The sequence below is a fragment of the Columba livia genome, chromosome 16 (assembly GCF_036013475.1).
Source record: "Columba livia isolate bColLiv1 breed racing homer chromosome 16, bColLiv1.pat.W.v2, whole genome shotgun sequence".
NCBI classification, from domain to species: domain Eukaryota; kingdom Metazoa; phylum Chordata; class Aves; order Columbiformes; family Columbidae; genus Columba; species Columba livia.
Genome location: NC_088617.1, coordinates 13,432,863 through 13,574,427, shown reverse-complemented (window position 1 = coordinate 13,574,427; position 141,565 = coordinate 13,432,863). Strand labels below are relative to the sequence as shown.

The following is a 141,565-nucleotide window of genomic DNA, read 5'->3' as shown; positions in this document are numbered from 1 at the left end:
TGCGCTGCTGGGGAGGTCAGCCCAGGTCACAGATCCCTCACCCGCTGTTTGACGGGGCCGGCTCTGCAGGCCCCTTCTGTAGCGTTCACCTGGGCTGCTCCTTGTTCAGTGCAGCAGAAACGTGTCAGCCCAAACAAACAGCAGCCTGCAAAGGGGCTTTTAACCCTTTCTATTGCCACCCATTGAAGAAACACCAGGTATGACAATGGAAACTGTACCCTGAACTGCAGGGACACCTCTGTCCTGTGTGTCCCGTGCACAGGAGGCTGGTGACAGCATGGGGCTAGAGTTTTACAGTAAAGGTTTGCTTAGCGCTTTTATTGTAAATCTGTTCTGTTTGTTCTGCCCTCGAAGCAGGAGGGCAGCCCTTGCAGGACACAACCCTTCATAGCACCATGAATCTCTGGTGCCTAATAAAAACAATAAATGCTCTGGAGAGGTGTTAGTGAGGCTGCTGGGATGGGGTTTGCAGCAGGGACTGAGAAGGCTGAGTGGAAAGGGAGTTCAGTGCACAAGCAGAGGCTCAGAGAACCAACAGCCACCCATGCAGAACCATGATGAAACTAAACATGTGCAAACCTGGCTCACGGATCCCCTGCCGCGCAAACTGTCTGCTTGCTGAGCCCGTCATCCTCTCAGCCCTTTGCCTGCTCTATCAGAGGTGCAAACGCTCCTTCCAGTCTTTATGTCAACCGTGACAGCGGCAAAGGAAAGGTACTCAAGAGTTCATCTGCAGCAGCCCATGGTGAGCCACCTGTGTTTTTCCTCTCCTCTCACTAGTGTGGTTATCCAAACCACCCAGGATGGCCTCAGGGCTGCCCGCTCCTGCCTGTGAGCTGCCCCCCAGCTCTGTGCAGTTTGCCCTGCTTGGATTCTCAGCATTTTATCACAGGGTTCGTGCATCTTACCGTTGTCACATTACCTTTATTTATGCATAAAAAAGTTAAGATCGCCGTCGCATTTTTCCCTGTCCATGCAGGGTTCCCTCTCCCAAGTCACAGCGCGACTGCTCCTGAAGCACGCTGAACATCTCCATCCCCGGCGCCGGCACTGGTCCTGACTGGAGACTGGTGGGCATGGAGGGGCTGGCGACCCACGCAAGCGCTGCCCCACAGGGCACAGGGCCACGTCGGGCTGCACACAGCCCTGCCCCACAACAGGCTTCGCCAGCAAATGGCACTGGAGAAGCCTGTGGGCAGCTCCCACCTGGCACCTGGCAATGATGACAACAGCCTGTCCTTTATCTTGAAGTGAAGCAGCGTGTTTTCATTAGAGGCCCTTTTGCATAAGTGCAGAAACGATAGTTGCTTACTTTGAGGAACACGCTATAAAAGCCCTTAAGACCACGATTCCAGTGAACGTGTCCCCTGTGCCCTGTGCTGTGCCCTGGCTGCAGGTCCATGCAACTGCACAACTCAGGGTTCCCACTTGCAAAGCAGGAGAAGAGCAGCTGCTGGTGCACATTCAAGGGGTGTCTTTGGAAGCAGAGGAACGTCACACCTGGGCTGTGCACTTTGCAATCCGAGGGAACTGCCAGAGGAAACGGCACGGCTGTTGGCAGTGCTTCAGCTCAGCTCCTGACAGGTGCAGCACCGTGCACAACCCTCTGGTCCCCACAGGAAACTGTACACCCCAAACTCGGCCTTACACTCGTTACGCTCCATGGTTGGGCTGCCATTTGGCAGGACCTACACCAGCTGGGGAACGGGCTGTCAGTGACCTCACCAAATCCAGCCAAAAAGCACTGGGAAACCAGAGCAGAAGCCAGGGCAGGGGAGACTGGGAAGGGGCAGAGAGGTGTCTGGGCTGAAGGGGACCCTGAGGAAAGGGGAGAAGAGGGGTGTCCCTCAGCCCCGGTTTGCCTTCGGTGTTTCATGAGATGCGAATCCGGAATTAGATGTTGACAGCGATGGGCCAAAAATCCAATTCAGTGCAATTCCCTGAGCTGAGGCTGCTTTGCCCATGGCAGGGAAGAGCTCTGAACAGGAGTAGTGGGCAAACCCCAGCCAGGACCCAGTGTCTTTGGTGTGGCAGTTCCTTGTCTTTCTTCCCGGTTGCGGAGGATGCTGCTTTGCTTCACAGCATCACAGGAGAGTTGAGGTGAGAAGGGGCCTGTGGAGATGACCCCTCCAAGCCGGGCCAGGAAGGGCGGGGGCCACAGGCCTGTCCAAACGGGCCTCCAGACGGGCCTCACACGGGGCGGTGGGCAGCAGCAGGGCAGCGCCACGGCAACCAGTGATGTGACAATGCGGCAGCGCCGCGATGCCACAATGGCGAGTGCTCTATAAAGCCGCTCGCCGGGAGAGCGGCCGTGGCATCTGCTGCCGGGTGCCTCTGGAGCGACAGGAGCCAGCGCAGGACGCAGCTCTAGGAGAGCTCTTGGAAGGAGCCGTGGAGCACAGACTGACTGCTGGAGTCCTAAAGGCAGACGCGGTGCTGAGTGCAGGAGCTGTGCAGTCTCACCGCTGCTGTCCCAAAGGCAGAGGCGGTGCTCAGGGCACTGTCAAACAGGCAGAGGTGAGCAGCGGGGCGATGGAGAGGGCTCAGCCGGGGAGCCTGGGACATGGCGGGGCTGCTCGGGGGCATTGGGACGGGCCCTTTCTTGCAGCCGCTGGGCAGGAGGCTCATTGAGCTGTGCCTGAGGGTCTCTGTCTTCCTAGCTCGGACACAGAAGACAACACCTGGGAGAAGCAGCTACTGGCCCAATGGACCCTAAGCTGCTGGACCTCACCCTCGGTGTCAAGATCCCCGTGACACCCGGCTCCAAGCCTGTGTTCAGCAGGGGAAAGCTGGGGGAAAAGGTAAAGGCAGAAGAAAGGGGTAGGAGGGCTCTCCTCTTTTATGGGGTCCCCGTCATCCCGAGAAGTCCTCGTGGCCCCCTGCTCTACAGCGGGAGCTGCAGCCCTTCAGTCGGCCGGGGCTGGGGACTCGAGGGAAGCTCCTGGCTCCCCGGTGCCCAGAGAAAGGAGAACGTGCCCAGAGCAGCGGCATTCCGTAGCATTTCGGCTCAGCTCCTTGCAGGTGCAGCACTGGGTGCAGCCCTCTGGCCCCGCAGTAAACAGCCCCCTGTGCTCCTCCAGCACCAGCAGATCGGCACCAGGCAGAGCGCCTGGGCTCAGGCTTTCTTCTCCGCTGGAGAGTCTCTCAAGTAGAGAGATCTTTCCTGTGGTGGGAAGTAAGCCAGGAATTAGTCTGGGCCTCGCAGGTTTGGAAATGCCGGCCTGTGTGCGTGAGGAGCTGGGAGGTGCGTTCGTCCCTGCGGCTCCTTCCTGCCCCGCTCACACTCTGGAACGTCTCTCACAGCTTCACCGGCCCTCGGGCTCGTTTGACCTTGGGGATCCCCTGGGCCGCCGCATGAGCAACGAGTACAACAGCCTGCATGACCCACATCTGCAGGCCTACCACCAACGCAAGGACAACGTGCAGTGGCTGAAGAGACAGGGTTTAGTCACCAGCGATGGCAACGTAGGTTTGGATGCGATGGGGCTGATCAAAACGGTTCCCTCCCAGCGGGGTTCCCGAGCGCAGAGGAGGGTGTGCAGAGGAGCAGCTCCCCTCCCGCCGGGCCCGGCTGTTTCGGGAAGGCGGTCTGCGCAGCCGGCTTCACAGCGCTTGGGGGATTTCTGCCCCCGGCTCTCCACAGGTGGTTTGCTCGCTGAAGGAGTTCAACCAGTACAGGCAGTACCGGACCATGCTCAAGCTGGAGGCCGAGAAAGCGTCCATCCGAGAGCAGGTCAGCAAAGCGGGGTGTTCACAGACACGCAGCGTCCCGAGGGAAGCCCTTCCCTTCCGCCCTCGTCGCGGGGCTGGAGCAGAGCCCTGTCCTGGGCCCGCGGGACGCCTCAGCACGCAGGGCCGGGAGCGCTTGTCCAGCCCACAGCCAGACACAACCTGCTGTCACCTTGCAGGAGAAGCCTCCGCGACACCTGCCCAAGTTAGAGCATGCTCCCAAACTGACGGGAGAGATGGACACTTCTCGCCTGGGACAGCGGCTGCTGCTGCCTCAGAAACCATCTTGTCTGGGACAGCGGCTGCTGCTGCCTCAGAAACCATCGTGCCCACCTCCACCCAAAGGAGAAAACAACTCCATGAAATGGGGGCGACGCTTAAGAGTCAATGCAGCTTTGGGCAAGGGCCAAAGCCCCTCCCAACCTGAGCTGGGGCACGAAGATGCAGCCGGTGCGCTCAGAGCTGCAGAGCCTGCGGAGATCTGTTCTCTGCACCATCGGCAGCAAATTGGACTGGCGGCCAAGCAGCTCACAGCGACCGTGTCGGAGAGCTTGGGGAAGCACTTTGCATCCGGCACATCTGAGCCAGGGCCTGTTGCTGGAGGAACCACCGAAGCGGGCAAATCTGAGGAAGAGAAATCGGGGCAAGCTGAAACAGCAGCTTCCGACAGAGCAACTTCAAAGGATTTGCTTCACCATCTGACCAGAGAAGCTGTCAACATTGTTTGCAGCACCTTGGAAGCCATTGGAGCCTCTCAGTCTGAAGGAGGCTGTAGCTGCACATGTTCTGCAATGCTGGAGCTTCTCAGGGGAGGTGTCTCCAACAGACGGCCGCAGCCACCCCAGGCGCCTTTCTCAAGTCCAGGCCTGGAGGAAGGACAAGTATTCCCCGGCACACCTGAAGAGCGGAGCCTGGAAGCCGCCAAGGGAGCAAAGTGGCCCGGACCTGGATCCGGAGAGGAGAGCCGTCCCGCTGAGGACACCCGCCCCTCCACGGGCCCACAGCTCTGCAGACAGCCCGTCCCTCCGGCAGCTCCGAAGGGCCCTGCCCAGAGAGCAGCACGACGCAGAGCAGCGCGCGGCCAGCCGGTGGGAGGCGAGCCCCAGCAGCCGCGTCAGCAGCGAGGCCGTTAGCTGGGAGGCTGGCGGGCCATGTCCTGGGCAGGGCTGCGGCAAGAGACGCGTAGAGCCCTGGGCAGCTCCGCCAAGTACAGCCCTGTGCTTCCAATAAAGAGTTTGTTGCCGAGTGCTGGCTTGTGGCTGCCTTCTTGGCTGAGGGAGCTGCTCCTGCACCCGATGGGCGGCGGAGCGGCACACCTTGCCACGCTGAGGGGTTTCCTGAGGCGGGAAATGCCGAGAGAGGACACCCAGCGCCGGGAGTTCTGGCCAGAGGCGCCGAGGAGACCTGTTCCTGGCCGGAGCCACGCTGACCGCCGCTCTCCCCCCACCTGTCAGCAGCAGCGCCAGCCCGCAGCGTGTGGCACGGCCCGTGCGTGCGGGGAGGGCGCCGTCACCTCGCCGGCTCAAGAGCCGAGCTCAGCTGGTGGTTGTCACCCTCCTAGGAGGAGCTTGGCCATGGTATCCACCCAGCAGAAAGTCGTGTCCTCTGCACTTGCCAGGAAGGTCCTGCAGCAACCGAGGCAGAGCTGCCAGGGAAACATGCAGCCCTGCAGGTCTGGGGCTGCTGGCAGTGCCAGAGCCTTTCCTGGGGTGGGATGGCAGTAGAGATCAGAGCTGTGTGAGGGGTGACCAGGTGTCCATCTGCTCAGCCTGGTGGCAGAGCTAAGAGAGGAAGCAGAAAGGTTAAGAAGCATCAGGGAGTCTAAGGAGACTGGTGGGACTATGCTCTGGCTTCCCTGGGACAGGAAGAGCCACCAAAAAAAACCCAACAAAACCCACCAAGATTAAGGGGCTCCTTTACCCTCACCCTGCCAGGCTGGAGGCAGTAGCTCAAGGGAAAGGAGTGAATGGAAGCAAGTCCACACTTGGGGCAGCAGGTGAAACCCCTCCTTGCCCACCTCGCCCTCCCAGGTGCGTCTGTACAACAGGTATGAGGCTCTGGATGTGGAAGACCAGTCAATGGATCATGAGGATGAAGGCCCATCCACACCAGAGGTGTTGACAGGGTCAGGAAGCATACCTGCTCTATCAAGAGCAGCTACACGAGGAAGACAAAAATGGGTTTCAGTTGTAGGTGACTCGCTTCTGTCAGGAACAGAAGGTCCAAAATTCCAGACAGACCTTCCCCATAGAGAACTCTGCTGCCTCCCTGGGGCCGGGGTTGAGGACATTGCCGTGAAACTACTGAGCTTGGTACGGCCCTCAGACTGCTGCTCTACCCTTACTGGTCTTCCATACATAACAAACATGCACACACAAACAACTCCTGTTCCCTCAGCTGTTCCTCGTAAGACTTGTGCTCTAAAATGCTGAAGGTGTCCCTGCTCATTTCAGGGGCTTGGAGTAGATGATCTTCAAAGGTTCCAGCCCAAACTATTCCGTGAAGATTCGCCAACACAGGCAGCCCTGGTTTGCCTCTCCCATAGCTCTGCCTTTTGAAAGCATCCTTTTGCTGGCTGAGGTCACACGGAGCAGAGAGCTACAGTGGTGAAGGCAATCAGCACATCTCCAGTGATGGTGTTCATGGTGCAGACAACAGGACACCTCAGCTCCACCACCACAGCCCATCAGAGGCCCCAGCTCGCTGTGTTTAAGCACATCTGCTGCTCCTTTGCCAGCTCCCACAGGGAGAAGCCCCAGCAGGGCCAGCAGTGCTCCATTTTGCCAGCTGAGATCAGTACAACCCTCACAATACATCCACTATTCATGGTGCACCACTGCCTGGCTCTGCCAGGGCTATAGACTGAAATTCAGGGAGTGCAGTGACCATCTCTCCCATAAGAGAGTTCTGAAAAAGCTCCAAGTAGGACAATACCACTAAGGTTACAATGAGGGATAGAGGAAAATCTTCCCAAGACACCTGGGATATTGTCTCAATGCAGAAGAGCAGGCCGAGGAAGTAGCCAAAATATCCATAATTAAAACTATATATATAAAAATACATATAATAGATAAATCATATATATAATGTAATGTAATGTAATGAAATGTAATACATATTATATATAAATATATATAATAAAGCTAGATATATATATATGTAAATGCACAGAAATCAATGGTTGTGATTATAACAATGTCATATATTATATATAAATGATCTATTACTTATGATATATAGTGAACTGATGTAATATAGATAGTTAATTAACTGAATGTGTGGTCCTGGAGCCTGAGTAGTTTGGGCTGGAGTTCTGGACTGGAAATACGCTCAATGTGTTGAGGGAGCTGGGAAATGCCAGGGCTGCTGCTTGTGGGCAGCAGTTGCTGAGCGACCTCTCTGCTGTTTCTCCCTTGCCCAGGGGGCAGATTCGCTTCCCCCCGCCCCCAAAGCACCAGAAGCTTCTGGCCCAGGAGACCACTATGGTAATGTTCCCACCCTTGGTGGACAGACAGGGCCCGTGACCAATGAAACGCCTCGGCTGAGAGAAGTTTCTGGAGCGCTCCCATAAAAGAGCCCAGCTCGGCTCCTCCTGGGCCCTGCGTGTGTCCTGGGGTGCAGCCCTGAGCCTGCGTGTGCCTGTGGGTGCCCAGCAGAGCCCTTTGCCTGGGGCAGGAGCAGCTGTCCCGGGTCTTTACAAACATGGGCTGCGACAGCCCGATGCTGCAATGAGGGCAGTGAGGTTGAACCGGGCAGCTCCCGGGGTGGGTGGGGACGTGGGGAGCAGGCGGATCGGAAAGGTTGTACCCTCCGAGTACCTCAGCCCATGGGGAAAGGAGGAGGGATCATTGCGGCCGGGAGCTAGGGCTGGGGAACTGGGGTCAACGGGGGCTGTGTCCCCTGTGTTTTGGAAGAGACCCCACAGGGATATGCCTGGCAGGCTCCTCGTTATTCAAATGAAGTTTTGGTTTGACTCCTGTGTGTCTTTTTCCGAACACGGAGCTGTAGCGAAGTGAATTTCTGTAGAGCTGCCTCTGGGTACCCAGCGCGGCGCTCCGTGTGCCCTGGGTGCCGGGCTCTGCGTTTCTCTGCCCCGGGAGCTCCTTTTCTCCTCTTCTCCCCTCAAGACCGACCGGCGTGGCCTCCCGGCCTGTCCTGTGCAGGTGAAAGCTGGGGGAGGCACGGGGGGCACCACTGTTGCTTTGGGTCTGGGGGCCAAGTCAGGGCAATTCCCTGAGCGGCGGCTGCTTTGCTCATGAGAGGGAAACGGTCTAAAAAGGGTCTAGAAATGGTCTCCCAAGGCCCGTGGAGCAGCAGCTCCAGCCCAAAGACATTTGCTTGGGCTGGCAGACAAAAGGAAAAGGATCATTTCCTTTCCCCAGAACCTGTGGTGTGGGGGGGTGGGCTTTGTGTGCAATGGGGACCCTCAAGTCCCTCCTAAGACCCATAAGGGCTTCACGGATCTGAAAAAGCTAATTTTCAGCCCCACCTCACCAGCAGCTTAGGGGGCTGTGGGGCACACATGGGCCGGACACCTGGGTCCCCTGCAGCACTGGGGGGCAGGGAGCTGAGAAGTGGTGGGGCAGATACCTGGGTGCTCAGCACTGCTGTGGGGCAGGATGTGGGGCGCTAGATGCCTGGGTCCCTGCCCCTCAAGGGGGGGCTCTCATGGAGGCACCCCAAAACAACTCCAAATAAATAGTAAGTTTAAATCAGCCTTAATTTGCAACCAAAACCAAGTGACAGAAACCAATGCAAGAAGGGTGGCAGGTGGGCAACCCCAAATCAGAGAGAAAGAATAGCTTCTCCACCGTTACTGCATGTTCCAATTTTGTCTTTCTTGGTCTGATACCTCTTTTTGTCAGGTCGCTCAAGGCTGATCCCCAGGGTATAAAAGCTGGGGACCTTGGTAAACTTCCTTGCATCTATTAATGACAATGAGAGTATGTTAATAAGCTAGAGCAGCAGCAACAGTCAGTCAGAGTCAGTGGAGGTCCTTGAGGCCTTCTGGCTGTCCCACACATTTCTTCTCATCTCTGAGGAGAAAACAGACTCATCGCTCAACTGTCCTGCTGTGTCCTGGTCCCAAAGTGCCAGATGAGCGGCTCGTCCCAGCCAAGATGTCACCTTTCCTGCCAGCTGGGACCGGTGCACAATGATGCGCTTCAGAAGCGAGTGAGCTGATAGAGATGGTGCTGCGAACACGGTCTCTTTCTTGATTCTTCTTCAGAGATTTGTCTGAGCTGAAGGCAGAGCACATGAGGCTTTCTGGAGCTGTGCTCGTGAGCTGCTCCCGTCCAACCTCTGGCGACCTGGAGAAGAAGGAGCTTCAGGACAGGTGAAGCTGTTTTAAACTTTGCTGTTACCAACATGATCTTTTGTGGCTGCTGCTGTGATTCGTAGATGAGCTGTGTTCACGTTTTAAACACACGGATTCTGCACAGCCCTGTTTCTGTGCCTGGTCAAACTGTTGCTTTATACAGAAGGGACAGAAAAACAGTCAGACTGACAGAAGCTCTTCTGAATAAGACCAGACTGGCAAAAAGATTGCATGGCACAGTGTTTTTGCTGTTAGCTGATTCTTGGTGAGAAATGGAGAGCAGCATAAAGAGAGCTCTGTCTCTGTACAGCCTTTTTGCTGTCTTTTTTGGCCTTTTTTCTGGCCAAGCAGTCAGTAGCAGAGTTGACAGGGTCTCAGGAGAGCCTGAGTGTTGAAATAGCTGATCTCCGTGCTGCAGCAGCCAACACGAGCAGTATCAATGAAGCTCTTGCAGTGGAGAAAGTGCAGCTGAACAACCTTGTGCTGCAGGTGAGCAGAGCTGCCAAAGCTCTTGCCAGCTGTTTGTCTCCAGCTGCTGCTGCTTCTCAGCCTTCTTGCCTTCCAGCAGTAGGACTGGCTGGCTGTGCAAATGTTGTTCCTTGTCCTGTCCAAGCCAAAGCTCCCTCGTAGGAAATGTTCCTGTCTTTGATGTGCTCTCTGCTTCTGTGGTTGTAGCTGGAGCAATAGAATGAGGTTGTGTCAGAGAAAGTGGCCGAGCTGGAGAGAGCAAGAGTCTGTGAGCAGGAGCAGCTGAGCTGGTGTGAAAGAACCAAGGCAGAGCTCTGTGCAGAGAAAGCCCAGCTGGAGCAGCTGCTGCAGGAAGCAGAGGAGCAGCAGGAGGGGCTGCGGGTGCAGCTGAGGAGACTGGCAGAGGAGAAGGAAGAAACCCAAGAGCAGCTCAGTGAGGTGAGACCAAGAAGCTGGTGCTTGTGGGTGGGCGTTTGGCTGCTTGGCTGAGTGAAGCTGTGTCTGCTGGCTGCTGCAGGGTTTGTGTCAAGGAGACACTCGGGAGCCCTGGAGGGCAGGGGGTTTGTTCCCTTCTTTTAGGCACCGTGTTGATGGCTTGCGGAGCAGTTCTGCAGTTCTCTGCGCTGTCCTCTGCTTCTGTGGATTCTCTTAATCCTCTGGTCCGTGTTGGCCTCTTCTGTGGCTTTTGCTAAGCTGCAAAGAGGTGATGGTGTTGTCTGTGGATCAGAGCGGGGCGACTCCTGTCACCTGTGGCAAAAGAAACAAACTGTGTAGCTCTGAATCCTTTTTCTGAGGCAGAATCCAGTCGGCAGCGGCTGAACATGAGGCGGCCTGTGCCCAGGTGGCCAAGAAGGCCAAGAGCAGCCTGGCTTGTCCCAGCACTGGTGTGGCCAGCAGGAGCAGGGCAGTGACCGTCCCCTGCACTGGGCACTGGGGGGGCCACAGCTGGTCCCAGGCAGCCCAGTCTGGCCTTGCACATCACTTGCCAGTGAGCGGGGCCAGCGCCTTTTGGCAGCCCAGGCTCTCGGTGCGGGACCAGCAGCTGCTCTCACACTTGGAGCCCCCGGGACAGGAGCTCTTTCTCCTCCCGCCCGCTGGCCAGCGGCGCTGGCTGCTCTGCACACGGCTGCACAGAAAGGGCTCCAGCTGCGGTTTGTCCCGTTCCAGGTGTCCCGGCAGCAAGAGTCGGCCAGCACTGGTCTGGAGCAGTTGCGCCAGGAGTCCTCTCGCCAAGGGCTCGCACTGGCCAAGGTGTGTGAAGAGAAGGAGGTGCTGGTGCAGGAGAAGGCTGCCCTGGAGCTGCGCCTGGCAGCCGTGGAGCGGGACAGACAAGGCCTTTCCGAGCAGCTGGCAGAGGCCAGGTAAAGGGGGAGGAACCCTGGGCAGGACATGGCTCGCTGTCGGGAATTACAGAGCTGGTCAGCATTGCACGGGGCTTTCTTCTGTCCTCTGTGCTTTGCGGATGTTCTCACCTTCCAGGGACAGAACAGGGATGAACCTTGAGGGGAAAAAAACCTGCTTATTGTGTCCCCCTGCAGAGCAATTGGAAGTGCTGGTGGGATGCACCTGTGAGCAGAGGTTGGGCCTTTGCTGGCTGGCACCGACGTTGTCAGGAAAACTGCTACTTGTGTGCCATCCATCAGGCAGCAGCCATTTCAGATTTGGCTGTCAGGATGAAATTCGGCTGGGCTTGCTGTGTTACGCTGGGTCCTAAGGAAAGCCTGGGCGTTCCCTCGGAGGGGCCCGCATTGCTATTTAAATGGTAGAAATATGCTTTCTGTGCACGGGTGTCCATGCAACCCCTTTTCCGTTCTCAGGGGCAGGGATCTGGAACCACTTGTCACTGGGGTCCCTCCCTGTGGGTGTCAGGAGCAAGAAGCTCATTTCTCTCCGTGTCCACAACCTGCAGGCCGGTGAAGGAGACCCTGGAGCGCAGCCTGTTTGAGGCTCAGCAGCGCGTATCTCAGCTGGAGATCGCCCGGAGTCAGCTGGAGATGCGACTTCACATCGGCACGCAGGCCAAGGAGGTGATACAAGGTGATGCCCCATGTGCTTTGTTTCTGGTGATCCCCTGCCTAGACAAGATGGTATAAAACCAGCTCTCTGTCCGCAGTGCTTGTGAGGAGTGAAGGAGCTGGAACAGTTCCCTCCAGCACTGAAACTCCAAGGGCTGAAGGTCAGTAAGGCCAGAACCAGGGTCTGGGTAGACTCTGACTCTTGCCATTTGTGGGGTCTGCAGGGGAAGTGAAGTGTCTTCAACGTGAGCTGGAAGCAGAGAGATCTCTCCTGAGGCAGGAACGGGAGAACGCGGCACAACAGCTCTTGCGGAGAGAACAGCAGCATGACGATACCCTCAGACTTCGGCAGAGCGATCATGAAGCAGAAATACAGAGGCTTCTGCAAGACCTGGTAGGAAAGAAGAGGTGTTTTAATTCCTCAAGCGAGCTTGGTGGGCTGGCTTTAGCACATCAGCCCGAGGTGTGAAATGGCAGCAACCGCGTGTCGCAGGCCACACGTTGCCGGGCCCACAGCAGAGCCGATGGCTCGTACTCGAAGGCACGTGGAGCCCACAGGACTGTGCTGGGACAGGAGATGCAGCCACAGATTGAGCGTGGGCGTGAGACGAGTTCAAGGGCAGGTTGGGCGTCCCACCCAGAGCGTGGCAGCACAGGGGGGCTCTTACCAGCCTCCCGTCTCCTATGACGCAGAGTCCTGACCCTCCTGCCAGCTGCAGTCACGGGAACTTTGTTCCTTTCTTGCTGCCCTTTCTCGGTGGACAGAGGGGTTTTCTTTGGGCCTGAACCCCAAAGGAGGGTGAAGCTTCCCATGTTTTGAGGAGCTTGGCTGGGGCTCCATCCTGAAGTGTTGTCCTCCCGTCCTCAGGCACGCGCGCGGGAAGGGCACCAGTCAGAGCTGCAGGAGCTGCTGGAGCGATGGCAACAGGAGAAGGCAGAGACAGAGAGGGAGCACGAGAAGCAGCTGTTGGACATGGAGCAGAAAGTTGCTGCCGTGCAAGCTCAACAACAAGAGGAACAAACCAGACGTGAAAATGCTGAGCGAGAGGTAAGGGCTGAGAAGGGAGAATTGTGTGTTTTTGCGAGGCTGGAGCTGTGGGAGATGGCTGGGGCTGGGGCTGTGTGGAGCATCCCTACATGTTTCCTGCACTGAATTTGGGAGGTGAAAGGTGTGCAGGGCCAGCGCTGGGACTGGGGACGAGACCTCTCGTGGGAAGCCAGAGAGAAATGTGACCTTTGGTTTTAGATTGTTGTGCTGCTCGTGGGTTCTGGTTTTGTAAGAGTTACCTCGGAATAACTTCTCTGCTCTGTAACGGTCCTCTTTTGATGTTTACTGGTAGGTGTTCATAGCCTCATGTCCATTACAGACCAAAGTGAGTTTGTAGGACTGATTCCCCACGAGGGTGGGGTTTGTGTTTGGAGGGACGGGGAGGGGCGCAGCAGGATTGCTGACAAATGAAAAACCTTTTTAAAGAGTCCTGTGAAAGATTTTGGAGCGGTAGGACAGAGGTGTCTTCTGGGCTGTGTTTTCAGTCCCTGGCTGGTGAGCTGTTTTGTGCCCAGCTCTGCTGTGCCAGAGCAACCCCGTCCTCTACTGGCAGCGCTTGTGTCCTGCCCAAGGTCCTGTGTGCAGAGTGCCCAGGGACAGCAGAACCCCCAGCTGTGTCTGCAGGTACTGACAGGACAGGGCAGCATTCGGAGATGACCGTGTGTCCCTGCAATGGCAGTTCTGATCCAATGTTCTCTCCTCAAGTTCTCTGTGGGCACCTTCAGTGGATGTCCTTGCAGGGATGTCGCCACAGTTGGAACGTCACAGGCAATCCCAGCTGCTACGTTGACATCGGATCCTTGCTGTGATTGCTGATACCCCGACACAAGGCAGCTATCAAATAGTCTTTATTTTTGAAATGATTGAACTGCAGAGCTCTGACAAAACGTCCAGGGGAGCGTGTCCTCTGTGTTTCATGAGATGTGAACTCAGAATTAGATGTTGACAGTGATGGGGCAAAAATCCAATTCGGTGCAATTCCCCAAGTTGAGGCTGCTTTGCCCATGGCAGGGAAGAGCTCTGAACAGGAAAAGGGGGCAAACTCGAGCCGAGACTCAGTGTCTGTGGTGTGGCAGTTCCTTGTCTTTCTTCCCGGTTGCGGAGGATGCTGCTTTGCTTCACAGCATCACAGGAGAGTTGAGGTGAGAAGGGGCCTGTGGAGATGACCCCTCCAAGCCGGGCCAGGAAGGGCGGGGGCCACAGGCCTGTCCAAACGGGCCTCCAGACGGGCCTCACACGGGGCGGTGGGCAGCAGCAGGGCAGCGTCACGGCAACCAGTGATGTGACAATGCGGCAGCGCCGCGATGCCACAATGGCGAGTGCTCTATAAAGCCGCTCGCCGGGAGAGCGGCCGTGGCATCTGCTGCCGGGTGCCTCTGGAGCGACAGGAGCCAGCGCAGGACGCAGCTCTAGGAGAGCTCTTGGAAGGAGCCGTGGAGCACAGTCTGACTGCTGGAGTCCTAAAGGCAGACGCGGTGCTGAGTGCAGGAGCTGTGCAGCGCAGTCGCACCGCTGCTGTCCCAAAGGCAGACGCGGTGCTGAGTGCAGGAGCTGTGCAGTCTCACCGCTGCTGTCCCAAAGGCAGACGCGGTGCTGAGTGCAGGAGCTGTGCAGCGCAGTCTCACCGCTGCTGTCCCAAAGGCAGACGCGGTGCTCAGGGCACTGTCAAACAGGCAGAGGTGAGCAGCGGGGCGATGGAGAGGGCTCAGCCGGGGAGCCTGGGACATGGCGGGGCTACTCGGGGGCATTGGGACGGGCCCTTTCTTGCAGCTGCTGGGCAGGAGGCTCATTGAGCTGTGCCTGAGGGTCTCTGTCTTCCTAGCTCGGACACAGAAGACAACACCTGGGAGAAGCAGCTACTGGCCCAATGGATCCTAAGCTGCTGGACCTCACCCTTGGTGTCAAGATCCCCGTGACACCCAGCTCCAAGCCTGTGTTCAGCAGGGGAAAGCTGGGGGAAAAGGTAAAGGCAGAAGAAAGGGGTAGGAGGGCTCTCCTCTTTTATGGGGTCCCCGTCATCCCGAGAAGTCCTCGTGGCCACCAGCTCTACAGCGGGAGCTGCAGCCCTTCAGTCGGCCGGGGCTGGGGACTCGAGGGAAGCTCCTGGCTCCCCGGTGCCCAGAGAAAGGAGAACGTGCCCAGAGCAGCGGCATTCCGTAGCATTTCGGCTCAGCTCCTTGCAGGTGCAGCACTGGGTGCAGCCCTCTGGCCCCGCAGTAAACAGCCCCCTGTGCTCCTCCAGCACCAGCAGATCGGCACCAGGCAGAGCGCCTGGGCTCAGGCTTTCTTCTCCGCTGGAGAGGCTCTCAAGTAGAGAGATCTTTCCTGTGGTGGGAAGTAAGCCAGGAATTAGTCTGGGCCTCGCAGGTTTGGAAATGCCGGCCTGTGTGCGTGAGGAGCTGGGAGGTGCGTTCGTCCCTGCGGCTCCTTCCTGCCCCGCTCACACTCTGGAACGTCTCTCACAGCTTCACCGGCCCTCGGGCTCGTTTGACCTTGGGGATCCCCTGGGCCGCCGCATGAGCAACGAGTACAACAGCCTGCATGACCCACATCTGCAGGCCTACCACCAACGCAAGGACAACGTGCAGTGGCTGAAGAGACAGGGTTTAGTCACCAGCGATGGCAACGTAGGTTTGGATGCGATGGGGCTGATCAAAACGGTTCCCTCCCAGCGGGGTTCCCGAGCGCAGAGGAGGGTGTGCAGAGGAGCAGCTCCCCTCCCGCCGGGCCCGGCTGTTTCGGGAAGGCGGTCTGCGCAGCCGGCTTCACAGCGCTTGGGGGATTTCTGCCCCCCGCTCTCCACAGGTGGTTTGCTCGCTGAAGGAGTTCAACCAGTACAGGCAGTACCGGACCACGCTCAAGCTGGAGGCCGAGAAAGCGTCCATCCGAGAGCAGGTCAGCAAAGCGGGGTGTTCACAGACACGCAGCGTCCCGAGGGAAGCCCTTCCCTTCCGCCCTCGTCGCGGGGCTGGAGCAGAGCCCTGTCCTGGGCCCGCGGGACGCCTCAGCACGCAGGGCCAGGAGCGCTTGTCCAGCCCACAGCCAGACACAACCTGCTGTCACCTTGCAGGAGAAGCCTCCGCGACACCTGCCCAAGTTAGAGCATGCTCCCAAACTGACGGGAGAGATGGACACTTCTCGCCTGGGACAGCGGCTGCTGCTGCCTCAGAAACCATCTTGTCTGGGACAGCGGCTGCTGCTGCCTCAGAAACCATCGTGCCCACCTCCACCCAAAGGAGAAAACAACTCCATGAAATGGGGGCGACGCTTAAGCGTCCATGCAGCTTTGGGCAAGGGCCAAAGCCCCCCCCAACCTGAGCTGGGACACAAAGGTGCAGCCGGTGCGCTCACAGCTGCAGAGCCTGCGGAGAACTCGCTTCTACGCCGTCGTCAGCAAATCGAACAAGTGGCCGAAGAGCTCATAGCACCCGTGCTGGAGAGCTGGGAGAAGCGTTTTCCATCTGGGCAAGCTGAAACAGCAGCTTCTGACAAAGCACCTTCACGGGCTTTGCTTGACCGTCTGGCCAGAGAAGTCATCGACTGCATTTGCTGCACCTTGGAAGCCTTTGTGACTTGTCAGTGTGAGCAAGGCGACCTCTGCCAATATTCTGGAATCCTGGAGCTTCTCAGGGAAGAGCTCTACAAGAACAGCCGCGGCCATCGCAGGAGTCCTGCCGAAGGACAGGCATGGATGAAGGCCAAGGATTCCCCGGGGCAGCTGAAGAGCAAAGCCTGGAGCCCAGGAAATGAGCAAGACCACCCACCCAAGGAGATGGAGAGGAGAGCTGTCCCGCTGAGGATGCGCTCCCCTGCCCGGGCCCGCAGTTCTCCAGACTGCGGCCAGCCGGTGGGAGGCGAGCCCCAGCAGCCGCGTCAGCAGCGAGGCCGTTAGCTGGGAGGCTGGCGGGCCATGTCCTGGGCAGGGCTGCGGCAAGAGACGCGGAGAGCCCTGGACAGCTCCGCCAAGTACAGCCCTGAGCTTCCAATAAAGAGTTTGTTGTCAAGTGCTGGCTTGTGGCTGCCTTCTTGGCTGAGGGAGATGCTCCTGCACACGATGGGCGGCGGAGCGGCACACCTTGCCACGCTGAGGGGTTTCCTGAGGCGGAAAATGCTGAGAGAGGCCACCCGGAGCCGGCAGCTCTGGCCAGAGGCGCCGAGGAGACCTGTTCCTGGCCGGAGCCACGCTGACCGCCGCTCTCCCCCCACCTGTCAGCAGCAGCGCCAGCCCGCAGCGTGTGGCACGGCCCGTGCGTGCGGGGAGGGCGCCGTCACCTCGCCGGCTCAAGAGCCGAGCTCAGCTGGTGGTTGTCACCCTCCTAGGAGGAGCTTGGCCATGGTATCCACCCAGCAGAAAGTCGTGTCCTCTGCACTTGCCAGGAAGGTCCTGCAGCAACCGAGGCAGAGCTGCCAGGGAAACATGCAGCCCTGCAGGTCTGGGGCTGCTGGCAGTGCCAGAGCCTTTCCTGGGGTGGGATGGCAGTAGAGATCAGAGCTGTGTGAGGGGTGACCAGGTGTCCATCTGCTCAGCCTGGTGGCAGAGCTAAGAGAGGAAGCAGAAAGGTTAAGAAGCATCAGGGAGTTTAAGGGGACTGGTGGGACTATGCTCTGGCTTCCCTGGGACAGGAAGAGCCACCAAAAATACCCAACAAAACCCACCAAGATCAAGGGGCTCCTTTACCCTCACCCTGCCAGGCTGGAGGCAGTAGCTCAAGGGAAAGGAGTGAATGGAAGCAAGTCCACACTTGGGGCAGCAGGTGAAACCCCTCCTTGCCCACCTCGCCCTCCCAGGTGCGTCTGTACAACAGGTCTGAGGCTCTGGATGTGGAAGACCAGTCAATGGATCATGAGGATGAAGGCCCATCCACACCAGAGGTGTTGACAGGGTCAGGAAGCATACCTGCTCTATCAAGAGCAGCTACACGAGGAAGACAAAAATGGGTTTCAGTTGTAGGTGACTCGCTTCTGTCAGGAACAGAAGGTCCAAAATTCCAGACAGACCTTCCCCACAGAGAACTCTGCTGCCTCCCTGGGGCTGGGGTTGAGGACATTGCCGTGAAACTACTGAGCTTGGTACAGCCCTCAGACTGCTGGTCTACCCTTACTGGTCTTCCATACATAACAAACATGCACACACAAACAACTCCTGTTCCCTCAGCTGTTCCTCGTAAGACTTGTGCTCTAAAATGCTGAAGGTGTCCCTGCTCATTTCAGGGGCTTGGAGTAGATGATCTTCAAAGGTTCCAGCCCAAACTGTTCCATGAAGATTTGCCAACACAGGCAGCCCTGGTTTGCCTCTCCCATAGCTCTGCCTTTTGAAAGCATCCTTTTGCTGGCTGAGGTCACACGGAGCAGAGAGCTACAGTGGTGAAGGCAATCAGCACATCTCCAGTGATTGTGTTCATGGTGCAGACAACAGGACACCTCAGCTCCACCACCACAGCCCATCAGAGGCCCCAGCTCGCTGTGTTTAAGCACATCTGCTGCTCCTTTGCCAGCTCCCACAGGGAGAAGCCCCAGCAGGGCCGGCAGTGCTCCATTTTGCCAGCTGAGATCAGTACAACCCTCACAATACATCCACTATTCATGGTGCACCACTGCCTGGCTCTGCCCGGGGCAGAGAAACGCAGAGCCCGGCACCCAGGGCACACGGAGCGCCGCGCTGGGTGCCCAGAGGCAGCTCTACAGAAATTCACTTCGCTACAGCTCCGTGTTTGGAAAAAGACACAGAGGAGTCAAACCAAAAGAAAAACTTTATTCAACTAAAGGGAAGAGTCCACCGGGCATATCCCTGTGGGGTCTCTTCCAAAAGGTGGGGGACGCAGCCCCCATTGACCCCAGTTCCCCAGCCCTAGCTCCCGGCCGCAATGATCCCTCCTCCTTTCCCCATGGGCTGAGGTACTCGGAGGGTACAACCTTTCCGATCCGCCTGCTCCCCATGTCCCCACCCACCCCCCCCACGTCCCCCCAGCAGCTGGTGGTTAAAATTCACTTCCTTCATCTCCAAGGGTGTGACTGCCCCCTGGAGTCCTGCTTCTATTTTGGTGCTTGCACCAGCTGTGTCTCCAGGAGGGCCACCTGAAAGAGGCAAAAGGCCACTGGGATTTGCCATCGTTCCTCCCTATGGCCAGACCCTCCTGCCACCCAGTGCGATTCTGTTCTCACCTGTCTAGAAGCCGGCACCTCCCGCTGGTCAGAGAGAGACAACCCGCACGCATCTGGCAGCGACCGACCACGGCAACATCTCTTCAGCCTCCTCCGTTCACGTTCCACCTGCACGTTGGGGAGGAGAAAGGGTCACAGACTCGGGCCACCAAACGAGGAGCAGAAGGACCCCTGCACATCAGGGCAAGGAGATTTCTGCTCACAGACTGTCACTTGCACCTGAGAACGTTGGGGCAAAACGCACTCGAAGCAGAATATGGAGGAGAAAGGGCAAGAGAGAGTCCAGTGTGTGTGGATGGGGACACTGGGGCAAGAAGGCGGGAACCCCAGTGAATGTGCAGTTGTGAAGGCAACGGGTGCCAGAAGGGAGAGAAAACAGACAGCGAGTGTCCACAGCGGGAGGGGGAGAGGGCAGGAAACCAGCAGAGGACTCCAGAGTGCCGTCTGGGAAACGTGTGGTGTTCCAGAGCACCGGGAGGCTTTGCAGAGGCAGGGAAAGCCTGTTTTACCAGCTCCAGGGTCCTCCTGAGCTCAGCGTTGTATTGCTTCAGCTCCGTCTTCTCCAGTTCCAGCCTTGCAACTGCTCCCTGCAGACATTCCAGCCGCTGCGACAGGCGTCTCTTCTCTGAGAGCCAGGAGAGCCGCTCCCCTTCTGCAGCAGCCTGCTGGGGATTCAGAGAGGAGATGGTGGAGCTGGTGCCACACGCAGGTTACAAGGGCCAGAATGAACAAGCCGGGGAGAGTGAGCGGGATCAGGACCGGACAGGGCCAAGTCCCTTCTTCTCCCCCTTGGGCCACAGCCCAAAACAGCCCCAAATTCTCTTCCCAGGGGCCCCCTCCAGATCACCTGGGAGAAATTCACACTCATTTCCCTTCCTGCTTTTGGGGCTGTGGCACAAGTACATCCGGAATGGCAATGAAGCCTTTGACCAGATCACGCAACAGTACCAATTCCATTATTTTAATACAGCAGAAAAGCTTTGCCCAGAGATCTCCATCTCTGAAAGCATCCTCTAAGCACCATCGGTGTCACTGCTGTTCAGCCATCGGTATAAAACTGTACTGAGTTCCGTACATTAGTGTGGCCAACCGTGCCCTTTCCTTGCTGTGGCAAATCCTCCCCCGGACACGCTGGCCAAGCTTGGCCAGACAGGAGAGAACCAATGAAGGGAGGAAGGGAAGAAAGAAAAGAAAATAAAAGAAAGAAAAAACCCAACAGTTCATTTCCCATTTTGGGGAGGTTTGTTTGGCCCTCTACTGTGTGGAGTTTTCGTGGCACCTTCCTCTAGAACCCCACTGTTCCCCCTTGAAGGAGTAATGGCCAGATCACACTCTGTCATTCTGTGTTTGAAATCAGGACTAGTTTTCCCCTGGCGGGCATGCACTCCGCCACTGCCCTGGGCAGCCTGTTCCAATGCCTCTCAGCCCCTCTCAGCTCATGCCCCGTTGCCAACAGCCTGTTCCTTCAACACCCCAACCAGGCAGACTCACCTGCCCCTTCTCTCGCTGCTCTTTCATCTGCTGCCTGAGCTGCTCTACCCGCTGGCAGGCGTCTGTGAGCTCTCCCTGAGTCTGGAGGAGCGTCTCCAGTAAAGAATTCTTCTCACGCTCCTTTTCCAGCACGGCCTGCACAGAAATAAAGAGCAGACGGGTTTAAACTTCCCTCACAAAAGGTCTGTGCCAAGACTCCAAGGCCGACGGGCTCACACGTTCTCCAGGCGCTGTGCTGCTGCTCTCCTGGGTCATTCTCTGCCCACGGGGAGACGCGGCTTCCTAAGGGACATTGGCAGGATAAACAGGGTCCCTCCGGAACTGAATCCACAACAAACTCTTAGTCAGCTCACAGGAAAACATGTGGCTCGCTCTGCACACAGGACCTTGGTCAGGACACAAGCGCTGCCAGTAGAGGACGGGGTTGCTCTGGCACAGCAGAGCTGGGCACAAAACAGCTCACCAGCCAGGGACTGAAAACACAGCCCAGAAGACACCTCTGTCCTACCGCTCCAAAATCTTTCACAGGACTCTTTAAAAAGGTTTTTCATTTGTCAACAATCCTGCTGTGCCCCTCCCCCCAAACACAAACCCCACCCTCGTGGGGATTCAGTGCTACAAACTCACTTTGGTCTGTAATGGACATGAGGCTATGAACACCTACCAGTAAACATCAAAAGAGGACCGTTACAGAGCAGAGAAGTTATTCCGAGGTAACTCTTACAAAACCAGAACCCACGAGCAGCACAACAATCTAAAACCAAAGGTCACATTTCTCTCTGGCTTCCCATGAGAGGTCTCGTCCCCAGTCCCAGCGCTGGCCCTGCACACCTTTCACCTCCCAAATTCAGTGCAGGAAACACGTAGGGATGCTCCACACAGCCCCAGCCCCAGCCATCTCCCACAGCTCCAGCCTCGCAAAAACACACAATTCTCCCTTCTCAGCCTTTACCTCTCGCTCAGCATTTTCACGTCTGGTTTGTTCCTCTTGTTGCTGAGCTTGCACGGCAGCAACTTTCTGCTCCATGTCCAACAGCTGCTTCTCGTGCTCCCTCTCTGTCTCTGCCTTCTCCTGTTGCCATCGCTCCAGCAGCTCCTGCAGCTCTGACTGGTGCCCTTCCCGCGCGCGTGCCTGAGGACGGGAGGACAACACTTCAGGATGGAGCCCCAGCCAAGCTCCTCAAAACATGGGAAGCTTCACCCTCCTTTGGGGTTCAGGCCCAAAGAAAACCCCTCTGTCCACCGAGAAAGGGCAGCAAGAAAGGAACAAAGTTCCCGTGACTGCAGCTGGCAGGAGGGTCAGGACTCTGCCCCATGGGAGACGGGAGGCTGGTAAGAGCCCCCCTGTGCTGCCACGCTCTGGGTGGGACGCCCAACCTGCCCTTGAACTCGTCTCACGCCCATGCTCAATCTGTGGCTGCATTTCCTGTCCCAGCACAGTCCTGTGGGCTCCACGTGCCTTCGAGTACGAGCCATCGGCTCTGCTGTGGGCCCGGCAACGTGTGGCCTGCGACACGCGGTTGCTGCCATTTCACACCTCGGGCTGTTGTGCTAAAGCCAGCCCACCAAGCTCGCTTGAGGAATTAAAACACCTCTTGTTTCCTACCAGGTCTTGCAGAAGCCTCTGTATTTCTGCTTCATGACCGCTCTGCCGAAGTCTGAGGGTATCGTCATGCTGCTGTTCTCTCCGCAAGAGCTGTTGTGCCGCGTTCTCCCGTTCCTGCCTCAGGAGAGATCTCTCTGCTTCCAGCTCACGTTGAAGACACTTCACTTCCCCTGCAGACCCCACAAATGGCAAGAGTCAGAGTCTACCCAGACCCTGGTTCTGGCCTTACTGACCTTCAGCCCTTGGAGTTTCAGTGCTGGAGGGAACTGTTCCAGCTCCTTCACTCCTCACAAGCACTGCGGACAGAGAGCTGGTTTTATACCATCTTGTCTAGGCAGGGGATCACCAGAAACAAAGCACATGGGCCATCACCTTGTATCACCTCCTTGGCCTGCGTGACGGTGCGAAGTCGCATCTCCAGCTGACTCCGGGCGATCTCCAGCTGAGATACGCGCTGCTGAGCCTCAAACAGGCTGCGCTCCAGGGTCTCCTTCACCGGCCTGCAGGTTGTGGACACGGAGAGAAATGAGCTTCTTGCTCCTGACACCCACAGGGAGGGATCCCAGTGACAAGTGGTTCCAGATCCCTGCCCCTGAGAACGGAAAAGGGGTTGCATGGACACCCGTGCACAGAAAGCATATTTCTACCATTTAAATAGCAATGTGGGCCCCTCCGAGGGAATGCCCAGGCTTTCCTTAGGACCCAGCGTAACACAGCAAGCCCAGCCGAATTTCATCCTGACAGCCAAATCTGAAATGGCTGCTGATTGATGGGTCGCACAAGTAGCAGTTTTCCTGACAACGTCTGTGCCAGCCAGCAAAGGCCCAACCTCTGCTCACAGGTGCATCCCACCAGCACTTCCAATTGCTCTGCAGGGGGACACCATAAGCGGGTTATTTTCCCCTCAAGTTTCTTCCCTGTTCCGTCCCTGGAAGGTGAGAACATCCGCGAAGCACAGAGGACGCAAGAAAGCCCCGTGCAATGCTGACCAGCTCTGTAATTCCCGACAGCGAGTCATGTCCTGCCCAGGGTTCCTCCCCCTTTACCTGGCCTCTGCCAGCTGCTCGGAAAGGCCTTGTCTGTCCCGCTCCACGGCTGCCAGGCGCAGCTCCAGGGCAGCCTTCTCCTGCACCAGCACCTCCTTCTCTTCACACACCTTGGCCAGTGCGAGCCCTTGGCGAGAGGACTCCTGGCGCAACTGCTCCAGACCAGTGCTGGCCGACTCTTGCTGCCGGGACACCTGGAACGGGACAAACCGCAGCTGGAGCCCTTTCTGTGCAGCCGTGTGCAGAGCAGCCAGCGCCGCTGGCCAGCGGGCGGGAGGAGAAAGAGCTCCTGTCCCGGGGGGCTCCAAGTGTGAGAGCAGCTGCTGGTCCCGCACCGAGAGCCTGGGCTGCCAAAAGGCGCTGGCCCCGCTCACTGGCAAGTGATGTGCAAGGCCAGACTGGGCTGCCTGGGACCAGCTGTGGCCCCCCCAGTGCCCAGTGCAGGGGACGGTCACTGCCCTGCTCCTGCTGGCCACACCAGTGCTGGGACAAGCCAGGCTGCTCTTGGCCTTCTTGGCCACCTGGGCACAGGCCGCCTCATGTTCAGCCGCTGCCGACTGGATTCTGCCTCAGAAAAAGGATTCAGAGCTACACAGTTTGTTTCTTTTGCCACAGGTGACAGGAGTCGCCCCGCTCTGATCCACAGACAACACGATCACCTCTTTGCAGCTCAGCAAAAGCCACAGAAGAGGCCAACACGGACCAGAGGATTAAAAGAATCCACAGAAGCAGAGGACAGCGCAGAGAACTGCAGAACTGCTCCGCAAGCCATCAACACGGTGCCAAAAAGAAGGGAACAAACCCCCTGCCCTCCAGGGCTCCCGAGTGTCTCCTTGACACAAACCCTGCAGCAGCCAGCAGACACAGCTTCACTCAGCCAAGCAGCCAAACGCCCACCCACAAGCACCAGCTTCTTGGTCTCACCTCACTGAGCTGCTCTTGGGTTTCTTCCTTCTCCTCTGCCAGTCTCCTCAGCTGCACCCGCAGCCCCTCCTGCTGCTCCTCTGCTTCCTGCAGCAGCTGCTCCAGCTGGGCTTTCTCTGCACAGAGCTCTGCCTTGGTTCTTTCACACCAGCTCAGCTGCTCCTGCTCACAGACTCTTGCTCTCTCCAGCTCGGCCACTTTCTCTGACACAACCTCATTCTCTTGCTCCAGCTACAACCACAGAAGCAGAGAGCACATCAAAGACAGGAACATTTCCTACGAGGGAGCTTTGGCTTGGACAGGACAAGGAACAACATTTGCACAGCCAGCCAGTCCTACTGCTGGAAGGCAAGAAGGCTGAGAAGCAGCAGCAGCTGGAGACAAACAGCTGGCAAGAGCTTTGGCAACTCTGCTCACCTGCAGCACAAGGTTGTTCAGCTGCACTTTCTCCACTGCAAGAGCTTCATTGATACTGCTCGTGTTGACTGCTGCAGCACGGAGATCAGCTATTTCAACACTCAGGCTCTTCTGAGTCCTGGTCAATTCTGCCACCGACTGCTTGGCCTGCAGAGACAAAAGAACAACGTGACAACAAGGGCAGGAACATCCCTGACTCCCAGCAGCAACTCCCCATCCCCCGGTTGTCTCTGACACGCTCCCAGTTCACGCTCCCAATGAGCACATGGGGACTGAACACCCCAAACAGCCTGTGTGCTCTGATCCCCATTTCCCAAGAGGACAACAACGGTTTCCCTGTCTTCTCCTGCCAGGAACAGCACCTGTGCTGGTCCTGCTGTCACAGCTCCCTCTCCCACAGGTGCTCCCTAGGAATAAGGTGACCGCACCTTCTCCAGGGCCGTGGTCAGCTCGTGCTTCTCTTGCTCCAGCAGATCCCTCTGAAGCTGCGACTCCTCCAGCGTCTCTCTCGCCACTACCAGCTCACTCTGCAATAACGAATGTTTTCCTTCGAGTGCAGCAAAGTCCTTCAGCCTGGGAGACGGGGAAAGACAATCAAGTTCTTAATCCAAAAGCACTGTCATGTCCAACCCAAGAGTACCTACTATGTCCAGATATGGCAGTTGGAGGGATTTCCAACAGCTTTCTATTTACACCTAAGGAACGCTGGAATTTCCTGCCTAGAGCCACATCACTCTTTGCCATTGATGTGGGTGAAACATTTGTCAATGAGAAAGTAAAACAAGCTTCCAGAAATCACAGAACCTTTTCAAGCAGCTCAGGTACTCTCAAGGGCTTCCTGCCTGTTAGTTCTCTCCCCTCTCTTGGATCCATTGGATCCAAGACTTGCCAAGTTCTCCTTTGGGTACGACAGACTCTGCTCAGGCTGGGAATGATTTCTGTGAAGCTCAGGCACAAAGCACACGGAGGCGGCTCTGCTGGATGGCAGCAGGCAGCCAGCCCTGCCCGCGGGCTCCCTTCACCCTTCTGTGCTGCAAATGACGAGCAGGCACAACTCAGCCTTGTGCGCTGGGCTCCTCATGTCCAGCCATGCCCACCCCTGCCCAGAGAAAGCTCGAATGCTCACAGCAGCTCCTGCTCACGACGCGCTCTCTCCATCGCCTGCTGCTGCTCCACCTTGTCCCCCTGGGCTGAGTCTTCCTTCAGCTGCAGCTCCGTGTTCCTTTGACGCAGACGCGAGGCTTCTTGCTCCGTTACTTCCAGCTGCTGCTGTAGCTCGTCCCTGGTTGTCTCCAGGTTGGCACAGTCACTGCAGAGACAAGGCTCCGTTACAAGAATGAAGAGGCCGGAAGAGTCACAGATCCCGTTTTCCTCATCCCAGGATGGAGCTGTGGGGAGCACGGGGAGGAAGAACTTGCTCTTCCCCTCCCAAGGTAACTGAAGAGGGAAGCAGAACGGCAGGCGGGCTGCTGCCTTCATCCAGCGAGAAGCGGTGCCTGGGAAAGGGCACCCGAAGAGCAGAATGCAGACGCAGCGTGTCGAGGCAGAGGCGCCTCGTATGCCAGCATCGCTCTGAATCGCACAGCCAGCCTTGGGAGGCACAGCCGAGCAGGAAAAGCAGTGACAGGAGGATGCTGTGGTGCCAAACAGAGGCACGCACGAGGCAGGGCAGGCAAGTTCTCTGCCCAGAACAGCTCTGAGCTCCCGAACTGGAAGCAGATTGCCTCTAGACCGCAGGAGAAGGAGGAAACACTCACCTTCTGAGCGCTTCCACCAGAGACTGGAGGTGCTGCCGCTGGCTGCTGGACGTGGCGCATTCCTCCTGCAGCTGCTCAAGCCTCTGCTGCAGCTTCCTGCACTTCTCTTCCTGCTGCCTGTGCTGCTGCAGCAGGGAATCGATAGAGTCCTGCCTGGCAGAAAGCTCTTTGTGTAGGGCCTGCAAGCAACAGGCAGGGAAAGAGCACAAACAAGCAGTGAGGAGCAGCCAAGGCGGCTGCAGACAGCCGGGAGAAGCAGCGAGCAGAGAGACGGCTCCGCTGAAGGCAAAAGCTGGGAGCGGGGGTGGAGATCAAGGTCCCAGCTCTGCACTCACCTCAGTTATATCTTTTATGAGCTTTTGCAGGGACAGGTTCTCCTCTTTGGCATTTTCACTGCACAGAACTTCATGTTCTTTCTCTAACCGACCGGCTTCCTGAGAACAGAAGAAGGAAAGGGTGGGCAGGGCAGAGCTGTTCCCATCCTCAGCAGCACTGCCATGCCCAGAAGCCTCAGCCCTCGGGATTCCAGTACCTTCCTTCCCACATCTATTCCACTTCTTCCTCACTGAAACTAAGAAGAGAAAGACCAACAGCTCTTTTTCATAGACTGCCAGGAAGCTGTCAGTTCAAGGAACTTTGATCCCAGGCACAACAGCCTTGGTGCAACCTCTGAGGAAGACACCGGAGCTGTCTGCAGCTCCCCTGCCGCTGCCGCGCCTGGACTGACTCCAGCTGTGCCAAACACACAAGGAACATTCTGGCAATGTCCCTGATGTTCCCCTACAGGTGGCATCTCTACCACTCCTTCTGCTGAGGAAACCACACCTCTGTGTGCTACGGCTGGGGAGCAGACACTGGGCTGTCTCCCAGATCAAGGGAAAACACACCAGAATCTCCACAGTGTCCTGAAGCGTTTTCATGATCTTCTCTTTCCCCTCGTTCTGCTTCTGGGACTGTACAAGCAAGGCCGAGAGCTCCATCACCCTGAGAAGAGAAGGTCCCCGTGCCACTCCAAAAGCACAGCACACCATCGCCTGGGAAAGAGCTGAGCAGCTCCCAGAGGCACAGCAGACAAAGTTCAACCCAGAAAACACAGCAAAGGCAGCGTCCAGCTCTACGGGGTAATGAGCTTGAGGGTGCCAAATGGCACCTCTTGCCACCAAGGTCTTCTGCACTCAGTCTTGCAAGGAACCGTCAGCACAGAGGAGCTACGCTGCTTATGATGCTCCTGTGCACATTCCTCCCAACTGCTTTAGCGCAGCCCCGGGGAGCAACGGGGCTGTACAGAGACAGAGCTCTCTTTATGCTGCTCTCCATTTCTCACCAAGAATCAGCTAACAGCAAAAACACTGTGCTATGCAATCTCTTTGCCAGTCTGGTCTTATTCAGAAGAGCTTCTGTCAGTCTGATGATTTTTCTGTCCCTTCTGTTTAAAGCAACAGTTTGACCAGGCACAGAAACAGGGCTGTGCAGAATCCGTGTGTTTAAAACGTGAACACAGCTCATCTACGAATCACAGCAGCAGCCACAAAAGATCATGTTGGTAACAGCAAAGTTTAAAACAGCTTCACCTGTCCTGAAGCTCCTTCTTCTCCAGGTCGCCAGAGGTTGGACGGGAGCAGCTCACGAGCACAGCTCCAGAAAGCCTCATGTGCTCTGCCTTCAGCTCGGACAAATCTCTGAAGAAGAATCAAGAAAGAGACCGTGTTCGCAGCACCATCTCTATCAGCTCACTCGCTTCTGAAGCGCATCATTGTGCACCGGTCCCAGCTGGCAGGAAAGGTGACATCTTGGCTGGGACGAGCCGCTCATCTGGCACTTTGGGACCAGGACACAGCAGGACAGTTGAGCGATGAGTCTGTTTTCTCCTCAGAGATGAGAAGAAATGTGTGGGACAGCCAGAAGGCCTCAAGGACCTCCAATGACTCTGACTGACTGTTGCTGCTGCTCTAGCTTATTAACATACTCTCATTCAGTGAGATATAAGGCAGATTTGTACCTTTCTGTTAAAGGGACTGCTCTACGTGCTGCACGCACAGCTGTGGGGAGTCTCTTTCCAGCGTGTCCATGTGTGCCCGTACCCGAGTTAATGTGCCCAAACGTCACCACAGGCAAGTTCATCTGCTCAGGGCCTCGGCATTGCCCACAGCCCGAGCCCCTCAGTCTGGTCTGAAAACCCGCATCAAACCAAATCATTCCAAAGACAGCTAAACAGCTTCATGGCTTCATTGCTTCAGCCTCTCAAAGGAGAAATCACGGCTTGAGCCACAATTACCGTAACACGGAGGCTCACCCAGCAGGTGTGAAGGAAGCTACAGCTTTCCTGCAAGAGCTCTGGCCTTCCCTTGTACTCACCGGTCAGTGGCAGCCTTCATCTCCAGGAACTGGCGGCGGAAGGTCACCACCTGGCACCACAGGCTGAGGAGACGCTGATGTTCACCCCTGACGTAGCTCTCATATACCTAAACGTGCCAAGACAAAAAGAAATGCCCGTCCAGCCTTCGCCAACTCTGCACGAGTCTTTCAGAGAGGAGAGAGCGCAACCCCCAGCACCAGGTCTCCTCCATCTCCCAGCCCTGTCTTCTGCCCCTCAGCACCAGCACAGCTCAGCAGGGCCACCGCTGCCACACAGCAAGTCCTCTCGGCCAGAAATCAAACCCATTCTCACGCCGCTCTGGCATCACGGCTGACGAGCCCGTAGCCTTTCCTTACCTCGCGCTCACGGCGCCATTCACTCTCCTTCAAGCCCAGCTCCTCCCGGGCCCTCATCCAATCCGCCGTCAGTTTTCCAACATCTTCTTTGAGGGCTGAATTAACCTCACTGGCTTTATCGAGCTGCTCCCGCAGGAGAGCGTTCACTTCTGCCAGATTCTCACACCTGGGAGAGGGAGAAACAGCAGAGAGGTCGCTCAACAACTGCTGCCCACAAGCAGCAGCCCCGGGATTTCCCAGCTCCCTCAGCACTGACTTTGTTGTCAGGCTCAGAGGCAGCAAAAGCGCTTCCTGGCATTAACTGAGATCTCTCTGGGATGGCCAACTCAGCTGCTTCTCCAGGCTTTAAGCCTTCCATTGCCATCCACAGGTTCGGTTCTCCCCTCCTCTCAACTCTGATGATGCCCACAGTGAACATCTTGCCTCCCCGCCGTGCTGCCTGATCACTGCATCATCACCTTTCTCTACCACTGTCCTGAGCCCTCCCCTACTGAACCCTGGAGCACCTGAGGCTGGAAAGGGACCTTTGGAGCTCACCTGGAACAACCCCCTGCTCAGAACAGAGCCATTCTGCACACAACACTGTCACTGCACCACAGAAAACACATCATGGACCTTTCTCCTGTCACAGCGGCTCGTCCAGCCGCTTCCCTTGGGGAGAGCAGGTGGCTCTGGCAGGTTTTCCCTCCCCTCCATGAGCATCCAGGATACCGGCTATGAGGGAACGCTTCTTCCTTGTACCTTTGCTGCTCCTCTTCCAGCTGCAGCAGTGCTTTCTCCAGGCTGTGGTCTTCTGTGGCTTCCCACCTGCCGGGGAGAGATCCCTGAGGCAGAAAGGAAAAGATGAGTCAAATTCTTGTGTTCCCTTCACTACTGTCAGCATCCATCGCTCTCCCCTCCATTTGTTGGTATCTCTGGAGCTCGTGGCTTCTTCCAGGCATAACAGTGTCGTGACAGCAGAGAGGAAGGGGAAGGGTGTCACTGCAGGTGACAGCTCTGCTCAGTCTCCCACTGTCGCACTCTCACAGCCCGGGATCCTCCGCTCAGGACCACAAGCGCTCACTTGCACTTGAAGCCCAGGAATGCTCTCCGCTCTCCTACTGTCCCTCTCCCAGGGTTACTTTAGCCGCGAAGCAGAAAGAAAAGCACAGAAGAGCCAGCTCTGTGTGCTGAACGCCAGCATTCCCGCCTGCCGAAATGCCGTGTTCCAGACGGTTCTTTTTCAGAGACAGCCCCACAACGCAACAGGCAGCACAGCCCTCTCCTGAGACCAAGCACAGCGCGTTACCCCAGCAGGAAAGCGCTCTCTCACAAAACTAAAATCCTTCTTGGTGGGGATTTCTGGACTGGCATTTCTGGGACTACTGGCCGCTCCAAGAATGGCAACTGCACACACACTGACGGGCAGAATCACAGCGCTTCCCGAAACCCTCCGGTAGCAAAAGCCTGTTTTCCTGCCCCTGTCACTCTGGAGAGGTGTTTTTTGCCGGCGTTAACGAATGCCACGTGCGCTGCCTGTAGTCAGCAGCCTGCACACTCACCCCTCCTGCCTCCACCTGCTGCTCCAGCTCTCGGCACCGAGTCCGGTACTGCAGGACCTGCGTGGATACGGAGAATGAAGATGAGCGATGCAGCTTCTCCCAGACGCGGCTCCTCCCGCATCCCCTTTTCTCTCAGTCTTTGCAGCCCGAGCACAGAACGTTTCACGGCGCTGCTGATACAGCAACGCGAAGTCGTGACCACACGGGGAAGCTTCACCTTCTGTGATCTTCAGGCCAGCCAGCCAGGGTTTCTGTCGCACACAGCACTGTCTGCTCATGCTAAGGCAGCGCTGGCCAGCAGAACCTGCCCCATGGGCAGCCGGACCCCAACTCGAGATTCCCAAGGGGGAAAGGTCCCCCGGGCCCTGAAGGGAGGGCAGGGAGGGAGTTTGCACGTCGCTTCTCAGGCTCCGCCGAGCAGGTCAGCTCTGCCCCAGCCCCGCTCAGCCGCTGCACAACGCGGTTTCTGTGCAGCTGCACAAGAGCCGCCCGGGCCCGTTCGCCGGCCGGGCAGCGGCAGCGAAGGCGGCCAAGGGCTGCCGAGCGGCTCGGGGCTGCCAGCGGGGGAAGCAGCGCCCAGCACGCCTGGGCGGGCCGGGAGGAGCGGGGCGGCTCCCGGGGCCTCCCCCGAGCTCCGGGCTGGGCACCGTCCCGCCCGCGGCAGCCCCGGGGAGGAACCCGCTGGGGCCGCGCGTTCCCCCCGACATCGCCGCGGCCCAGCGCCCTCTCGGGGCGGCCCCGACAGCCCGGCCCCAGCACCGCGGCCCGGCCCCGGGCAGCTCCCCCCGGGCAGGCGCCCCCGCTCCTCACCTTCGCCTGCAGCTTCCGCACCACCAGCGCTTGCCGGTGCTGCGCCTCCTGCGAGCTCTGCAGCCGGCGCCGCAGGGAGTCCTGCCTCGGCGCCGCCATGGCCCCGCTCCCTGCCGGGCCCCGCGGCGGGGGCTGCTCCGCGCCCTGCCCGGCGGAGCTCAGGCTGCCCCGGGCCGCGGGCTGGCCCCTCCGGGGCGGGCGGAGCGGCTCCCCCTGCCCGCCGGGCGCGACCGGGAGCCGCGGGGCGGGAGAGCCGGGCTGGCTCGGGGCCGCTCTGGGGCAGCGCTTCGCTTCCCGCTGCTCTTCTCGCGGCTCTCCTCGCTTCTCTCTGCTCTCTCGTCTCTTCCCTCTGCTCTCTGGTCGCTCCTGGCCGGGCCCGCCGGGCTGCGTGGTGCTCTGGGCAGCGCTTTGCTCCAGCGAGTCCCGCGCAGGGACCGGTAACGGCCCCGGAGAACGGTGCGGGCAGCACGCGCTGCCGCGGGAGCCCGGGAGAGAAGGAGCGAGGAAACGGTCCCGAGAGCAGAGTGTGGGGTGTGGGGACACTGGGGCAGGGAGGGGGCAGCGCAGGGACAGCACAAAAGCTCCGTGGGCCAGGGGAGCCGACTGAGCAGCCGGAGCTTTCTGCTGAAGCTCAGACTTGAGCCCGGGACTGGCCCTGGCGCAGGACTTCCAGGCTGGGGCGCAAACCAAACGCACACGGGTGGCATTTGGGAACCTTTTCCTCCCTGTTTTGCAGCATGAACGGGACAGACTGCAAGCAGGTAGAGAAGAGCCTGGATGGGAGAGAAAACGGACTATTCACAGCACCACATGCTCTCCGAACTAAACTTCACTGCATCACCTCATGAAGAAATACAAGAACCAAACATGACACACGGGGCTCAGTCCCCTTGGCCAGACTAGTCTGTCGCATAAATTCACTTATTCACCCCTCGGGTCAGGAGCTTTCCTGACTTAGAACCCTCACACTTAATCCGTGCTTCACAAGGGTGGCACCCACGGGCACACGCAGGGCCATGGGGGTACCCAGGGGCAGCAAAGGGCTCAGGCTGGACACCCAGAGGCACACGCAGGGCTCTGGGTCACACCAAAGGGCAAACGGAGGGCCCCAGGAAGCACAGGAAGAGAAACGGAGGCCCTTGGGAGGCACCGAAAGGCTGTTTGGTGGCCCCTCGGTTGCTCCAAAAAGCCCATCCCTGGGGACATGGAAAGGCAAACAGAGACGGCTTGAGGAGAGGAGAGGAGGAGTCCCTGGGAAAGATGAAAACCTGAAGGCCAGTCCCTCGGCGGGACAGCAAAAGGCCCAGCGAGGGCCCTGGGTGGGAACCCAAAGGGCCATCAGGAGCCTTGAGGGGCCGAGAGAATCAATGCCCAGAACAAGGCGCAGCCTTCAACAGCACCACTACTTGGGACTGTCCTAGGGCACGAGCACGGCTTTACAGAGCTGGTCCTGCCCCTCCAACAGCCTGGCCGCAAAGCTTTCCAAACAAGGCAAAGCCCGGGCTGCTTTTCTCTTCCCCACTTATGATTCCCTGTAGACCTGGGTCTTAGCCTGAGCGAGGCTGTAGGAGGGAGGAAGAGGCAGGAAAACATTGCATGGAAATGCCCAGACACAGCAGGGCCTGGTGTGAATCGCTGCAGGTACAAGCAAGGCCTTGGGAACAACGGCTTTATTGTCCACGTGGGGTGGCTGCCCGGGGGCTCTTTGGCTCTGGAGCCCCACAGCTCCTCAGCACATCGTCCACAAGGCTCCGAGCTCCCGCCCTCTCCAACACCTCGGGCTGCACGGGCTCTGCATGGACAAGCCTGAGAATCACGGGGCTGCGCCGCGCTCGTGCCTGGGGAGGGGGCTTGGGACCCGCTGGAGGCCGGGGCTGGAGGGGAACCTGCGGGCCCGGGGAGGGGAGGCTGCCTGCGGTGCTCCCTGCCCGGGGCATGCGCAGAGTTTCCCACTTGGGCACCGCAGACCTCGCTGTGGCTCCGGAGGTGCCATCCCGGGGCTTCTGGAGGCCGTCTGCTGGCCGGCGAGCGTCTTGCTCAGCACCTCGGGGGAGAGGTGGGAGGGCAGTCGGTGAGCTCTTCTTGAATTTTCCTCCTTCCTCCGAAGGTGAGACTGGTGGTGGGAGGCGGAGAGGTGGCAAGAGCTTCCTTGGCTGAAGCTTCTCTGATGTTTGCTCAGACTTTGTTTCTTGCTGTGACTTCTTCTTCACGGTTTCCAGAACTTCCTGGACAATGGTTCTGGTGAAGTCGCCCAGTTCTGCATCCAGCTGCCGAACCCTGGAGATGGCTTTTTGGATGCTCTCCTCAGCAAGCATGAGCAGGAGAAGCGCCCAAAGGCTCTGCCCCTCTGGCGCTGGCAAACAACCGCCCGGTGAGCTCAGGCGGAGCCGTCCTTAAGACGTGGACGGACTGATCCAGCGCCTTCACCCGCTCCAGCACTTCCCGAGCATGGTCTCTGCCATCTCTGAGCTCCTGCTCTCCTGCCAGCACAGCCCGCAGCAGCGCAGGCCGTCTGCTCTGGGCGCTGCTCCGCTGGCAGCTGCAGGGACTGACACGAGCAGTGAATGTGTTCCTTCACCTCTGTTTCCTTTCCTCTTCCTCCTCACAAGACCCTGCCCCAGCAAGTCCCTGCCGGTCCAGGTTGGAAACCCCACTCTGTCCGTAGCCCCGGGCACACGCAGGTCTCTGGTCGCCCATGGCCAGGACACAAGTGCTGCGGGCCCTGCTCAGAATCAGGCCGGGTGTTGCGGTAGCAGTGGGCGCTGCAGCCCCTGGCCCTCAGCACCTTCAAAGCAACGTGTGTCCCTCGGTGCCCTCTGCCAGGCGCAGCATGGCCGGGCATCGCAGGAGACATCGACAGCCCTTGGCTGGCACCTTCCTGCCCCAGCTCAGGCTGGCAGTGCGGATTGGTTTGGGAAGAGTCCACTGGGCATAACCCTCTGGGGTCTCTTCCAAAAGGCAGCAGGACACAGCCCCCCTTGACTCCAGTTCCTCAGCCCTAGTTTCCAGCTGCAAGTGATCTCTCCTCCTTTCCCCAGGGCCAGCCCGGCCTGCAGTGTGGCTGTGATGACCTCTGTGCCTTCAGCAGGATGGAGAAGAGTGTTGGTCCTCACGCTGCCTTTTCACTAGTCCAGCTTTTCACCTCTTTGCTGCTGCTCTCTCCTGCCCTGTTCATACTCTGGATGAGTTTTTGTAAATAATTTATTTTTAATGCATGAACTACACTTTACAAACAAATGAATTGCAATAGGTATATGTAATAAACACCAAGAAGTGTAAGCCATGAACACACTCAATTAAGGGATTGATTATCAAACATCCAGCACACTGCAATAAAAGTGCCTGCTTTTTAACGCTTGCAAAACACTGACATTTCAGTATCACGGGATGTCTCCTGTCTTTCTTCCCGGTTGCGGAGGATGCTGCTTTGCTTCACAGCATCACAGGAGAGTTGAGGTGAGAAGGGGCCTGTGGAGATGACCCCTCCAAGCCGGGCCAGGAAGGGCGGGGGCCACAGACCTGTCCAAACGGGCCTCCAGACGGGCCTCACACGGGGCGGTGGGCAGCAGCAGGGCAGCGTCACGGCAACCAGTGATGTGACAATGCGGCAACGCCGCGATGCCACAATGGCGAGTGCTCTATAAAGCCGCTCGCCGGGAGAGCGGCCGTGGCATCTGCTGCCGGGTGCCTCTGGAGCGACAGGAGCCAGCGCAGGACGCAGCTCTAGGAGAGCTCTTGGAAGGAGCCGTGGAGCACAGTCTGACTGCTGGAGTCCTAAAGGCAGACGTGGTGCTGAGTGCAGGAGCTGTGCAGCGCAGTCTCACCGCTGCTGTCCCAAAGGCAGACGCGGTGCTGAGTGCAGGAGCTGTGCAGTCTCACCGCTGCTGTCCCAAAGGCAGACGCGGTGCTCAGGGCACTGTCAAACAGGCAGAGGTGAGCAGCGGGGCGATGGAGAGGGCTCAGCCGGGGAGCCTGGGACATGGCGGGGCTGCTCGGGGGCATTGGGACGGGCCCTTTCTTGCAGCCGCTGGGCAGGAGGCTCATTGAGCTGTGCCTGAGGGTCTCTGTCTTCCTAGCTCGGACACAGAAGACAACACCTGGGAGAAGCAGCTACTGGCCCAATGGACCCTAAGCTGCTGGACCTCACCCTCGGTGTCAAGATCCCCGTGACACCCGGCTCCAAGCCTGTGTTCAGCAGGGGAAAGCTGGGGGAAAAGGTAAAGGCAGAAGAAAGGGGTAGGAGGGCTCTCCTCTTTTATGGGGTCCCCGTCATCCCGAGAAGTCCTCGTGGCCACCTGCTCTACAGCGGGAGCTGCAGCCCTTCAGTCGGCCGGGGCTGGGGACTCGAGGGAAGCTCCTGGCTCCCCGGTGCCCAGAGAAAGGAGAACGTGCCCAGAGCAGCGGCATTCCGTAGCATTTCGGCTCAGCTCCTTGCAGGTGCAGCACTGGGTGCAGCCCTCTGGCCCCGCAGTAAACAGCCCCCTGTGCTCCTCCAGCACCAGCAGATCGGCACCAGGCAGAGCGCCTGGGCTCAGGCTTTCTTCTCCGCTGGAGAGTCTCTCAAGTAGAGAGATCTTTCCTGTGGTGGGAAGTAAGCCAGGAATTAGTCTGGGCCTCGCAGGTTTGGAAATGCCGGCCTGTGTGCGTGAGGAGCTGGGAGGTGCGTTCGTCCCTGCGGCTCCTTCCTGCCCCGCTCACACTCTGGAACGTCTCTCACAGCTTCACCGGCCCTCGGGCTCGTTTGACCTTGGGGATCCCCTGGGCCGCCGCATGAGCAACGAGTACAACAGCCTGCATGACCCACATCTGCAGGCCTACCACCAACGCAAGGACAACGTGCAGTGGCTGAAGAGTCAGGGTTTAGTCACCAGCGATGGCAACGTAGGTTTGGATGCGATGGGGCTGATCAAAACGGTTCCCTCCCAGCGGGGTTCCCGAGCGCAGAGGAGGGTGTGCAGAGGAGCAGCTCCCCTCCCGCCGGGCCCGGCTGTTTCGGGAAGGCGGTCTGCGCAGCCGGCTTCACAGCGCTTGGGGGATTTCTGCCCCCCGCTCTCCACAGGTGGTTTGCTCGCTGAAGGAGTTCAACCAGTACAGGCAGTACCGGACCACGCTCAAGCTGGAGGCCGAGAAAGCGTCCATCCGAGAGCAGGTCAGCAAAGCGGGGTGTTCACAGACACGCAGCGTCCCGAGGGAAGCCCTTCCCTTCCGCCCTCGTCGCGGGGCTGGAGCAGAGCCCTGTCCTGGGCCCGCGGGACGCCTCAGCACGCAGGGCCGGGAGCGCTTGTCCAGCCCACAGCCAGACACAACCTGCTGTCACCTTGCAGGCGAAGCCTCCGCGACACCTGCCCAAGTTAGAGCATGCTCCCAAACTGACGGGAGAGATGGACACTTCTCGCCTGGGACAGCGGCTGCTGCTGCCTCAGAAACCATCTTGTCTGGGACAGCGGCTGCTGCTGCCTCAGAAACCATCGTGCCCACCTCCACCCAAAGGAGAAAACAACTCAATGAAATGGGGGCGACGCTTGAGAGTCAATGCAGCTTTGGGCAAGGGCCAAAGCCCCTCCCAACCTGAGCTGGGGCACGAAGATGCAGCCGGTGCGCTCAGAGCTGCAGAGCCTGCGGAGATCTCTTCTCTGCACCATCGGCAGCAAATTGGACTGGCGGCCAAGCAGCTCACAGCGACCGTGTCGGAGAGCTTGGGGAAGCACTTTGCATCCGGCACATCTGAGCCAGGGCCTGTTGCTGGAGGAACCACCGGAGCGGGCAAATCTGAGGAAGAGAAATCGGGGCAAGCTGAAACAGCAGCTTCCGACAGAGCAACTTCAAAGGATTTGCTTCACCATCTGACCAGAGAAGCTGTCAACATTGTTTGCAGCACCTTGGAAGCCATTGGAGCCTCTCAGTCTGAAGGAGGCTGTAGCTGCACATGTTCTGCAATGCTGGAGCTTCTCAGGGGAGGTGTCTCCAACAGACGGCCGCAGCCACCCCAGGCGCCTTTCTCAAGTCCAGGCCTGGAGGAAGGACAAGGATTCCCCGGCGCACCTGAAGAGCGGAGCCTGGAAGCCGCCAAGGGAGCAAAGTGGCCCGGACCTGGATCCGGAGAGGAGAGCCGTCCCGCTGAGGACACCCGCCCCTCCACGGGCCCACAGCTCTGCAGACAGCCCGTCCCTCCGGCAGCTCCGAAGGGCCCTGCCCAGAGAGCAGCACGACGCAGAGCAGCGCGCGGCCAGCCGGTGGGAGGCGAGCCCCAGCAGCCGCGTCAGCAGCGAGGCCGTTAGCTGGGAGGCTGGCGGGCCATGTCCTGGGCAGGGCTGCGGCAAGAGACGCGGAGAGCCCTGGGCAGCTCCGCCAAGTACAGCCCTGTGCTTCCAATAAAGAGTTTGTTGCCAAGTGCTGGCTTGTGGCTGCCTTCTTGGCTGAGGGAGCTGCTCCTGCACCCGATGGGCGGCGGAGCGGCACACCTTGCCACGCTGAGGGGTTTCCTGAGGCGGGAAATGCCGAGAGAGGACACCCAGAGCCGGGAGTTCTGGCCAGAGGCGCCGAGAAGACCTGTTCCTGGCCGGAGCCACGCTGACCGCCGCTCTCCCCCCACCTGTCAGCAGCAGCGCCAGCCCGCAGCGTGTGGCACGGCCCGTGCGTGCGGGGAGGGCGCCGTCACCTCGCCAGCTCAAGAGCCGAGCTCAGCTGGTGGTTGTCACCCTCCTAGGAGGAGCTTGGCCATGGTATCCACCCAGCAGAAAGTCGTGTCCTCTGCACTTGCCAGGAAGGTCCTGCAGCAACCGAGGCAGAGCTGCCAGGGAAACATGCAGCCCTGCAGTCTGGGGCTGCTGGCAGTGCCAGAGCCTTTCCTGGGGTGGGATGGCAGTAGAGATCAGAGCTGTGTGAGGGGTGACCAGGTGTCCATCTGCTCAGCCTGGTGGCAGAGCTAAGAGAGGAAGCAGGAAGGTTAAGAAGCATCAGGGAGTCTAAGGAGACTGGTGGGACTATGCTCTGGCTTCCCTGGGACAGGAAGAGCCACCAAAAATACCCAACAAAACCCACCACGATCAAGGGGTTCCTTTACCCTCACCCTGCCAGGCTGGAGGCAGTAGCTCAAGGGAAAGGAGTGAATGGAAGCAAGTCCACACTTGGGGCAGCAGGTGAAACCCCTCCTTGCCCACCTCGCCCTCCCAGGTGCGTCTGTACAACAGGTATGAGGCTCTGGATGTGGAAGACCAGTCAATGGATCATGAGGATGAAGGCCCATCCACACCAGAGGTGTTGACAGGGTCAGGAAGCATACCTGCTCTATCAAGAGCAGCGACACGAGGAAGACAAAAATGGGTTTCAGTTGTAGGTGACTCGCTTCTGTCAGGAACAGAAGGTCCAAAATGCCAGACAGACCCTCCCCATAGAGAACTCTGCTGCCTCCCTGGGGCCGGGGCTGAGGACATTGCCGTGAAACTACTGAGCTTGGTACGGCCCTCAGACTGCTGGTCTACCCTTACTGGTCTTCCATACATAACAAACATGCACACACAAACAACTCCTGTTCCCTCAGCTGTTCCTCGTAAGACTTGTGCTCTAAAATGCTGAAGGTGTCCCTGCTCATTTCAGGGGCTTGGAGTAGATGATCTTCAAAGGTTCCAGCCCAAACTGTTCCATGAAGATTCGCCAACACAGGCAGCCCTGGTTTGCCTCTCCCATAGCTCTGCCTTTTGAAAGCATCCTTTTGCTGGCTGAGGTCACACGGAGCAGAGAGCTACAGTGGTGAAGGCAATCAGCACATCTCCAGTGATTGTGTTCATGGTGCAGACAACAGGACACCTCAGCTCCACCACCACAGCCCATCAGAGGCTCCAGCTCGCTGTGTTTAAGCACATCTGCTGCTCCTTTGCCAGCTCCCACAGGGAGAAAGCTCCAGCAGGGCTAACACTGCTGTGGGGTCAGTGTGGTAGGCATAGGCCCATCACCCATGCTGCAAGGAGGTGGTTCAGAGAGGTCCTGAGCTCAGGGACCAGAGTTTAAATACCATGAGGCTGGTGCTTAACAACGGTCGACCGCACTGCTGCTCCAGATGCCAGGACCAGTGATGCAACTGTTCCCACCTACACACTGCTGCATGCCGAGCTTCCAGCTGGCTTCCCACCATCTTTCTTCAGCATTTACCCACCCGTGTGCGCTCTGCTGGACCTACACCAGCATCTCCTGTCCTGGACAGAAGATTCAGCTGGACAGGGTGCTGGGCCACCTTGTCTAGACTGTGCTTTGCCAAGAAAGGCTGGACCAGATGATCCTCATGGTCCCTTCCAACCTGGTGTTCGATGATTCCATGACTCTCTGCAGATGTAGGACAAAAACACAACAGTCAGCTGCAACTCAGGCAAACAGTATCTAACCCCTGCTCTGCTGGGCAGTGCAAAGGGCCTGAGCCGAGGGGCAGCAAAACACACAGAGATGCGAAATGGCCATCAGCCCCTGCCTTCGGTTGGAAAACAGTTTTGACTGAGCGCTCAGGGAGGTTTCCTGCACTGCTTGAAGTTTCCTTTCAAAGCAGAGACTTCGCAAATGTGCCCCACCGCAGGGTTTGGCTTTTTTCCCAGGTGAGGCAACTTGGTCATGGGACAAGAGACTTACCTGTGTCACGGGTAGGGCAATGATAACCACGTTTCCCGCATCACTATCCAATGATCTGTCCTCTAAACTGAGCTTCCACCTTTGCCGCAGCCCCTCAACCCCAGCCAGTCGCCTTTGCCACAGCTGGGACTAACCAGCTCCAAATCTTGGGTGGGCATAAAATGCACCAGCGAAGATGGGGAACACGCAGCGCTCTGTCTTGGTACAAGGGACACGAACGGAGACAGTGAGATGGGAACAGAACATTCCTACAAGACACGACTTGAATTTATGTTTATTTTATATATATATATTTATATATATATACCTTTGTATAGATTAAACTGGGTGGGATTTTATCATATACATTGTTTTGGTATAATACATGAGAAACAGGAAAGGGAACATAGCAAGTATAAATCAGTACATTCCTTGAGCGAACTCTTTGCCACACTGAGACTGTAAAGTTGCATGCAATGGGGAGACAGAAAGGAAACCAATTTTACTAAAAAAAAACCCCAAAAATAAGACAATCTAGGTACAACTGTCAACAGAGGAGCAGCACTTTATACGGCGACATGTATAAATTAAGTTCCACTCTGACATCTACTATGCTTTAAAGTGCAATGAAGCCTGATTTATTTACCTACAGATACAGGAAAGATTACCCCCTCTCCCCATTCCAATCTATCCCTAAAAAAACCAACCCAAACAAACAAACAAAACCCAATAAAATATATCTAAAGGATATACATTATCCACAGTCCTATAGAGACGCCTACATCTACTCAGTAGCACCAAGAATCTGATATGGGTGTAATTAAAATCAATTAAAAGTCGGGAGCAATGGTAACATCTGTTTGCTGCTTTTGCACACCTCCTGCCCGTTGTTAGTGTATCGGAGGAGAGGCGGCTCTCCCTGTGCTGCCAGCGAAGGCGACAGTGTCCTGTCCCCTCTCCATCACCGGCCGGACTGTCTTGGCAGTGGGTTACAAAGCCATGGAGCACAGCGAGAGCAGCTGGGGTGACACGGAGGGGACAGGACGGGGAGCTGAGGCCCCACGTGCACGCTTGGGTGTCTGCACGTGGGTGCGTGTGTGTGGAGGGAGCGGGACTAATGTACACAGAGCTGAAGGGTTGTGCTAGTCCACCACACGCCACGAGCCTCTTCGGTGATGGGAAGGGGAGGGAGGGAAGAGGGGTCAGCACAACCCCCCTCTCGTGAGCCTCTGGTTGTGTCATCTTCCAAAGCCGGGGCCCATGTGCCACAGTTCATCTGTCTCCACATGCCACCTCTCAGCAGGCCTCAGTAGCCAAAGGTCTCCTGGGACGCATAGACCATGTAGAGGAAGCCATCCTCATCCTTCTCCTGCTCGTAGATCTCCGAGATGGGGGTGGACACGCTCACCATGCTGTGCTGGTTCACCAGCAGGAAGAACGCCTGGGTGGGATTCAGCTGCAGGCGACGCCTGTGGGGACAAGGGCAGGAGGGCTGGGGTCAGCCCACCGGGCAGGCACCATGACAGCAAGTTCTGCCTCCCCCAGCAACACTGTTCACGTGGGACCAGGCCTGCACAGCCAGAACATGGTGTCTATGAGCCCAGCTGAGCTGCTCGGGGTTCTGTGGCCTCGTGAATTGGGACTCTGCAAAGCCCCTTTCTCCAAGCACTGGTGGCAAGGGCAAAGCCAAGGAGCCTCTTCCACCTGAGCTGACAGATGAGAGAAGGGCACTGGGGTCGCCCCATCAGCTCATGGAGTGTCCCTGGCAGGGAGAGGTCACAGTCCTTCACCAGATGTGAAGAACCTGCCCCCTCCAGCCCCCTGTACCACAACACAAGGATGCTGTGGTGGTCATGTCCCCATCCCCACCCTCAGCAGCTGCCTCTGCCTCACCCTCGCCCACCACTCTGTGCCCAGGTTCTCAGCATGCCAGCTGGGGCCACCCCACTCACCGGATTATTTTGACCAATTCACTCATGTTGACATGGTCTGGGACAAGGAACTTGGTCTTGTCCAGCACCGGGAGCTGTTTCTCCCCTTTATAGCGTTCGATGATGACCTGGGGAGAAAGTCAACGGTAGGGTTAGACAGCGTTTATGGTGTCCCAGGCACTGGCCTCAAGGTCAAAGCCAAATCAAACTAGTACAAGTTAAAAAGTTGAGGTAAGGCCCCACTTGGCTTCACCCTCACAGGAAAACAAAAGAAAGGACACGAGCAGTGACCACCTGGTTGGCTGCAGACAGCTCTTCGGCAAAGAGTCAGCAAAGAGTCATCTGTCTGTCTGAGCCACATGGTGGAGAGCATCTAAGACAAGTGAACCAGCATCCATTGCTCTGGCTGGCTGGGACGCAGTAGGTGTTAGGGTACTGATTTAGCTGCACCTCCCAACAAGCAGGAGACCCACAAGAGGAGTGAGGTGCATTGTACCATCACTTTCAGACTGACCAAAACCACAGGTTTTGCTGGCTTGAGCTAAAGGCTGAACTCACGGTGCACAGCAAGAGACGTTTGCCTTCCCTTCTGTGGCACAGCTCTGTGCTGCTGCCGTTTGGCATCACCCTGTTTGCTCAGGAAGAGCTGCAGATATTCCCAAACCAGCAGTTCTTACAAATCACTGCAAAGCCACCCAAAGCATCCCTTCAGAAAGGGGGAGGTTGGATTTCACCAGTCACACCCCTCGTGCTAACGCTCAGACGCGCTGACTGCAAAACGGATCAGAAACCCACGGCCACTTCTCCCGTGTGCCACAACGGTGGCACCATGGGGACAGCCCAGCCTGCCCTCCCCTGCAAGAGGTCTTGCTTGGGAAAGCTCTTACCAAACCTACATTCTGAAATGGCTAAACATGGATTTCTGTTCAGTTTTCCTGCTATTATAATTAATTAATTAATTTCTTCCATTAAGGAGTGTCTGCCAACAGCTACAACTGCTATTCTAAAACAGCTTGGAAATGTACTATTTGTATTCTAAGAAACAAGGTGGTAAGCAGTTAAAATAAGTAATGATATGATTTATAAAGCTTAATATGTTCCCATGACAGTGATACTCTGACTCTCTCCAGTACCCAGTTGTTTTCTCTACAGAAAGACACTTCTATACTAATCAGTTCATCATCCTCTCTGAGTTGAGACTGAACATTATGTTTCACTATAAGGCAAGGAGTTCCCATAAATCATTTTCCTGGGTCTTTTCCAAAAATATACGGGAGACTGCACATGCCCTCGGACAGTGGAGGGATGGAGCAGCGTGCAGAGATCAGGATCCCCAGAAGATGGCTCTCTGGAGCCAAAAGGATCAGTCAAACCTCTGGAACACAGATTTGCCTTTCCTTTAATCGTTTGGTGACACACCGTTCTAGATCAGCAGCAACGCAACTCCTGCTGCCCATCTACACCAAAGGCACATCAGACGCTCCGGTTGGGATGCGGTATCACCAGTGAGCTGGGAACGTTCCGCGGGTTCTCCAGAGCACGCGGATGGTCTCAAGGTCCACTGGGATGGACCAAGCTCCGCTGCGGGCAGCTCCTGGCTGAGGGAGGGTACGAGCTGCCGCCCTGAGAGCTCTGCACCTAAACGCGCTCTGAAGAACCCACCCTGGACAAAGCTCCCGCAAGGGAAACCCAAGAGTCTGAGCGCTGGACAAGCAGCAAATGAAGGGCCCCATGAGTCCACCAATGCTTTCTCACACTGGCCGTGTCTCCTCTTGATACCGAGCGAGAGTGCCAGAGGGAAACAAACAAACAACAGGGAAAGCCACATACTGCTCCTTCAGCCCCTTTTGCAAGATGGGGACCTGATGAAACAATACTTCTCTGTAACAGACTAAATCATGCATCAAGATGCCCCTACCAACCTCCTAGCGTCCCTTGCTCCCTCCAGGGGTGGGCAGAGAAAGGACAAAGACAAGCAGAACCACCCTACTCTAAGCCTTACTTGGACAAGGAGTATTTTGGCTGTAGGAAGATGAACAGTCTCAGGGGCTGGACACTCACAACAGGTCCGGCCACTGGGGAACACAGAGACAACAGCCGGACCTCGAGGTTTTAACACTCATTTGCACAAAGGGGCAGCTGTGCAGCAGCTGTGCACACACCTTTACACGCACAGAGGGCCTGTGCACCTGGGCTACGCCTCATTTCTCTCTTGTATCTAGCAGGAAGAGAAGCAGATGTCTCCGATTACCAGCCAGTTCCATCCCACAAAGAAAATCCCCTCAATTAGTCCAAGGCTGAAAGAGATGTCATGGCTGCTAAAGCAGCAGCTGCCTTGTGCCCTGAGCAGGCAGAACAGCTCCAAGAGTTTCTGGTTCCAGATGAGCTGCTATTTGGGTAACCCAGCTATGGGAACAGGTGGCCAATGGACAAAAAGTTCTTGTCTAGCTTTGGAGGGAAAAGCATGACCAAATGCTAATATTACATCCCTGTGGCCACAGGGCCTGTACACAAAGCCACCTCCCATCCCGTATCCTCTTCCAAGCTGCTGCCTCAGGCCAGGGGGCTCCTCAGTGCGGGACACCTGCTCTTGCACTGGGAACCCACCACAGAAATAACACAAGCTGGGCACAGGTGGAAAGGGCAGAGCCTGGGGTCCCGGTCCCACTGCAGAGGGGGCTTGGGCAGCATTTGTAACCTCAACCCTTGTTCCAGGGCCAGTCTGAAGGGGTGGAAAGGGATTATGATGGGGAATGGGGGCAGATCTGGCAGTCCTCAGCCCAAACGGTGCTCGGGTGTTGATCCATCTCGAGCCGTGTCAGCCCTGGACACTGGGTCTGCAGCTCCCTGCAACAGCCCTTGCAGGCGCCCACAGAAGGTTGCGCCTTCCTCCAAGTCTGTAATTTGGGTTTCCATCCACCACTATGCCAGGGCAGGGCATTATTTGGGCTCCCTCACCCGTCACTGCCTCTCTGTGCTCCTCTGAAGGTGTGCAGATGAGCTTTTGATCATGTAATTTAATAGAGATGCCATCAGCCTCCCCATCAGCATGACAGGTGGCTCTGCTCTAACACACCCTCTGAGCAGTACAGTCTCACCAGGCCTCACTGAATTTGTTATTACAGTGCTGGAAAATGTTTTGCTCCTGTTGCTGCCCAGCACAAGCTGCTCCCCAGTGATTTTAGACTCCCCAAAGCTCACCAGAGCTTTGCAGCTCGTCCTCAACAGGCTCCAGGAGGGCACTGGGGCTGCCGGCAGGCGAGGGCGATGGGCAGGCATAAGCTTGGTCTATCATCTAACAGTGCAGAAGGCCATTACTGAAGCACCTGCTGAGGCTGTGGATGGAGGTCCCAGCGAGAAGGCAGGAATCTCTCTGCTTGCTCTGACCGCCCAAGGAGGAGCCAGCCCGCAGCTGGAGGAGGAGCCCCCAGGTCCTCCTTTCTCCTTAGCACATGGGCCAGTGAGGCGTCCTGGGATGCTGGAGAGGGGCCAGAGGAGCCCCAGAAATGATCCGAGGCTGGAACAGCTCTGCTGGGAGGACAGGCTGGGAGAGCTGGGGTGTGCAGCTGGAGAAGAGAAGCTCCAGGGAGACCTTATTGCGGCCCTTCTGTACTTAGAAGGGGCCAATAAGAAAGATGGGGACAGACTTTTGAGCAGGGCCTGTTGTGATAGGACAAGGGGTGATGGTTTTAAACTAAAGGAGGGAGATTCAGGCCGGACATGAGGAAGAAATTGTTGTCCATGAGGGTGGTGAGAGCCTGGTCCAGGTTGGCCAGAGAGGTGGTGGATGAACCATCCCTGGAGACATCCCAGGCCAGGCTGGACGGGGCTCTGAGCAGCCTGAGCTGGTGAAGATATCCCTGCTCATGGCAGGGGGGGCACTGGGGAGCTGGGAAGGTCCCTTCAACACAAACCATTCTGTGATTTCCCTTCAAACACAAGCAGAGAACTCCACACCTCAGGCAGGGTCCAGGTTATCTACTGCTTTGTGTCCAGTGGGCTCAGCCAGACACACCACCCGCTCTGTCCCCACACCGGCCGCCCAGGTGTGTGTGGCACAGCCCCCTCCCCAGCCTGCCCTGGAAGCACCTGCATGGAAACAGCAGAGAAATGCCCGTCCCTGGGCACAAAGCCAGGCCAGGCACTCTGCAAATCCTCCTGGCCTTCTGTCAAAGCAAAAAGGGACTCACCCAAGGGCTTTGAGGGGAAACTGGAGATGCAAGAAGAAGGGCAGCAGCTGCAGCACTGCTCGCTGTGATTTCTGCCAACAACAAGGGGGTGACCCAGGCCATTCTCCCTGACTGTTCCTGGGCTGCCGGGTCAAACTCCAAACCCCTCAGCTAATTCCAAGTGCCTCTCCACAAAGCCAGGATCTTGGCAAACACAGTTCCTGCCTTTCACAGAAGACCAAGACCTCCCTACAGCCCACTTGCCTGCGCTGCGCAGACCCACGGCCATCCCCCACACCGTGCTCTGTTCTGCACTACGAGGATTTGCTCACAGCCCGCGCACTGAAAACGACATACAGGGACTTGCAGGAGCTTTGCTATGTAAAAGAGAAGAGACAGCAGCAAACCTGGTGTCAGGAGCCAATGGGGACCAGGCCTTTAGAGCCACCAAGGACACCAACAGCGCTGGGCCTCCCATGGCCTTCAACACCCTTCTCTCCTCCCTGTTCTATTTATGCTCCAGCAGAACTTGCAGCTAAACTTACCCTCCTGTCACATCGGTCAGCTCAGGGAAGCAAAGCTGAGGGTCCAGCTGAGTCCCCCCTCCTCTCACAGGGCTGGCACTCGGGACGCTCCCGAGGACAAGGCACTGAACAAAGAGGTCAGTGGAGCAATGCATTGCAGTCTCTGCAATGGCTGAACCTCCCCAGCCCACCACACCTGGGCCAGGCCCTTCTCCTGGGACACCTGCTGTTGGACCCCAACGCAAAGAGCACTCCAGCTGTGGAAGCCCTCCCAGCACCTTTCAGTAACAGTGCTGAAATTCTGCATGTGGATGCAGCACCCTGGCTCCTTCTGCTCATTTCCCAGGCAACACACATTTGTGTACAGGCACTTGATACGTGTGTGTGTATGACGGAATCACAGAATGTCCTTAGTTGGAAGGGACCCACAAGGATCATCGAGTCCAACTCCTGTCCCTGCATGTGACAACTCCACAGTTCACACCTTATACCATTCTATTACTCTGCATTCATATTAAGTTACTAATTGTGACCAGAACAGTAAGTTACCTATAATGGCATATTTGGAGCCCATTAGAGGTTAGTTTTCAAGACAAAAGGACTGATTGTCTTGAACCTTCCATTTTTCCATACAAGAGGTATAACTGTTCATTGGTCAGGCAGGGGTATCTTGGGTTTTGGCATTTTCAAAGGATTTTCTCATTGTGAAAAAAAAAAAAAAAGCCATAGCAACAAAATGTGGTGTGGTTTTTAGTTGTTTTTTTGTTTGTTTGTGTGTTTCAAATTAATGTCATTCAAACTTCTACCACAGCTAAGAACTTGAGCTTTGTCAGGCCCTGGGCCCACCTTCAATTCCTTCCCAGCCTGACGCATCTGATGGCAACAGCCCAAGCACAGCGGCCAGTGAAGCCCAGGGAGCACCCAGATGCCCACATCTCCCACATCCATGATTTCCCATCAGCTGCAGGCACGGGATAGCCCTGCACTGGGGACTGTGACCTCCCCATAGCACATATATTCTATGTACAACTTATTTCTAGCCTGTCCTTACTGCTAGAGCCTTAAGGCATTATAATTAGCTCAGCCACAGCTCTGGAGAAATGCAGAGCCAGCCTAATGTGATGAAAACCATGTTAAAAGCAGTGGTTAAATGTGCAGATGATGTGGCACACTGGCATTCAGTGTGCTGCAAGAGGCGAGTCCTGCTGTGCTGAGCTGACAACACATGGACACCACACTGCTGGTGGAAGAGAAGAAGAGAAAGAATTCTTTTTGCTAGTAGATGCTGTGCTAAAATGAAAAGAAGAGCGAGGCAGGAATGGACAAGTGTGTGCAAAGAGCAGTGTGAGACGTTAAGCCTTGAAGGCTAAACACGGAGGAACTGTACGCATTTTAAAGACAAGACTGACGTTCATCCAATGTGGAGAGCAAGCTGAACTAGCAACGCTTCCCATTTTTTGGTTATAACTGCTATGGTATTGCAACTACTAACGAGCAAGCCCTGAGTATGTCACCTCTCCATCTTCCCAGGAAGAGAGGCCAATACTCAGCTGGGGTATTTAAAGCACACTCACAGCCAAAGAGCAGGGCAGCGTATTAGGCCTGAAGAACTGGAAGGAAGAACTGGAGACAACTCACAGTCTCACCTACATATACAACCGTTTGGCTGTAGTATGAATTACCCTAACAGAGTCTCTTTGCTTTCAACAGAACAAAGATCATCTCACACATCTTTCCCTGGGCAGATGCAGAGAAATCCTTAGCATATTATCCAGGAAAAGTCAGGTAGCTACTACAGCAACAACAACAAAGGCCACTGCAGAGTTTTCTCCTGCTTGCAAGTAAGTTTGAGATCGAATCGGTTCCTTGCCTCTGGGGCAGGCATGAAGCTTAACACAAAGATTCTATTTTGCACTGCTGACAATGGGGTCTGCTCTGGAGCACCGGCATGCACAGGGCGCTGGAGGCTTGTGGAGAGCGTCCGGTGTTGATCCTGGGGAGCAGAGCTTCGTAAGCTCCATGGCTGGTTATCCAGCAGCACAGAGGGCTCAGGAGCACAAAGTCTGATGCAGAACAGTGAGAAAGATAACTTACCGGGATTTTGTTTGGATGCTGCTCTCGGATCTGCTGTACTTCTTTACAACGATCCGCTGGAAAGCAAGAAGTACAGAAATGATGTTACAAACACATGGCTGCGCTAGTTCAGGCAAAAACGAGGTAATGACCCTGCAAGCTGTGAAATGACTCTGACAGACATTGCAAAAGAAATACAAATGCTGTCCAGGCCTTTTCTGAATGTTTCGCAGCAGTGAGATGGTCAGTGAGGTGTCAGCTTCACCTTCATGGCTTCCTACGACCGCAACCATCCCCCAAGCCATAAATGCAGACAGCACACACAGATACCGAATGACTTAAATGAGCCCATAAGGATTACAAAACCATATTCCTAAATCCACCTTGAGCAAATACAGCCCCCGATCATCAGTGCTGAGTGGCAGCACAGATTGAGGGTCCCAGTCCTGGAAGTCCTTTGAGTCTCCTGGCTGCCTCCCAGAGATGATGCTCCAGCTGGCGCTGGGCTCCAGCCGTTTCCTTCTGCCTGTCATGCGCTTCTAAGCACTACCTGGCACGGCGCCTCAGTCCAAAACCGACCCACCTTGCCAACGAGGACTCGTTCACTGTCACAGATCTGCAGAGTGGATACAACAGCTGCTGGCCTGACATATTGCTAAAGAAATCTCCCGTGTGAGGAAAGGCTGAGGGAGCTGGGGCTCTGGAGCTGGACAAGAGGAGACTGAGGGGGGACTCATTCCTGGGGATCAATATGGAAAGGGGCAGTGTCAGGAGGATGGAGCCAGGCTCTTCTTGGTGACAACCAATGACAGGACAAGGGGCAATGGGTGCAAACTGGAACACAGGAGGTTCCATTTAAAGATGAGAAGCAACTTGTTCCTGGTGAGGGTGGCAGAGCCTGGCCCAGGCTGCCCAGGGAGGTTGTGGAGTCTCCTTCTGTGCAGACATTCCAACCCGCCTGGACACCTTCCTGTGTAACCTCATCTGGGTGTTCCTGCTCCATGGGGGGATTGCACTGGATGAGCTTTCCAGGGCCCTCCAACCCCTGACATTCTGGGGTTCTGTGAAAACTTCAGCAAGATTACCCCCAGACTAAAAGATTTTTTGATGCAGTTGTTCTCACACTTTGTAACCTATTTTCCTCCAGAGTTCACGTTTACTGACACATATAAAAGCCTGTATGCTCTTGGAGCTTGCAGAATTTCAGTGCCCTCCCAGTGCTCCACCAGAGAGCCAGCCCTCCGCTTTCCACAGCTCACAGCGGCACAAAGCCGGGGAAGCAGCCGTCCCAGGGCCCGGAGCGGCTCTGTGCCACAAACCATCGCTCCCCTCACATCACCACCACCCTGGGAAGGGTTCAGAGCCTACAACGGCCCCTCTGCAGTACTCACGGGAGGCAGTTTCATGGATCACAGTAAGTAAAACTGGGGGTGAAGGCCAACGTGTAAGCAGAAATGCAAGATCTGGGGATCACAGGGTCTGTCCTGGATCATCCCACCACTCACAGTCACTGGGGCAGCAGCCGCTTCAAACCTGGCTCCATACAGCCCAGCTCTCATCACCCACTGGGATCACGTACAGCAGGATAAATGCACGTGTTCCAGTGTGTTTTCTCCCCACAAACATTGTGCAGTCCCCCTCTAACCACTCAGTAAAACCTTAATGCTTATAAATTGAATTTGGCTAGATATTACTTTGGGAAGAGACTGGAGTTTCTTTAGAGGACACAAGACTACAAAATCACCACATCACAGAAGATTTAAGCACCATTTGTCTCCTCTGAGAGGAAAATATCCCTCTGCTCGGAATTGCCAGACCTTTTTTCTGTAGGACTCCATGGCTATAAGGACAGAGCAAGATTATTTGGACTTAATGGAAAATTTGGGCATATTTGTTTTGGGTTTTACGAGTGAAAATGTAGCTCCTCATGTTTCTTTTTCACTCTATCCAATGCCTCAGGACATCCAGCGTCATCCTTGTGATACAGACAACTTTCGCCTGAGGTCCCAATCAGCAAGGAGGAATCAGCACTGCACATGATGCTGGGACAGCAAAGACTCCGCAGGAACGCTGGAGGACATGGGGACAACAAGCACCCAGCACACGAGCACCCAAGGAGCAGCACCCAGCCTGGGGAGCCAGCCAGGACTGTGAGCCCCCTTCTGCAGGGCTCCCACGGGTTCACTGCAGCCGAGCTTCAGCGGGACAGAGCATCTGAAAGGCTGGAGATTGGAGCTGGAGAGGACAACACTTGTCCAGGTACGTACTGCAGGCAGCTCAGACCTGCCGGGCATAGCAGAGCCTGCAGAGAGCTGTGAGCCCTCATTGCTGCCTCGTTTGTCCAGTTTCAGCAACAACACTGTCCTGTCTCTCCACACTATCAGATGGCCACGTGGATGAACTTCCCACACATCATGCATTTCCCTGTAGGGTCACAGGACTGTTCACAAAAGCAGCCCCAACAATTCCAGGTAATTATGTCTGCAGAAGGCAAATGTGCAGCCTTTGCATGTTATCATGGCTAGTCATGTCAACAACCCCAGGGAAAGGCTGAGGGATCTGGGGCCCTGGAGCTGGACAAGAGGAGACTGAGGGGGGACTCATTCATGGGGATCAATATGGAAAGGGGGAGTGTCAGGAGGATGGAGCCAGGCTCTTCTGGTGACAACCAGTGACAGGACAAGGGGCAATGGGTGCAAACTGGAACACAGGAGGTTCCACTTAAATATGAGAAGAAACTTGTTGGGGGTGAGGGTGGCAGAGCCTGGCCCAGGCTGCCCAGGGGGGTTGTGGAGTCTCCTTCTCTGCAGACATTCCAACCCGCCTGGACACCTTCCTGTGTAACCTCATCTGGGTGTTCCTGCTCCATGGGGGGATTGCACTGGATGAGCTTTTCAGGGCCCTTCCAACATTCTGTGATTCTGTGTCCAACTGCCAAAGAGCAGCCACATGCCTGACACCCTCTCTTGCTCCCTGGCAGCATCACCAACTCCAGCACAAGGTTGGCAGGCATCAATCACCACCTCCGCTTCCACGAAGGAGCCCGAGGTGCCCCCTGCCCATCACACTGAAAAAGATACCACACAGATAATGAAACGGTCCATCATCTATCCAGCTACACACCAGGGGCTCAGGATCCCATCCCAGAAAGCAGAGTCCTTTGTCCCCCACAGGGTGCAGACTGCAGGTGCCTCAGACACAGGCTGCAGCTCCAGCACATTTTTTACTGGTCTTGCAGACTCTATGCTCAGCAGGAGCCAAGGGCAACGAGCCACCAGTGATGACGCCCTCAACTACCCTCAAGCATGATGGACCACAGAGGCAGCTCCCGCTCTTTAAAACCTGCCACGTGCCCAGGACCTGGTTGCTCTGGTCAGATGGGCCAGGGCTTTCACAGCCGTTCCTAATCTCAGCGGACCCTGCAGGAAGGGGCTGATTTGCAGGTTACCACAATGCAATGGCAGGAGGTGCTGATCTGCTCCAGCAAATCCCTTCAGCTGCTGAGTGTGACTGCAAGCACAAGCACCTAAAGCCCTGCACTGCTGCTTCTGCCCGGTTCAGACACTTCATTCAGGAAGGCAGTCAGGAGCAACCCCACCTAAGCTGCTCAGGAGCCTGAAGATTCAGAAAGAAATTTCCAGGACATCTGACACTCTGATAAGGAGCACACTCGATCCCATCCTAGCTCTGGAGAAGCAGGCTTAGGAATCAGGAGAAGCTGTCCTGCATCACACCCTGCACAAGAGTCACTTCTGTGCACACAGCAGCTCAGGCACTGCAGATCTCCTGCAAGAAACAGGGAATGGTCCCCCACACCCTGCTCAGCCTGCAGTGAGAGCTGGAGGTTGATCCTGTGTCTCATGAAAGCACCTTCAACATCACACAGCAAGGAATTTATATACCACCTTTAATTTAATGTATATGTAGTCTAACCTAAGCCAGAGGAATAAAGAGAAACCATTAAAGGGCACTTCAGAGATGCTTTCAGAGGTGCCAGCCTAGCACCCAAGCGCAGACAGCTAACGCTCCCTCCGCTCTTTCGCCAGCAGTGGCTGCACACTCATGTTTCATACATGACACATCTGATTTTACAAGCCTTGCTCTCCTGCAGCTCCCCCAAATTATAGCTGTACTAAGTGAGGTTGAGACTTCCCTCTTTTCTGCAGCACCTGGCTGTAGCTAATCCTTAGCCTATATGTAAAGTGAACCAGAACTGTTTACACAACCCCGTCCGTACCTACATTTTTTTTCTCTGGCCCCTCCTCGCTGCAAGGAGAAGTAAAACCCCACACTTGATTTCAGCATCTCAGGGACTCCAACAGGAGGGGATGCAGGGGCTGCAGCCAGCTGCTGGTTTGAGGGAGCTGAGCAAAGATCAGCAAACCACACACAGAGGGAGCAGCACCGCCCCTGCTCCCGGGCGCGGGCACCGCACACCTGCCACGAGGCACCGGCTTCTCCCAATGCCATGATGGGAGAGCTCACTTTTTATTGGTTATTCCCTGCAAAATTTCACTGCTTGGGCCTACTGAAAGACAGGAGTATTTTTGTAGCATTGCATATGCCAGGAAAATTGGCTATTTCTCCTCCAACTGCTGTTTCAACTGTTAAGTACCAAAAGCAAAGCTTACAAATTGCCCCAAACACCAGAATCTCAGCTGTTTTCTTGACTGAGATCCCTCCCAAAGATGTGGGCACACAATGTATCCCAAGGCAATGCAGGATGAAATCATTGCCATAGTCAAGGAGAACAGTAGAAAATTTTAAGCCAGATTTCCCAAGCACTAACCTTTTTTTATCAGCAGTGCCCAGCAACCCTGGCTACGGGAGCAAGGTCTCTGCTGTGATGCACACCATGCAGATACAGGATGAGAAGAGAGGTCTGGATGCAAAAGAGCTTAATCAGACAAAACATACAGATGGTGGAACAGAAGGAAAACACATGGTAAATTCTCCAACAGCACAGTTGCGTAAGGGACAGCATTTTTCAGGAGACGATAGACAAACAGTGGTCAGGCACCGGTGCTGCCCTGGGGGAGCACATGGACCCTACGACCAGTAGGCGACCAACAGGAACGCTGTCAAGAAAACACAATGAAGAAAAAACACCACCTGGAAATGTCATCAATGTGCTACCAGGTCAACAGCTCCTGAGCTGAGGAAGAGCTGTGTGTGGAAAGCAAAGCGGAGAGTAGAAATTCAGCCAGGAGCTGCTGCCGCTCCCTGTAGTCCCTGTCCCAGGGCTCCGGGCACAGATGCCCATGGCACCGAGGGTGCCGCAGCCCAATGACAGAACCCAGGGAATGGCAGGAGATGTGCCAGGGAGGGTCAGTTGGCCATGAGGAAAAGGTTTTTCACCCAGAGGTGCTGGACACTGAACAGGCTCCCCAGGGAGGTGTCACGGCCCCAACCTGACAGTGTTCAAGAAGAGACTGGACAACGTCCTCAGACACACGGGGTGACCTGTGGGGTGTCCTGTGCAGGGACAGGAGCTGGACCCCATGATCCTGCGGGTCCTTCCAACTCAGGACATTCTATGATTCTCTGGTCAGTCCCAGGGAAGAGAGTCACTAGGACGCTGTCCTCTGTCCAAGAGGTTTTCTGCAAGGAGAGGAGGAACTGGATGGTTTGAAATCAGGATATGTCTGGGATGAGCTGGCAACAGCTGAAAACACAGGCAAGTTATGCAGGTCATTCCAGATGAACTTCAATAAATATTTTTGTAGTATCACACCACCCTGAGGCCAGACACCTGTAACCATCAGGAAACACAGCCCTGTGGATGTGTCACGGCTCACACAACAGCTGACCTGTCCCAGCCCAGGGCCGGAGAGCTTGATCTCGGGGCAGTGACACTGTGGGAGCAGCAAGGACAGACTCCCACAGCAGGACAGACTCCCACAGCAGGACAGACTCCCACAGCAGGACAGAGCTGGTGAGGCCAGATGTGCCTGGGGAAAACCATCCTCACTGTCGATAAAGGGTTCTTGTCCCAGGTTACATTGGACAGCAGCGTCACAGGAACATGACAGCGATTCTGATCACTAGTCATATTTTACTTCTGTCTGCAAAACTGGGGGTCCAGACAGGATGAATGACTCGGGTCCAGAACTACACTGTTCTGAACTTATTGCCTAATAGAAAGTGTGCCTCTACAACATGGTGTACGTAGAGCTCAATGCTCCAGTGTCCCAGGCAGGTGTTACCAATGTTAACGCGGAGCACCTGATGACATGTCTGCATGACTGTCCATGTCATTGTCACTGCTTCACTGCAAGACGTGCAGTGTCTGGAAGGATTTCTGAACACCCAGCTCCTGGAGCCCTGTGACTGCAGAGGGATCTCAGCACTCTTCATTTGCATCAGTTTCCAATTTTCCCAGCTCCAGAGTACAGCTTGAAAATGGATTTTAAAAGACAAACACAAACCACCTTCATTGCTTTTTTTTTTAATCAGTTTCAAAATCGAACTGAGGATGATGTAAAGCCTGGCTCCAGGAATGAGCAGTTGTAGCTGGCAAACCCAGGATAAGTGCTCAGCTCGTGACTAAGCAGAGCCACACGACAACTGTGAAGTCTAAATCCGTGTCAAGACACTTGTTCCCTGGTTGCACGTACCATGTCAGCCCCGTCGCGGGCCAGGCAGGATGAGCACTGGACCCCCACCATTCAAAGAGATTAAAACATGCCTTCCAGCTCCCTCCACCTCCCGAGCACAGCGGGCAAACGGGCAATACCTTCTGTGCCATGTCTGGGTGGCATACAGAGTATTTACATCAGCAGTCCAGATAAGGACCTGTTTTTTTGCTCAATGTTTAATCGCAGTTTCACCAGCCTCGGAGAAAGAACAGCAAGTTCCCTGCGCATGAGACTGTCCTCGGCCAGGGCTTCCCTCTGGCTGCTGTTTGTCCTTTTCTTCCGTTTCGACAACCTTCACATTTATGGGCGTCCAGTACAGCAGGAACACGCTCAGATTTCTCAGAACTACTCGGGACACTTGGAATTGCTCAAACCAAGAACTGGCGCCCCTAACAGAACTGTATTTCCATGCAGAACAGCACAGCCCGGGTCATTGCTATTTGTGCACAAACACGCCGGGACATGCACAGATTTGCGGGGCCTGTGTGGGGAGACGTGCCAGACACAGAAGTCTTGAATTTATTCCTTCATTCTCGCTCACAGCCTCTTTCCAAACCTGCTTCTGAAGACAAAAGGCAGCAAACAACTGCATGAGCACAGTGTCAGGGTGCTCACACGGCACAGAATGTCACACGAGCTGGGTGACACCCCAGAAATCCTCCTGAGTGACTCTCCTGACCACGATGCACCCAGGACTGACCACAGAAGCCAGAGCCAGGGGAGGTGACCGGGCTGTCACTCGATGACCGAGGATCAGGATTCCCAAATTCAGCCGTCTCCATCCTTCTGGCTCAGGGGGATATCTCGAGTTTTTGTAGTGGAGAAAGTATTAAGTACCAAACAAAGGACACAGAGGTTTTATTATTCCTGGCTGCCAGAGAGAAGCTTTTGTTCTATAAAAGAATAACAACAACAAATTCAATATCTGTGGTCTACATGTCTAGCTGGCATTTGTTCTGGATGTTTGTTTAGTTCTTCTTGTACCAATGTTTTCTTCAATGCTGATAATTAACCCCACATCAAATCATGTCACAGAATGTCCTCAGTAATTAATACAACCAGACACGGGCAGCTAAGCATCAATTTGCAGCCACAGCCTCATTTCAAGGAATCGCAGTTCTTAAAGCACGACTGCTGGAGCACAAATACCCGAGCACAGAGTATGAGGACAAGCTGACGCATTAACCAACCTCAGATCAAGACCAAGATGCTTTTCCAAGCCACCAATAAACAAAACCGTTATGACAAGCACAGGGTTACGTGCAAGACAGACAATTCATCCCCCTGTTGATCCTCCAGTGGGTACCAGCATGGCTGCCTTACACCAGATGAGTCCCCGGAGAAGGCAACGCTCCACTCTTCCCCAGAGCCAGGAGAGGGAATCCGGCTCCACACAAAGCCTGACGCCTCTTGGCAGCCACGCGAGTTCAAAACAACCACTTCAACAACAGAGGGAGGCGCGAGCGCTGCCCAACGCTCCGAAGGACTCGTGCTCTTTACGGGAAGCACATCGGTGTCGTCAGGCTGTGCGACAGCCAGGACTGCCTGTTCCTTTGACAGCGAGCACAGCTTTGTTCTGGGAGTTGTTTTGGACCCCTGCAATGATCTGATCTGCAGAAGGAAGCCGCCTCTGTCCACAGTTGGGTTCAGCACGTGGAAGCAGAGGGTTCTGCACCCAGACCGAAGATGCTCAGCTGCAGATGTGCCAAGGATGGAGCGGGTCACAGAGTGTCCCCTCTCACCACTAATGGCACAGCAGACGACAGGAGAAGTCAGCACGGGTGCCTTCAGCACACCTTGGCTCAAACCCCAGCCGTTTCCCAGCCAGTCCCTTTTTCAAGCCCTGAACAATGATGAATAGAAGTCCAGAAATTTTATTCAGGACAAGCCCAAGACAAGGCAGACAAAGAAGCAGAAGAAATTAATGGAAAAACAAACCTCAAAAATACAAGCAGGGGGAAAACACACATGAAGGAAAGCAGAACCTCCAGCAAGGGTGGCAGACCAGACCTAATCAAGCCACTTGCCGTGAAACTGGAGCCTGGGTGCCTTTAGTCAAGTGTCATGTTCCTGACTCTGCCTTTTCTGTTTTTTTGGAACCGTTCCACTCCTATAAAGTTTTGAAGCCTTACAAATTAATCCATTCTGAGGGTACAGTGTCACTGGCGATGTTTTCCATCAGCCCTCTCTAACTGCATTGTAAACAATCGCTTCCTGCTCCTGTTGTGTAATGATTTGAAGACAAAAACAAGCTGTATTTACTTTCTCCAACTGAGCGATTCCAGCCCTGACCCAAAGCAAGTGTGTGGGCTGCCAGGCCTCCTCCTCCTCCTCCTCCTCCTCCTCCTCCCTGCCGAGCTCTGCGGACCAGTCAGCTGAGAGAGCGAAAGGGCAGAGGAAAGTACACAGAAACAGGAGCCCAAACCCCCGCACCCCCCTTCCCTCCGGGGCTATTTTAATCCTGCTTTCTCTCAGCTACTCCGAGCCGCGGATTTTGTTTTCCTTCTTGGCTCATAAAGAGCCTGAGCAACGTGCAAAGGCAAATGACTCCTCCTGACCATAATAAGCTGATTCTCACCAGTTCAGCAGTAGGTAGTTACTAAGGGTTTAATTTGGGACTTTACTGCTTTTAACATGTAGCTTAAGAGAGCACAGCGGGGTCGCAAACAAGTACTGCAGGGCACTCAGACTTCGTTTTATTCCTGTTTGTGCAAGTTCACTTGGCTCGGTCGCTGTGGCACGAGCGGGCTGGGTAAGCATTCAAGGCCGGAAGGGTTGTGCCAATAAATTACCAAATATTTACAGTTTCCAAGAGAGCAGCGAGGGGTGGGATCGGCAGTTCAGTAGGAAAACGCTCCAATTTTAAAACTCACATAGGAAACATGCCCTCACCTGCATTTGGACAGTATCTGACACAAAATGAGCCTTTGTTTGGCATGAATACACTGATTTCAGCATTATTCAGGCAGTAAGGCTCAACCAGTATCTTCTTTGGGGTGCAACCTGCACCTTTCCCAACGCCAGCTGGCAAAGGTCAAGAGAAACAGCAGCCGACGTTTTGTCTGATCTCACCATCAGCTCTGGCAATCAAATCTGGTACCTCCTCTGGTGACATCCTTTGTCACTGGAGTTTTCCCACCACATGTACATTAAACAAAGGGATGGCATGATGTGATCGTTAACTCTTCTAGGCCTCAAGAACAATTAAGAGAGGGTGTATCCAATTCTTGGGACAACAACCACTCTAACACTAACGAGATGAGAAGCACAGGAGGTAATTTTTGAAGAGCTCATTGTACTCTGACAGTCAAAGTGTAAAGACTGGAGCCAGGGCAAGAGTGAAACAAGAATATTTACCCCCTCAGCCCGTAGATTGCAGACCTCCCCGCAGCCAGCACCCCACCCCAGTCACCCCAGTCACCCGGGGGGACCCACCGGCCGTGACCCCGGCGGGCGGCGGCTCAGCAAACACCGTTTGTGTGCGACACCGCAGCCGCCCCGGCCCCGCTCACCCCACACATCCGTTACTATGGCTTTACAGAACACGGAGGCGCCCTGGGGAGCGGTGTCCCCTGCCCGGGTACCTCTGCCCGGGGACACCGGCGGCAGCCGATGCCAGCGCAGCTATAAATATTTCGGCAAACGCGCGACCCGCGGCTGGGAGCTGCGGGATCGTGTGCCGGGGACACAAAGCGGCCGCGGGGCCGCCGCACACGGCAGGGGAGGCTCCAACGCCCCCGGGCACGGCCTGTTCTCCGGCTCCCGCTCCCCCCGGGGCCGCTGTCCCGGGGTGACATCACCGCAGCCCCGCCGCCCCCGACCCCCCTCCCGCGGCCCGGCGGACACCGACAGCGGCCGAGGCTCCGCCCGCCCGGCGGCGGGTGGCCCCGGAAGGCAGAGGGACGCGGGACCCCGGCTCACCGAAGGTGCGGCGCTGCTTGAAGGGCCGGTCCGAGGGCATGGCGGCCGGGCCGGGCGCGGCTGCCGGCGGCGGCTCCGGGTGGCGGCGGCCTGAGCTGCGGCTGCGGCGGAGCGGCGCGGTGACGTCACCGAGGCACGCCCGAAGGGGGGGGGCTTGGGGCTGCCCCGCCCAGAGCCGTGTGCGCCCCCTGCCGGGGCCGGGGAGCAGCGGCGGGGACGGAGCGGAACGAAGGAATAAACTGAACAGAGTCAATTATACTGTTAATCACACACAGAATCCCAGGATGTCAGGGGTTGAAGGGCCCTGGAAAGCTCACCCAGTGCAATCCCCCCATGGAGCAGGAACACCCAGATGAGGTTACACAGGAAGGTGTCCAGGCGGGTTGGAATGTCTGCACAGAAGGAGACTCCACAACCCCCTGGGCAGCCTGGGCCAGGCTCTGCCACCCTCACCAGGAACAAGTTTCTTCTCAAATTTAAGTGGAACCTCCTGTGTTCCAGTTTGCACCCATTGCCCCTTGTCCTGTCACTGGTTGTCACCAGAAGAGCCTGGCTCCATCCTCCTGACACTCCCCCTTTCCATATTGATCCCCATGAATGAGTCCCCCCTCAGTGTCCTCTTGTCCAGCTCCAGAGCCCCAGCTCCCTCAGCCTTTCCTCACACGGGAGATGCTCCACTCCCTTCAGCATCTTGGTGGCTGCGCTGGACTCTCTCCAGCAGTTCCCTGTCCTGCTGGAACTGAGGGGCCAGACATATTCAGTACTTCACAGAAATACGCATTCTTGTAATATAAAGTGTCCATTTTGGTCAGCAGACTATAACCCTCAACAGAATGGGAATTTAGAAATACATTCTGTCATAAATATATATATAAAAAAATCAAAGTCTGTAAACAAATATAGAAAAGAGATTATATGATATCCTAAATGATTGAAGTTAGTACCTACAATGTTAACTGTAGAATTTTGCTGGAGAGGGACTTTTTACAAGGGCGTGCAATGACAGGACAAGGGCTTTAAACAGAAAGAGGGGAGATTTAGGTAAGACATGAGGATGGAATTGTTGTCCCTGAGGGTGGTGAGAGCCTGGTCCAGGTTGGCCAGAGAGGTGGTAGATGAACCATCCCTGGAGACATCCCAGGCCAGGCTGGACGGGGCTCTGAGCAACCTGAGCTGGTGAAGATGTCCCTGCCCATGGCAGGGGGGGCACTGGGGAGCTGGGAAGGTCCTTCAACCCAAACCATCTGTGACTCTGTGATCTCCAAGTGCAACCGCTGGCTCCCGTCAGCAGTCGCTGACACTGTGGGTGTCGGGGGGACAATCCCCGCGGGGGCGGCTGCCGAGACCGGTCAGACCATGGGGGCATCCGTCAGCTTCCACCGCCAACAAACCGGGTCATAAACCAACCTCACCCAGATAATCAGGTATTTGCAATTCCCACAGCCACCTCCATCATTTCCCAACTAACGAGGCTGTTGTTTTTCCCGCTGCATCCAGAGCCACATCTGCACTGAATATTTTAGAGACCGCAGCACAACTACAAATAGGGCAGGCTATTTCTGGAGCTACCGCAAATGAACCAAAACATAACTGCAAACAGGACGTCAGCACTTTGCAAAGAGCCACGTTTAATATTCCTCCTCGATGCACGCCACAAGAAAAGCCGTGTTCTGCCAAGCAATGGCTCGTTGTTTACACCGAGTGGGCATGACACGCAAATGAACACAAAGTGTTACCGGATTCAGCACAACCTTGGTAAAAAAAGACACGAAAGACACATCTACTAAAAAATTCTCCAATTATTGAAAGTGTCACCAATCAAAAGAAAAATATATTTAACTACAAGTGAACATTTTTTTTCCTTATAGAATTTATCCAAGAAAGGAAACAATGACTTTCATGGCTAACATCATGGATTTTCCTTGAGCAAGTGTAGCAGCAGTTAATTAAACACATACTGGTAAGGAAGTGTAAACTGTTCAGATCACTTTTATAACTAAGATACAGGTAGACACATTCATCTGTGATATAGGTCCTTTTAATCAGAAAATACATAAGGGAAAGCAGTAGTGTTGAATTAGATACAGCAAGCAGATCAGCTTTACAGAATGCATCCTCAGGCAAAGGATTTTTTATTACAATTGTTACAAAGCATTAACCCCTTTTTGATGAGAAAGACGAGGAACTCTTTCCAGTTTAGTGATCTGATCCCTGATTTTATCCATCATTGCAGAACTGGGGCTGTGACCCATAGAAGATGATTCATACACCCGGAGTGGGAGAAAAGGCACTGGTTCATGGAAGCTCTGGAGCTCCTCAGCATGTTAATGTGCTTAAAAATGGGGCACGGATCAAGGAAGTTTTACCTCTAATACAGCAGAGAATGATTTATACACTTCAGCCCTCAGCTCTCCTGAAAAATGGTGCATGCACTAATACCTCTTGCCTGTTTGTATTGATGTCACTGGCAAAGCGCCTTATTTAAAGAGATGCACTTCAGATCCAAAAGACCCCGGATCAAAGGTTCAATGAAGACAGAAGGAACCATCTGTATCAACCCAGCAGCAGCAAGCGCTGCCAGCATCACCTGGGATCAACAACAGGCTTTCCGCATGCCAGCGTTCCTGGGGTAAACACCCCGATAATGAGCACCCTGGCTGCTTGTGAAGGCGCGTTAGCGGAGGGGAACCCCCCGAAGGAATCCTGTCCTGCTGGTAAAGAAGCGTATTTTTGTCAGCAGATGTGCTGATGCTCAGCTCTGACACGGGTTTGTTGGAGCTCACTGCCCTGGCTGCTCCTGCACATCACGCTGGCTCCAGGAGCTGTGTGCTGGTTTGACTGAAAATGGGTTAATTTTCTTCATGCAGTTAGAAATCTTTCTTTTCCATAGCTCATTATTTGCACTCAGTTTGAGAACAAGCAGATAACACCCAGCACAGAGTTAATGTTTTTACTTGCTCTGCTCTGAGACCAAGGACACGCTAAGCTCTGCCCACAGAGATGGGGCAGAGCTTAACTGACATCCAGATTGATCAGTAAGAGTATTCCATCCCATTAGCATCATGTTTCGTATATAAATAGTCCGGCTGTTAGGGGCTCTTCTGTTTTCTTGCCTGCTTGCTCTTGCTGTCGAGCGGGGGGAGTTGGGTCAGGACATTCAGCCCGGCCTTTGCCACCCTGCAGAGCCTCCGGGCTTTTCTGCCTTTTTCCTCTCGTTTCTCTCTCCAGGATCGGCTTTAGGACCAGGCGTGGTTTGCTGGGAATGGCTGCTCAGTTGTGGATGGAGTTCATCTGGAATTGCCTTGAGTATCTTTTATTTTATATTCTATTTCTATTTTATATATATATATATTTACTAGAACTGTATTAGTATTTAGTTATTTATTAAACTGTGTTCATCTCAATCCAAGTTTCTCCCTTCTCTTTTGATTCTCTCCCGTTGGGGGGGTGAGTGAGCGGCTCTTGTGGTTGTATTGCTGCCTGGGGTTAAACCACGACACTCTGACAGTGTAAGACCAGCCCGTATCGGTGTAACTACAGACTTTCACCTCCTACAGATTGTAGCTACACATAACAGAAGTGTTAAGATAAGCTCAAACATAAATATCTCGTACACAATGACGAGCGCTGCGCAAGGCAGCTCAGCCATCGCAGACAGAGCTGTCAGGAGGGCGCTGGAACAAACACCAGCTGGAGCAGCTTAAAGGAGCTGCTCCGAGGTGCACGGAGAACGCGTGTCCAAGCCCGGCTTCAGCAGTATTAACACGTTATCACCTCCGTTGCTCTGCCAGGGCCTCATCCTGGCACAGTCCGCACAGGGGCCCCGGGTGGGGCTGGTCACAGCTGAGCTAACCTCAGGCTGCCCTTCCTTAGCTCCTTAACGCACTGGGGTTGGTTTTCCAAGGCGCGGATCGCAGAGTTCGCTGTTCAGACCCTCCTGTCGCACCCGGCTGTGTCTCCTGGCTGCAAAAAAGGCCATGATGCTCATTTTTTGATTCTTTCTCACTTTGGCAATAATTTTACCATACGAAATGGCCAGGCCCAAACTCAGCAAACACAGGACAAGAAGCAGAACTGCATCCCATCGCTTCCTTGACCCTCTTTAGGATAATTTAGAAGTGAAATCCTCCCCTAACTTGCATACAGAGGAACTGCTGCTGGTCAGATCACTGCAACTCTCTGATGCTCCTGATCCAAGTCATTGTTTCCTCCACAGTAAATGGAAGTTGTTTATCTTCAGCTTCATACAGCTTTCCCTCTTTATTCTAAAACAATCAAACAAAACCAAACCAACAAACAAAACCCCTACCAAATTAAATTGAATTACCTTTGAATGCTAGTGTAAAGTAGCACTGGCACGTAGAGCAAGGCCCTGCCCTGACCAGATGGATTTGAAAAGCTCCCGCATCCTCCAAAACCAACTTCTTCAAGACCCCTTTATTCGAGCTGCTGAGTGTATTTCAAGTCAGACTGCGAATAGTCCTTGAGAAATCCCTAGAAACAAAACAGACACCAGGAACCAACCTTCTCCAAAACCCCAATCAATCTGCACACAGCAGGAGCTCAGTAATTTCACTGCGAGTTTATGGTCTAAACACAATGCAGAAAAGGGGTATGATCTTTATTTTGCAATAGGGTTACTTAATACAGCTTGTTTAATAGAAAACACCTCAACACTCTGTCTCAAACTCAGGCACCACACAAAACCACTGGTGGGGCGGCTGTCCTTAAGGAAGCGTCCAACAAAAAGCAGGACACTACAGTTCTTTGCTGTTCAAAGAGTGACGCTGCCACCTACCAGGGACAACCAAAGTGCCGAAGCAGGTCAGCACCTCCAAGAAACATTTCCATGCTTATGAACAACAAAAGACAGACAGAGGTACCTGAAGTCACTTTTTAATTCTGCCTTGCCTCACTATTCAGTTATTATCCGGAGACTTCAGCTTGCTGGAGATCATTTTTTGGAGACAGTATTCAATGACAACAGATCACACACACCATATAAGCTGCTGTGTGTCAGGACCATTTCAGCCCCTATTGGTGTTGGATGGCATGGCTTAAACCCAGATTCAATAATGAACATAATCCCTGCTCTGAGAGTTATCTGTCAGTTTTCTGCAAGTAGGGAATGGATGTTTGTGTCGGTCCCTTCCTGGCACAGAACATGATCGCACGGCGATGCCAATGCAGCGTGGTCAAACACGTGCTGATGGGAGAAACGGTTCATAAACGGAGTAACAGCCCACACCGAGACATGATGACAGCGGAGATACACCCAGAATAGTGTAAAGCACCCTCCCCAGGTGCTGTGGGACCGACCACGGGTCGCAAACAGCATTTCTGACCTTCCCATTCATACACACTACCTCAAAAAATTAGACAGTCTATAAATTAATGCCCAAGTCTGAAAAGGCACGGAAAGCAAACGCTGAACATACAGGTGGTCTCAGCTGTTTGAGTCACCTCAGATCCACCTTGTGTGCTGAAACCCAGAAAAGTGTCTGAGTCAACACCCACATTTTGACTGGAGATTCCAAAGCAGGAAAGCAGCTGCCTGGGACACCCAGGAATTCCTAGTGATTTCCTCAGTGCGGACAGCACCACATGCTCCAGCTACGGTTTGTAATTCTGACAGAGCAGGGCGAAACACGGGCGATGCGCTTCTGCTGACAGATACGTGAGTCAGGAGCGATCCCTCAGCGGCACAACAAACGTCATCCCCTAATAAAACTGCAGTTACTCGGTCAAGGTTCTTCCTCTGATTGTACAGAACGCTTCGTGCCTGGAGGCTGTGGCTCTTTGCTCAGGTGCACTTTGGTACAAATCCCTTTTGGACAGGTGAACACTGATAGACAGTTGAGGAGAAATGTATTGTGTAGACAGCAATGTATTGTGTAACTCGATTGTGGTTAATAATGTATGCAACGTGATTGGCTTAACTAACAGAAATAGGGGCTTCAAGAGGAACTTAAAGAAGATCACCTATCCCAGCCTTAACTGCATCCTGGTGTGAAGCAAACTAAGCAACAAAGCATGACAAGGAGTCACGTATCAAATGGTTTCCAGGCCAAAGAGGTTTATGAAAAGTTCATCAAAAGGAAGACTACTTACTTCAGCCCAAAGACCCTAATAGATGACCACCAGGAAGTCGTGAGTGGGGATATTAAAATGATTTTGGGGAACTAATTGTAGTATGACTGCCCACTCTAAGAAACAGCAGCAGTATGTATGAACTATGGCATAAACCAACAAGCTTTGGGCAAAATGGTGTGCAAGCTTTGGGAGCGATCCCCTTGCACATACTTGCTTTGTAACTCATCCTGAGTTGTAGTTTATTCAGCATGTCAACACTTGTGTCACAATTGGCTCCACCGCCGTGAATCCCCAGCACCGTGGGATGGAGGAGGCTGAAGGAGCCAATGCTCCCATCACACTGCAGCGGTGGCTGTGTCGAGCTGCCCGAGCACACAAACGCAGCGTTGACAATGTACGAATTCCTGAACCTGGGCCAGGACCATCTGCACGTCTATCATGGTTTTGTTAAAACCAAGTTTCTCTTTTAGTGAATGTGCCTGTCAGCTAAAGCTTCATATCAGCTGCATTTTCCTGGAGAACCAGATACATGTTTTGGTGAACATAGCAATGGAATGTGAGGTTATTGATAAGCATGGATGGACATCTCGCAAGAGGGGCAACGAGAAACTGGTGACCGAGGAACTGGCCAACTGTGTATAACATCCCATTCATGTGAATACTTCATATAAAAGTGGGAGATCACGAGGATCTCGTCCCTTTTTGCTTATGGCGACATCAGGAGAGGACCTTGCGAGTTGTCCCTGCGAACTGAGGCCAGTGACAGACTGAATCCAGCTCCGGTTGGCTGCAGAGTCCAGTCCAGGACTTCGGGTGCCAGCTCTGCAGCTGCTGGGACTTTCAAGATTGGTTTTGTATATTTTCTATTATTTTCTCTATTTTATCAGTAGCATTAGTAAAACATTTTTAATGTTTCCAACGCTCTTCTCTCTGTCCTTCTTTCCCTCCCGATCGCCTGTGCTGAGTGGGAAGGGGGAGAGGAAGGGGGGGAGGAGAGGAGGTTAACAATACATCTGCCACGGTTTTATTGTCACCCCGCAATCTAAAGCCTCGACAATGTCACTAGGACTCTTTGGGACAAGCCAGAGTTGCGTCTGTTGCACACGTGACAAACATCTTCAATGCAGATGTTTTGCACGAATTCTTGAGCTCTGTGTGCAATTACGAGGCTCTATCAAGGCTACAAAAATAAGCCCTTTATTATTTTGTAGGACCCAGATGACCTTCTGTCCTTAATGGCCATGGTTAAACATTACTAAAGGAAGACACCAGATAAAGGTGGATACTGGACTGTGATATTAGGAGAGCTCCAAGGGGCAGTCGATGGCCTTGCCACAGCGTTTCTGTCTAAAACAAAAAGGAGGTGGTAGGAAAATACACAATTATGCATCTATTGCACACACACTTAGACTAAAACCTTGTTTAGAGAAAGCAACAGATTAGTAAAAATAGTCCTAAGTAGGTTCTGTTTTCTGAAGAAAAACCCAATCAATCATGAGAATAATTAGAACCTTCAGAAGGAAAACACATAAGGCAAAACCAGTCACTGATGACACTTTTTAATTTGATATGGCCAGACTCTTTCAAAGTAACTTGTAAAACCAACAGAATAAGACACAACCAGAGGACAGACAAGTTTCATATTTACAAAAGTAATAGTGTAAAAGTAATTCAAAAGTAATAGTGTAAAAGCATTTTTCAAATAGTGGTGACAGAAGCACGGAAACATACAAAGCATAATGTGTTTTAGAACATTATTATAGTTTTATTATATTATCTTCTTAACTATTAAAAGAATCTGTTGAATTTTATTGCCTGATTCTAATTCACCATCTCGTCCTCAAAACAACTGGCGATACAAACTAAAGAAAGCCACTTTTTCTGCTTGTAAACAACAAAACCACCTGCTTTTGTTTTCCCAGACATGGCTGAAGTGACACAGCAGAGTTAACACGAACGCTCTATTCATTACCATTAAATTAAAAAAAACAGTTGAGCAAAGGGAAAATACCAGACCAAGTCAGTGAATCATTCAGTTGGATTCTGGATGACAATCAGGAAGTAGTCTTTATCTGGAGAAAAACAAAACACAACAAAATCATTCCTTCATTGCTGATATTTGTTCACAGCAGCAGTAAATGTCAGCATTTTTTCATATCTTGTTGATGCACTGGGAATGACAGAGTCCTGACATTCATTCTCAATGAGCAAAACAGGCTTGGCATCTCACATCACTTATGAGCCTTACTGAGAAAAGGTGTCAGCTTTAGAAACTCCACGCTCCCAAACCAACTGAATTTAGCTCAGTTTGCACCTAGGAAACTCTAACTGGGGCGGCTGGAGCTGCGGTTTTGCGGGAGCAACGCTCATTCCTCTCTTTTCATGCCTCGCATGGAAACCAGAGGCTGCCTCAGCATCAACCCCAGAGCCGGGCTTAAGATCTGCCTCGGCCAGCCCCGAGGAGAGGTTTATTGCAGCTGCCATCCCCTCCTGCAGCACAACCCACCGTGGGGCAGCACCAAGGAACAAAGCCGAGTTCCTGCCCCACGAGCAACCTGCGCTCATCTCGCTGCTTCCCAGGTGTCCTGGTTTTGTTAAAACCAAGTTTCTCTTTTAGTGAATGTGCCTGTCAGCTAAAGCTTCATATCAGCTGCATTTTCCTGGAGAACCAGATACATGTTTTGGTAAACATAGCAATGGAATGCGAAGTTATTGATAAGCATGGATGGACATCTCGGGAGAGGGGCAACGAGAAACTGGTGACCAAGGAACTGGCCAACTGTGTATAACATCCCATTCACATGAATACTTCATATAAAAGTGGGAGATCATGAGGATCTGGTCCCTTTTTCCTTATGGTGACATTAGGAGAGGACCTTGTGAGTCGTCCCTGCGAACTGAGGCCAGTGACAGACTGAATCCAGCTCCGGTTGGCTGCAGAGTCCAGTCCAGGACTTCAGGTGCCGGCTCTGCAGTTGCTGAGACTTTCAAGATTGGTTTTGTACATTTTGTGTTATTTTCTCTATTCTTATTAGTAAAACATTTTTAATGTTTCCAACTCTTCTCTCTGTCCTTCTTTCCCTCCCGATTGCCTGTGCTGAATGGGAAGGGGGAGAGGGAGGGGCAAAAGGGGAAGGCGGGGAGGAGAGGGGGTTAACAACACATCTGCCAGGGTTTGATTGTCACCCCGCAATCTAAACCCTCGACACCAGGGCATAATTGGATGAAATGAGGATGTTCCCTGAAAAGATGGTTGCTGCTGCTACATTCTACAACTCATTATTCCAGCTACAATATGCTCTATTACTTTTCTCTGAACTGGAAAATCTATTAGACTGTTTTGCTTTATCACTTTGTCTACAGTGCGGAGCTGGAATGGCTCTCCAAATATATTCCTTTCCAACTCTTGTGGTTTTATACTGAAAGCACAAAACATGAGAGGCTGCAACACACTCTCAAACAATATTTAACACCTTCTACTTTGATCAACATGAAATGAGGGAAGCGATTTCCCATATTCAAACAGGAAAAAAGCAAATTTAGGTCAATGATAAAAGCTTTCGACTGACAAGAAAGCAGAACAGCTTCTTGGAAGGGATTATACAATATGAATAAAAGCAGCAGGCAGAACAGTCATCTCAGGCTGACAGTGTCAATCGCACGAGAAGAGAGCTGCACTGGATTCCCTGATCCCTGCTTCACCCCACTCACTTTTACCTGGTGCAACCATGATTTCATTTTTCTTGGAGCGGATGCGCAGGAACGTGAGGTCGTTCTGCGGATCGATGTCCCGCACGGTGCTCCGCGCCTTCATGATGAAGCTGTGCATGAGGCCCGCGTACTGGATCGTCGTGGAGTTGTCCATAGTGCTTTTGATAGGAATACCTGCAAAACAGGGTCAGTGACAAAACTGCAGAACTAACTCCGCCTTGGGCAGCACCAGGTCCAACTGGGGTGGCCATTTAACCTCAGCAGATGTTGTTGCTACACTGGGGATTCTTTTTAAAGGCTTAAACGGAGAACATAAACAGAAATACGATGTGGAAAGGCTAAGATCTGGAACTGCAGGTGTAGGCCAGAAGAACTGTTTACCTCTAGTAGCATCAGTGCTTTACTTTTGCTTTTTCATTTAATTGTTTACTTATGAAATTTATAAATTGAAATAAATAACAACAAAAATATCTGGGACAGAGAGAGGAAATACCAATGTTTCAATGCTTTTCTCCTGACTAGGGACAGCTTTTCCTTTCAGAAAGGCTCCCGAACATCACAGCTGGGCTGGGATTGGTGCTGATTACCGAGAACATCGGTTGCTGTATCACACAGGTATGGGGCCTGTACCTAGTGGAGTCCTCAAGGGTCGGTACTGGGACCAGTATTATTCAATATATTCATCAACAACTTGGATGAGGGACTAGAGCGCACTATCAGCAAGTTTGCTGGTGACACCAAGCTGGGAGGAGTGGTGACACTGGAAGCTGTGCTGCCATCAGAGACCTGGACAGGCTGGAGAGCTGGGTGGGGAAAAATTTAATGAAACAGAACAAGGGCAAGTGTAGAGTCTTGAATCTGGGCAGGAACAACCCCAGGTTCCAGTATAAGCTGGAGAAACGAGCTGTTGGAGAGCAGTGTAGGGGAAAGGGACCTGGGGGTCCTGGGGACAGCAGGGTGACCATGAGCCAGCACTGGGCCCTTGTGGCCAGGAAGCCAATGGTACCTGGGGTGGGTTAGAAGGGGGTGGTCAGTAGGTCAGAGAGGTTCTCCTGCCCCTCTGCTCTGCCCTGGGGAGACCACACCTGGAATATTGTGTCCAGTTGTGGCCCCTCAGTTCCAGCAGGACAGGGAACTGCTGCAGAGAGTCCAGCGCAGCCACCAAGATGCTGAAGGGAGTGGAGCATCTCCCGTGTGAGGAAAGGCTGAGGGAGCTGGGGCTCTGGAGCTGGACAAGAGGAGACTGAGGGGGGACTCATTCCTGGGGATCAAGATGGAAAGGGGGAGTGTCAGGAGGATGGAGCCAGGCTCTTCTGGTGACAACCAGGAACAGGACAAGGGGCAATGGGTGCAAACTGGAACACAGGAGGTTTCACTTAAATTTGAAAAGAAACTTGTTCCTGATGAGGGTGTCAGAGCCTGGCCCAGGCTGCCCAGGGAGGTTGTGGAGTCTCCTTCTGTGCAGACATTCCAACCCGCCTGGACACCTTCCTGTGTAACCTCATCTGGGTGTTCCTGCTCCATGGGGGGATTGCACTGGATGAGCTTTCCAGGGCCCTTCCAATCCCTGACATTCTGGAATTCTGTGAAGGTGAAGGCTCCAAGGTTCAGCCGCAGGAGCTGACACTGTCCTGCGAGGTCCCTGGTTCAGCTCCTGTGTCCCAGCCAAGAGGGCAGAGAAACCAACACACTTTGGCCAGAGCTTTCCCTCCATTATACTTCTGCCACCCAATAGATACGTTTCCCCACAAAAAGGCAGCTAAAATTCAGCTCATGTGTCCGAACAACACAGCAGCCAACTACCAACTACTGGCACAGCACAAAAACCGCTGCAGGTGTTTGTTCAAATAAGTGCAGCTCCAGCCTGGGGAGCACGATCCATTATTCACCATCATGAAAAAGCAGCGAGCAGGAACACAAGCTGCATACAAGTATGCAAGAATCTGATCTTCAATATATTCATGTACAGCCACTGTCTGTCATCTTTCCTAAGGTTTACTTCTAGGAAATATTCAATTTAAAAAGACAATGACACAATTTTAAGAAGCTGGGCTGCTCCCAGTGTATTTAGAGGGCTCTGAACAAGTCTGTTCTATTGGGCCCTTCACTGAGTCCAGAAAGAGACAACCAGCTTACGAGTGTCATGAATCACAGGGCGGTTGGGGTTGGAAGGGACCTCAGGAGATCATCGAGTCCAAGAGGCCAAGACAGCAGCGCTCTGGACATGCACAGCAGCAACATTTCAGATGCTGTGAGAGGTTTTAGCGCTACTGACAAAGCCTTTGACTGAACACAGCCTCAAACACTGGCGTAACTCAAGTATTTCTAAGCGTTTGCTATTTATCTTTATTTATTTACTTCCTAAAACACTAAAGAGAGTTTGCAAAAAAGCAGAAATAAGAAACCAATTTTTCTTGTGTCTCTGCTTTGGCTACAGTAAAATCTTCACTAAAGACAGACTGGAATCTAAATGCAAGTAGCACCATCAGCAGTTTTTAAAGTGCGTGTTCAGAAGTTACATCTCAGAAAACCGAGACTGACACTGTACCTTCAGAATTAACCACAATGATTCCTTGCACTCCTTTTTGGCTCTGGATTCGCTTCAGCGTTTCTTCCACCTCAGCCTGCAAACAGAAAAAGCCCAAATCAATAGATGACAGCTGCTGTTTGCCTTCCACCAGAGCTCTGGAATCATGTGTCCAAGAATAAAGCTGCACCAAGATGATTCAGGCAGATTTTACCTACACCGCCCTACGCAGCGACATGTCTGTGCTTTGGTACCACCTTTTCAGTTGTTTTCCATCTTTGCTCTTCACTCATTTGCGATTATAATCTTGTGGAAACTGGGAACTCCTCTCTAATCTTTGCCCTTTCTCTGCAACCTCACCCATCAGCTCCTCACTGCAGGGTGGCAGCCGGAACACTGCTGAGTCAGACTGCTGCCATTCAGGTGGCAAGCAAAAAGCACATAAGAAAATACACGTGGAATTTATAATTTTTAAATTTTTAAAAAATAATTTTATTTTTTTAAATAATTTTATATATATTTTTTCATAATTTTTTCTGCATTCTTCATACAAGGCTACCTCCCCTTTTATCAAAGGAATGCTAAGAGCAATTACAAATAAGTAAGGGGAAAACCAGCAAATAAATGCTATTTATTTCTAATTATGATTCATGCTGGGATAACTAACAAGATTATAACCACTAAAAATAATTTACAACTTTGTGAAATCAACTTAAAAATAAATCCCAAAAACTGAAGGCCAAGGCAAAAGTCCCTTTGTCTTTGTAAAAACCACCATCAACTTTGGAAGAGCTTTCAAACCTTTCTGCGCAACTGCAAGACATCAATCAACATTCACCTGCGTGTCCTCTGACAGGGTCACAAAGCCTCAGCACCTGAGCTGTTTTCCACAGCCGGGTGAATATTTGGCATTTTCTATTCCCATTAAAGGAAACAGAGACACGCGGCATCTTTCAGGTCTTGCTAGAGAGTCGCACAGCAGCGCTCTCGCGGGGACTCGAATCACCTGAACCTGGGAAAGGCGAGACCCACCCGGCGCATTTGGCCACGGCGGCTGTTCCTGGGGCATCATGAAAACCCTCTGTCTGATTCCACCCCGCAGCACGAGAACGTGGGCGCGTTATAAACCCCGCTCCCTTGTCCTAACAAAACCACACGGCCTCAACCTCAGATCTGCAAACCAATCTTCCGCAGGGTGCTGTCGGTACAAGCAGCTCGGAGTAACAAACTGTCACTGATAAGAGACGGCGCCACTGGAGTTTGTCTTTATGAAGCAGAGTTTTTCTGTCTTATCCAGCATAGAAAAATTCAGTCTTTTCAACAAAGCTCTTGATTATTTCTGAATGCTGGACTATCTTCAAATAGAAGACAAGGGAAGCGGAACAAAGACCGTGTGTACAGATGCTGAGAGGAATATGGCGGCATATTCAAGTCCAAAATAACTTCCTGACTTATTAGCAGTATGTAAGTCCTGATTTGTTAAATACTTTCTTTCATTGGACCTTAACTAATTCGTCTGGACGCAAAGAAGCATCTGCAGAGAACAACACCAATTTTTAATTTCTTCTAACAACCGATAGATAATCTGATGACAAGGGGGGTGATCTGCTGACATGGGAAGGTCTTGCTCCTCCTGTTCTTACTCCCTGGCACAGGGAGCCCTGGTGCTTGTCCAACACCTCCGCAAGCCAGTTCAGCTCAGCAGAGCGGCAAAAACACTGCTGAGAAAAAACCATGTATATTTAACTCGCAAAACAAACAAAAGCTATCTTCACAAAGGGATGGATAACTACAAAAGGTAGTAAATGGGGCAGGAGAGATGCACACTTCAAAAGGAGAATAAATACTCCCCATCACTGGCTTCCTCTTCCATAACCTTTGCTGTATATACAACAGCGGCCTTTGCCTTTCTGTTTTCATCTAGAATGCTTGAACTCCTCGGTTTGCTGAAAAAATCTCTTATTAGACCATTTCAACTCCACACCTTCCACTTAGGTCAATATATATTTCTTTTAGAAATTTTTCCACATATTTTCATCCCCAATTTCACAAACACAAACTGGCCAACAAGACACTTGAACAGGAAACAACCTCCAGCACAACCATGACAAAATAAATACAGTCCAGGTTCCAAAGAATACTGAATAGCCAGCTGGCTTACAACGGTCTTTCCCCTGACTGTTTCCAGCTTTAGGAGCTGTAACCCGGTAGCCACGAGAAACGCAAACGTTTTCCTCGGACGGCACCTTCCCCCATCCCGGGGGGTGTTCGAGTGTCTGACAGAACGAACTGAAGGGTTCAGTCCATGCGATGATTTGGGGCAGGACCCACAGCCCCAGGCAGGCCGGGTGAATCCCCCGGTGACAGCACAGGGACTGTCCCTCTGTCCTGCTCCAGCTGCCCTGGGCTTGTACCTCTTGGAGAAGGAGTCTGATCACACTCTCATCACGGTATCACAGTGTGTTTGGGATTGGAAGGGACCTCAAAAGATCATCTAGTCCAATCCCCCTGCTGGAGCAGGAACACCTAGGTGAGGTTACACAGGAAGGTGTCCAGGTGGGTTTTGAATGTCTCCAGAGAAGGAGACTCCACAACCCCCCTGGGCAGCCTGGGCCAGGCTCTGCCACCATCACTGAGAAGAAGTTTCTTCTCAAATTTAAGCGGAACCTCTTGTGTTCCAGCTTGATCCCATTACCCCATGTCCTATCATTGTTTGCCACCGAGAAGAGCCTGGCTCCATCCTCATGGCACTCACCCTTTATACATTTATAAACATTAATGAGGTCCCCCCTTAGTCTCCTCTTCTCCAAACTAAAGAGACCCAGCTCCCTCAGCCTTTCCTCACACGGGAGATGCTCCACTCCCTTCAGCATCTTGGTGGCTGCGCTGGACTCTCTCCAGCAGTTCCCTGTTCTTCTGGAACTGAGGGGCCACAACTGGACACAATATTCCAGGTGTGGTCTCTCCAGGGCAGAGCAGAGGGGCAGGAGAACCTCTCTGACCTACTGACCACCCCCTTCTAACCCACCCCAGGTACCATTGGCCTTCCTGGCCACAAGGGCCCAGTGCTGGCTCATGGTCACCCTGCTGTCCCCAGGACCCCCAGGTCCCTTTCCCCTACGCTGCTCTCTAATAGGTCATTCCCCAACTTATACTGGAACCTGGGGTTGTTCCTGCCCAGATGCAAGACTCTACACTTTCCCTTATGTTACCTGAAAAACCACCGGGCACGGCTGAGAGCAGAGGGACCCACCTCAGACCATGACACGTCTCACCCTTTCCTAAGGTCTCATCACCTCACTTTTAGCCCAGGAAACACACGGCTCATTTCACAAACCCAGCAGCATCTTCTCTGTCCCATCACCTCTGTGCTTCTCCACGGGGATTTCATGTAACACAAAGATGCTGTAGGACAGGTCTGCGTCCTGGAGGGAGCTCCCAGCCTGGGAGGACACCCCGAGGAGCCAGCCAAGCGTCCTAGTGATGGCACTGGACCCAGGGACACTCAGCCCCCCAGACTCACTGCCCACCGCCCCACCGCTCAGAGGAAACCTGGGACACGCGTCCCATGGACACACCCGCAGGAAAGGACCCACAAGATGAGGGTGACAAGGTGTGTGCGACACAGTGTGTGAGACAGGGTGCGAGACGCAGTGTGTGACACGGGGTGTGACCCGGGCTGTGACCCCGGCCAGGCCACAATCGGCACAGACCCCCCCAACCCCCACTTCACAACACACCGACCGCACCCGCGCGGTCCGGAGACAAACCGAACCCGGCCCGAACCGGTGCGACCAGGGCAAACCGGATAGAGACGGACGGACACCGGACGGCCCAGAGACCCGCCCGGGCGGGGCAGCCCCAGCACCGGTCCCTCGGTCCCTCCGCCCCGCTCTGCGGCAACACGGGCGTTTCCCACAGCGGAGCACCCGAGAGGCGGCGCCTCCCCAGCCGGGCCGGGGCAGCGCCAAGGGGACGGGACGGGATGGGAACGGGACGCGATGGAATGGAACGGGACGGGGCGGGATGAGAACGGGACGGGGCGGGATGGGAACGGGACGGGACGGGCCCCGCGGTTCTGACCGGGCCCCGCGCGCGGCCTCACCCACCATCTCGAGCCGCCTCCGCTCCGCCCGCTCCCGGCAGCGTGCGCATGCGCCGCCCGCTCGGCCAATCCGCGGGAGGAGCGGCCGGAAGCGGCCCTGGCACCGCAGGGGTGGGGCCGAGCAGCGGCACTTCCGCCCGGAGCAGGTAAAGGCGGCGGCAGGCCGCCGGGCCGCCCTGCGCGGCGCGCTGCTCTGCAGGGAGTGGGTGACGAGAGCCTGGCGCCTGGCCCCGGCACGGCGGAGGGACCGAGACATCGCACTATGAATCCTTAACGTAAAACAGTCTCTTCCCGGAATATATACTGACACCTGTATTTACAAGTTAATTTAGGGGGAAGTGTAGCCAAAGTATCAGGAATCCATACTGATAAGGGGAAGGGTAGTGTGTGTGTCAGGGTGGTCTGTAAACCCTGCAGTACCAATGGGGAACAGGAGTGAAAGTGTGGCAGGGATTTTGGGGGGATATAAGCAGGGGCTATTAGGTGTGCCTGCGTTTAGGTAGAACACCCAGTCTTGCAAAATCATTATTAAAATATGCTTTGCTGAGAGATCCTGCCTGGGCCTATTATATTTGCAAAATAATCATTTCCTACATTCTCTGAAGAAAAAGCAATTTCCATACCCAAGCCCAACGCTCTCAGTCCCGTTCATTTCCCTTCCCTGGCCCTTGTGCCTGCGCAGTTCTGCCCCAAGAGCATCATCAAGACCAATGTCAGGCTGACACAGAATCCGCCTCGGACAAGCCTCCCTGTTACAATTACAATGAGATCCTCCTGGGATGGAAATCTGCTCCTGAGCACGGGCTCCAGCCACGGCTTGTGAACAACAATGAGTTCTACCAAGTAGTAAGTGACAGGACAAGAGAAAACGGCCTCAAGTTGCACCAGGGGAGGTTCAGATTGGATACCAGGAAAAAATTCTTCCCAGAAAGGGCTGTGGGGCATTGGAACAGGCTGCCCAGGGCAGTGCTGGAGTCACCATCCCTGCAGGGGTTTAAAAGGCGTTTAGACAAGGTTCTCAGGGTCATGGGTTAGTGTCAGAGTTAGGTTAGGTTATGGTTGGACTTGAAGATCCTGAGGGTCTCTGCCAACTGAAATGATTCTATGATTTCAAAAGCCGCCCTTGAGAAGAAGTGGAATCAACATTCCTTCTCACGGGGCTGGGAGAATGCAGACAAGAAGGGAACATGGAGCAGCAAGCCCCAAAAACCTCATTCCAAACAGATTTTGGATATTTCCCTCCAGAGTTGGACCTGTGGCTCAGGTCAGGGCCGTGCTTGCACCTTCACCAGACCCTGGCTGCTTCCAGTATGACCTCAGACTTTTTGGTCATGTGGCTGAGTGTCTTCTCTGAGTCTCTTGTCTTCTTGTTCTCCTCCCAGCAACGCCGGGGCGTTGGTGTCACGTCAGGGCCTTTACTGTGGAAGTGAAGGGGCAGGAGAGTTGATCCCCCCGGCTGAAGTGCCTCAACTGCCTCTGGAGTCCCAGGAGGTGCCGGCAGAGCCGGGAGGGTCTGTGTGGGTCCCCCTGTGGCTGTGCGGGCACTGGGCACCCAAACCAGGGGCTGGGGACACCGGGAGCTCACACCGTGCGGGTAACAGTGGCTTCTACATGTGAGCATGAAATGCCTGTCCCACCTCTGGACGGATCAGGGATGTGCCGTGGTCTGAAGGCGAAACAAACACTGAGGAACCATATGGAGCGTAACCACAGCTGGTTCTACAAGCACAGTAACGGCATTGGGTGCTTTCCCCCTTTCCTCAGGAATCCGTTCTCTGCTTGGATGTTGTTTCCTTCAGCATCGCAACCCTGCAAGCAGGAAACTGCCCTGCAGCCAATGCTCATAACAGCTACAGAAAACAGAGTTTGTTGGGTGAAAAGTAGAAACATGAGGCGTTTTCCCCCCCCCCCGGCCCCAAGATACTCTGCGAGCTGGCATTTGACACAGCAGATAACCTCACTGGTCCTTCAGATCTGGCAGAGGCTACTTTCTGCTCAGAGGAAAAAGGGATTTCTCCAATGAACCCTGTCATGTGTGCGCTCTGGTATGTTTGCCAGGTTGAGAGTGGACATGGGATCTTCAGAGATCAGGAACAAATCCTTCTTTAGGATCCAGGAAATATACTATTTTCTTTTCCAGTGGATGTTTACAGCTCTGCAACCTGATTAATTGAAATTCTATTCTCTCTTACCAGTCCAGCAGTAAGTTTTCAAGCTTGGCTGCAGAGTCATTTCAGCAGGTTGGTTCCAGCTCTGGTCCCACCGATGACGCCAAGATTGGGTCAGGAGTGCACAGCTGCCATCAGAGACCTAAACCAAAGAGGTTTTGTTTAAACCAAACCAGTGCTCCTGTCTCACCATGAACAAACCCACCAGTAGCCCCCCAGCACTGGTACTGGCACCAGCAATGGAAGCAGCACGGAACTAACACAGCAGTGCAGCCCAGTTGTACATTTATCATGCTTTGCAGTGTGATTCCATTTGGGGTTTTTTGCCTTTTAAAAACAAAACAAACCTGCAGATATACATGAAATATCCTCATAGTAGCATAGCTTAAAGATACCCAAAGCAGTGTCAAATTTTGGGTTTACACAACTTACTTTTAAGAGACTTCATCCAAAGCACAGAGGAAACGACTCAAAACTAACCTCCCCTGCTGTGGAAAAAAGGTGATTATTATTGTGTATTTTTACTTTGCATAGAAAAGTGTACTTGGGAGGTGTATTAACTGAGGCTGTGTGAACATCTGGGACAGTAAAAGCAGAGTGAAAACGCAGCGGGAAGGGCTGCAGGCGGGACAATCACCCTCAATGGAGGAGGAGCCCTTTAGGGAACATTTGAACAAACTGGGCAAAACCAAATTGATGAACCTGGCCGGATGTGCCCAGTGCCACCGTAATGCTGGTCTCAATTATCTTTGCAGGGTCATGGTGAGCAGGAGAGGTTCGTGATGACAGGACGAATGTAAATGCCACTTGTCCCATCCAGGAGGAGGACCAGGGTAACGACACAGCGGGTCAGTCTCATCTGAGGTCTTTTCCGTTCCTGCCTGTCCCCCTGTCATTCCTGAACAGAAAAGGGAACACGAGCTTGCACAGCCGTACCTCATTTTTTTTGTCACTGCAATTAGTGGTACCAGAAGATGTGAAAGCTCCCGTAAAGCAGTTCTCCAGCCCACCTCCTTGGTGCCGGAGCAGCAGCTTCGCTCTCCCTGGGGCAGCGTCCCACGAGCGCGGGAATTGTTTTACCTGCGTTTTTTAACCAGTTACACAAACAGCCGTGTCCGAAACCTCCTCCTGACTTTCCACTGCGATCAGCAATGGCCCAAGATGTGGCAGGAATGAAATGTTCCTGAAGAACTTTTCCAGCAAAACAACTTGGACAGGCTGACGATTTCCACACACAGAAGGAATAACGACCAGACTACCAGCTCTTTAAGTAGTTTTATAAAAGTATTTGACTTACTGAGATACTGTTACAGTTACCTGAGTATTTGAAATTACAATGCAAGGAAATTCCAACAATGAGTTTCAGTACAGTATTTTACAATCCAGTGCTGCTGATCTCAGTTTATATACGAGTTCACTAGAGCACATATACACAAACAGTGAATCTTGAAGAAAATTAAAAGACACCACACAAAGGGGGCTGGAGATACCAATAGAACAGAGTTGAGGTTATAAATCCAGTGCAGCATATAATAAAAATTCAAACAGCAACAAAAAGCTTTTGTTTTTGCTTTACTTTCCTCAGAATAATTTAAAAAGCTTTGCTTTTTTTTTAAAAAAACAGAAGCAACTGGATTAAAAAACCCAAACAACTTCCACACTAGATCAGATGAGGATGTGATGCATTTACCGTGCATTTCACTAGTGTATTAACACTTCCTGAGCTACCCAGAACAATAAGGCTTTGTTAATTCTTAGATCAGCAGCTCAGCGGAGTATTTCCTCATGTCATTCTCATAAGGCAAAATTCTAAATAAAACTTCTCTTAATACTTGAAAATGAGGATCAATTGACAGTAGCCCGGGCTGCTAAACCCATCAAAGCAGTGGGAGACAAATTCATTCATCTCTGCTGAAAATCTTACTTCTAAGTCCAATTTGTCAGAGCTTTTATGCGGGATACCGGACACTGTGGGATCGTCCACAAGTGGTTTTCACCAGGTCCCCATAGAGAACAGAAAAGTGCACCAGTGGCTCATATTCATTCCTTTGTATTTCTACCCAACAGGCTATAAAATTAACAGATCTGTGACAAAGTAAAATGCCTAAGGAAACAGAAATATTGCCCATTTAAAACAGTAAAGTTGCTTTCAATTATTTATATTTTGGTCAAATCCATGGGCTTTTTTCCCCTTGGGTTTATTCTTTATTTATTTTAAAATAGTATCTGGTGCTTGGGATATCCAGCCCCCTTTCCCCCATCCTAATACAGCAGAAAAGACATATAAACATGCCATTTAAATTAAAGAAAGAAAAATGGAATAAGTGGAATCCCAGACTGCAAAAATATATACAAGCATTTACCTTTTTCCTGAACTAAACATTTCAACCATAAAAATATTCAACAGCCATACCCTATAGAACTAGGGCTAAGGCTATTTCAATTATAACTATTCTTTATTTTAAAAATATAGGGCTGAAAGCCTTTTGGGTGATATTTATACATTAACAATATTTCTAGGTTCCCTACATGAATCATAAAGCATTATGCAGAACACAGACTATTTTCATAGCTTAATCTTGCATTATCTTGCTTAATTTAATCTCTCTCGTAAATATGTTAGATAACTACATTTCATTGTAAGAATTAATATAAACAGAAAATATTTATAAGGCTTTTTTTTTTCTCTCCTCACGAGCTGTATTACTGTAATATATCCATCAAATGGTTTGAAGTTGGCAGATTTTCCTCCTATAAACCCATAAAGTTCTCACCATCAATGGAACTGTAAAAGAGGGTCATTTCTGTATCATCAGAAACTCTTCTCCACGCGTGACAAAAGAGCTTCTCACTCTAAAATGGAATTATTCTGCGTTCCAAGAGGCAAGTATCGCTTTGCGCGACCTGAAAAACTCCTGAAGTTCAGTTAAAAACTGTCCTCCCTTGGTTCTTGTTAGGCCTGAATCAGTTTTCACCTCTTATAGTTCAGCCAGAAGGGACAGCAGGCAAGAAATCTTTAAAGACTGGAAGCTGTGTTTTACGGCGTCCCTCTGTCCCGTTGCAGCTCTGCTATTGAGGAGCCTCTGAAAAACAGCTCCCGTCCCAAGGCTTTGAGCTGCGCTTATATTTAATATGTGCTACATGCGATTTCAAGTGTCTGGTCTCCTACTGCGGCTCACAGCTCATCTCACTGATGTTTGGTTTCTTCCCTTGAGGCAGGGGAAGAGCTGACCAGACCTAAAAAGTGCATTCAGTCTAAAGGAGCAGTAAAATTCAAAACGTTATTGTAAACCAGAAGGGAATTGAAGATTAAGAGATTCTAAAAGGAAAGAAAAGATGTTACTAATCCAATAGGAACTGATTACAAAAGTCACTAGCTATAAGCTTAGGGTGAATTAGCTTAGAAACCTCCTCCCAAAACTTTAGTTTCAGTCTTTATAGAACTATTTACTCATGCTCCAACTTTTCAAGACTCTGTGATCCGTGTCTGAACTTTCTAATCCCCTTCACCCCAGCCAGTATTATGTATCAGTTCATCAGCAAAAGTAAGTATTATCATTTTCTGAATCCAGTTGTTTTTGCACCTCTTCTTGAGAACCCAATAAAGTCTCCTGACTGCAACACGTAGGAATAACACTGAGAACAATGTCCATTAACACTTTTGACAAGAAACATCAGCCTGCGAACAGGAATCTACATGGAATCAGTGCAATCCCAGGTGGTCTTGTCTTTTGCAAAACAAGCAAAGTACCACAGTGTTAGTATTGATTTAAAAGTTAAAGGTGTTACACAGAAAAAAGACCAGAATTCTTCTGAGGGCACACAAAAATGTTCCAACAACTTTGGGCGCATGTCTATTTTGCTGAAATTAGCAGGATTGGGAAAAAAACAAACAAACCACAAAAAAAGACCCCAAAGCAAAGCTATGCCCTGGGTTTGTGCCACAGTTTGACATCCCCTTAACAGCAGCTTGAGTCCAGTGAGCAGACTCCAGGTGAGGAAAAACAGTCTGGCCACACTTGGCTTAGAAAAAAGAGCTTAAGCAGTGGATTTGCTCCTGGAACGCAGAGGAGGGTCGCACGCTGGCTCTAATAACACTGCTGTCTAACGAGGTGTATGAGGATGCTGCAGCATTGCAGCTACCAATGAACTTCCCAGTGCATCAGTAGCAAAAAATGCTACTAAAAAAGGAAAGACAAAACTATTATTAAAAATCTGTCGTTAAGGACACATTCTAATTAACGAATGGTAAAAGAAAGCAGAGCCCAAAGCTGTATTAAACTGCTACTTAATCGTAATTCATTTGTAGCCGTATCTGATTGCTCATTTGATTTTTGAAAGTGCTCAGCAGAAACCCAGAGTTAATGTGGATAAAACCTCAGGATAACATCCATTCACTTACACATTAGTATTGTTAAATAAATCCAAGTCAAGTCTACTTTACAATGAAGTGTGCAACAAGCAGAAGTGAAGAACATACACCGTGTTGAGTTCACATTCTTCAAGGTGCAAATTTTAGCTATTCTTGCCCAAATCCTTCTGTTTCTTCGATTGCAAATAACAGCTTTTCCTTCAACTGCTCATAATTCTTATAGGGTGGAAGGTCTAAGCGATTGAAACTGAAAATAAAGAAAAAACTTAAGTACTGCAAAATAAGTGAACAATCACAAAAAATCCATTAGGAATACAGGTAATTAAACTTCTTGTTGTGTAGGTGGATACCTGGACTTCCAGAAGATCAGCCAACACCAAAGGTTATTGGTATAACTTGGTGTTTGCTTTCACACAGCCTCAACCATTTCAGTGTTATTACCCATTTACTAAAATCTCCAGGTAGATTGTTGTCAGCAAAACCACAACGATATTCTGATTTGTTACATACTCACCAGGTATGACTTCTAGGTAACCAGTTTTCCTTTCCAACTTTTTCAATACAAAATTTTTGGGGTCCGTTGCTCCCTGGAACAAATTCAAAGAAACAACGCACAGGTCTAGTTACCTTTGTATCAGAGAATCACAGAGAAACCCAGAACGTCAGGGGCTGGAAGGGCCCTGGAAAGCTCATGCAGTGCAATCCCCCCATGGAGCAGGAACACCCAGATGAGGTTACACAGGAAGGTGTCCAAGCGGGTTGGAATGTCTGCAGAGAAGGAGACTCCACAACCTCCCTGGGCAGCCTGGGCCAGGCTCTGCCACCCTCAACATGAAGAAGTTTCTTCTCACATTTAAGTGGAACCTCTTGTCTTCCAGTTTGAACCCATTACCCCTTGTCCTATCACTGGTTGTCACCAAGAAGAGCCTGGCTCCATCCTCCTGACACTCCCCCTTTATATATCTGTAAACATCAATGAGGTCCCCCCTCAGTCTCCTCTTGTCCAGCTCCAGAGCCCCAGCTCCCTCAGCCTTTCCTCACACGGGAGATGCTCCACTCCCTTCAGCATCTTGGTGGCTACGCTGGACTCTCTCCAGCAGTTCCCTGTCCTGCTGGAACTGAGGGGCCACAGCTGGACACAATATTCCAGGTGTGGTCTCCCCAGGGCAGAGCAGAGGGGCAGGAGAACCTCTCTGACCTACTGACCACCCCCTTCTAACCCACCCCAGGTACCATTGGCCTTCGTGGCCACAAGGGCCCAGTGCTGGCTCATGGTCACCCTGCTGTCCCCAGGACCCCCAGGTCCCTTTCCCCTACGCTGCTCTCTAATAGGTCATTCCCCAATTTATACTGGAACCCGGGATTGTTCCTACCCAGATGCAAGACTCTACACTTGTTCCCTACATCAGTAGGGAATAATAAAGACAACTGGAGCCTGAAAGGCTTAAACGCAAACCAATATTATTACCATTACTTGCACAGAAAAAAAAAAATCTGTCCTTCGCTATACGATTCTGTCTAGATCAAAGTACGCGTGTGGTGAAATGCATAAATTTGAAGTGATTTTGAAACAGGTGTAAATATTCCCCTCCACCTCTTTTTCTATGATAGTTTAAGTATATGCAAGACTTACAAAATAGCATAAGATGCGTTAAAAATGTCCATTAAAAATATAACTTGGTCTTAAAAAAAACCCCACATGCATTAGAGGGATTATTAATGCATACCCATGAGGTCAGCAAATCCTCCCACTGGTAATCTGCATGTTCCAGTAACAAACTGCAAGAGTCTCATTCTCTTCTCATTATCTATTTCTTTCACAAACTGCAAAAACAATAATTGAAATGAACACTTAGGTAGAGATTTGCTATTCAGATTTTCACATTCTCATGCACAGATTAACAAATCACACGATTGTTAGGAACAGCTGGATTAGCAGTGACAATTCACACTCTCTACAGATCTGTTCAATAATGGGGATTATTGTTTGTTACGTTGTAGCTGCACTCTGGAACTTCTGGTTTGAGAATAAAACGAAGTCTACAGACCTGCCAGAACCACACGATCTGCCTGCTGGTCCTGGTGTAGTGGCGGTAGATGGTGTGGCGCTGCCAGTCGTTCAGATCGATCTCCTGCATGCCACACAGAAGCACCTGCAGGGAGAAAAAGGAAAATGAGCGTGTGAGTACAAGCCCTGACTTTCCTTCTGTGACTTCCCACAGAGCAACACAGAGCATCAGCTGCATCCATACTTGGAAGCATCTGCGATGACAGTACACTTGTTTTTGATTTTAAACTTGATCTAAAATTTCTACGACAAAGAATGATGACTGCTCGTGAAGTGTATTTGGAGAGGCCACCAACCAGAAAGCACCTCTGTCATGAAAAATAGAGTCACTGGTTGCATTTAGACATTCGAGCCAGGAACAGTTTCTCATTGCCCGGCCACAAAATTCTTCCCTAGGAACAGGCTTTGGGTTTGTTTTTGCTTTTTTAAATTGAACAGATGTTTCAGAAAATGTAACTTTGAGAGATCAAATCCATCTTGAACCCGGTCCAGTTTACACAGGACCATCCATTGCGTATCTAGTTTGCTCTCCCTTTCTGACAAATTACTCATTCCTTGAGCACAACAAATCAAATCAAAATGTGATGTGTAACCACCTGGATCGAGCTACAACCAAACAGTCCTTTACCTCCAGTTCCTTAGCATCAAAATACTGCAAATACTGTTGTGGCAGAATTTCATTGAAGCCTTCAAAGAAAGCCTGTGTCTGCTCCTCAACACCTCGGGAAAGTCTCCACTCCGCTACCAGCCTGGAAAAGAAGATACAAAAGGATAATTCAAACGGCCTGTGTCAAGCCACGAGCTGAAAAAAATATGGAAAGTCTGGAAAGTTCTGGGGATAGAGCATTGTATAATTTTATTAGTAACTTTTACTCTGTGCAAACTGTTTTGTTTCTTCTTAGTGTTAAAACCCTACGTTTCCAGCCATTCTGCTACAGACTCCAAAAGGACGCAGCATCTATTCACTGATCGTATTAATGAGAGCACAGCAGTCCCTGGGTATTTGAATAAAGCGCAGAGCTATCTCTGTCTAATATTCTCCCCAGAAATCTCAGTCATTATCCATGAAAAGGTAAAAACTGGGTCAAGTTGTACTGGTGAAGATAAGTAGGACTGCAGGCTTACCGAGAAATCACTATGCCCATTTGGAAAGTTCCACATTTGTTTCTGTTAATCATGGAACTTTGCTCTGTGGCAGAAACTCCACTTGCCATTAACAAAAGGGTGAAAAGCAGGCAGGAGACCTGAAGAACCTGAACCCAGGGAGAAGCAGATATTAAGCTGAATTCAAGCCTAACCTGGCAAGAGAACTGGAGGCTAAAGTAGGTTTGGTTGTCTTCTGATTTCAATCCCAGAAACTTGGGGGACTTAAAGCAAGACTCAGAGTAAGACAAAAGAATAGGAGTGAAACTGGAATCTGAGCTCTCCCTGGGTTCCTAGAAACTAGAACAGAACGGTTTGCTGCAGATCCTCCCTGTTTTCCACTCCAATATTAATACTTTGCAAAATGCCAGTATGTTTCTTCTGCAAATACTCTCTTTTCTGTGAATCACTGGAATGTCTTCAGGTTATCCACGCGATGAAAACAACAGCCACTGCCCTCTCCCTCGCCCCTGGCTGTGAAAGAAGCCTTCAAAGAACACAGTGTAAGGAAGAGAAGAAAATTCTACTGTGATTCAGTTTATTTTGTGCCAACAATGTGGGACTGTTTGGTTTTTTGTGGTTTGTTTTTTTGCAAGCACATGCTTGTACGTTGAAGCACAAGCACAAGCACATACGTTGTAGTTCATAAGCAGAGCGTATGTACTGCTGCACGTTGGGGAAGAAAGGGCTATTTCAGGACAAAGCAAGTCACTGCTCATGTTTTCATTCTTTAATCCTCTGAGGCTCCTTCTCTCTTAACCTACTGCTTTAAAACATCCTGGTACTGCAGACAAAATCCTTTATGACGGTACAACATCATAACACTGTCCTGTTAGAAGTGTTAAGACCTAATTATATTATACTATCACACCATTTTGGATAAAACTAGTAGTGAGCCTGTGTATCTTTAAAAAACAGGAATTATCACAAAAGCATCCAAAACTGTCGGGTTTAAAAAAGCCGCAGCCATAAGTGGCTGGGCAGAGTATCAGCAGGCTGTGAAGCAATACAATTCAATAATGCAGGCGATGATTTAACGAAATACCTGACGCTCACATTAGTTGTCATGATGTTCTGCTAAACTTAAGTATCTCTAAGAAGAAAGCGGACCTTCCACTAACTAATCTCTGGGAAAAGTGGATTTTAAAACCTTATTTCTGTCAATATTATCCTTTCAAATATGATATCCAAACAATTGCCACTTGTTGCCCACATGAGCAACTACTCCGGGACAGAATTTCAACAATGTTTCACATGATATAGCTTGACAATGTTTTCTTGCTAAAACCAAAGAACGGAAATGACGCCAATAAGAGTATTTTAAAATCTCCATTTATTCTTACCTGATATATTCTTCTTTGTTTTCTTCTGTGACCAGAATGTTGCTACCATTTGGCTTCAAATCGTGGCTTTTGATTTCACCCAGAATTTCTTTATCAACTGAGAAAAACATTTCCAAGCCACATTCTTCAATGTTATTCTCTCTGTAAAGAAAAAAAATGACATTTTAAATAACTGTGTCAACACCTACTCAGTAGAGATAGGTATGAAGAACCTTAAGAAAGAAAGTTTGGAGCTAAATAAGCCAGAGAAGGAACTGTTCCTTACACAATAATGATGGTTTTGCAAGAAGTAGTGACTCATTTTACCAACACTCATATGAGAATTGTGCTCCTGATCGGAAGTTTTTGATGGGTAGCACCCTTAGATTTACCAGTCACAAGGCTGACAAACCACCTGCTGACTGATCTGTGGAATGTCTATGGAACACTGAAACCTTTCCAGCAATGACATTTTTGCACATTTAACTGCACAATCGCTGCTTCTAACAGATCATGTAAAGGCTGTGTTAAAATGTAGCTGCCACTTTGGCAGAAAAGAAGCAACTAAGAAAGACTTTGCATGCTCTAATGAATTATCTTCAACTCCAGTGTGTTTATAGGGCTATCTTGTAAGCATAGTCCCACTGGCCACACTACTCCTGATACAAGCCAGGATGCTGGTGGCCTTTCTGGCCACTGGGCACACACTGGCTCATGTTCAGCCGCTGTCACCAACACCCCCAGGTCCTTTTCCGTAGACCTGCTTCCTGGCATAAGTGAAAATCAAAACCATTGTGTTGCTATTTCAAGAACAAAATCTAGTCAAACTCACTTTACCCAGATGAGAGAGTTGTAAAACTCTGGGTCAACAGATTCTAAATCCTTGAGTCCCACTGGCTTGTTCAAGATACGTTTATAGAACGGCAGAGAGAAACCAGTGTCAATGAATTTCCCGTGGAACAAAGCCTGCGGAACATGAAACCAGACAAAATAACACAAAGGATGATTGACTACTTAACATGACAACATTCTGTACTCTATACCAACGAAATTTGACAGCCAAATAATTAAAACCACCTAGAATATCATGAGTGCTAATATGCGGAGTTAACTTATATCAATACTAGTTCTATCCAAACACCTGATGATAGCTTCAACTCCAAAATGAATTGTTTAATTATCCATCTGACAGTACAATATTCACTTATAGGAAAATTATGTGAATCTCTTTCTACTTTTGAACTTACCATGGCAATGAATCTTCCAATAAATCGGAAATATTTCAGATGGTCTGGATTAATATAGGAGGCTGGATTTATCTGTAAGCAGTAGTTATCTTTCCCTGCATATTCAAACAGGCAATACATTGGGTTCAAAACTTCATGCGACAATAGAAAGAACCATTCCCTGAAATCACACAAACAATAAAAACACGTTTCAAAATAAATTAAATTGGAAATTGCTTTAGCTAACTCATGTTGACTAAGGAACTTGTTGGCACATTGGTGATTCAGCTGACCTGTGCACCACAAAGTACCAAACTGAAACTAACACAAATTATGAATTAATATGCAAAGTTACAATGATATGCGACTGTCCGTGGTTTGGATCGAAACCACCCTTACTTAAATGAGTGGATTAAAAGTTGACCACTGACTTAAACTTTAGAGTTTTAGGGAATGCTAATTAATATGTGCACTTGTCGGTGAAATTCCAGTAAAGGCTTTTGACTTGAAAGTAGATTTATATTGACTTTTCCAATAAACTTCTACTTGGACGTTAACGAGTGAGCCAAAGGGTGACTGTAGCTCGGGAGACTGCATCTCTTTCATCACCGAGACCATCCAAGTAATTCCTAATGCGAACCGAAACCAATTTTATACAGTTTCAAGACATGCATACATCTTAAAGAACTGCCTTCCTCAGAATAAGCTTCACTAATATTTGAAAGCACTGCAGTTTGTTTTGTGGAAGGCTTCACACAACAACTTGCAGAAAAAGGTCTGATTTGCCATTTCAGTTTAGTTTACCTTGCAACACCTCCATAATCTAAGCCTTCTTCACCAGGGAAAATAACCCATAAACGTCTCCGGAGATCTTGAGGGCTGAAGCTCATTATCTTAGTAAAAGAAAAACAATTAGTTCTTTTTAAGAAAACAGCCGTATGCATCAGCTACACTTATTACTATTTGCTACCAAACAATATAGCGTTTAATAATTCAGACTAAAAAATTAACTATGAGTACGTGAAGTACTTGCTTCCGGCATGCTCATGAATTTGAAGTATTAGTAAAAATGTATTTTCCATAGATGGAAAAGTAAAGGATAGAAAAGAAATAATAATTCTGAAATCAAGGACTTGGGATAATTAGGCCAGCAGCCTGGCGATAAATGACAGAAATCCAGCCAATAAATAACAGGCCCAAAGTGAGTCAATTCAGTATTTATTAAATACCGGACTGAACGGTATCCCAGTTACAAGCAATGAAGGCACATAATCAAGGGCTCAAAGAAATAAATTAGAAACAAAACAATAAACAACATATACTATATATTTTTTCATTTTACAGCTTCATCTCCTAAAGAGGATAATAAAAGTCTAGCTGGTTGGTTGGTATGGCTTTTTTAAAACTTAGGTAGAATCATAGATACTAAGGAACTTCACTAATCTTGGTTTTAATACAATGACCCCATTTGTAATTATGCTGATTCGGTCAATTGTGGCAGGTTTACCTAAGGAAATTTCACATAACGCTTCTGTAAGTCCAAGAACCTTACGTTTTTGGTTTACAATGAGAGATACAGAATCTGGGTCGAGATTTGCAGTTTCAAATCTCTCCTAGATGTCTGTAGGAAGCATCAGAAACATTTTTATCAGTCCAACAGAGATATCTGCAAATGCTGAATGACTAAGAAGCAGAAAACATTACCTCAGGTCTTTGTGATTATGTCATCTAAATGATTGATAACGCACCCTGTTTGCTGATGTTTACAGAATTACATCATCTCTTGATTCTTTCCAGGACAGTATAATTTTATTATCTCTACGGTTACCCTAAAAGGCCATTTTAGAAATAAGGCCAGAGCTAACTTTCAGTTACAGGATTTATTTTGTCCCCTTCTAACCTCTTTTACTGGAAGGCATCACTGTTTCAAAAGAAAAGACGAATTGACTGCACCATTTGTTGCTTCTGCTAAACCAGCTTCCAGTAATTTGGACAAGCATTAATCCTCATTTAAGAAAATAATTTGTCTCAAAACCTACTGCCCTATTGATTCAAATTTCCTGGCTCGACAGATCTCTGATAATCCCTACAAGAAATGAAGCCTGAAGACATCGAGGAAGATAAAAATATTCAGCTAGGGACAGAGGATGCGAAAAGTTCTTGCCTTCTTAGATAAGGTTTTCTGAAGCTGTTTTTAAGTCAGAAAATGTGGCAGAATGCAAGCCCCCCTCTCTGCCCCTCCCTCCTTCGGTATGGAAGGAGTAGACACATCTCCCTCTCTCTCTGCTGCTTGAGGTTGACAGCTGCTTTTGTTTGGCCCCAGAGCCCCTGGCCAGGGCCGTTAGGAGAAGGGAGAGCCGAGGTGCCAGGGAGCCGCTGGGCGCCCCATGGCCAGTGTGGGGAGTGTTTGAAGGCTTCAGGGGCACCCCACAGCCAGTGTGGGGGTGCAGAGAAGCTTCTGGAATGCCCACAGCCAGATCTGATCAGCCTATAAGAACGGGATTCTCGTCGAGGCCCTGCGCACGATCTCTTGGAGTTACAACCTTAGCCACCAGGAGCCATGACCACCCCCCACCCCGGATGGAGACTCCGCCTGCCTTGCTGCCACGTGTGTGAGTAAAATTAAACCTTGCAGGACTGTGAGTGTATCTACTTTCCATGCACATTTGCACGTGTATTTATACTTTCCATGCTCAATATGAGCACGTGTATAAATCAATCCTTGCAGAATTGCAACTGTGTTTTCCTCCCGTGCTTCCACATAAGCACGTGTAATATTCCATGCACATTTGCACGTGTATCTCTCCTTGCAGGACTGCGAGTGTATTATAAGTGTGCCCTCGCAGAATCGCGAGTGTACGCTTTCTGTACTCAATAAGAGTACGTGTATCCCTTTAAAATAACCCCACCCCGTGTTCAGGCAAGTGTGGACTCTTCCCAGACTCAGGGGCGGCTCCAGCACTGTTTTGGTGAAGCCACGTGCAGGCACACTGTGGACCTGCTGTTGTATTAGTTGCTGCCCCTTAATAATTTTCCTCAACTGATATCCGAACCTGTATTCAAGTCACTTTTGGAGTGCTAACACCCTGTTTATCACCAGTTTAATAAAAGTTGTTTTGGACCCTCTTGTCCCTTAAACAAACCTCGGGGGGCCTCCGGGACAGAAAAATACAGAGGTGGCCAAGAGGAACATCTACCAGAGGAATTGTTCTGTGCACTTCCAAGCCTGTTTCTGCATATCTTCGACTGACAAGGAGCTGCTCTTGGCTTCAGTTTCACAAGCAACGGGAGTGATTTATTGTCACAATGAACATTCAAAAGTAAAAGTAAAATTCAAATGCACCTGAAAATATTGTACAGGAACAAGTTTTAACCATGGTTTAGGTCTATAGACATTAACAAGAATTTTGCTTCTAATAATCTACCAAGAATTATTAATTTTGCTTTCTTTTAACCCTTTCATTACTTAAAGACCCATAACGCCCAGACTAAGATGAGCTTAATCTATTTTTTTGGCTTATGCTTATAGCCCACAGTTGGGAAAAATGTGCTGAACATAAGCACAACGTGGAAACTTGCGGAGAATGGGGAGCTGCTCCGCCACAGCACTCCCCTCAAATAACTCACATTGCAAAGAATTCTGAGGAAAACTTAAACAAAAAATGAAATATATCACCTTCTCTGTCAGATGAATCAGCCTTTAGAGCCAGAACTTCACATTTGAGCATGATCTTTTAATATATTAAGTATGAATGTATCCTAACTATTAAACTAGTGGGTTTTTGTTAGTCTCACTTAAAATAACACTAGCAAGATGTCAAAGAATCAAGAACGATGTGACAAATTTAATCAGCTCAATGCTTCATGCCCACTACTATAATGTTTCAATACAGTACCTGTTGAAATGAGTCTTCAAATAATGTTCTCCTGCTCACTGTGATCTTGATGTGTTGTGGCATTGCCAGTTGCTGAAATGACATTTTTTAGAGGTTAAGTGTATAATCACATAAAGCTTCTGAGTTTGGATTGTTATTTGTTGCATATGTTGTTTTAAGAGGTGCAGTTAAATTTCACTAAGCCATATAAAGCAAACCCAGCAATCAAGATAGTTGAACTGTAATTTACTTGATGCCTGCAGTCAGGTATCAGTGCCTCCAGCTCCTGCTCCAAACAGGTTCAAATACTCTACTCTCACGAGATGTTGAAAAACATTAAGATCAGTAACATACTCTAAGCCAGCAAGGCTTTCTACCCCAGAATTCAATTAAAAAAATTGAAAATTCAGGTTATTCTGCACAAAATTCAAAGTAAAAAAATTAGGCTAGTCTCTGTTGTTTTAAAAGATCATTCACTGACTCCTGAAACTGAAACATTTAAATCCTAATAATTTTTCCTGTGTGCCAACTTACTTAATCTATTGATATACTGAGAGTTTTGAGGACCAAGACTGATCGGCTGGGATTTGGTGCAACACAGTATATTCTTCAATGTTTAGACGTGTGTGTTCTGCGTCAAATCCCTGTGTTTTCTTTCACAAGTATATATTTTTGTGGAAAGTCACAGAACCACAGAATCCCAGAATGTCAGGGGTTGGAAGGGCCCTGGAAAGCTCATCCAGTGCAATCCCCCCATGGAGCAGGAACACCCAGATGAGGTTACACAGGAAGGTGTCCAGGCGGGTTGGAATGTCTGCACAGAAGGAGACTCCACAACCTCCCTGGGCAGCCTGGGCCAGGCTCTGCCACCCTCACCAGGAACAAGTTTCTTCTCAAATTTAAGTGGAACCTCCTGTGTTCCAGTTTGTACCCATTGCCCCTTGTCCTGTCACTGGTTGTCACCGAGAAGAGCCTGGCTCCATCCTCCTGACACTCCCCCTTTCCATATTGATCCCCATGAATGAGTCCCCCCTCAGTCTCCTCTTGTCCAGCTCCAGAGCCCCAGCTCCCTCAGCCTTTCCTCACACGGGAGATGCTCCACTCCCTTCAGCATCTTGGTGGCTGCGCTGGACTCTCTCCAGCAGTTCCCTGTCCTGCTGGAACTGAGGGGCCACAACTGGACACAATATTCCAGGTGTGGTCTCCCCAGGGCAGAGCAGAGGGGCAGGAGAACCTCTCTGACCTACTGACCACCCCCCTTCTAACCCACCCCAGGTACCATTGGCCTTCCTGGCCACAAGGACCCAGTGCTGGCTCATGGTCACCCTGCTGTCCCCAGGACCCCCAGGTCCCTTTCCCCTACGCTGCTCTCTAATAGGTCATTCCCCAACTTACACTGGAACCTGGGGTTGTTCTGCCCAGATTCAAGACTCTACACTTGCCCTTGTTCTATTTCATTAAATTTCTCCCCGCCCAGCTCTCCAGCCTGTCCAGGTCTCTGATGGCAGCACAGCTTCCAGTGTCAGCCACTCCTCCCAGCTTGGTGTCAGCAGCAAACTTGCTGACAGTCACTCTATTCCCTCATCCAAATAATTGATGAATATATTGAATAATACAGGCCCCAGCACTGCCCCCGGAGGCACTGCACTAGATCCAGGCCTCAACTGGACTCTGCCCCATTGACCACGACTCTCTGGCTTCTTCCCTTCAGCCAGGTCACAGTCACCTCGCTACCCGGTCACCCAGACCGCACTCCTTCAGTTCAGCTGTGAGGATGCTGTGGGAGACTGTGTCAAATGCCTTACTCAAGTCAAGGGAGATCACGTTCACCGCTCTGCCATCATCCATCCATCTTGTTATGTCCTCATAAAAGTCCATGAGGTTGGTCAAGCACGACTTCCCCTTGGTGAAGCCATGTTGACTGCCCCTAATGACCCTCTTATCCCTGATATCCATTGAGATGGCACCAAGGAGAAGTCGTTCATCAGTTTCCCAGGGATGGAGGTGAGGCTGACCGGTCTATAATTACCTGGGTATTCCTTCTTGCCCTTTTTGAAGACTGGAGTGACGTTAGCTTTCCTCCAGTCCTCAGGCACCTCTCCTGTTTCCCAACACTTGGCAAAGATGATGGAGAGCGGTCCAGCAAAGACATCAGCCAGCTCCCTCAGCACCCGCGGGTGCATCCCATCCGCACCCATGGATTTATGGATGTCCAGATTGCCCAACTGCTCCCTAACCCAGTCCTCATCAACCAAGGCAAACTCCTCCATTGTCCTGCCTTCCTCTGGGGCCTCAGCAGTGCGGGGCTCCTCAGAACAGCCTCCGGCAGAGCAGACAAAGAAGGCGTTCAGTAACTGCATTCTCTGCATCTTCTGTCGCCAGGGCACCCACCTCGTTCATCAGTGGGCCTACATTGCCTCTGGTGTTCGTTTTATCTGCCACATATTTGAAAAAGCTCTTCCTGTTGTCCTTGACCCCTCTCGCCAGGTCTAATTCTAAGGAGGCCTCAGCTTTCCTAGGTGCCTCCCTTCATCCCCTGACAGCAGCCTTATATTCTCCCCAAGTGCCCATCTTGTATGAACTATAAAAATGCTCTGCCTCCATATATTCCCTTACTAACAGCAAAAAGGAAACACTATTCTGAAACCCACCACTTCAAAAGTAGCTAAATTGATGTTTTCCTTTATTCTAAAAAGTTTAAATCCACAGCTTATTCAGCTTTAAAGCTTACATGAGTTTGTATAGGTCCTGGATTTACTCTGTCCTAATTAACACACCTTTAACCTTCAAGTAGTTTGATTTCCTTTATTTACTAGACAGTAAAGAGTTCATTTAAAGCATGTACGCAAAAAGCAAAAAAGCAAACAAATATTCCCAATAAATGAATCCATACCTGACACCAGAATCTGAAATAATGGACCTTTGCCTTGAAATCACGCACATAAGCGATCTGGGGTCCATTGTCTCTGGAATCGAAGGGAGAAAAAAAAACAGATTTCAAAAGTGTGCTTGTACTTTAAGCAAAAGCCTGCAAGTCTATTAATTATGAAGTTGTACAGTGTTTTTGTCTATCTAGCTGGAAGATTCTTATTCACGTTTTTTGACTTGGGGGTGTAATTTTCTTGCTTCTAAACAACAACAACAAATCTTCCTTTGTGAATTGTGGAGTGCATACGCAGTACTTGTTAACCAGTCTCTGAATATTAACTGTAAAAAGATTCTAACAAGCAGGATGGGGTGACATTCAGCTAATTTAAGCTGGGAGTTAAGTTCTGGTTTTAACTCCATTGTGGTTCCTAAAAATCAAAAGACAGAAAGGGTGAGTGTACTTAAAAACACAGTAACTGGAATGAAGAGATCTGGTCATCGACAGGACTGATTAAGCTCTCTCATTATCTTCAAATCTTATACAGGGCTTGGTAAGAAGGATTACAAAACATTCAAAACACCACCTTCCTCTGGGACAGTTATTGGGGACGAAAAACCCCCGAAAATTACAAAGCATTACTACATGCAAAACTTTCTGCATGAAAAAAGCGCAAAGAAGAAAAACAACTTTCAAAAATGATGCATACTAAACTTCGCTTTTGAAAGCTTTGTATAGATGTTACAAACACTTACAGAGCAGACTTGCCCGTGCGGGGGTCTATATACGTAGTGGTTCTTCTATTGTGATCCACAAAATACGGAATGCCATCCACAGTGAATCGCATTTCCCAGCCCTCTGGCAAGGGTTTCTCATTTAATTGACTATGGATACAAGAAAACATACGGTAACTTATCAACTTAATGTATTAAGTCAATTGAACAATACCTGCGATAGTAACAATTTTGGCAGATCTAGAAAAACTTCAGATGGAGAAACTCTCCATTCAATATGTATTCTGCCTTTTTTCCCCTCTTACATTTTCAGGTCAGCTCTCAATTAGACTGAAATGACTGTTTACATAAACACGAGCTCATTTGGTTGCGCTAATTGGAATAACGGCAAATAAAAACTCAAGGGAAAAATGTAAGCAAGGTTTATTGATGTTTCCTACATGTAAACAACATAACTTTATCTCCTAGCTATTAGGTTTTTACTCAAAAACCGACATAATTTGTATAAGTAGCTTTTGGTACTTCATGTATCATTACAGTAGCCAAAAACGTAAAAGTTTCAAAATGACAAAAATAAAATGCAAATACTGATCTTGTGGGTTTTTTGACAACTTCTAACTCAATTTAGCTATGGACAAAACCGAACCTCAAGATATTTGGAAGAGCTGAGTAGTGTCACTCTCAAGTGCTCTCAGAGTGAAGTCCCACATTGTAGGGCCGTATTTCTTGCCTATATTCCCTAGCTCAGAGTCACAGTGACGGAGACTGAAACAAGCAGTACTCCATTACTTTTAGTAGTGTCTCAAGTTCTCTATCTTTCTCCACCCCCCCTTTTTTTCCTTCCTCCCTATTTTTTTTAAGGCTGTGAGGAGGGGCACTGCAGCTTTTTAAGTTTGTCTTCTTAGCTATTAGGAAACCACCATTCTTATTCAGGATTCTCTGCACTATCCCATCGCCGTAGGAAAGAAATCCCTTCCTCCTTCCATGATACAAGTGTTTAGATATGTTTTTTTTTTTTTAAAAAAGAATAGGAGCTGTTCTGGGGAATGACCTTATTGCTACTGACCAAGACTTTCCTGGTAATTGTACTATTACTAAGTAATATTCTGACAGTTTCCATTTTGGCTAGTACTTTTTGATATTTTAAGGGGTAGTCTGAGGTCTGTGTAGGACAGACCATGTTTCAGCTGTGGGCAGTAATTCCTAACTCCCAGTCTCACTACTCTGTTACATTAGTGATGCTGAGGGTCTCTTCCAGTCAAAATGATTCTATGATTTGCATTCCAGACTCACATGAAGCTGCAACTGATTTCTTACCCCTGACTCCTGGGATCTTCCCACTGAGTGATCCGTGTGTTGTGATTGACAAAATACACTCTGCCGTTGCTGTCGGTTCTCTTTTCTGAAAAGATGCAAAAGGAAAGGAGAGCACTTGATTTATTTCTGAGACTACATAAAATTACACAAACTGGAGACAGTAACGTAGGATTCATAGTCAAATAATAAGCAGGGAATAAAATATGATCCATGTCGTTTCCAAGAAAACATTCATATTTTCTCTCAGTTCAGTGCAGACCCATGACTGAACAAAGTTTATGATAAATGCCCTGATTTGGTCTTCTGTACCATTCTGCGGCTCTTTATGCAATTTGTATTTAGCATTGCAAGAGAAATACAGAATACAAATTATAAAAACAGGCCAAAATCTATGACATGTAAAAACCTTTGGTTTACAAGAGAAGTCTGGAAATAGACACCTGTCCATGAGTTACCCTGGTAGCAGAATCCAACCTGATGTGCAAACGCAGTTTTGTTGTTTCCTGAGCAATACCAGCCCCAAGAACTTTCTTTGCAATGTTCTATATGCAACGCAACAAAGCACAAGTGTGGGGAACAACAATTCTACGGCTGGAAATGGCATCAATACCAGAACTAAAAATCCAAATACTGACGTTTGAAAACCGGAAGAACCAAAAACCCAGGTCTAACTCTGCCAAATCACAGAATCCCAGAATGTCAGGGGTTGAAGGGACCTAGAAAGCTCATCCAGTGCAATCTCCCCATGGAGCAGGAACACCCAGATGAGGTTACACAGGAAGGTGTCCAGGCGGGTTGGAATGTCTGCACAGAAGGAGACTCCACAACCTCCCTGGGCCAGTGTTCTGGCAACCCCACCATGAAGAAGTTTCTTCTCACATTTAAGTGGAACCTCTTGTGTTCCAGTTTGCACCCATTGCCCCTTGTCCTGTCACTGGCTGTCACCAAGAAGAGCCTGGTTCCATCCTCCTGACACTCCCCCTTTATATATCTGTAAACATTAATGAGATCACCCCTCAGTCTCCTCTTGTCCAGCTCCAGAGCCCCAGCTCCCTCAGCCTTTCCTCACACGGGAGATGCTCCACTCCCTTCAGCATCTTGGTGGCTGCGCTGGACTCTCTCCAGCAGTTCCCTGTCCTGCTGGAACTGAGGGGCCACAACTGGACACAATATTCCAGGTGTGGTCTCCCCAGGGCAGAGCACAGGGGCAGGAGAACCTCTCTGACCTACTGACCACCCCCTTCTAACCCACCCCAGGTACCATTGGCTTCCTGGCCACAAGGGCCCAGTGCTGGCTCATGGTCACCCTGCTGTCCCCAGGACCTCCAGGTCCCTTTCCCCTACACTGCTCTCTAATAGGTCATTCTGAGAACTTTGCCTACATATCATGAAACTTGAATTCTTCTATCTTCTTGATAGTCACACCAGAGATTAGTTTTACATTGACATTTTTGTACACCCCCCTATGAATTAATTGTAAATTGTTAACCTGTAAAAGTACAAAACCAAATTTATTCCAGGGAGAGGGGCAAGTCAAGAAGTGGTCATTTGTCATTATAAAAACATTTTCAGACCAACAAATTGGCTTGAAGAGGGAAGGTGGCAGTCTGATTTAGACGTAATTTGAAGTGTGATTTGGCAGGAACAGGATGGTGAGGAAGAATCCTGCCTAATCGAAGTGGTAAAAAAAGGATGATGGTGTGAAAGAAGTTATTATGATAATTACAGGGTGCAAACCAGAATACTTCATAGTTTCTAATCTGCTTCAAAACCACACATCCTTGTCAGGACTGTGTTTTAACAGCACATTTGATTAATTTTAAAAGATTTTTAATCCAGATTTTCACTTTAAAAAACTAGCCTAGAACAGCCAACCAAAGAATCTGGCAGAAGTATGCTTTAATGTTTAATTATATTGTATAACAAACCACTTTCAAGGCAGTCTTACCCCATCCATGTGGCAGAGGGCCAAGGGGATCAAACTCTTTGTTCTGTGTGGATGAAAAGTCCTGGTTCTGCAAGTGACACAAACAAATGGTGCATTAATGACTAGTCATTTGCTTTCCAGATGTTCTCCCAGAGCTATAATGAATTACTGCAGTAAATGCATTTTCGTTCATGTTACGTATAAGCAAAGATGCCAACAATTTCTTTTTCTCCACAGAGAAGGCCTATCGTAGAGACTTTGGCATGCTTAATTAAAACTACAGTGCCAAGAAAATAATTATTCTTTGTTTAGAGCCCCTGCCTACGCAGAAGGGAAATTAGCACAGTAGCACCCAAAATGACCAGAAAGCAAACCGCTTCATTCCCGCACTCAGTACCATCCTCCCTACCACTGCTTACGAGGCCTTTTCTACACATGCAGCAAATTTAGAACCTACGCCATTCTTGATGGACTAGTAGCATGAGTTAGAGTTATCCAAAGTCTACTATTCATCAGAGGTCAACAATTGATTTAAAATTCCAGAAGGATTATTTTCAATTTTGCTGCTTTCAGAACATTCATCGTGTGTATTTCATTTTACCCAAAGTAGAAAGAGAAGTCCTGTGAGCTTGCTCACCTTCCAGATCTTTGGCCAAGCCAAAGCGAGGCAAAATAAATAAACCAGCTTATTACTAACCACAGAATCACAGAATCCCAGGATGTCAGGGGTTGGAATGGACCTGAAAAGCTCATGCAGCGCAATCCCCCCATGGAGCAGGAACACCCAGATGAGGTTACACAGGAAGGTGTCCAGGCGGGTTGGAATGTCTGCACAGAAGGAGACTCCACAACCCCCCTGGGCAGCCTGGGCCAGGCTCTGCCACCCTCACCAGGAACAAGTTTCTTCTCAAATTTAAGCGGAACCTCCTGTGTTCCAGTTTGAACCCATTACCCCTTGTTCTATCATTGGTTGTCACCAGAAGAGCCTGGCTCCATCCTCCTGACACTCCCCCTTTATATAGCTGTAAACATTAATGAGTCCCCCCTCAGTCTCCTCTTGTCCAGCTCCAGAGCCCCAGCTCTCTCAGCCTTTCCTCACACGGGAGATGCTCCACTCCCTTCAGCATCTTGGTGGCTGCGCTGGACTCTCTGCAGCAGTTCCCTGTCCTGCTGGAACTGAGGGGCCACAACTGGACACAAGATTCCAGATGCAGTTTCACCAGGGCAAAGTAGAGGGGGAGGAGAACCTCTCTCAACCTACTAATCACTCCCCTTCTAATCCATCCCAGGATGCCATTGGCCTTTCTGTACTTTGTTTTAAAGCAAAGGCTTTTATCAATATTGTATACCAATTTAATCAAAGAACTGCACCTATATTCAGCTGATAGATAAACCATATCACACTGCATGTGCTGCCTGCAGTCATTGCAAGGACATGAGCTGAGGTTACCAATTATTACCTCTCTCCATGCTACACAAACAAAGATACTGTATTATCATAAAAATACACCATAACAAAGTCTGGTATATTTATGGGGAAATATGCCCCAAACCCAAATTAATATATACTTTGAATATGCAAAAGAGAGGCTAGTAGGCTCAAAATCTGGAAGAGACGCCTCTGTTACTCAACCTGTACAGTTGTGGTTCTATTCCTTACCCCATAGATAAATCTCTGGTTGAACTGCTGCATGGCTCCCTGCAGCTGACTGCGCTGCAGCTGCCACTGCTCGTAGTTGCGGACAGACTCCAGGGTCGGTCTCTGCCACGTTGTCGTTCTAGTGAAGTGGTCAACGTAATAGATTCTCCCCATGTTGTCAACTCGCCGCTCCCAGCTTTTAAAAAAATTACAAGCAACAGTTCTCAATAGCAGACAATTTCAAGGGCTCAGAAGCACTTTCAGGCTAACAACAGTGTGTAGGAAGTGGATATAAAGCAAGGGGTGGGCAGCAGCCTTGTTTTCTCCTTTTACCCACCACTAAAACGATGAAAGAGCTAAAATTGTTTGAGAAGGATCACTTTGTTGCAAACTACACCAAGTCAGACTCATTCCATTTACTGTACTTTCAGGATTTTGTGAAATAGTTTAAGTGCTACACAAACCACTACCCATACTATGCTGCATGTATCCCACCCAACCTATAAGACCATAGGCTGCTGGTTTTTCCTAAAAAGACAGCAAACCCCTGCCAGCTTGGGCTGCACAATCAAAGATCTCCTCAGATGAGAAAAGGAAGGTGTGGGCATTGTGGTTTGGGGTTTTTTTTGGTGTGTATGTGCTTTTTCGTGTGGGTTTGTTGGTTTATTTGGTGTGTTCTTTTTGGGGTTTTTTTGTTGGTTTGGTTTTTTAGTTATTATTATTTTCAGTTCATACGAAGGCAGTACTGTTTACGAAACTTGAGTGAAAACTACCATTCTGAATAAGTTAAAGTAACACACTTATCAATCTTCTCAACATTGAGTATAGGAGCTGGGTTCCCTTTATTGGCCTGTCTGCCAGTTTTCATTCTTTAATATTAAGTTCTCTTTACCGTCCCACGTTTTAACTCTGTAATTCTGTATAGTGTGTGACCCACTGAGTATGAATGAAAGGGAACAGGATAATTCTTACAGTTTGCTTACATTTTTTAAAAATAAGAAACAGAAGAAATGAGAACATTGCTTTGAAGTAGAGATTAACATCACTGGCTGTTCCGAACAGCTGGAAACGCCAAATAACCAAAGCTGCTTTATAAGAGTAGAGTCAATGAGCAGCTGGGAACCCTGAGACAAGACTAAGTGACTGTAACCTCAGGATAAAGAGGTGACCAAGGGTATTCCTGCTCACACTGATAGTCACCTCAGTCCCAAAAGATTTTTCAATGGTTTTGGTTCTCTTTTACAGCTGCAGGTGTCTACTGTCTATAACTTACATCTATTTCTCAGTAAAGATGTGCTTGCTTAATCTCTGACAGGAAATCCAGATTCTGTTGTTTTATACACCCTGTGTACTACGCATTTTGGCAGAACTCCTTGGAGACAACCTGGAGCAATTCTTTACACTGAGTTCACATTTCTATTTACAAACACGCTTTCTAGCTTTAGTAAACTTTAGCTAATTAATTTCTATCCTAGACAATTATATGACTTTTGACTCACCTTGGAGGAAGAGGCTCGGGCCGATCCCACGTTGTTCTTTTTTCAACATGATCTACATAGTAAACTCGACCATGCTGGTCTACTCTTTGCTCCCAACTGAAAATAAAACAATATTTTAATCTTCCTCTAGATGAAACTACTCCAGCCATTCATCTACAGTATGAGAAGTGTTGGTTTTCATAAAAATGCTTACTTCTAGATAAAATGCTTTAAACTAACACTTGGTTCTTGAAATGCACCAAAATGCTGTGCGCTATACAGTGGTACAATGTTATTAATATTAACAAGTAATTCTATATCAACTAGAATACAAAGAACATTTTACATGACCACCTTCAGAAACTGAAGCTAAAATTCATGCCTACGCATAGAGTTTTAGGAAGCAATAAAGTAAAGTTTTGTATTCAATATCATTTCTATCAATAAGCTGTTGAGCAGAATCATCTGTAGAACATAATCCCCTTAGAGAGTAACGTTAATTCCACTTAATTCCTCAAAATATGCAAATTTTGCACAGACCACGTATATGCAGAGCTCATCATAAGGGCACCGGTCACTTATTCTCTGCACATGCAGCCTCTGGGATCCTGACTCACCCCTGTATCTGCAGCAAATGTAACGTGGGGAATAAAAGAAATTCACCATTTCTGTTGAAATCAAAATGGTAACACAACAACTGGTGTTTTCAAGACCGCTTTTCTATTTCACACTTATCCTCTAAGCGAGGTCATTCAGACCTCTCCTAAATTTTGGTTCAGCTGCCCACAAATTAAGACAGATATTTCAACAATTCCACCGTTCACACTGGGAAGCTTTTTCTTTCCCTTGCTCAAATTGTCCTGATTTATTTAAATTTACAATCTAAACAGGAGCTCTGAGGCAACAGACCAACCATGTGGCAAATTCCACATGTGCCTGAAACAACACAGGAGCTGCGGTATGAAGCCCAAAACTTCAGGACAAATTGTAGACTGTGCACAGCAATAGCAGCTTTTCTTCTACTTATCTATACCAACATTTTACTACCTGACTCCATTCTAATAATTCTAATTTAAAGGCAGTAAGCTGCCACATTATGTACAACTTCTGTGTTTCACCGACATGGGAACCTATGACAAGCAGCCAAAATATCAGAAAGATTAATTATTTTCTTTAATAAGCCATGCCTAAGGGCTTATCAGACAAAATAGTTATGATATCTTCCCAATTAATATCGGGGTGGGGGAAACTTGTTGGGCAGCAAAAAGCAGATGTTATGAATGTTTTGTTACACCTGCTGTAAGGAAAATAAGGTAAACCCAGAAATGTCGGTACACACACAAGAAAACACATCACTGGACTCGTACCCAGGCGGGAGGGGACCTTGACTGACTGTAGGAAGGCCCTGAGGAGGAGGATTTACTGGCTGGACTTGTCTTGATACGGGAGGTGTGGTGAGTGCAGCAGTTGCAGGAGCAGTTGTTGCAGGAGTGGTTGTTGCAGCTGTTGTTGCAGTTGTTGTTCCAGCTGTTGATGCAGATGTTGTTGCAGCTGTGCCCCCCTCAGGGCTCTGCTCCGAGGATGTATTTGCAGCTGTACCTGCCAGCGATCCTGCACTGGCCCCATCGTTTTCTGTGGATGTGGACGAAGGACCATTTACACTTGCTGGGATGTCAGAGATATCAAAGAGGGAAAAAAGAAAAGCCTTTAAGTGATATTTATGACCAATGTATTTTAGAAGTTGTAAGTCACAAAAGCAAATGCCCAAGAAGTGGTATTTGGAAGGGCATGCATACAGTGCAATTCTACAGCTGACAGAAAAACTAAAAAGCAATTCTGTCTCATTTTGTAACAGTGTTTTAATCCAAGAACTGTCATCAACGGCACAATTTTGCTATTTCTGATAGAATAAATCATACTTACCGAAGGAAGTTGCCTGCGTTCTGCAAACACTAAATTATAAACAAAAAACTACTTTCTTGCATTGATGAGTTAATTATTTTTGAAATATTATTTGGAAAACTAATTTAAGATATAATAAGCATAAAATTTTCAAGAAGATATTTGACATTGCATATAAATTAATTATCTGAATGGGAAGGGAATACATACATTCTTTAAACATCTTCATATGTTTCTGAATGCCATTTTGTGGGCGGGACTGAAAGTTGTGCACAAGTCAGGTCTGATTATTGAACGACAGCGGATTAATCTTTTAAAGTCATTATTATCTCGCAGATTCCCATCCAGACTCAGCATTTATCAATTGTAATAATGAAACTACTGAAACCAGCCACAGTGTATGGGGGGAAAGGAGTTACCCTAAAAACATCAACTAGCTTTTCAGGACTACTTGTTCTGAAATTTTGCAGTTTCTAAATAATCTTATAAATTTAAAGAAAAAAAAAGAGTTATCAATTTCAGTGCAAAATAATAATGATTTTTCGGTAACTAGAATTGTAGAAACAAATAACTAGTATTTCAACACCCAATATTATCAATTTGAGACAGTTTTATGAGGTTTCATCTGGAGCCTCAAGCTCAGCGGTACAGTATTATTCACCTGTGTTCTTTTGGTCCCAGCTCCACTATATGCAGCAGTATCACTGCAATCAGTACTGAGCAGACACGGCAGCTCAATACTGATCTAGTACTACTAGAAATAGGAACTCACGGCGCTCCTATTTCTAACAATAGGAACACTGATTAAACATGGACTGAATGCAAGCTAAAAAATAGTCCTTCAGGAGTTATCTGCCAAAGAATTTACCCTGAGAACACGTAGTTAAAAATGAGCGTCATGAATGGGGCTGTTCATTCAGAGTGTGAAGCTCCAAAACAAACGCCTGGCCCCACAACACGTACCGGCTGCTGAGGGGGGTCTGCGTGGCGTGGGGGGCGGCGGTCGCGAAGGCCGGGGGGGTCGGGCGGGTTTGCAGTTGCCGTTTGTGAGTAACGGAGAATCGCTGCCATTAACAGTCTTGTTTTCACCGGGAGCAGCATCTTCACAGCTTTCCAGGCCGTTTGAGTTCGTCCTTTTGTAGGAAATAAAAACCAAACAGAAAGAACTATTCTAATGGTGTATGGATGACATTAAATTTTGGGGAAGACACTAGAATGCAATACTTACGATTACATGAGATTCTTACATTCATAATAATTAAAATAACATCCACATGTGGATGAAAATACTAAGAGTTTATCTCCTGAGGTATATGACACCTCAACTGATGAAAAGACTGTGAAATAGATATATAGATATATAGATATATAACATCTGTCCCTGAAATCTCCGCTTTCGTTCACCAACTTGACACACGTGCCTTTAGGCCCAAGCTCCAGATTTTGCTGCTCAGCTATTTCTGCCCATGAATTTCACCCTAATGAGATGGGAGCTGAGTCAAAGCTGGGAGCAGCCTGTGTGCATTCGCTCCACGGGGCAGCATATGCTCAGAACACACAGCATATTTCACATTTTTAGAAAGCTTAATTACACATATACTATTTTTCCCCGTAAACTCAATGCTGGAAAGGGCTGGAGAATTTAGGACTCAGCATTAAAGTTTTGAGCAAAAGCTATGAATATAAGGTTCTCAACCTTACAAGAATTAAGAAACTAAATAGCACTACTCATCCATTCTATACTGTTCAGTTATACCTAGCAGCATATTATGCTGATATATTTGTAGCTCCCTAAGCAAAGTTACAGGTTTCCACAACTTTACTTCTAAAGCACTTTATTTACACAATAAGTTGAGCAAAATAGACTGTCATCTTGAATTCTAGTGGATTGACAGGTCAAGTACATAGGCCACCAGTAATGAAACCACAGGTTACAGTTTCAGTCCAGTACCTCTAAAACTCCTTTCCTTTAAATGTACACAAAATAAAAACCAGGAGGCAAGCCTACATCAATCACAAAGCATAAAGGATCAAGTAGAATCGTGTACATTTAACCTCAATATCATTGTCAAACACACTTTTGCTCTATACCAGGTGTGGTACACGTGATTTAATGAAATATAACAAGGGCAAGTGTAGAGTCTTGTATCTGGGCAGGAACAACCCCAGGTTCCAGTATCAGTTGGGCAATGACCTATGAGAGAGCAGTGTAGGGGAAAGGGACCTGGGGGTCCTGGGGACAGCAGGGTGACCATGAGCCAGCACTGGGCCCTTGTGGCCAGGAAGCCAATGGGACCTGGGGTGGGTTAGAAGGGGGTGGTCAGTAGGTCAGAGAGGTTCTCCTGCCCCTCTGCTCTGCCCTGGGGAGACCACACCTGGAATCTTGTGTCCAGTTGTGGCCCCTCAGTTCCAGCAGGACAGGGAACTGCTGGAGAGAGTCCAGCGCAGCCACCAAGATGCTGAAGGGAGTGGAGCATCTCCCGTGTGAGGAAAGGCTGAGGGAGCTGGGGCTCTGGAGCTGGACAAGAGGAGACTGAGGGAACAGGCTGCCCAGGGAGGTTGTGGAGTCTCCTTCTCTGCAGACATTCCAACCCGCCTGGACACCTTCCTGTGTAACCTCATCTGGGTGTTCCTGCTCCATGGGGGGATTGCACTGGATGAGCTTTCCAGGGCCCTTCCAACCCCTGACATTCTGGGACTCTGTGATTCATACCAGTTCACGCCAAGGCCACAGTAAATGACAATGAACGTTTTCAGAGATAAGGAATGATGTGAAGTTTGTAACTGCCACTTTTTATCTTTAGTGTATTTGACCAGTTGGCTTAAGGTATAACAATACATATCAAAACATTATTATACGTGTAACAATAACCCGTTCGACATATTCCAGATCACTTACATAACCATCAAAACGGACCTTTATGAACACCAAAAACCCCATTGTTTGGTATTAAAACCACATCAGCTCCAATTACTACTATTATTACACTATTATACACTCAGGCATTCCGAACACCCAAAGCATGGAAACATTCTTCAGAGTATGAAAAGGAAATGGAACAAAAAGTCTTTCACGGGAAGACTTCAGATGACAGTGAGTTATTATCTACTAAAAAAACCCATTAAATTTAACTTATGTACTCCAGATATCATCCAAGAGTGTTGTGCATTGTACAGATCCTTAAAATACTTGTAGTGCTGGTAACTAATCAGAGTGGCACGGTGCTCACTGCAGGTTAATCCACCATCAAGCATGGTCACACTTTTATCCTACCAAGCAGCAGGGCACCTAATGTGATATCAGCCTTAAAACACTGCACCTGCCAGACACTTCTTGGTATCTTCTTTAAGTTAAATATAATTCTGATACTTCCATGCTATGAAATAAAACAGTGTAAAAACAACCAGTGCCATTTATATATATGAAAAATCCCACTGGTGAATGTATTTTTTACTTGGGTTAATCACTGGAAGAAGGACAAGAATACAAAAGAAACACAAAACACAAACAAAACCAAAAGATGGGTCACGCATGGAGGCAAACTGAAGCGAAAAGATGGGGCTCATACGGAAAACAATTTAATATGTGAGTGTACAACAGTATAGTATTTTTATTTAGTACATGCTCAGACCTTAAGAGTCACTATTGCAGGGCATACCCTGAAGTTTTTCAATTGTCTTTATAATACATAAAATTCTTCTTTCAAAACTGCAATCACTAAAGGGCAGTATAAAAAAAAAGAGGAAGAAAGTCTTACCGTGTATCGCTCCTTAGTTTGGAGCCATCGTTCTGTGTAGGACCTTAAATACCAGAAAGAAAGACAATATAAGCAATATTCTATAAGCAATATTCTGAATAAGTTCTGAGAACAGAAGCACTCCTCAATGCTCACATTTCTTTCAAATGTGGAGGTGATGCACCACATACTGCTTATGTGTCTTATTTCAAAACTGTATGTCTCCATAAGCATGTGTGTGTGTATACGTTGTTTTTTAAACCACTGCCACAGTGAATAATGTTTTCGCCTTATGGAAGACATAACAGGCTATCATTTGACTCCAGCCTGGACCCTTCCCTTTCTCTGTAAATTATTTAGCCTCAAGGCATTCAAGCAGGTACAAAATGTGGCAGGACTCCAAAGAGAACTACAGCAGCTCAGCCGAGATTTGCAATCGTTTTGCAACTGCTTGTTCACGCCTTCTGTGCCGGCATTTGCAGGACTTGAGCATGCAGCACAGAACTGCTCATTCATGTAGAGAGCACCAATACTTGATTTCTGTAGAATTAAACAACAAAGAAATCAGTTCTCAGTTCTGATGGGAACTTTGGTCTAAGCCAAAGACAGGGATGGAATCCTGCAAAGCCTTGTGATAATGTGCTGTTAGTGGGCAGCACATGGAAGGGATTTTAATCCCAGAAGCAGAAATCTTATCTTCAAAAGGTACTCAATAAACAGTGTATTTGCCTGTAAGCACCTTTAGCCTTTACAGTAAGAATGTGTTGGACTACTTTAACTCTTTCCTTGTGTGCCCAGGTCCCCTGACGATCTGTGAGCCCTCTGACTTGGTGTGTCAACATCTGTCTTCACTGTCGAGCCCCAAACTATCTATAGCACCCAGTTCCACTACCCACAGGCCTTTTCCTGCACCTTCTGCTCAGGAGGCGAGTTTCAGGAAATGGAACAATGCAGAGATGAAAACCAAAAAAGCCACCACAACAACCCCCAACCAGCTTAAAACTTGGCAATTAAGCATGTAGCTAATTGCTACAGCTGACAGTCCCTCCAATGCTGACTGCTGGAGAAATCTCTACTTTGCAGGCTACAATACCCTCAAAAATGCTCCATTGCTTGTCCTGCACCAACAGAATTAAACCCTCTTACTTATTATTTCAGTGTGATTGCCCATTTTACATGTATTCAAGCTTTTAAATTAAAAATCATCCTATTTATCTGAAGCTGACAACACCAACTAAACATAACAGTGGATCATTCCACAGGGAACAAAAATCCATGAAAACATTTGAGATATTTTAAGAAAAAATACTATAAATCCATGCTGAATATTATTATTATGAGATCAAACTAACTTATTTTATATTATTTTCTGTTAATGATGTTAGGAAACATTCAGGGAAGCTAGAGACTTCCATTGAAGTCTGGGATTGCTAGATAGAAATCCGCAAAATCAAGATGCTGATGTTATTTTTGTTATGGCAAGGCTGAAAATCTTCACTGTGGACTATGACTCCACCTCAAATAAAAACGCAGAAGAGTTCTGGTTTCTACAAATAGGAACTTATAGAAAACGCTGTTGTTATGTTAAAGTTACCGGGAAAAAAGCTTTGTCTCCCAGATATATGTAGAGGGTGGATTTGAATTCAAGTTACTTACTTCTTGTACTTGAGGCATCACCGTTGGTGAGGAGCTCAGGATCTACCTGCAGCCCATCTAGACAGACAGACAGATCTCCCACCACTTCTGCTGGTTCTCTGTCACCAACAAGATGCAGCGTCACCACTACCTGCTCAACTGAAAAATTATGGAAAATAATTTTACTACATGACAAAAAAAGCGCGTTTTATTCAAGAAGCCAATCACAGGCCACGGTCAGCAAGCGAAAAAACACCCCAAACAAACCCCAGAACTCTCTCCATATTTTTTTTCAGTTTCATGTGGTAAAACAAATCATTTTCAGGTGTCAGAAAGGGGAAAACTGGAGCATAAGTTTGTTGCTGCCTAAAGAAAGGATTAACATCAGAGCAGAGATTGAGTCCTGTGTTTCTGCCCACACTTCCAAAGCAATTAATGTACCTGTCCTCAAAAACCTATAGTTAGGAAACGTAATTCACCTTATTCCTCATGCAGAAGAGATGTCCATTCTACCTTCTCATTAAAATATCTCACATTTATCTAATGATGTCAAGATTCGCATTTAGAAGACGAACATTTTGCATTGTATTCCCAGACCGAGTGTATTTTCAGGGTAAATAACTGGTTTTCATTGAAACAAAGTTGTAAATAAACATTCTTGCTTAAAGTTTGAACCAAAATCCAGTAGATTACAGCAGGGTATCTGATGTCATACAGCATGATGTAGTTACCCAAGGTAATTTTCCCCCATGTTCCCACCATGTTTTCAAGGACACCATAGCAGACCGTGTATAACCAAAAAGATTACACTGAAAAAGCCGGAGGAAGCTCATCAATGCAATCTGTAGCAACTAAAGGAATTCCTAAGGGTTTCCTTCCTCCTCCAGCTGCCCAGAGCACTGATTAACAAACAATTCCTGACAAATTCTGCAGCATTCCAAAGTGTAGTTAATCTTATACTTACGTTTCATACTGTTTGATTTCAAAGTCTCCTGAATATCCAGAGCAGCACTTCCCAGAAGTACATCTGATTTCAATGTTTGATGGCTCCAGACTCGAAAGTTTAATTTACTTACAGGAGTGACAATTCTGCAAAGAAAAAGTTGAGCACCGGGTAAGGGCATTTATTGGCAGGGGAAGCGGCTGAACCGAGCAATCTGCTTCAACTTTAAATGAGTCAGCCTAGCAGAAAAGACCATTTCTAAGTTATTTATTAACTGAGCCACTCAAGTTGGTGTCATCTGTAAACTTGCTCATGGTGCCCCAATCCCACTATCTATTCTATGTCATTAAAGAAGTTGCTAAATAATATTGGTCCCAGTATGGATCCTTGAGGGACACCGCTCATTACTGGTTTCCACTTGGACACTGAGCTGTTGACTATAACTCTCCAGATACAGCCACCCAGCCAATTCCTTATCCATTTCATAATCCATCCATCACATCTATCCCTCAGAATCACAGAATCGACTGGGTTGGAAAAGACCTCAGAGATCATCCAGTCCAACCCTTGGTCCAACTCCAGTCCGTTTACTAGATCATGGCACTAAGTGCCATGTCCAATCTCAGTTTAAAAACCTCCAGGGCCGGTGAGTCCAGCACCTCCCTGGGCAGCCATTCCAATGCCTGACCACTCTCTCTGCAGAGAATTGCTTTCTAATCTCCAGCCTCAGTTTCCCCTGGCAGAGTTGAAGCCCATGGCCCCTTGTCCTATTGCTGACTGCCTGGGAGAAATTACCAGCTCCCACCTGGCTAGAACTTCCCTTGAGGTAGTTCTAGAGAGTGCTGAGGTGACCTCTCAGCCTCCTCTTCTCCAGACTAAACAAGCCCAACTCCTGATCTGAAAAGAACAGGCACCAAAAAGGTTTTCCTCAGGTAGGAATGCTCAAGGTGCCTCAAGAGTAATGATCTAGAATTTAAGCCTAAGCAAATGTGCAAGCACACGCCTGGCCTCTATCTCAGTGTTCCATGCAACACATTCTCAAGAGAAAACTAAATTTTATAGAAGCTGCAGGTCATTTTTTTCCTGTACTTTACGCTTCTTGTCATCTCACAACACAGACCCTTGGCCAAGCAGACACCAACAGCTGTCTTCACATTCAATCCAATGTTAGTTTTGTACTCTGAAGGACAAATTAATCAGGAATTTTGTACTTGTGATTGAATTTAGATGTGTGCAAGACAGAGTTAACTACCTGTTCTGCAGCAGAACAGCCGCACTTTTCAGCCACATATTCCTGAAACACCATAAACTGAAATGTGACAACAAAAACGTGCGTGGGACTTCTCAGTTTTCATCTCCAATTATCTTCATTTCCTTACTACACACAGAACTAAGGCTCCTTTGATACACCACATACATTAATAGAGAATAAATGGCTTCATTAGCACGGTGTCCCTTCCATAGAAAGTAATGCAATAGTTTGTTAATATATATTCCAGACTGTAGTTCAATTTGCTCCAAAAAATCACACAAATATCTTCCTATCATGTAACATGGAATTCCTGGCTTCAAATAAAAACGCAACCCTTAAGTCCACTGCCAATTGCATTACTTTAGCCAAAATAAGTTGGAAAGCAAACCCATCAAACCTACACTGTAAGATGCTGTTTCCACTTCGGACTGTTTGTATTGTTGCATTTTTCTGTCTTCTTGGACTGTCCATCTACCGAGACTTCCACATAAGGGCTTGGTCCAAACCACTTATTTTTTTCTTTCAGTTTCGCTGAAATAACTATTAAGAAAGAGAAAATCATTTACTCAATAAGATTTCGATTTCAAATAATACTTTTCAGTTGTGTGCTTAGCATTTGAGTATCAGGTCACTGATGCATGACAATAAAGCTCAAAAAGAAATATATTAGATGGACAAAAATGCTCTTGCATTCCAAATCACTTTATACAATGCTATAGCTCACACAAGTGCCTAAAACATGCAATAATACTTCATAATATCAGACATTATAATTAATAATAATCAGTATAAGACTGATAACAGCACTTAGGTGTTGAAAGCAGAAAATAGCCTCTAAAACCTCCTCCTGTCCATCACCAGCCAAGAGAATTACTGGCATTTATTACACGTGCTTGTTGGAAAGCTCCAAACATGATCTGTTTCACTGGGGAATTACAGACAACTGCTGCCAGAGCTGGTGAAAAGAACACCATGAAGAACAAGAACTTTGTGTTAAATTATCTGTATCAAAGCAAATTTACAGAAAAGCAAACTGAAGGCAAAGTCCTGAGTTCCAACAACCACCTACTGTTCTAGAAACACAGAATCCCGGACAGGACCTGCAGCTCCAGAGCTGTGACTGGGCAGGGGAAGAATGAAGGGGGGTGCACGTTTGTGTGTTTGTTTGTTGTCATTTTTGTTGTGTGTGTTTGGTTTTTGTTTTGTGGGGTTTTTTTGTCTGTGTGTGCATTTTTGTTTGGTTTATAGACATTGAACATCACTGACTGCAAGGCTCCTCTCTGACACCCCATATAGCCAAGCAGCATCGTGCGCAGGCGTCTCTCCCCAACATTGACTCTTAGGAGTGTTCTTGGATTCCTTGGCAATAGTAAACTCACAAAACAGCACTCAAACCAAAGATACTACCATTTCCAATAGGCCAGGGAACTCCACTCCCTTCTGACAAATAACAACCTGGTCTCTTGTGTTTTTGTCACCCACCTCAGCTGCACTACATCCTGAAAAAAAAGATTACTAATTTAAGCCCACATGGCTAATCTACCTAGATTCCCTTTATAGTCTGCGCTCCTTTAGAGATTTAGAGAAGGAGCTTAGTATAAACTGCTCTGAACTGCTCCTAAAAGAAACTCTTTCTCTCTGTATTACAGACATCTTACAGAAATTCACTTAATTTTCACAAATATCTCCCCATCCCCTCGTGTCTTCAGTGCTGCAGCATGTCCCACCTCAACAGCACCAGCTGTCTCAAAGGCACCAAGAACTACAGGGAGGCAGCACGAAGCAGCAGTTTTGTCATGACTTTTGAGGTTCTTACTTAGCCAGACAACCTGAAAGTTCATTTATAACTATGAGAACAGAATGGGGAGGTGGGGGTAGGGTAGGGCAGGAGGTGGGTGCTGCTCACAGAAGTGTCTACAAAAAGGTTGTGCCTGCTCACACACTGGGGCTGAACTCCTACAGCAATTAAAAACCGTTCAAAAGTCTTAATGGTCTCAGTTCTAAACACTGAGACACTTCAGTTTCACTTTATGTGAGTCACAGGCCTTTAACGGAGCAAGGCTCAGACAGCAACCACCACTTCAGTCCGTAGTGCTGCTCTCCGTACCATGCAGAGGATGAACCTCCAAGCTGCTTCTGTTTTTCTCTCCACTATCAACCTGTAGGAACAGGATTCCTACTAAAGTCTCACAGCCTACAGAGAAAAAACAAGCGTGTGACCTCAGTGTGGCAGCTGCAGTCAGTAGAACTTACTCTGTTCCAACCTCCTGTCTGGTCTAAGGCTTTCCCATCTATTTTGCATGATTCTTTTCAACCCCACAATAACAGCTTTGTGAAACTTCTGCATTGACCCACAGACCTTCCACACTGATGGTGCAAAATTTGCCTTTGACGCTTCTAAACACAGACCTGCGTACACCCCCAGATCTCCCCAGGCTTCAGCAACGTTCGTCAGGCAGCAAAAGTGAGGAAAACCTGGTGATTTTCAACAGCCGCTCTGTTGGTGCTCAATCACAGTTATATTCTCACCAACACTTTTAATAAAGCTCCTTTACAATGGTGCCCATCAAGACATGGAACAAGGGAGAAGCAGTAAGTCAAACCGAATCAACAGCACTTCACATTCACTTAGCTTGAGATGGAAAAACATCGATAGGAGAATGTGTTAGATTCGGTGTTATGTCAAGTGTTAGTAACTGAAAGCAGCATCATATTACATCTTACATTTTGAAAAGGATTGTTCTGTACAATTTACTTAACAGCATTCAAAAATAATTATTCCTTCCTTTTTTTTGGCACAAAAATGAATCATTTTAAAATGCATTTAAGATAAAATCCTGACTAAAAAAGTTACATTTCTGCCAAGTAATGATGGTATAACACCATCAATTTTATCATGCGACTTGTTTTGGGTTTTGTACAACTCAAAACTCCCTGAAATGCAACATACTAGTAACTTCCATTTAATTGTGGGAAAACCACTTTACCATTTCTATCCAGAGAATCTGTATGTTTTCCAAAGGCTTACCAGTGACTTGGAGCTGTGATTTCATGGAAAACCCACCGGATGGTCCTGCTCTGGACCCACTGCCAGCCATAATATGGGCTGGATCTTGAATCTGGATGAAGAAACAACAGAAACATTTGAATCAGGAATTCAAACAATAAATCATCTGCTTTTTGAGATGTAGATACATCCTGAAAACAAAACCACACTTGTTTTCTCCTTCCTTTCCCTTTTGTCAAAGTGCAGAAAATGGTTTACAAAGGGCTTAGCCTCTATTACATAATCTGTAAATACTCATGTCTGAGGCAAAAGAGGTCTTTTGATTTTGTCCCTTCAATTAGAACGGAGAATAAACGAAGTTCTAATTGCAAAGTTTGCTGTACCTCTTATGTCTGCAAATACCGGCTTATTTTGATGTCATAAGTTCCCATGTCAAATATTACTTGTCTTAAAAAAAAAGGGGGGGGGGTAGAAAACCATAATACACAATCATAGGAAAAAGGCTGAAATAATAATTATTAAATTTAAAAGCGAAATTCAAATTTAGGAAACCCGTTTCTGTATTTCTCTCATTTTCACTTGGTCAGATCAAGTCTACAGACGGAGGTTGTAATTCCATGAAGCACTTCACTAACAGAGGAGATACATCACTTCCAAAAGAGGGTGAGAAAACCTTCATTTCCAGCATCCCCATCCTCGCACCCGTGGCTCGCCTGATCCTGCACCAAAGCAAGCAGCTATTTCTAATATTCTTTGAAATTAATTCAATTCAGTATTTGGTTTTGGGGAGCAAGGGGAGAAGATGGACAATATGCATCATGTAGCTTCTTTATTAACGGGCAGAAATGGCGTGCTGTTATGTTAAAAATAGACATCGCTTTGGAAATATCCAGATATCCTTGCTCCTATTCATGTTTAAAACACATTTTCAGCTCCACATCCCAAATGAAGAGGCTTTATACCAGTGAGTCTTCTACTGCAGATTACTCACTGGAAAATGACCGGGTTATTGAAGACTCCGAACCACCTGCTGGATCCAACTCCCAGACTCCTTCCTGCATCCCCCTCACACCGTGTTCCCTCCTCTGTGCCATTTCCTCAGTCATCTCTGCTCGTAACCTCCCACCAGACCTTCATCCCCCTGGGTGTCTGACCTGGCTCAGGTGCTGCGGCCAAGGGGGGGCTGATCCGCACACCTGGGCTCAGGTACCGAACCTGCGTCCCAAAGCAATCAAACACCACGTGCCAGCTCTGCAGGTGCGTTCTGCACACGTTATTGCCAACAAGGAAGAAAACATGTTTGCTTAAGCTGCTGCTATCTGTATCTTCGGTGCAAGGGGCGATTTGTATGAACTTACCACCTGATAACAGCACAAGCAATGTAAACCAGTGCATATCTTATCCTCTGCATGCCATGCAAAACACAATTTGTAAAGGAGACCAGATCTGAATATCGCAACTTTCTTTTTAGAGGCCGCAAGCTAAAGCAAAGTTTAGACACTGTGACAGTGACTGTGAAACCCATAATTCCACAGGTATTTTGAAAGCAATAAATGGGAAGTTCTTGCATCCTACAGCTTGCTGGTGCCAGTGTTAACCACCAGAGAATATCACACTGCCAAAACAAGTACTAATGACTTGCTTAAATAGTATATAGTGTTATTACTGGAGTTCAATACTGTTAATTACCACATTCCAGATGTGAATCATACAAATCTTTCTGCTAGAGTGAAAAAGCTTTTAACGTAAGTATTTCAAAAGTAGTCTAAATTTAAAAGACCTGGAGGACTGTACCTAATTCTGATCCCATTATAAGTTCTACCAAACCCAATAGGTATCATTTATGCTTTCAAAAAGCAGCTGAATAGCATCTGGATCAGCACAGACATACTGGACAGCCTGAAGGAGTTTGCATTGATAGGAGAGCTGCCGTTCTCCACCCAGAGAAACAACACTGCACACAAACACAGCAAACACATACAGCGTACACCATTCGTTCAGAACCATATGTTAAAGCTGATTTTCATTTCAAAGCCTGCAAAAATATCCATTAAAAAGGTATTAGTATTTAATCATTTTCATTGAGAATATGCAGAAAAACATAGAGCCGGTTAATCACATTTGAAATGACTGTTGTGCAAACAGTTGCTGAGTCACACATGTGTATGTACACGTGTGTACACAGTGACACAGTTTTCACTAACCAGTGCAAGTAAAATTTCAGTAATCTATCATCTCCCAATACTTCTTAAAAAAAGAAACTATATTACACATTGTTTAGCCCTCTCAGCTGCCATCAAGCTTCTAATTATTTTTGACCAATAAAACAGAAGACTTATTTTATTGCATGCTTGCTAAAATCCACTGGTGGCTCTTTAACGCAAGCGCCATTAGTTAACCAGGAAAAAGGAGAATTCAGAGGAAGAAGCAGCAAGCAGCAATTTACCTGTGCCCTGCACCTCAACAGCCCTGTTTCTCTTTTCCTATTTCAAACACCTCGACCCAACGTCTCCTCTGCTCCCTTCACCTGCCGGCTGGAAAAGACTCAGCACGTCAAATGGGTGGTTTTGAGCCAAGAATAACCACGGAACTCACAGTGCAGCTTTCCTCTCACCTGAATGCTCTTTTAAGCCTCTTCCCTACCATGCCCATATATACTCCATCCAGATTTTCCATAATTCATAGAAATTAATCAACTTTGATACCTCCGTGGATATTTAGATAGTATGGAAAAGTTTGTAGCACAACACACAGAGAAAGGGGGAGAAGCAGAACAGGACTGGCAGGTGGAATTGTATACATCTCATTTTCTTGGGAAACAAGGCTAAAATACATTAATTACTCCAACAAGAATCTTGTGATGATTAGCAAACTGCACGTTGAAGAAGCACAAAGAGATTGAAAAAACCAATAACCCCATAAGTCACACACATCCAGCTGATTTTGACATTTAAACACAAGTTTCTAGCATTTAACTCCTGTTTACCTAACAAGCACAGAAATCTATTTGGAAAGAAATTACTGTATTAACACCTATTTTTAATGATTGCACATGATTTCAACAGCCAGCCTAGGGCTACTTAGAAACATAATCACAAAATATGACAACATACACTCTTGAATCATTATTAAAATATTTTCAGTTAGTTTTATGATTGTGTGAAAATAAAACGTCTTTATTTAGGACAAGTAATTCTGTCAGCAGCTGGATGCAAATGGATGATCCCGTGTGAACACCAAGGAGCATTTCAGCTGTAGCAGAACATTGGACCCCTGGCCAGTATCACGGAACCCCAGCATGTCAGGGGTTGGAAGGGACCTGGCAAGCTCATCCAGTGCAATCCCCCCATGGAGCAGGAACACCCAGATGAGGTTACACAGGAAGGTGTCCAGGCGGGTTGGAATGTCTGCACAGAAGGAGACTCCACAACCCCCCTGGGCAGCCTGGGCCAGGCTCTGCCACCCTCACCGGGAACAAGTTGCTTCTCATATTCAGGTGGAACCTCCTGTGTTCCAGTCTGCACCCATTGCCCCTTGTCCTGTCACTGGTTGTCACCAGAAGAGCCTGGCTCCATCCTCCTGACACTCCCCCTTTCCATATTGATCCCCAGGAATGAGTCCCCCCTCAGTCTCCTCTTGTCCAGCTCCAGAGCCCCAGCTCCCTCAGCCTTTCCTCACACGGGAGATGCTCCACTCCCTGCAGCATCTTGGTGGCTGCGCTGGACTCTCTCCAGCAGTTCCCTGTCCTGCTGGAACTGAGGGGCCATAGCTGGACACAATATTCCAGGTGTGGTCTCCCCAGGGCAGAGCAGAGGGGCAGGAGAACCTCTCTGACCTACTGACCACCCCCTTCTAACCCACCCCAGGTACCATTGGCTCCCTGGCCACAAGGGCCCAGTGCTGGCTCATGGTCACCCTGCTGTCCCCAGGACCCCCAGGTCCCTTTCCCCTACACTGCTCTCTAACAGGTCATTCCCCAACTTATACTGGAACCTGGGGTTGTTCCTGCCCAGATTCAAGACTCTACACTTGCCCTTGTTCTATTTCATTAAATTTTTCCCTGGCCAGCTCTCCAGCCTGTCCCCACCCAACACTCAGAGCCTGACCACGCAAGTATCATTTTCTTATAAATGAACAATACTAATTACTTGGTGTATAAAAAGATTTATACCAGATCTAATATCTTGATACTAAAAACAAACCATCCAAATGCTTGCCTGAATTTCTTTGGAGGGTGCATACCTACCCCCAGGTAGGTTGGTTTGTTTTTATAACCTGCTGCCACAATATGTGGATTAGTAGATAAATTAAGCTCAGCTTCATCATTGTATAAGCTATTGTTTGCACCCGAGGCAGGTTTGAACAAACATTGCTTAAAATAATACACCAATAAATCCACACATCCTGCCGGGATTCAGTTCTTTGAATTCCATCTCCAGGGAGGATCTTCATTTATCTTTCTTGTAACAAATCATGAGAAGGAGCGTGGAGAAAAGCAGCTCTCGGAGCTTCTTGGTTAAAGAACCGTGAGGAAGAGGTGGGAAGGAGCTTCTTACCCTGCAAAATCAGGGAGTATACATAGAAGAAAAATGCTCTCAAAGGCTTGAGGGATCTTTAGAGTGTCACACCGATTCAACTTACAGTGACTTTATTCAGTGATGGGATTCAGCTGTTGAAGAACTGACTTAAAGAAGGTCATTGTGCTTCATATTTATCCAACAGAACAGAAGACACAACTAAGTCAGAATGAAACCCTGCGATTGCATATTATACATACATAGCTTTGAAAATATGTTGGCACATGCTCTTTATAATTTACAAAAATACTGAAATAATTGCACACTGTTGGCTGCTCTAAGTCTTAGGTTTAGTAGTTTGAAGAACAGGCTGAACTGCTCTTCACAGGTGTATTAATCCACAGTGTATCTGCTGTTTCAACAGTGGAAATAAAAAAATGCATCATTAAAATCTTGCTTTAACCTACCTAGTAATTTTAACAATGGTTTTGAGAATCTCACTGTGTAACTCGGGAATTGTAAAATACACCATGTTTTGTTTAAAAACCTGCACACAAGATGTAGCATGTCCTCTTCGCAATAGTTAATTTTCTAATTAACACGTATGTGAGTTACAGCCAATTAATAAGAAATTAGGCTACATATTTCAGAGAAAGTTCAAAGTCACTTGTTTACATTAATACTGCACTTTTTTGGGTGTGAGAAATTAAATACAAATGCTTGTTCTCCTTCGCACAAAACACTGAAGCCTCTTTTTAACTGAAGGCATGTTTAGTGTGGAAAAGCTATTTTCTTTTAACTGTTAAGATACAATTACTCAGTACCCCAGGCAGAGACAGCTCCTTTGGTAACTTACTTGTTTAGCAAATCTGTAGTTACTTTAACTGTCCAAGTTTTATCTTTAAGTAAAAAGAGCAGTTTGTACTGTTTGACATTTTTATAGGGTTTTTTTTCCCCTAAATAAGTTTTAAGGACATGGTTGGTCTAGTCCAAACAAGTAAGAGGACCTACAGAAAGAAAGAAACTGCTGAGTAATCAACCAGGAAAGAAAGAACAGATTACAAGGGTGTTGAGTACACGTTGGGAAGGGAAGCAATTACGAGGTTTGCCTTAAAGGTTATTTATATAAGGAATACAAACAGAGAGGGGTTTAGCAGCAGAATGCAGCTTGGCTCCCTTGGCCATTACTGTGTGTGAGCAGCACTACACCTATTTACTGAAAGTGCAGTAAAATGAACTATTCTCTGCCACAATAGATCTGTTAGAATTTAAAATCCAGACACCTGAATTGTTTTTTTCTGAACAAATGCAAAATACAACACATAGTGGGTCCAACACCAGGCTGGAGGCTGAGTTCCTGAGCAGTTGTTGTATCTGCAGTGCTATTGATACCTGCACTCCCAGTGTGGACACCCGCTCAGCAGGACAGACAGACAGACACACACCTCCCTGCTGCCCTGTGCGTGCCACTCCGTTCAGCCACTGACAAAGCTCTCGTACAGGCAGCTGTTCTGCTAAGAACAAGTGAGATGGAGGCTCAAAGACAACACTCGAGCCAATTCAATATACTAGCTAAAAATATATTTGTGGGAAATACAATTTAATCAGTTTGGGCAGCAACCCAAGTGACGCGACCTTCAGAGGCTGCAAGGATGGAAAAGCAAGATATAAACCATGAAACACAGGAGAAGAGCTGCCCAACTTCTGGCCTTTCCGTACTACGGACTTGCTAATGAGAAATCCTTGACATTGAAACAGAAACTTCATCTGTCATGCTCCCTTAAGAATGGATGTTTTCCATTTTGTCCTATCTAATTCATGTATACAATATATGATCCATTGTACTTTTGGCCCAACACAGGAACCACTTTCTCATTATATCTGCTTACAAATTATAATTTCTACAGAGCCAGAAAACACATCTTTAAATCAACAGATTTAAATCTACATATATTTTATGAGTGAGATCATCTGAATCTATTCTAACTACCATCCCGAATCTTTCTTCTGGATGTCTTACTGCTACAAGTAAACATACCTGGTAGAGAATTGTAATGGAGATGTTCAGATTGGTATTAAAAAAAATGAGTGAAATTGTGTGTGTATAAATGAGAAAATACAGGAAAAGAAAGGACAGAAGAATGGCTTTTATTGATTACAAAGGACACTTGTTGCAGCAATAAAACTCAGTGTTTGTGGCAAGACCAAGATGCCTCCACCCTGATAACACCGCAGTGCAGTGTTAGCTCATTAGCCTTCATTTAAGACTTATGGAGATTGAAGTAAGTCAGATTCCAAAGCAAAGGCCTAGCGTAGAACTTTTGACTCCCAAAGGACATAAAACATCCATCTGTAAAGTAGTTTGTTGTCAGCAAAAGGAAATGGGAACATGATAAGTAGTGACAGTTACCATTAGTTCTATCCCCCATGGTGCACATAAGAGACACTGGCTACACAACCTCGACACACAAAAACACGCTGGTGCTTCTGAGCACAGGAGTGTGAGGGAAAGACTAAATGAAGTGCATGAGAGAATGAGTATGAATCTGTAAAATTAATTTGAGGCTTTAAAAGTAAACAATACATTTCTTTTCTGTAAAGTCTCACACTGAGTTTTATTATATGAATGATAATTAGCTTGACACCATATTGATATAATGCAACGGGATCACAAGAGGGCTCTATCCTGTGTCATTAACAGATTGAAAATTACAGTAGCAAAGACTAATGAACTCCAGACGAACAGCCCTAAAGACTTTTCCTAAAAACACTCAGACAATTATTTATGCAACACTAATCCTCAGTGCTGATTCCTTGTTTTTCCTAAGTATCTAACACTTCAAAAGAGAACTGAACATGGGAAAAATCTTCTAAATCCAAAATTTCTAAGTCAGAAGAGCCAAAATAAACATTTAACCTGAGTATCAAAACAAAAAGATTGCCCAAGGAAAGACGGAATAGCTCTGGAAACGTTGTGGCCAGACACTCAGTGATATTCACACCGGAACTTTTACCTCAGCACCAGGGATCACCAGTGTTCCCTATGCAGACTGCGCAGATTAGAAAAACTGGTCCATCAGCTTCCACCTGCAGAGAAAAATGCTTCCAACTCTGCTTGCAACCCAAATTAAAGTCTGTCTTCAGACTTCTCAAACCCAAGACATCAAAATTACAGAGAATTCACTCATTAGCATTTCTCCGCACCAAGCAGGCTGCTTGTCCAACTCGCGCCTCAGCAGAAATATCTCATATGACTTTTTTCTACATACCTATAGCATTTGCTGCTCAATAAAAGAACTGGAAAAAAGATGTGTAAATAAATAGTGCTGCAATATACAAAATGCAAAGAAAAGAAATCATGCAAATTGATTTTATTTTTCCCCTTTCAGTCGTACATCAGTAATTCCCCAACCACAAGCTGTTCTCACACCAAAACTGTGGCAGGCAGGACAAAAGGGACAAAACAGGCTTGGCCACAACTCAGGTAACTTGCCAATGAATCTCCTACCTAACTGAAAGCATGTTCGCTTTTACCAACTTGTAAGAAATGTTCAAAGAGGGGGGAAAAAAAGAGATCAAAGTGTACATGGGTACATGAACATCATATGCCTTTTGCTTGACTCCAAAAAGCCTGGCAAAAAAAGGCACTGCAGAGAGCTGCGCGAGATAATTAAAACCATTTGTGAAAACAAAGAGATAGTCTATTTTTATTTCAGCCATTTCCTTCTCATGGTACAATCCATTGCAAAGAGGACAACAATTCATATATGCAAACCACTAAGCTAAAACTGGTTCACTGCTGTAATCTTAGAAATAGAGGAACACTTTAAATGGCTGGTTCTGAAATACCACTGTTGGAAAACATATATATTAAACCTGGCATGCTAACCCTCAGTAGAGAGAACCAAACCGGTATTAGGAAGACAGAGAAGACAGTGAAACCGGCATTGCTGTAACTACAACAAACTTAAACAGATTTTTAAACCGCTGGATTTACTGGTATTAACTGGACATTAACTGAATTAACTCCTGCATTTTACAAACCACTGCTTTTAGAAATTCATTTTGGCCTTTGAAACTATTTTTAAAAAATCTTCTATAATAATATAGTTCCAACACTGTACTGTATTGATTCACAACTACGTTTCACCTTAATACTCCTGTGATGAGGCTTCAGGAGAATTTTCCAGTGGAAGGGAACGACCTGAACAACGTTACAATCTGTGGACAGGAAGCCAAGAAGAACCTTGCTACTCGCTAAGCAAGACAAATTGCTTTTTGTTCAAGAAACTAGATATTCTATGGCTGAAAGTACCCAGGGTTTATCATGGGCTGACAATACACTCGCAAAGTTTGTTTATAGGGGTTCGTGCTCTTCTATCAATTGGGCAAAATGATTCTCCTAGGCCCTTGTCTTCTGGAAGCTTGCCCTACAGGGCATGATTTTTAAATCACTGGTGATTGCCTTTTCCTCATGGAGTAACAAACCCCTCAAAGTGTGAGTACAGAACATTTTTACTTTATTTATCTGTCGAGGGTTTAGATTGCGGGGTGTCAATAAAACCCTGGCAGATGTATTATTAACCTCCCCTCTTCCCTCCTCCTTCCCCTTTTGGACCCTCCTTCTCCCCCCTTCCCACTCAGCACAGGCGATCAGGAGGGAACGAAGGACAGAGAGAAGAGAGTTGGAAACATTAAAAATGTTTTACTAATGCTACTAATAAGAATAGAGAAAATAATACAAAATATACAAAACCAATCTTGAAAGTCCCAGCAACTGCAGAGCTGGCACCTGAAGTCCTGGACTGGAATTTACAGCCAACCGGAGCTGGATTCAGTCTGTCACTGGCCTCAGTTCGCCCGGACCACTAGCAAGACCCTCTCCTAATGTCGCCATAAGCAAAAGGGAAAAAGGGATGAGATCCTCGTGATCTCCCACTTTTATATGAAGTATTCACGTGAATGGGATGTTATACACAGTTGGTCAGTTCCTTGGTCACCAGTTTCTCGTTGCCCCTCTCGCGAGATGTCCATCCATGCTTATCAATAACCTCACATTCCATTGCTATGTTTACCAAAACATGTATCTGGTTCTCCAGGAAAACACAGCTAACATGAAGCTTTAGCTGACAGGCAAATTCACTAAAAGAGAAACTTGTTTAACAAAACAAGGACATTATCAAAGACAACTAAACAAATTTAGCCCCAAACCTGTCTCCATAGTAGGCTCTTGTATTGGATTTACCCTGTGAGAAGAGACCAGGGGCTGTGTCCATGCTGAACAGAGCTGGCTCCAGTACGGACCCAGCGCTGGCCATAGCTGAGCCCATCAGCAACGCTGGTAGTGTCTGTGATAACCTATTTAACAAAAGGTAAAAAACGCTGTGTAACAGCTGTGTCAGAAAATGTGAGAGAGTTTTCTTGCCCCTCCTGCGGAGAAGGGAGCAGCGTGGTGGGCGGCCAGGGCTGAGCCATCACACTGCTGTGCTCTGACCGTCACGTTTCGGTGCCAGCCCATTTCTTTTAGGATGGTTTAAAGGAAATTCAGCTCCCACCAAACAAATTAAACTCACAATCTGAAACCTGCCAGCTGACAGTATTATGATCCGAGTGTTGCTACCCTGAAGAGGTTCCAGACCTGGGAGTGACTGACTACATAGTGAAACACCTTCTCAGAATGAGCCACGTTCTTCTTTCACAGGGAAACATCCTTTTAGCACCTCCAAGTACCAAAGTTCCTCTGACCTTATGGAGTTCCTGTTATTAGGACTGTTAGACTGTTATTACAGATCTCTCAGAAAATGCATCAAGTTCCAATAGTTAGAACTCTCAAAAATTGTAGAAATTAATTACAGCTTCCCTCCTTCATTCTTCCACTTCCTTGCACTGTGAACCATGTCCTCTATGGAGCTCTGTGGAAATGCAGGTTAAAAAATAACCCGTGTTGTAACTTCAGGGAGAGCCTTCCTCAGAAAGGAGAGACAAAGCATACAGATATGTATTGAAAAAGCCCTAAGAGGCAAAAAGCCCTTTCATATTCCACTTTGAAAAAACAACATCTTTATATTTCCAGGTTTCTAGAAAGAAAGCACCTAGAAAGTATCCATAACATTCGCCACTGGTAACCTTGGAAGAGAATTTTCTCAAGGGAAAAGCAGATAGTGTGGCCAGACAGTTCGAGCAGTCACTGTGAAACCGCGCACTAACCTCACCAAGTGTCCAAAAGCATTTGTGCTTTGAATTGCAGCTCTTTCATAAACACAATATTCTACAACATGCAGCCTTGCTTCCAGTTCACCTAAGACTGCATACCAACTGTAGAAATACATGCTTTTGTTTCGTAATTCAGAGATCCCATTTCTCAAGACTTCCCAAGTTTTATCACAAATGACAACAAAGAAGCTTTGAGGAGAAGCCCAAGATAGTCACAAAACACAGAATTATCAAAAGCAGCAATACTTTTTGTTCTGTCTGCCCTATAAAATCTCATTTAGCCCCACAGCTACGTTTACTCTCCAGCTGGCTCTGGGGCTAAGAGGTTCCTACAAAGCAAAAATCCCAGTCTTGAGAATCTCAGTCAAATATTAATATTGGTGCTGGCAACAGGTTATTTTGGACCTTGCCATGAAAGCATGAAAAAGAAATCTGAAGAACTCTACCCAAAGACTCTTCCTGCCTGTTGCTATGGGAAGGGGAAGGAAAGAATTTATCTGGAGGTGTCTGGTTATCACAGTTTTAGCTACGTGACACAGTAGTGAGAAGAGATGGTCACACAAATCCACAAGCTACTTATTCATGCTATTCAATTAATTTTTAATTAGGGCAAGGAAAAAATCTTAATGTGATCACTCAGAGCCAAAATATTTCCCCTTTAAGCAATCTTCTTACTTGCAATATATTAACTGATGGTTGCCTGGAAGAGGTATTTCAAATCATCTCCTTTTTAGCCATCTTTCTGCAATTTTAACAGAAGTTAGTAGAAATAGTCAGGTAAAACACAAATTAACATGGCTCTTCTTCATTATGGCGTATTTTAGAATGCCAACAGCCTTTTTCCAGCTATGACGGTCTTCGAATTCACTGTACCTTGCTATCCTATATCTGGATCAGCACACAGTGCAATGCGATAGAAATGGAGCCAGGAAGCAAGACAGGTCTGTAGACCCAATAGCAGCATTGTACGTGTTTCTGGAGTTTTATTTTGGAACAGCTCTCCCCTGATCCCGCAGCCCCACACCAGTCAGACCGCAGCTTCCAGTTTAGTTTCATCTAAAAGCAATTCAGCTTCTTTGATCTGAGCTCATTCCACAAGCCAAATCAGAGTGCAGTCTGTGAGAACGATCGGGGGATTCATTCCCAAAGCAAAGCGCCCGTCCAAATGAAAACACCAACTCAGATGCACACCGTTTCCCCTTCACCCGTTCCTCTCTCATACGCATTCCGGCCATATAGAAATCTCCACAGGTCTAAATTATGGCCACTGACTCAAGCTCATTCTTTTGTATGACTTCTATTCTCTCTCTTTAATTCTGTAAATGTGGATACAGGTATTTTCATGCAAGAGTATGCCAAGTCACTTTGTTGCAAGACTTCTACCTTTTACTCTGTTTTGACAGTTTCAGGGGAGATTGTTTCACCGAACATTTTCCTTTATAAATATCTAAAAAGGAAACCCCAAAGTTTCCCAGTCTCCATCACTGCGATAGATCTGTTTTGTTGATCAATGCTGTAGGTAAAGAAAGAAAGCTCTGTTATAAAGCACAAAGTATATGTGTTTACAAACAGGGTAGCAGATTGTGTTTCAGAGGTCTAAGAAATGAGCTGGACAACATAACTACTTGTTTCATGTGGAAGGAAGACGGGTAACTGAGTACCACCATATGTGTAAATCCAAATGTTTCTTTTTACAAGGAGGATAAATTTCAAGAAGTATTAATCTACAGAGATGCTGAAAAATGGAAGTTTCTTTTCCCATTCACTCTATGCACTAGAGAAAACCATTCATCAAAATTAACATTTCTGATAGATCTCTGAAATCATGTTTCAGCTCAGTGACGCCCCTACTGTGCCATGTAAAAGTGAAAAGGTCACGGAACTCCTTTGAGCGACTCTTGGCAACCCCAAGTACTAAAAAAACCCCAAACAAACACCATCTCCTCATAGACAAGATGATGAAATGTGGGCCAGACAGAGGGCTGTGGGGTGGGCTGAAAACCTGGCTCAAAGGGCTATGATCAGCAGGCCGCAGCCCAGTGAGAGGCCAGTCATTAGGGCTGCACCCCAGGGGTACATACTTGGCCAACACTGTTGAACTTCTTCATTTATGACCTGGACAATGAGACCAAGCTCACTTTCAGTAAATATGCTGATCAAAAAGTTCCACAAAGGGAAATGCAAAGTTCTGCACCTAGGGAGGAATAAACACATGTACCAGTAAAGGCTGGGGGGCTGCTGGACAGAAAACAACTTTCGGAAAACATGGGTCCTGTTGAACACAAACTAGCAATGCTTGCTTGCAGTAAAAAACAGGGTCTCCAACATCCTTGGCTGCCCTGGGAAAACCATCATTAGCAGGATGAGGAAGGTGGTTCTTCCCCTCTACTCAGCACCACTGAGACCACAGCTGGTGTGCTAGTGGGTCTAGTTCTGCACTCCCCAAATCAAGAGCAACACCAGCAAAGGGAGATGATAAAGTGATTGGAACATGACATATGGGGAGAGGCTGAGAGAGCTAGAATTGTTAAGCCGGGAAAAGAGAATGTTCAGGAGGATCTTCTAAGTGTGTAGAAATACCTGAAGGGGATAGAAAGGGTTAAAAAATATGAAGGCAGACTCTCCCCAGCAGTGCTCAGTGATGGGACAACAGGCAGTGGGGCACAAATACAGGAAATTCCACTTAAAAACAGGGCATTTAGTTATTTATTTTACTGTGAGGTGGCTGAACAGTTTGCCAAAAGAGGTTACATTGCCACCCTCAGAGATTCTCCAAACCCGACCCAAGATGTACTGACTGCTCTAATTGGCCTTGCTTTAAGCAGATGGGTTTGGACCAGACGATGTCCAGAAGTCCATTCTAACCTCAATTATTCTGTGCTTCGACTTCCATAAAACAAACTTAATAATTCCTGTCATACATGTCCTGTTCTTTCTGCTTGTTCTCTCTAGGTCTCTTTCCTGGAGCAGATTCCTCTTCTAAAAGACATCTAGCAAGTTGGTTACATAGTTTGTGTTTTGGTTGGTTGGTTGGTTTGGTTTTGTTTCTTTCTGCCCAAACTGAGGTTCCCTTTCAGTGCTCAGTTACTGGTTACAGCTCAAGTTTTACTAGTTTGAACAGAAAGGCACAGACTGCATAAGCCAGCACGCACCTTCTTCAGGTTCAGTAATCTTCATCTTGAGTATCATCTACTTCAATTTCTTCAGCTTTTCCCAAGTCCTATATTAAAATTAAACGCACAAGCCTACACAAGGTTATTTTTTCTCACTTCTAAAAACTACTTCTGTTTACCTTACTGCTGTTCTCTATTATAAAGAACAAAGCAATACAGCATTGAGTCTATCTTCTACAAAATGTCCAAGTCTATAAATACCAATTAATGACAGTCAGGTAACGTGAAACCTAAAAACGTGCAAAAATCAAGGCCAAGTTCAACTGTCCCAACAGAAAAAATGCTATTGTACACTTCTTATGCACGCTGCTTTCTGAGTTTATTTTCATTTTCTTTTGCCCTGATAAGAAACCTCATAAACATTCACATATCACTGCCTTGGAACCTGTGGTATCCCTTCATTATTTACATAATGTCAGAGATGGGGTAATCATTGAATATGGTGGTTGATACTTTGTTCACTCAAAAGACATTTTACTTTGCTATTGGCAGGTGTTCAACTGCTCATACCTTTAAGAATTTCCTTCATTTTACCTCATATGGTGATAACTTCCCAAAACAAATCTGGAAGGTTATCCATATGTTGCTCTGTATCTCTCCCACACATCTATAAAGCTTCTGTCCCAACCTCTGCAGTACTTTCAACCAAACTAATTGCTCTTGTTTTACATTAAAAATATCCCATGTGTGACAAATTTGGGCTGGAGTGCCACTTAAAGGATGTTGATCCTCTTAACAGTTTCTAAAGGTGTCTCCTTTGTATAGATGCTTGTAAGTATCTCTATAAATTAATCCAAACCTCAGTGGGAAAGAATAGCAATGGAGTTTCACTTATACTAAAACCAAACAAAAAAGATGCTGCCCAAAATCCCAATGACATAAACAGATAACATCAATATGCTGTGCTACTACTTTAGCCTTATGGTTTAAACATATGCACTAACTTTCAATCATTTCACACTTCCCAGTGCACACATTTAACTCCACTACCTCATTATTAGAGAAACACTCACACAGCATCAGATTACAGTTTCATGTTATTTTCCAATCAAAAAGGCAGAAATCACTACCCTCAATGAGCAACTTTCAGCAAGTGCAGAACTTAATTTGATGCTCATGGCAAACGAGATAATAGACTGTATTAGTAGACATGTTGGAGAACCACTTGAGCTTTAACTAATTTGACTGGTTATTTTGTGATTTGGCATCAGAAGGAAACTAATGTTTTTGTATTACAGGTATTTTTAAATGTATTTCAAAGGCACTGCTTTTGAAGCAATGAGAAACAATATCTGGATTATAAACTCTCCCAGTAATACAAAATAAAAGGTCACCACCTGCTATTTCACCATCCACCTTGCAGCTTTTAAACAAGTCACTTTCAAAGCAGTTATATATTCAGCTATTAACAGAGGACAGCAGCTACAGATGATTTCATAATCTCTTTTTTACAGCTCAACGCTTGCTTCAGCATACTTCCCCATTCCATTCCCAGCGCTACGTTTCATTACCAATGGTTCACACACACCCTTATTCAAACAAACCTACATAAAGTTTTTAAGTCTATGGGGAACGGAACAGAAACAGAAAGCTTGACCATTAAATTACGCTATTACCTGTATACATTACCAAGAGTGACAACCTCACCCACTATTATGATTGTTTTAAAGAAGCCTTTTGGAAGGCCATTGTTTACTAGCATTCTATAAACCCAGAACTAAAACCAGATCCTGTCACCTGGAAGACTCAAATCTTCACAAAGATACATTTTTCAAAAGCATAATGAAGCTGGCATCTACATTAACCTAAACCGGATTCTTTAGTATGTTCCATACAGATCTGCAGAGCACACAACACAGTTTGTGTTAAGTGTTCAGGTGCACTCGTGAAGGTTCAGACCTGTACAAAGGTACCTCACTCTGGGTTATCACAATGAAGAGAGCCCCAGATACACCTTCATTCCTCTGCTCCCAAGAACACAGATTAAAAGGGCCATGGAGGTAGCAGGAAAAATTTGCCCGCAAATGGTATCGCCTGACAAAAACTATCTTGCTAACAGATTGTCACCATAGGTACCTGAGCAATAAACCAAATCTGCAATTCAGCCTGGCAAGGCTCATCAAAGAAATGATGAATCATTCGCTACTACCAGTGATAACCACAGACCTGACATTTGCTGATTATTTAAAATCTCTTGACAAAGAAAGTTCTTTGTCATTTGCTGCTTGAAATTGCTTTAGCAAATGTGATGGCATACGAGACAGTTCCTCTGGAGTAGCTTTGGCTCAGCTGTAAGATCAGGAACTACTGCAGCCAATGCACTGAAATTCTCGCAGTTAACTAGTCACCAAGCTATGACTACACATGCATTGTCCCATAAAGAAAACAAATTGCTGCTCTGAGTACCCTTAAACATTACAAATAAAACTGGACATCTAGGATTTACAAAAAAGGAAACAATTTTCCTGTGTGCTAAATTCAATGCCAGCCAGAAATAAAGGTTGCATCTTTCCAACCTAAATTATGCATTACTAAAGTCAAGCACACAAATCCAAAAGATGTAACGGAAATAAAAATTAGAAAAAAAAAACCTGAGGTATCTGAAAGCCTACTATGGTTCACTGGCTTTTTTTAAACTGCAAACTGCTGCAAGCAAAATCTTGATTTCCAGAGGAATCACCTTCATGCTTTCTAACTGCAACAGAAGCCCATCACCTGCTTCCTCGGAATCTTTTGCAAGTGACCAGATGGCAACACAAAAGCATAGCCAGGAGGGGACAACACGACCAGCCCAACCATGTAAAATGTGACCGCTTGCTACGTTCCAGCTCATGCCTCTCTGAAAAATGAACCAGAAACTACAGGAAATAGATGGCTTAGAACTGCACCACTATTTCAATATTCCCAGCAATTCCATTTGACTTGTTTTTCATGGGGCTGCCCTAAAACCCTTTTGTCCTTTATCAGAAGATAAAGTAGAATTCACTTCTGAAATCTTGAGTTACCAAAGACTGCCGGCTCTAGTGCTAAAAACCTTGAATGAAAGTTCCAGTCTTCACATCCTAGCTCTTCTGTGTGAAGACCTGACAATTTCACATTTTAAAAAAGAACATCATTATCTGTTAACAACGAACACTAACTGCATCCTTCCATTTCAAGGGGATCTCCATACTTCAGGGATACAACTTAAAGCCCACAGGTCTGTGAAGAAGCTGAGAACTGTTTCCTAAGCTAAAACTAGACAGTGAGCCAGAGGTAACAGTACAATAGGAGTGACAGCAACTCGGCTGTTGCAGCTATCGGGGAGCGCACGTGGTGGGTTCTGCTCGGACAGCTTTGCTGATACTGAACAAGTGGTCCCACCTGCCCCTTCCCGCTCCCCCCAGTCACACAGCTCCTCCTGCTCTTTGTGCCCACCCCAGTGCTAATTTGACACTCAATGACCTGTTCAAATTCAGTAAATCTTCAGGGGAAACAAACAAAACCTAGGGCCCCTGATAACTGCAAAAAATTTCATTTTTTTTAAATAAAATAGACATACTTTGCATGCCTTGGCAAAGTATTCTGTACAAGGAGTGTAATTCAGTGTCAACACACACCACTCTTCACAGCTTACCTGTCCATGCATTATTTGGCAAACCAAAAAGGTACCTGCATACTGGAGCAAAAGTATAGGCCCACAGGGTTATGATGCTGTGTAATGGCCCTCCTAATCAGCATTCTTCCAGATGCAAATCCCAGGTCTAAGTCATGTGAGGAGTTCTGACAATTGTTGTTCTACATTCTGTTCAGACACTTTTACTTAGTTTGTAATGCACCAGACCCTGTGTTCAATTATAAGTCATGAAAGCAGAAATATAAAATACAAAGTACAGAGTATACTATTTTAAAAATAGGAAGTGAAATTCCAAAAAGCAAAGAAATCGCAGCAGTGGCACAGGCTTTCTCTCATAATAGATCCTTTCCCTATCATTACTGTCTGCAAAGACCCTCCCCGCATAACTCCCACATCATCCGCCCTTAACCTGGAATTTCATTTTGCTGGTATCTTCTCCACTCCAATGTGCAGTTCACAAGTTCTAAGTTTCACATCAGCCTGAAAGCATTTTCATTTCTACTGTCACCATCAGAATAGTACGATTTTGTTCAGACATTCACATCCCAGATGAAAGCAAGACTTTTCTTAAATGTTATCTTTTGCTTTAATAACTCAAATTATCACTAATGCCATAAAAGTCTTGTAGTTCCGAGGTCCTGATGAGTGCTGGAAAGGAACTGAAAAAAAAAAAAGGATGCCACACCTCACAGGACTACATTTAAAACCTTTAAACCATTGAGAATACTTAAATAAACCACCAGCAATGTCAACAGGTTTCCACACTGAACAAATCCACTTGCTCAAATCAGATTTCAGAAGAGGGGTTAAAAACACTGATTCAACAGGTGCACAAAAAGAAGAGCAATGAGAACACAGCTGGCTTGTGATAGCTTATTCATTGACCCAAACTAGATCTGGTTCAGGACAATGTTTAACAAAGGTAGCACTGCTCTGCAAATGGATCATTCAAATATATAGCACATGCCACATTTGCAAAAGACAAACAAGATATTCTAGTGTCTTACTGGTAAATTCAATTTAACAAGCACAAAATGGAGTATGCCAGTTATCAAGTATTGCCCACTGGTTATAAGTTTTCCTCTGTATCTTTAGGTCACAAACACTTTTAAATGGAATTAGAAATGTTACACATGGCCAGTATTTGGTAAGCAACGCAATGTAAAAAAATCCCTGAAAACACAAGTGACAGGTATGTAGTTTGGATAGCTATAGAAACTTTCTAAATGTAGAGTGAGGTGGCCAGACTGTTTTCTTACACCTTCCCTCCTCCTTGTTGTTATTATTATATACATTATTCCCCTTCAAGCAGCTAGAATAAGAAGCTGCTTTGAAGACTGCATCGTTGATGACAACACTTGCAGTGGATGAACTGCACACATTTAAGAAGAGAAGCAGCCTTGCTATCCTTAAACAAAAAACAAGTCAGTGTCGCACTTACTTTTCATCTTCTAAGCTCCTGTACTTTCTTTTTTCTCACTTCCTTTATAGAGGGAAGTGCCCTTCACGTGCAGGACCACCCCAAGAGCTCTTAACTTGAACAGATAGGAAAGTGTGCTCAGGTAAAATGTAGTGAAAATATGCAGCTCATCACTCTCACAGAACTAAGCAAGCCTGGTTAAAGATTAGATTCAACACATTATCGCCTTATGAGCATTTTTATATATTAATTGTCACATTTTTAACTAGTCTCTGAAATAATATTTACAGCAGTAGGAAATATACACATACATAAAGACATAAGGCATACACACATTTGTAGAGGCAAGTCCTGTGAAGATAAATCAATCAGAGTGATACAAAAGTGAATTAATTCAGGCTCTGACAAGTATAAAAAAATCTTTAAAGTTGAGGAATCCTTGTAACGAATGAACTCACTCCATGTAGCTGATTGCAAATAAATGGAATTCATGGCAGAGCAAAACTTAAGGTATAAGAAAAGTATTAACGCAGAATTTGGAACAACAGGTCTTAATCCATTCAAAGGTTTACAAAAGCAGCAGTGAAGAAATAAAAACTTGGATATCTGACCACTCCAACTGTCAAGCAAGAGTAATGATTATTAATATATGATTAAAAGACAGCTAGCACTGAGGACAGGAGCAGGCACTGGGGATGGATACTCGATGGGATGGATAGTGACACATGTTAAAAATTACAGACCCACAAAATCCCAGAATGTCAGGGATTGGAGAGGACCTCAAAAGCTCATCCAATGCAATCCCCCCATGGAGCAGGAACACCCAGATGAGGTTACACAGGAAGGTGTCCAGGCAGGTTGGAATGTCTGCAGAGTAGGAGACTCCACAACCTCCCCGGGCAGCTTGTTCCAGTGTTCTGTCACCCTTACTGAGAAGAAGTTTCTTCTCAAATTTAAGTGGAACCTTTTGTGTTCCAGTTTGAACCCATTACCCCCCATTACTCACCCTTTATATATCTGTAAACGTTAATGAGGTCACCCCTCAGTCTCCTCTTCTCCAGCTCCAGAGCCCCAGCTCCCTCAGCCTTTCCTCATAAGGGAAATGCTCCACTCCCTTCAGCATCTTTGTTGCCGTGCACTGGACTCTCTCCAGAGTAGAGGGGCAGGAGAACCTCTCTGACCTACTGACCACCCCCTTTTAACCCACCCCAGGTACCACTGGCCTTCCTGGCCACAAGGGCCCAGTGCTGGCTCATGCTCATCCTACTGTCCCCAGGACCCCCAGGTCCCTTTCCCCTACGCTGCTCTCTAATAGGTTATTCCCCAACTTACACTGGAACCTGGGGTTTTCCTGCCCAGATTCAAGACTCTACACTTCCCCTTGTTCTATTTCATTAAATTTTTCCCCGCCCAGCTCTCCAGCCTGTCCAGGTCTCTGATGGCAGCACAGCTTCCAGTGTCAGCCACTCCTCCCAGCTTGGTGTCACCAGCAAACTTGCTGATAGTAAATTAATTCTTTGAGTTGCTTCAGCATCTAGTCTTCCTCAGTTTTTTTCACTGTGCTGGACAAGGCAAATGCTAAAAAGTGCAGTAACCACTTACACATGATTCGCACAGGCAAAAATTCCATCAGGATCATGTGAAACTGAAGGAATCAAAGAGCCCGTTTTATTTTTAAGTAATGAACATAGTCCCACTAACAAACTTTATATTATTGAAGGGTATTTCACTGCCAGTGGCTTCCCATTGGATGAATTAATGAATAAATCAGAACCAGATTATAAACCTGTCTTTACTATGTCTTTTTCTATTCAACATAGCTTTAAACCTTAATGGATCTTTCTTTTCCTTAATATTAAACTTCAAAAGAATTACCAGGTGTCTAGCTAATACAAAGAGAAGAAGTATGTGTAAAGGCTACCCTTGACAAAAAGCTAGACATATATATAGAACAGAAAACAGCATAAAGATTTTATAGAGGCTGATAGTAACACACACTTCTTCAAAGCACCAGCTTCCCTATCATGACCTACCCAATCCAAAACCCGAGATCTGCACATTGCAGGTAAAAGGTACGTCACCGAACTTTCACTTCTTGATCAGAAACCGAGTTCCATACAATAAAACTTCAACAACCTACCTGAAAAGAATAGGCCTTTTCTTGCTCAACAACAATACCATTTGAGCCTAAGCTCCGAAATTGAAAATCAATGATCTAAATGCAAACAGGTAAGTAGTTCTGTTCATGACTGAAACAATGGGCCTCTCCTACCAGCAGTTTAGAATAGCTCAGGCAGGTGGGTGGAAGGCAGGCATTATCAGTTTCTAAATGAAAGGACTGTAATAAAACTTTTCTTAAAGAAAGAACAGCATAGGAACATACTGCCAAGTTTTAGAAAAATTATTTGAATAACCAGTGTAACAAGATCTAGTATCATGTTTCCTCAGAGGGGGGAAAAAAAACAACCAGCCCTTGATGTTTTACCAGGAAGTTTGTTCTGTGCCCCAGTATAGTAAAAGTAGAAATTCCAGGCATAACTTAAGAGCTGGTCATATGAAACAGGGCCTTGATTTCTTTAAAATGCTCTTTCCCAGTTTGTTACAATACTTCCATTTCTATTAAGTTTAATTTGCAATTCTTATCTAGGAAAAGATCAATGGTTCAACTGCAGCAACTCTGTACTACAGTAAAACCTGAATGTCAGTCACTGACAGGAAACACTCAAGTCCTTATTGCTCTATTCTTCAGATGAGAGAGAAGAAAAACCACCTTGCCCTCTCCAAAATGTGGACACAGCCTTAGCTCAGCTAACAATCAAACCAAGCCCAAGAAGGATTGCCTAAAACCTTGAAAAAATACTCAATTTATGAGAGAGTAAAAAGAAAATCTCTAGAAAAACAGAATACTCCCAAGCTAGACTATAATCATGGCTTGTCTACTTCATCTTCTGAGGCGAGCGCACACTTCAAAGTGCTTCTACAGCTGGGCAGAGCTCGGCTGCAGTGAGCAACGGAGGCAAATACCCTCCTCTAGGTTATGCACACATATTCGCTTTCCTGAGGTGTGAGGACACAAAGCAGTTCCTTCAATTACATATAAATACAGCAGCCTGACAAAAATTAGACCATTACACAAACGTTAACTGGACAGCCTAACAGAAAAGCTTAAAAATAAGCAGCATCAGTGACTGCGCTCCCAGAAGCTTCACCATTACCATTTGCAAGGGGTTTTTCTTCTGCTCTAGCCCTATCGACTCTTTATCCTGATTTAAAGTAAGAATCTAATTGGTTTTGCTGCAACATGAAAAGCACTTCACAATGGCCCAACACTTTTACCACTTTGTCTAGACAGCTTAAATTTACAAAAGACGTTTATTTAGATGCTATCATCAGAGGATACTGATAATGCTGTTGAGAAGTGACCTATCTACTTCATGTGCTGTAAAAGAAAAGAAAAATAATTTATTTTGTAAATCTCTCATGAAACATATTTTTCAAGCTGCCCTAAGGCAAACTTTCTTAGAAAAAATTTAGCAATTTAAACTCTAGAAGAGAAACATCATGCTACTTTACTACCTGTCTTCCTATTCATTCATTTATTCTGTAGTTAACCAAACCATTCTGAAACTTTGAAACAAACATATTTCAGGTCTGGTTTAGCACAGAAGAAACAGAACTTTACAAAGGGAGAGAAAATTGAGGGAAGACAACAAGGTGATGCTGCTTAACTAATAAATTGATATAAATAATCTTCTCTCAATCTCTCTTAAACCCCAAAATAACTGTTTAATCTGTAAGAAGCTTTCAAAGCTAGCACTCAGAAGTCTCAGTTATTTTCCACTGCAACATCACCTTTCACATGTACTATATTAGTTCTTTGTTTTAAAGGCAAGAAAATTCACTTTGGATCAGAATGCTACATATTATTCCGATGATCACTCGGAGGTGAACACATTCAGTGCAGCAACGGAGACTGTCAGCCAAACCACAACTAAGAATGCACACTAGACCAAGTTCAGATTGAAATGGCTGTAGCAAAGAGCAACGTAACTGTAATTAAATTAGAACTGCTTTGGACTTTTGCTGCAAGAAAAGAGAAAATAATTTAAATGTGCTTTTTCAAAACAGATTTTTTTAAGCATTCAGATCCTCAGAATTGAAGACAGCTTGCAGTTCATGTTTCATTCGTGAACACCTATGCCTTTTCAGGTAAATAAAAGCAAGCAATAGCTGGATATACTGTGATTCTCTTGAAAGAGACTGCCTCCTTGCAAATATCAGTCTGGATTTCTCTCCTTTTCTCCTTGAAAAGGATGAGTGGAAGAGTAGCAGAGACCAAACAAAACAATGAGAAACTCACTAAAGCAAGCAATAATATATTTGGAAAAGTAGTCCTAAAACACCCTGGTTTCTCATCTTTTCAATTCTAATTAAGCTATAAAGACAGGTTTTGCTGGGGATATTTTCTGAAACGTCAAGTGTAAAGGATGCTACATAAATGACAACAGATAACCCAAATGCCACACCGTCCTTCTCTCCGCATCACACATAGATCTGAAGTTCTTTTGCCAATTAACATGACAAATTAGAGCTATGCAAACAAGCTGAATTCTTGGCTATCATAACCAATTAGATGAATGCACCCTCCAACACTCTCTTCTGCTTTTATCTGGATACTATTGCCACACAAGGTCAAAGACAAACCTAACTGGAAGCGGGAGGGTTAACAGCTAAAACTTGTCCATGTTTCCAAAATAAAGCGGTGGCACCAGCTGCCATTCTGCCGTGTTTACAAGAGGGAACACAGCTGAGTATAAACCTCCAGCTAGAGCCGTGCTTTATCGCTAGGAAACAGGACTCCCAGGCACGGCTGTCCCCTGACAAGCCGAAGGCAGCGAACCCGCAGCCGGCCCTGAAGGAGCCCCCGGGCGGGGGGGACGCGGGGGCCAAACACGAGGTGCCGTGCCACGGAACGCCTGCCGGAAAGCAAAGCGAATCCCCAAGGCCCCAAGAGGAAGGAGGTTTAGAGGCTAATCCCGGCGACGAGGAGCCTGGAAAGGATGGCGGGGCCGCCCGGGGAGGGGAAGCCAGAACCGCTGGGGACAACCGGAGCGAGCGATACAGAGCTGGGGACAACGGGGTCCCCAGCCCGGACTCCGGGCAGGTGTCCCCTCCAGGCGGAGCGGGGAAAGGGCTCGGCAGCGCGGGTCGGCACAGCCGGAGAAGGGGCGGCGGGGGCGGGCAGCCCTCGCAGGGGAGCGCTGGGGTCCCGGGACCGCCGCCCCGTCCCCGGGAAAGGCGCGATGCTGCCCCCCAGCCGGGCCACTGGCCCAAGGGCTGCCCCGCCCGGGGAGGCAGCGCGGCGCGGAGGACTCCCTCAGCGAGGGCAAGAACCCCTCCCGAAGCCAGGCCTACGCCCGCCGGGGTCCCCGCGCCCCCGCCGCTGTGCCACGGCCGCCGGGAGCTGAGAGCGGCGAGGCCGCCGTGCCGCGCCCCACCGCCCCGCAGGGTCCCGTTCCCACCGCTCCCGCCGCCTCCGCTTCCCCCTTTCTGCCCCGCCCGCGGCGCGGACCCCCGCTCCCCTCACCGGGCACGGCGGCGCGGCGGCTGCTCCGTCCCTCGGCCAAGATGGCAGCCGGTCCCGGCCCAACCTGAGGCAGCGACTTTACAAAGTCGGGCGGGATCTGCGCGTGCGCCGAGTCACTCGGCGCCCTCAGGCGCGGTGACTACAAGTCCCGGCGTGCCCCGCGCCAGCGCCACGCATGCTCAGAGCGGCCTGAGGGGCCTCTGCTGACCGGGGCGGGTTTCGCCTCCGTTCGGGTCGTGGCTCGGTTTTGTGTCCCCGGGCTTTGGCGCTCGGCTCCCGGGAACGCTTCGCAATGGTGCTCGATTCCTCGGCCGCTGCTGGTGAGGCTGCCCTGAGCAGCAGGGAGGCGTTTGGGCCTGCTCGTCCCCTCAGCACTCACACCAACCCCCTGGGCCAGGTCCCTGGGAAGAATTACAGAATCGCTTTGGTTGGAAAAGAGCTTTAAGATCATCGAGTCCAACTGCTAACACTGTGAAGTCCACCTCTAAATCATGTCCTTAAGAACCTCATCTACAGCAGGATGAGTCCAGCATGTGCATGGTCCTTAAGATGCTGAAGGGAGTGGAGCATCTCCCGTGTGAGGAAAGGCTGAGGGAGCTGGGGCTCTGGAGCTGGACAAAAGGAGACTGAGGGGGGACTCATTCATGGGGATCAATATGGAAAGGGGGAGTGTCAGGAGGATGGAGCCAGGCTCTTCTGGTGACAACCAGTGACAGGACAAGGGGCAATGGGTGCAAACTGGAACACAAGAGGTTCCACTTAAAGGTGAGAAGAAACTTGTTCCCGGTGAGGGTGGCAGAGCCTGGCCCAGGCTGCCCAGGGGGATTGTGGAGTCTCCTTCTGTGCAGACATTCCAACCCGCCTGGACACCTTCCTGTGTAACCTCATCTGGGTGTTCCTGCTCCATGGGGGGATTGCACTGGATGAGCTTTCCAGGGCCCTTCCAACCCCTCACATTCTGGGATTCTGTGATGTCCATTTAAACATATCAAATGGGTGAAAGAACCTCATCAAGACCCACTTTGGACTCCCAGCTGAATGGACCCTGATGTGATGAGTGGGTGAGGATGAGGAGGGCAGCATCACACCTTCACAACACTCCAGCCTCCCTCCTCCACTACCTGTCTGCTTCCTGCCCTTCAGAAGAAGGTTGGTGGCATCTTCCTGCACCCAAGGCATCCCTTAGCACTTTCCTCATGGATACAAACAATATACAAGCTATGTGTATATACACACACACGCATAGAGTATGTATATGTGTGTTTGTATATGTATATGTACACTACAATACAGATAACTGATCATCAAAGCAAACCTGTGGGCTGGGCTAATGCTCCTCTGAAATTACAAGAATGCCATTAACGAACCTCTGGCCATCCATGGTGCTGGGTTATCACAGTAACACTAATAACTTCAAATTTTGAATAGGACAAAGGGACATACTGGTTAATCTGTTTCTACCAGTCAAGCAAGTGGGACATCACTGGTAGCAGTGTGGGCTTTGTGACACACAGGCAAGGTTTTACAGTTCTGATGTAACCACTGCAGATACTTAAGCTATAACCTTTATATAAAACCTTTCTTGTTTCAACAGTATTTTTTCTTAATCAGAATGTGCTATTGCATAAGCGAATACATAGAGATCACAATGCACCTCCTCTTTTGACAGTGAAGAATGAGAGTTCAGTTTCCATGCACTGAAATCAGAGAAAAGATTCCTTAATTTTCAAAGACTAGGAGAACATCCTCGTTAATTTTTCAGGAAAATCACATATTTCCTAAGTGCAAAGTTTAGCATTTTGATACAACTATTAGGGATGTGAAAATCCGTCTTGTCTTCCCTACTTCACACATTAATGAGAAAGGTCCCCCAGGTACGATGAAGTGAGCAATTTGCATTGACGAGGCCTACGCAAGAAAACAACTCAGATTCTTTTCCCCTAACAAAACAACATCTGGGTTTCAATGCAAATTAGCCATCTGCAGTTATGATTGACCAAGGTACATATGCACATAATGTCAAGCACAGGAATCACTTTATTTCCAGCACAGACAGTATGTGCTGCTCAGTCAGAGCATGTGAGTGCTGAAGGGTTGGAACTGTGGGGCTTTGTCAGAAAGGTGCACAACGCTGGGAAGCAAATTTGATGCCAAAGTTACAGCCCAATATCACAACCAAACAAACTGAACAGCTCACTTAAGTTCTGAAGTTTGTTTTGTTGTTTGTTTTTTTTTTTTCCTCTAAAGCTTTTCTATACACCTTTAAGTCTTCATGTTCATTTACAGCTATTTGACCATGTATACAGATCCACATTTAAATGGTCATTCAAGTTAATAAAAATGAGCTCAGCTGACTTCAGCCAGAGTTCCACATCTGCAGATCTGGGTTTCCTTTACAGCATATTTGTTCCCTCTCCCAGCTGGTACATAATATTGGGCTTGTTTTTGCAGATTGCCTGTGTTTTCATTCCCCAAACCATAGGAACATTGCAGCTAGGTGTACTATGCCCTTTTACCCCAGCAGTGTGAATTAATTTTAACTTCAGTAGAAGTTTTGTGTTTGTAGGAAGAAGCTGAATGGTACCTCAAGTACAGTATATGTGACTCCCATCAAATTCCACAGATGTGCATATATCCCTAGGGCAGTGTGGCCATTTACAGGCTCTGTTTTTCTCTGTTTTTTGTATTTCCAGGGTAAAGGTTGCTAAAGCAGACACCAACTAATAACATTGTGTCTCTTTTCAAGGACACCACATAAGTTGTCCTTGTGTGTTATCATTTTTTTCCTCCTTTTGTAACTGGCATGTTGGTAAAGTGACTGTTGTTCACCCCCAGCAACCCTAATCTCTTTATTTTTCAGCTTCTGATGCCTGAAATCAAGTTCCACTGGTGCTATCCGCTCTGTAAAATTCATGAGAAAAAGAATGCATTCCAGGTGCACAAACTACTGAGCAGTTTATGCTTGCCAGAGCATAGAGCAATCTTCACATTCCCACTCTTTCAGAGATCATTTTCCGTGTTAAAAATCACAGCCTATCAGTGAGGTGGAACAACAAATAATGAATTAACCCCGGAACAATGTGGCAAACACAGAT

At 48.7% G+C, this 141,565-nt stretch overlaps 4 protein-coding genes and 1 long non-coding RNA gene across 9 annotated transcripts; 1 reads left to right on the top strand and 4 right to left on the bottom strand.

Annotated features, from left to right (window-relative positions):
- Nucleotides 1-18,312: 18,312 nt before the first annotated feature.
- On the bottom strand, nt 18,313-31,381 carry LOC135575595 (centrosome-associated protein CEP250-like). Of its 4 annotated transcripts, none has more exons than XM_065032587.1 (21): nt 31,047-31,381; nt 30,237-30,293; nt 29,437-29,519; nt 28,696-28,861; nt 28,339-28,445; nt 27,555-27,662; nt 26,871-26,967; nt 26,319-26,417; nt 25,984-26,162; nt 25,353-25,535; nt 24,655-24,799; nt 24,227-24,373; nt 23,810-24,040; nt 22,886-23,079; nt 22,212-22,339; nt 21,840-22,009; nt 21,186-21,365; nt 20,234-20,368; nt 19,252-19,407; nt 18,743-18,850; nt 18,313-18,675 (listed from the first exon to the last, which is right to left on the bottom strand). In XM_065032587.1, the coding sequence occupies exons 1-21, from the start codon at nt 31,143-31,145 to the stop codon at nt 18,559-18,561; spliced, it is 2,889 nt and encodes a 962-aa protein (XP_064888659.1). In that variant the 5' UTR covers nt 31,146-31,381; the 3' UTR covers nt 18,313-18,558. The 4 variants fall into 4 exon arrangements, with proteins under 4 accessions (XP_064888659.1, XP_064888660.1, XP_064888661.1 ...); XM_065032588.1 differs by having other exon boundaries at nt 19,252-19,404; XM_065032589.1 differs by having other exon boundaries at nt 18,313-18,655; nt 31,047-31,377.
- On the top strand, nt 30,515-31,943 carry LOC135575596 (uncharacterized). Its single transcript, XR_010466663.1, has 2 exons — nt 30,515-30,657; nt 31,783-31,943. It is a non-coding gene; the product is annotated as an uncharacterized LOC135575596 (long non-coding RNA).
- Nucleotides 31,944-39,924: 7,981 nt separating this feature from the next.
- MAP1LC3A (microtubule associated protein 1 light chain 3 alpha) lies at nt 39,925-59,050 on the bottom strand. The gene is made up of 4 exons (XM_065032586.1): nt 58,898-59,050; nt 48,360-48,415; nt 41,594-41,700; nt 39,925-41,110 (listed from the first exon to the last, which is right to left on the bottom strand). The coding sequence occupies exons 1-4, from the start codon at nt 58,935-58,937 to the stop codon at nt 40,948-40,950; spliced, it is 366 nt and encodes a 121-aa protein (XP_064888658.1). The 5' UTR covers nt 58,938-59,050; the 3' UTR covers nt 39,925-40,947.
- Nucleotides 59,051-66,533: 7,483 nt separating this feature from the next.
- DYNLRB1 (dynein light chain roadblock-type 1) lies at nt 66,534-75,604 on the bottom strand. 2 transcript variants are annotated; one of them, XM_005514601.3, is made up of 4 exons: nt 75,338-75,604; nt 71,250-71,325; nt 68,708-68,875; nt 66,534-67,062 (listed from the first exon to the last, which is right to left on the bottom strand). In XM_005514601.3, exons 1-4 carry the CDS (start codon nt 75,587-75,589, stop codon nt 67,019-67,021), a joined length of 540 nt encoding a protein of 179 aa, XP_005514658.2. In that variant the 5' UTR covers nt 75,590-75,604; the 3' UTR covers nt 66,534-67,018. The 2 variants fall into 2 exon arrangements, with proteins under 2 accessions (XP_005514658.2, XP_021137919.2); XM_021282244.2 differs by lacking the exon at nt 75,338-75,604 and adding an exon at nt 72,261-72,284.
- Nucleotides 75,605-78,757: 3,153 nt separating this feature from the next.
- On the bottom strand, nt 78,758-138,604 carry ITCH (itchy E3 ubiquitin protein ligase). Its single transcript, XM_065032584.1, has 24 exons — nt 138,471-138,604; nt 113,966-114,056; nt 111,339-111,477; nt 109,707-109,831; nt 108,764-108,901; nt 107,129-107,171; nt 104,334-104,503; nt 102,836-103,133; nt 101,490-101,585; nt 100,012-100,186; nt 98,373-98,439; nt 96,425-96,509; nt 95,129-95,257; nt 94,401-94,473; nt 91,529-91,600; nt 88,437-88,525; nt 87,654-87,813; nt 87,239-87,372; nt 86,428-86,568; nt 84,570-84,690; nt 83,922-84,026; nt 83,601-83,697; nt 82,388-82,460; nt 78,758-82,120 (listed from the first exon to the last, which is right to left on the bottom strand). Exons 2-24 carry the CDS (start codon nt 114,033-114,035, stop codon nt 82,021-82,023), a joined length of 2,700 nt encoding a protein of 899 aa, XP_064888656.1. The 5' UTR covers nt 114,036-114,056; nt 138,471-138,604; the 3' UTR covers nt 78,758-82,020.
- Nucleotides 138,605-141,565: the final 2,961 nt, after the last annotated feature.

Coding starts and splice junctions, on each gene's coding strand:
- ITCH (XM_065032584.1), bottom strand. CDS start 114,035: ATGGCTGGCAGTGGGTCCAGAGCAGGACCATCCGGTGGGTTTTCCATG. Junction 101,586..102,835: donor CAAGGTCCCCTCCCGCCTGG/GTACGAGTCCAG, acceptor TTTTATTTTCAG/TTGGGAGCAAAGAGTAGACC. Junction 82,121..82,387: donor TTACCTAGAAGTCATACCTG/GTGAGTATGTAA, acceptor CTTTATTTTCAG/TTTCAATCGCTTAGACCTTC.
- DYNLRB1 (XM_005514601.3), bottom strand. CDS start 75,589: ATGTCTCGGTCCCTCCGCCGTGCCGGGGCCAGGCGCCAGGCTCTCGTC. Junction 71,326..75,337: donor AGCGGAGGCGGCTCGAGATG/GTGGGTGAGGCC, acceptor TTCTGTTTGCAG/GCTGAGGTGGAAGAAACGCT. Junction 68,876..71,249: donor CATTGTGGTTAATTCTGAAG/GTACAGTGTCAG, acceptor CCTGTTTTGCAG/GTATTCCTATCAAAAGCACT.
- LOC135575595 (XM_065032587.1), bottom strand. CDS start 31,145: ATGGCGGCGCCGAGGCAGGACTCCCTGCGGCGCCGGCTGCAGAGCTCG. Junction 23,080..23,809: donor CCCAAGAGCAGCTCAGTGAG/GTGAGACCAAGA, acceptor GTCCCGTTCCAG/GTGTCCCGGCAGCAAGAGTC. Junction 22,010..22,211: donor GGCCAAGGAGGTGATACAAG/GTGATGGCCCAT, acceptor TGGGGTCTGCAG/GGGAAGTGAAGTGTCTTCAA.
- MAP1LC3A (XM_065032586.1), bottom strand. CDS start 58,937: ATGCCCTCGGACCGGCCCTTCAAGCAGCGCCGCACCTTCG. Junction 48,416..58,897: donor CAAGCAGCGCCGCACCTTCG/GTGAGCCGGGGT, acceptor CTTGCTTTCCAG/CGGATCGTTGTAAAGAAGTA. Junction 41,701..48,359: donor AGCATCCAAACAAAATCCCG/GTAAGTTATCTT, acceptor CTTTCTCCCCAG/GTCATCATCGAACGCTATAA.